The sequence below is a fragment of the Macaca nemestrina genome, chromosome 7 (assembly GCF_043159975.1).
Source record: "Macaca nemestrina isolate mMacNem1 chromosome 7, mMacNem.hap1, whole genome shotgun sequence".
Classification (NCBI taxonomy): Eukaryota; Metazoa; Chordata; class Mammalia; order Primates; family Cercopithecidae; genus Macaca; species Macaca nemestrina.
Genome location: NC_092131.1, coordinates 8,967,077 through 9,081,584, shown reverse-complemented (window position 1 = coordinate 9,081,584; position 114,508 = coordinate 8,967,077). Strand labels below are relative to the sequence as shown.

General features: G+C 42.5%; 1 long non-coding RNA gene across 2 annotated transcripts; it reads right to left on the bottom strand.

Annotated features, from left to right (window-relative positions):
- Positions 1-14,572: 14,572 nt before the first annotated feature.
- Positions 14,573-100,391, bottom strand: LOC112424167 (uncharacterized). 2 transcript variants are annotated; one of them, XR_011625328.1, is made up of 5 exons: positions 100,011-100,391; positions 50,911-51,054; positions 15,424-15,594; positions 15,258-15,304; positions 14,573-14,645 (listed from the first exon to the last, which is right to left on the bottom strand). It is a non-coding gene; the product is annotated as an uncharacterized lncRNA (long non-coding RNA). The 2 variants fall into 2 exon arrangements; XR_011625329.1 differs by lacking the exon at positions 100,011-100,391 and adding an exon at positions 83,642-83,686.
- Positions 100,392-114,508: the final 14,117 nt, after the last annotated feature.

Here is a 114,508-nt window from a genome sequence, read left to right as displayed (position 1 = left end):
CCTTCCCATGCATCCTGGGCAAGCCTCCCAAGTGGTCTCCTCCATGCCATTCTGCACTCTGCGTGTCCTTTGTCAACTCAATGACCACTGCCCCAGAGTGGTTTCTGTAGACACCTGGCTCATGTCCTCCGTCAGACAGCCCATCCCTCACCACACTCTGCATCCCACCTCAGGGTTCATCTCTGCTCCCATCTGGGTCTCCATGCAGGGTGTTGCTCAGCTGAGGCACTTTCCACTCTGGCTCTGACGCAGTTTGTCCTCCGAAATCCCCCCCTAACACTGCTCTGCTCCACCAGGGTCGCTCGTCAGCTGGGTGAGGTGCACTAGGGTGATCATGGTCTTTGTTTCACAGCAGCAGATTTGGGGGAGGTGGTTCTAAAAGGCTGAGAGCTTTTGCAACGCCATGCTTAGCTCCTAAGTGGTGCAGACGAGAGATGCAAATCCAGCCACCAAAAGCAACAACTGAGCCCCGGTGAGAAAAATACTACTTTTGGAGCTCACTCCGTTATCAGGCTCCAACACGGGGTTTGGTGATAATAAGAAGTCCAATCACCCACGTCACGCACAAAGAAAGCCTCATCACTTTGCAGCCGTCCTGAAAGATGCTTTGTTGGGGGCATTCATTCACTTCAGGGAGTATTTCTGTGGGCCCTACTCTGGGCAATCAGTGTTCTAGGTGCAGGGCCTTTGGTGAACGATTTAGACAAGCTCTCTGCTTCTGTAGAGAGAGCGAGCGGGGCAGGCAATCAACAGAACCAATATGTTGTCTAATGAAGTCAGCTAGTGAAGAATTCAGGGCAGAAAAATAAAGCAGCTTTAGGGTATGGGGAGGTACAGGAGCATCTGCCTTAGCCAGGCCCAGTTGGGTGGGCCCCTCTAAGGGGCTGACATTTCGCAGCAACTGGGTAAGCATAAGGGTGAGCCATGAGGCTGCTGAGTTAGGCATCCCAGGCAGGGTCAAGGGCAAGGGCAAGTGGGCAGTGCCTGGCCTACCTGAAGTGCAAGGGGGCTGGGGCCTTGAATGAAAGGGGGAGGGGGCAGTGAAAAGGGTTTGGGTTTTCACCAAGAAGGAAGCAGAGGAGTCTGAACACCGGGGCCTTGGGAACCACCACGACGGCGCTTCGGCTTCTACTTGCAGGTGGGAGAGTTATAAGCAAGGAATGATGTGATTTAACTTACGCTTTTGGAGTATCACTCAGTTGCAGTGGAAAAGTCTTGGCAACTAGGCACAGCTGAGCCTAAAATCCTAGCGACATCACTGTTTCACTGCATCCAAAGGAGAGGTCTTTATGAGCTGCTGTGCAAATGTCTTACCTGCTGTAGGTATCTTGCCTAGTGGACCACAACAAACACTCATTTCCTTCCTAATGTGTATTTCCAAATCCACATCTCCCTTCTCCCAGCTTAGGGACAGTGAGACAGTTTGGAGGTGTGTACCATACAAATTTCATGTTGAAATGCAATCCCCAGTGCTGGAGGCGGGGTCTGTTGGTGGGACCTTGATGGGATCACAGGGGCCGGTCCCTCATGAATGGCTTAGCACCATCCTGTTAGTGATGAGTGAATTCTCATTCAGTTCCTTCATGGGAGATCTGGTTGTTTAAAAGTCTGAGACCTCCCGCTCCTCTGTCTGTTGCTCCCACTCTCACTATGAGACACACCAGCTTCCCTTCCCCTCTGCTAAGATTGGAAGCTTCCTGAGGCCCACACCAGGAGCAGATGCTGACACCACACTTTCTCTACAGCCTGCAGAATCGGGGGCCGAAATAAAACTTCTTTCCATTATAAATTACCCAGTCTCAGGTATTCCTTTATAGCAATGCACAAAATGGCCTAATATATGCAGTGAAGAGTGTGGTGAAAATAGCTTCTTTCGGAAGGCATAGTTATTTCTACGTGTGCTGTCTAAACCCCGATATTCAACATGCAGTGCGCACGTTCTCTGGGTCCATCACATACCATGGCAGAGACCATTTAAACTCATGCCATATCATATGAGTTTAAATGTCCATACAGTTCAATGCAGATACACTGAGATCTTCTGAGAGTAATTTTCCTGGACGCAGGATGCATGACTCATGCACTTACTCAATTAAAAACAACAACAAAAAAAAAAGCAGCATACATGTTCAGATAATGTAGGTCATCTCTGTTTCCTGCGAATAAAAGTTTTGGTTAAGACAGACTCATACCCTGGAACAGAGGCCAGGCGCACTTGTCTTAGGATGCCGGCAAAGCTCAAGCCTCTTGTTCTGTCAGGTCCTGTTTAAGAAATTGCCTTTGCAAGTCTAACACATTTAATTGAGGGAGTAGAGAGGGGGGTATTCGAAAAGATTATGGAAGAAGGTGGGGCATTTGTCCAATTGGTTCCACTTCCAGGGGCCCTTCGTTGTTCTTGGAGGAGAGCCAGGCCTGTAGCTGGGGCATTTGCATCTGTTTATCCTCTTAGTCAAATGCCTTTTGTCTAAGCCGTTGACTTGGGAGCAAAAATGTACTGACCTCCACAGACCATTCTCAAACTTGGGATAAAATAAACTCATTTTTTTTTTTTTCTCGAAGAATGAACTTAGAAGATCCACCTCCTCCCTCATCCCTTTTGCCAGAGACGCCCATTGGAGGCTATGGCTAGAAAGAGTGGCCCAATTCAGCAGAAGTGTCTAGTTCAAGCCACACACAAGCTCAGACTGCCTTTTAGAGGGAACATTATCAATAGTTTATTCAACAGCTGCTAACCTGGTTGCACCATGGGACTTGAACTTGCCAATGTGACAGGCAAGTTGGGAGTCTAAACTTCAGTGCCTTCTACATAGTGTCACCACAGCTACTATTTATTGGATGCCCACTACATGTTAGTTGCTCTCTGTGAATTTTGTACGTGCCCAGAAACAATCCTACAAGGATTCTCATCCTTATGAGTAAACTGAGGCTCAAAGGAGCTATGTAACTGGCCCAGGATCACAGCCAGCACATTCCCAAGCCGAGGCTTATACCCAGGACACCTGTGCACCCTCTACTTTTATCTGCCTGTCACATGCAGCACTTGCTGGGCACCTCCTCTTTTCCAGGCACTGTGCCACCTGCCAGAGCATCCAAGATCAACCAGACAGCCCAGAACTCTCCAACAGCTCAGGCTTGGTTTGAGTTCTCACAGAAGCAGGACTTGGGACAATGATTGGTGAGCAAGGTGTTTATTTGGAAGGTGATTCCAGAAAGCACTAGTGAGGGAGTTAGGACAAGAGACAGAGATGGGAAATTTGTGACAAAGGGTTATGCCACCAAGCCAAATACTTTGGAGGGCAATAGGCTCAGTCTTAGGGACTCTGCGGGGGTGATATTCTGCACCCCCAAATCAGGTACTAGGGAGCTAGGGTATTTAGCCACCAATGTGCCACCCATCAGTGCTTGATGGTTTTTTCCAAGGGCATTGAGTATAAAGCATTTTTGTCTCCCCATGCACGTGGACAGACTGTGTTCTTTCTTCCAAGAAAAAAGAGTCCTCAGACAGACATTAACTGCAAATGGGCATTTTTTGAGCATCTCCTACACATCAGGCACAGGACATCTATTTACCTACCTCATAGAGAGACAGGCAGCGTGTATTTACAATAATTAGTGCAGATATCTGGAGTCCACATTTATAAGCTGTAGGATCTTGAAGAAATTGCTAAATCTAATGTCTGCTGCAAGAAGGGAATGGTGATAATGCCTACCACAAAGAAGAAACCATGGACTGAAAGAGATTGTGTGTGTAATACAGTCAGAGTAATATCTACAACCCAACGAGTTCTCAAAAACAGTTTATATATTGGTAAGCCCTAGTATCCTTAGCTCATTAAATCCTTACGATGACCTGTGATGAAGTAGAGTCCCATGGAGGCTGAACGATGTGCCTAGTATCCTCAAGGCATCAAAAGCAAAACTAAGCAGTGATCCAGCCTAGGTGCAGTGGCTCATGCCTGTAACCCCAGCACTTTGGGAAGCCGAGGTGGGCAAATCACCTGAGGTCAGGAGTTCAAGACCAGCCTGACCAACAAGGTGAAACCCCATGACTACTAAAAATACAAAAATTAGCTGGGCATGGTGGCAGGCACCTGTAATCCCAGCTACTCAGGAGGCTGAGGCAGGAGAATTGCTTGAACCGATGAAGCGGAGGTTGCAGTGAGCCGAGATTGTGCCATTGCGCTCCAGCCTGGACAATGGGGCGAAACTCCTTTTAAAAAAGAAAAAAAAAAACAAAAACTAAGTCTGTGTGACAGCAGATCCCGGAGGCCACACGGAGCTCCCTGGGACGCACGGCACCATGAAATTCCGAGTGTGAACTCCTTTCTCCCTACTCCAAGGAGTACATGACTCAGAGTAAGCTCCTTACCCCACCGGCTAGCGTCTCTATTGGAAGCAGTGAACTTCGTGGCTGAACTCCCTTCCAGCTGTATAATATATCCATTCCCTCAAGTGCTTGACATGGATGCGTTAGAGAGCTGAAGACACTCTTTAATGTTCAATATTTCTGTGATTAACGTTTTATTGGACGGTGGGCAACAGAAATGCTATCCCCGCACAAAAGAAATAATTCAAATAGGGACATTGTCTGTTGCATAAAACCTCCATTTAAAGATTTTTTTTAAAATATTTTAAAAGTGACTTTGGAAGGAAGCTTCAACCTAAGGAGAAGGATCAAAAGTAAAATTGATGGCTTCAGGGTGGAATTTTTCCCTTCAGTAACTTAGCCGTCCTGATAGAGATAATGATGTCCACCTGTCAAGGCGAAGAGGCAGGCGCGCTGCAGAGAAAGATAGCAAGGACCTTCAGAGACTGCTCAACTCCGCAAGCTTTGTTAAGGGGCTGGGAGGGAAAAAGCAATTGCCTTCCCTCTTGTCCTTCCCCTGTCCTCTTTCTCCAAGCCTGAGAGAGGACTGCAAGGCCACTGGTCCCCAGGAAGCTGATGAGGATGAGTGGCTCACAGTTCTGCGTGGCTTGTTAATCACATCAGCTAGCAGTCCTCTTCCTATGTGCCTGCCACTGTGCAAAGCTCTTTACTTCAATTAACTGAAGCTTCCCAGTGACCCCTTGATATTTGTATCAGCATCCTTACTTTACAGATGAGGAAAGTGAAACCCCAAGAGTTCAGTCTTACTAATCCACAGTTACTCAATCAAGAACCGGCACACTGAGACAGCCCGAGCCCTAAATCACCATGCCACTCTGCTCCACATTTCTCATCTCCTGTGACCCTCACCACAGTGCTGCTAGGAGATGAGTTTTTGTCTCATTTCAGACTAAGGTGATCAAGGGCCAGAGAGAAGTAGTGACTTGTCCAAGGTCACACAGCCAGTGCATGGCACAGCTGGATCCTGAACCACAGTGGCCTGACTGCAGACTACGTCACAACTGGTGAAATATAGAGAGACGTTTAGCTGATTTTTCTTCCTTAATGGTTCACTTAGTTACTGAATAATGTATCCCAGTAGTTTTTTGCTACAATTAGCTTTTAATGTTTTATGCTACAGTGCTAATAAGAGTAGTTTAAATAGACTTGAAAGTTGTATTAATTCCATCCTTTTTCTTTTAAAAAAAAAAAAAAGGAGCTAAAAATTAAGTCACCTTGAGAGAAATTGATATCATTGTTACAGACAGCAGGTATAAACAAATCTGTATGTGTGCCTAAACTTACCTATAGGTATTGTTACAGATATGTTTTATATCTATAAATATGTTGCATATGTGCAGTTAATACACGTCCATGCATATCTCCTTATACTGCTTAAAATTATTAATTCTTGTCAAATAAACTGACCACTGACACTATTCCTGACCATAGTGTTGCTCACAAAAGAAGCAACTTGGTTACAAAGCCATGCCTGAAGTTCAAAGTTTTGCCCCTGTGACTTTTAATTCAGAGCCCGTTGTTGAAACCACTATTCATCTTCTTTGTCCACAGCATCTTTATGCTGTGGTCTGTCTTTCCCCATAAGCCGACACACATACTTCTCATTAAACCTCAAGGTCAGCTGGAGCTACCTGCTTCTCTCTTAGAAAGGCCATCAGGATCCCCAAAGTGAACGTTACATATGCCGTAGAGCTCAAGTTTCCTGTCCAGGCACCCCAAACGCAGTGCACAAGAATCTGGCCATTTTTGCTTGATATGGTGACAGAAAAAGAAAATGTGAAATTTATTATATAGTTTTATTTATACTTCCATTATATTCTACAAAATATCAAAGGTGGTATAAGCAAGATGTAGACCTAGATGGCTAATATATCGGCTTTGTTCCAGAGGGTTTCATATTTCGTTTATTTTCAAACTGAACATGATCAGGTCATTACATAAATAATAAAATGTGGTGTATCATTTATATGAAGAATAACTGATCTGTGATCATTTTGGTATTGATTAAGTTAATAGAATGAGCACTTACTTACCTTATTACAAACCCTGTATATTAAAAATATGCCTTAAAATATAAGCAAGGGTCTGACAAAAGGTTTGATCTGGAGTGGTGGGAGTGAGTTCATTTGACCTCAGCTTTTCTTCCCAAACCAGAAGAGACTGAGAACAGGCTGCTGGCCTCAGGGCCTCTGTTCTTTTTCAAACACCAAGTTGGCCTACCATTCTTACTAAATCATTGCCACTCCCTTTGAAACCCAAGCTGATATAATGACGACATTGTACCAAGTAATAACTTCAATTACATTTTCCACTTGTAATTTCACATCTACATCTAAAAGAGGCTCTGTCCCTTTCTTTTTATTACGACTTACATTTCTAAGTATGTTTGGAGCAATTTTAGGCAGATTCATTGTTAGTTTTTATTCTTGTTTTCCATGTGTGAGAAGAATGACGGATTTTAATGGTTGGCCTCCTCTCTTCCTCAAAGTCTTCAGTTGAGTTAATGTTTGGTTTGTCTTAAAGCCACTAGTTTCATTCATTCTGTTTGAATCCATTGATTCAGAGATGTTGCACGATGTCAGTAATATGATCATTACGTTGCATCCCTTTGTTTTTCAGATGGTCTATTTGAAAACCAGAGATGGAGAGTGGATAAGCCAAGGTCACACAACAAATTCATGGCAGAGCTGGGACTATGAATCTGAGACTGGGGTGATCTTCTATTTTGTGTAGAGTGTCTCTGTAAGAGGGTAGTGTTGGATGTATCTGCTTGTCTGTTCCCATTTTTGGCCATGGTCCATATTGCCCAGGGTGACTATCTACTCTTTCACCCCCTAAAACCTTATCCATGATGAGCTTCTCCAGCTAACCATTGCAAACACTGCTCCAGTGTTTCATTACCATTCCATTTCCACAATGTTTATGTCTAGAAGAGCTACCAAACCTAGACCTCATCTTAGAGGAGAGTTTACATTTTGTGTCAGTGCATTTTACCAGGGACGAGATTAACCTGGGTGTGGCTCAGATAAGAAGGTTAAAATAATTACAAAATGAAAAATTGAGCATTGGCCTATCGAGCATTGTCTTCAAATATCTGAAGAGCAAGTTGTAGTGTACAGTAATCAAAATTGTCTCCACAGAGTAAAGCTAGAATCATTCAAGTGGTCAGTCTATTTATATACTAATTGAAGACCTTTCTGCCAATGATAATGTATTAGCTTTTTCTCACACTGCTATGAAGAAATATCTGAGACTGGGTAATTTATAAAGAAAAGAGGTTTAATTGACTTATGGTTCTGCATGACTGGGGAGGCCACAGGAAACTTACAATCACGGCAAAACATACCTCTTCACAGGGCAGAAGGAGACAGAATGAGTGCAAGCAAGGGAAATGCCAGATGCTTTAAAAACTGTCAGATCTGGTGAGAGTCACTCATTAACATGAGAACAGCATGAAAGAAATTGCCACCAAGATTAAATTACCTCCCCCTGGTTCCACCTCTGACATGTGGGAATTACAATTCAAGGTGAGATTTGAGTGGGCACCCAGAGCCAAACCGTATCAGACAAGTAGGCCAAAAATAGATGTCTCATCTTGTGAAGGCTTTGCCCAAGTGCAAGACAGCGCATTCCATCACAGCACTCAGGGCAGACTTGAGTTCATGTCGTAGCTCCAACTGAAAAACCATGAGACTTTTTAGCTGCGTAAAACGGTGAACATGCTGAAGATGATGACGATGATGGTGAGGATAATGATGGTGGTGATGATGGTGAGGATAATGATGGTGATGATGGTGATATTGGTGATGATGATGACGATGATAGTAATGGTGTTGGTGACAATAACAGTGGCGATGGTGATGATAGTGATGGTAACAATGATGATGATGAAGATGAAAATAATGAGCAAAATGGTGATGAGGAAGACAAGAGTGTGATAGTAATATAAACACAGGCTGCTTCTGCCAAAAATGTTAAGAGATCCTCACACTGGATGGGAAGTGGAGGAGCCAGGTGATTTCAAAGATTTTCCACTTCCCCTGTGATTCTATGACTCTTAAGTAGTTAAATAAAAACAACAAAGCTTTAGTGTTAGATCAATAATAGGTCAAATCCAGTATGTATGAAATATACAACCTTGTATTTGTCAGATTATGTATATTCTTAAGGCCTTTTATTCTTAACCCTGGAATATGGTGATAAAATATCTATCATGCAAAATAGTGGACATGGATAGTCTTATGGGGTAGTCTCTTTGTTAAGCATCGGGGATGCAGTAGGAGAAAGAGATGCACCATTCCAGCTCTCCACTGTTCCTAAGAGAGGAAGCGGAAAAGTGAAATGTGGACAGGTATGTAGGTGGGAGAGAGGATGGGTGGTTACACATGACAAAAAGCTAATGCAGTGAAGAAGTAATATAACATATGAGGAAATGAAGATAATGAAGGAGGGCAAGGATGCAGAGAGGCAGGAGTGGAGGTGGCATCATAGGGAATCATCAGGGAGGCCTCTGTGCCCCTGCTTGCCCTGGAGAAATTGTGAGCCATGACCTACACAAAGCCCCAGGCAATTTTTTTCTGGCACATACCAAAGACTCATCAGAGGTAGTTTCCTTTAGCTACTCTGGCTGCATTCTGGACACACAGATTTAAGGAAATAGGAGTGATTGTTCTCTAATCGCTGATATCTGAGATCTCCAGACATCAGATGAGGTGATGTGTGTGTGAGGAAGGGAAGGGAACTAAAATTTTTGCAGGTGTATATGCAGCAGGTGGTCTGCAAGGTGCTTTGCTCACATCCTCTGACCTTTCTGTCACTCTCCTGACCCCATGGGGGTACACAGGTTTTGTCTCCCTGACACAGGGAAATTCTCAACCATCCTACTTGCATTTTGGTTTGCTCACCATTTAATGTTCAGCCTGTAGCACACAGACTACCACATAGAAATACGTGATGATAATTGGATGGATGGATGGATGGATGGATGGATGGATGGATGGATGGATGGATGGAAGAAAGTCATAATGAGAATGGAGTATTCTTGTTTTTCAGATGAGGAAAGCTCAGAGAGGTTGTGTGACTAGTATGCAACCATGGACCAATAAATCTGCAGAGGTGGAGTCAATCAACAAGTTATTCATTCATTTACTACTCCTCTCACAGGCTCTGTTAACAGTGTAGCCCACTCTTCTGTCAGCTGGTAACATAAAGACAGATAAGGCTCATCACTGTCTTTAAGACACTTATCATGTGGAAAAATGAATGGGCTGCAAATTTCAGAGCCCAAATTTCAGTAATTTTCCCAGTACATAAGATGAATTTGTGGAAGTTACAAGAATAAAGGTTTTGGTGGCACATAAAGAAGATGATTTTTGCATTTCTGTTTCAATGCATGCTTGTTGGTGAGTTTCTCTTCTCCGGGAATATTCAAGGTGAGGCTGAATGATCCCTGGTCAGGCGCAGGAGAGCGCTGATTCAAGCTCAGGGTAGCCTGTTAGATTGGGTGGGCAGTCACGGATAGGTCTCTGCCACCCCCAGGAGTCAAATGCAATGCAAATCTGCAGACCATTTCTCCATTCCCAGTGTGGCCACTGGCATGGGGTCCTTGAACTGGTGGGCACTAAGTATCTGCGCAGACCACCTCCTGAGCATGCCCAGGGACTTCTGTATCTCCATGAATGGGCACCCTCACCCAGAAAGAGCAGTCAGTGAGCAATTTGGGACTGGGAGAAGATTTCCAGCATCAATCACTGCAGAAGACTCTCACTTTTTCCCTTGAGTGCAAAAATGCACAGGAACCCACGGAGACTTAGTGAGACTCTAAGTGGAACTTAGAGGTGATGAGGACAACTTCTGTGCACTTCATGCTACAGAAAGAACAAAAATCAGAAAAGCCCTCTGAAAGGCCTCCAATTTCTCTGGTCCCACAGCCAAAAGAACACAGGGGCTGAAGCCAACACCTCCTGTGTGGGATGCCTGCTTCCTATCTCTCCAAAAGGTGACCCTTTAGCTGTAGTTCAGAATACCTGAGCCACAGCTAGCATTCACGGTGTGCTTCCTCTAGGTCTACTGCAGACCAAGTGCTTCAGAAACATGAGCAAAGGTCCTTCAAATAAATGGGAAGGTTGATCCTCATTTCACAGAAGAAACCACAGGTTCCACGAGGTGGGGTGTATTAGTCTCTTTTTATGCTGCTGCGACATACCCGAGACTGGGAAGAAAAAGAGGTTTAATTGGTCTTACAGTTCCACACGGCTGCGAAGGCCTCAGAATCATGGTGGGAGGCAAAAGGCACTTCTTACATGGTGGCAGCAAGAGAAAATGAGGAAGAAGCAAAAGCAGAAACCCTTGATAAACCCATCAGATCTCATGAGACTTATTCACTATCACGAGAATATCACAGGAAAGACCGGCCTCCATGATTCAATTACCTCCCCCTGGGTTCCACCCACAACAGATGGGAATTCTGGGAGATACAATTCAAGTTGAGATTTTCGTGGGGACATAGTCAAACCATATCATGGGGTAACCTGTTCACAGCCACCCAGGTTGTAAAGACAAAAGTCATGGTTATGAGTCTTTCTCCAGCCACTGACTCACTCTCTCACCTTGTTCTCACTGTGTTTATGGAGGCCAAATAAAAGGGGCAACTTCAACTAATAGGTTAGAATGTCACTGGCCCTGTATTCTACAATATGAGATGGGCTAACCCATTTAGTCAATGTGCACTCGGTGGAAATTTACCTGTCTATAAGTTTGTTTCTTCCAATAGATTAGCTATTTCATGGCAAGGAAAATAGTTAACCCATGCTTCTATTTCTAGAACCTAGCTGGGACATGGAACTTAGCCAGCTCTCTAATGGAGGCACCATGACATATGAGATGGTGGTTGCATAAATATTTAGCAGGTTCTCTAACCTCTAAACAATCTTCCCTTGCCTAGGCCAGTTCTACACCTTTAGGGCAGCCCTCAAAGCATGTCCAAGGTCATGTAGCTATTCAGTGGCAAAGGCAATATTCAAACTCTGTTCATTCCACTTCACCATATCACCACCTGGAATATCTGTGTTATACACAAACCAGTGTGATAGTCTGAGCTGCCCAATGTGCATTGATTGTGCACTTGCTGTACGTCAGTCAGTGGACAGTGTCCTAGACTGGGGAAAAGATTACCTTACTGAAAACTAGGGGACCAGTATCCTAGTGTGGAAACAACTCAACAGTTTCAACCAAGATTCTGCATTGGGGTGAATCCTGACTACAAACTGCCAGCAGTGCATCAAATGAGGAAGATGTGATATCATACCAACAAGGCCCTAAGAGGATGGTCCTCCCCATCATTTGCCTGTGTGATGTTGCATGAGCTGCAATGACTTGGTACTGGAAACTCTGTATTTGCAGGGCCCAGAGAATGGGAAAGAAATTGAGGCCTCAAGGGATGTTTCTAGGGTTACCCAAAAGCCTGCAAGTCCTAAGCTGAGTCCTGTGCACAGTAAGGCTTGGTTTAGAAACAGAAAAAATATACTGCATAGCCCACTACTCAGAAAAACTTACAGAGACATGGTACAGAAAGACACATGCAGAGTGTTCACTGCTGGGGGCACTGGGAACAGCTTCCAGAGAAAGGTAACTGGAGTTGGATTTTAATGAGGGAATGAAATGCAGAGATGGAGGAAGGGTTTCCAAGTAGGGGGTCTCTGCATGAGCAAAGATGTGATTTGTTCTAGGAAAACAAGTCTAGTCTCAGAAAACCTTGCTGAGCACCTGTCAGTGCGAGACCTGTGTAAGGCTTAGAGGAGACAAGGAGAGGAGCAGTTCCAGCCTGTCCAGCCCTCCAAAATCTCCTGGTTCACTGGGCCAGGTAACGAGCTCCTCTCACATGGCAGGATTAAGGCATATGGTTAAACAGACGAGAACCTGTAGGTGGAGCAAGATGAGAGTGTGAGGTCTCGAAGACCAGATTTAGGATAATGATCTATATCAGGGCATCTCTCAGAGCTAGCAAAGTTACACAATCACCCCATTCCCTAATTGAAAACAAAGGCAAACAATATATATTTCCAAAGAAAGAACTTCTAAACAAATATATTGGGGAGAGGGGATGCCAAAGGCAAAGTTTGGAATAGCCACTTGCTGCCCTCTTTGAATGACCTCAGATCTTTAAAATTCCTTATCTTCCCTCTAAGGACATTGGACAGATAAAGTCGGCTGGGTATCTCAGGGTCATTAGCACAATCTACTGAACCAAGCTGCGTTTTGTGTTCAGAAGATCAGCTCTTCTGGAGAAACTCCTCTGACAAGCTGTCACGAACATCCATGTGGAGTTGAGAGAGCTTGGGGGAAAGAACAACACGTACACAGGGTATTTTATTTGGAGATTGTCAGGTTTCAATCAAATGCTGCATCTTCACCTGTGATTGATTTTCCTCTCTGTTTGAAGACAGAGATTTAAATCAAGTGAGCGTATCAAACTCCCTCACTATCCTGGGCCACGTCAGCTGCCAAATGTGCTTCTCCTGCCTTGGAGCCTGCCTCTGAGCTCTGCACCTAATGCTTACCCTCTTCCCTTCTGGAGGCTGGTGGACTCCTTATGCTAGCAATTCCAACTAAGAGATGCCACCTCCCATGGCCTCTGTCCCCTGCGGTTTGTGACTCTGCAGAGGACACCCATCCGTCGTGGCTCAGGATAGAAAGTCGGGCCTTTCTTCTGTCTCCTGCATTCCTAGCATCCTAAAGATTTTATCTCTAAACTTTTCTTGACTCTAGTCCTTTCCCATACCACTCCAGCTACTGTTCACTCTCTTATCACCTCCCAGCAGCTCCTTTAAAAAATTAAATTTAAGGAGTGCAAATGAAGTTTTGTTACATGGATATATTGCATGGTGGTGAAGTCCAAGCTTTTAGGGTATTCATTATCCCAGTAATGTACATTGTGCCCATTAAGTAATATCTCATCCCCTATCCTCCTCCCCCATCCTGCCTTCTGAGTCTCCAATGTCTATCATTCTACACTCTATGTGTACACATTACTTAGCTCCCACTTGTAAGTGAGAGCCTGTAGTATTTGACTTTCTGTTTGTAAGTTGTTTCACTTAGGATAACGGCCTCCAGTTCCACCCATGTTGCTGATATGATATCTTTCTTTTTAATAGCTGTATAGTATTCTATTGAATACACACACACACACACACACACACACATATATATATACCACATTTTGTTTACCCAGTCCACCCACCCACCCCCTCCCCACCAAAACACACACCACATTTTCTTTATCCAGTCATCCATTTATGGACACTTAGGTCAATTCCATGAGATACCTGCCCTTGTATGTTTATTGCACCACTATTCCCAATAGCAAAGATGTAGAATCAATCCTAACAGTTCTTTTCTTCCCCAATAAAGTCCTTTCAAACTCACTCTCTCTGGGATATGTATTTTCAATGCACATCTGATTCTGTCGCCCTTTCTCCCACTTAGAGCTCTGCTCGGGTCACCCTGCACCAGTCCCATTCCTTAGCAAAATTTAGAAAGTCCTTCCCCACTTTGACCATGCCTTTCTCTGTGTCCTTGTCTCTTTCAACTTCAGCAAACCTGAAGAGCTTTCATCCCCCAGCACAGACTGTACATCAGGCAGACTCGCACCTTTACCTCCTTAATTCGTTCATGTCCCTGATGACTTATATCAGGTTTCAGCTCCTTCAGAGTCTGCAGATTCCTCAACTCCCCATCCCCAGTCCAGGAGTGGGGGACAGTCCCATTTCCCCATGGCTAGAGCTTCCCTGGCTCTGCACTTTACTTTTGCACTCACCAAGTCTTGCATAAAATATCAGTTGGGTTTTTCTATCACCCATTGGACTGTGGACCCTTCAGGCTCAATCTCTCTCTACCCCAGTACCAACTTCAGTTCATGGTACTGTCAGTGTTGAAAAAGTGTCCCATAAATAGATAATTAATTAATTTTCTCTCTCAACAACTGCACTCATAGCTCCAGAGTCCCAAAACTGGAGGGAAACTCCCCCACCCCCACTTTACAGATGTAGAAACTCAAACCCAGAGAGGGGAAAGCTATGTAGTGCCAAGCCAAGCCTGCATGTGCCCAGGACCCCGACACTGGTCCAGGACGTCTCTCCCAGCAGCAGCATTCCTTTCCCTCCCGCTATTCTCTGCTGATACTCACCACTGGCCAACTGGAATTAGTGCTCATAAAACGCTAGCTTACTCTCAATCAGCTTCATTTGTACTAAGAATCGACCTGAGATAAAAGCAGAAACTCAGCTTATTAAGCTTGAAACCATGGTCAGAAAATCTCTACAGCGTTTTGAGACCCTTGCTGTCAGTGACTTCTGGAATCCAGGACATTAATTTGAAGCCCAGCTCAACTCTAAACCCTCATTCCACCCATTCTTATCGAATTCCAATTCTGTTATCTATGGGGACAGAATTTGACTTACCCACTAGACTATCTGATCCTAGGAATCCCATTTACCTACCTATCACCACTCTCCTACCTCGAGGCAAAAATCAAGCATACAATAGATACTCAGGAAATAGTGGATGAAAGAATTTAGTTCTGACTCTAAGAACACAGGCAGACTAAGGCTTCTAGCAGGCAGGAAGCACCAACTACGCAGCCCTTTGGTGCCTGCCACTGGGCTACACCTTAAAATTCCATCCCATTTACTCCTCCTCATCATCACAGGAAGTAGTCGCTGTTCCCATTTTAGAACTAAGGAGACTGAGGCTGAAGGAGGCTGTGTAACCTGCCTAAGATCACCCAGCCATGAGCATCAGAGAAAGAATTCTAGCTGAGATCGACTTGACCCTAAACCCTAAATTCTTACCCACCATGTGCTGATACACTTACAGGTCAATTTGTGCTCCCCTTGCCCACAATTTGTCATTTCCAGGTGTCTGTTGGAGGAATGAGACCACATCATATTCAACCTCATGAGCTTATTTCTGTCAATCTGTGATTTAAAAAAACAAAAAACAAAAAACAAAAAACCCTGGAAGACAAGAAAGAGACATACCTGAAGCCAATGTGTGAGCTACCCAAGAGGGCAAGGAAGTTGAAGCCCAGGGATGGTGGCTCCAGAGAGATTTGGATTACACTTAATTAAGACAAGTTCTTTTTCTCTTATTCGGTTTTTTGTGTTTTTTTTTTTTCCTTTTGTCGTGGCTGCACTATTGGCTTGTGCTGTCTAAAGAGAAAATAGTTAATTGGTTTATTTAGCCAACTATAGATGGATTCAGTATTATTCTTCATCGTGTGAATTAAATTAAATAGTTTATTTACCCCCATGCAATCCATTCAGTTCATTTAATTTAATTTCATAGTTATAATATGGGGAACAAACTAACTAGATTTCTCCCTTTGGGATGGAAATGGGCAAATATTTTGGTTCTGAATTAACAAGCAGCAAAGCTGATATTTATAATAAATCATCCATTGTTAGCCATCCTGATAATTATTCTGTGAATGGTCTAAAACAGACATGGGCATGTAATAGACACATTGTTGGCTTTTACTGCAGTTTAGTTCTTTGTGTTAATGAACAATCTAAACTGAAAACTCAGAGATGATTCCAGAGCAAATAGGTTTGTTTCACAGACATGAATTGAACACCTACTAAGTTCCTGGCAAGGTGAAACAGCCACGAACACATCACACCAACCCCTGCCAAAAACATGTCTGTGTCTCCTGTCTCCAACAGGAAGATGTCCCAGTCCCCGCAGGACCTCCCCTGACCTGGCTCCACAGGCTTCCCACTCTCAACTCCTTCTCCTTCCTTCCTGCTCCCCACTTGCCCCCCACTTGCTGTAAGCTTTTGCAATGCTAAACCACGTGTAGTTGCATAAACACGCCAAGCCACACAGTGATTGTAGGTCTTTGCCTCCTCTGTGCCCTCTCCCTCCTTCTTCCCACTCTCCCTGGTGAACTCAGACTCATTATTCAAGATTCAGTTTACTTTGCACCCCCTTCTGGGCAGGTTGCCCTAAAACGTCACTGGTAGAGTTGATACCATCCTCCATCATGGGGTCCATTAAGTGTGGCAAGCATCACACCCTAATGCAAGTGGCCTTATTGCCCACGCTAAGTGTATGGCTTTGGCCATCCCCAGATCAGGGAATGAGCCTGCCTCTACCTCCTACACTCTCACCTGCAACTCTCACATCCCTGAAATTGGGCTGATAATAATACCTTCCTCGTATCGTTGTTTGTTTTGAGGATTAATTGAGGTTACAGTGTGTGAAGGACTAAATGGCAATGTGTGTAATAGTAAACCTCCAATAAATATTAATTATCGCTATCTGTTTATATATCACACTGAGCTATGAGTTGCTGGAGAATCAAGACTTTGTCTTTTTTTAATCTTGGGATTCCCGTTGAATAGCACAATGCTTTGAAGAGATTGTTTTCTTCCATCAATGCATATTTCATGATTTATAAAGAAGGTTAGAGAATTTCAGATGACGAATAAGGTGCCGCTGGTCAATGGAAAAGGGGAGGAGAAAAAGAAGAAAAGCTTTGTTATTTGAGAAGCACCAAAAATTGCAGCAAAGATCTTCTTGACTTTTGGTAGATTCTGGAACCTATCAGAAAGGACTGGCCAGGAATTAGGAAAATAGGTTGATTGGGAGAGCATGGGGAAAGCCTGCTGCCTGCAACTTACCAGTCAGGAAGCTTTTGAGCAGACATACAAATTCCCACTGGAAAAAAAGGTGCAAATCCCCGGAGTTATACAGTCTTTTAATCCCTCATCACCTAATACTCTCCTGAGCAGTCCTTTTCAGGAAAAGGAGCAGAATCCTAAGACAGAGTCTAGGAGATGTTTTCTTTGAATGAGGGGAGCAGATCTAGGAAGAAAAGAAACTCAAAGCCTGACAGCTCTGTGTCTGCATCTCTGCTCTGTCTGTTAAGAGGTGTGTCAACTGGGACTGTTCACCACCTCCCCTGGGCTTAAGATCCCTCACCTGCAAAATGGGGAGGGCAGCAGGAATGTGAAGGTGAGGAGGAGAGGATGGTGGGAAAGAGTCCGGGAGGGAAGAGGCGAATACGCAGAAATGGCCGGGGTTGGGGTATGGTCCTTCCACCCTGGCCCTGCACACACAGTGCTACGATACTGGCTCTCCAGGCATCACACTTAGAGCTGCATATCAATTAGTCACAGGCCTTAAAGCTGAATGTAATTAATTCTATAATACACTGCTGTTCCTGCTACATTCCAGTAAAATCACATCATGAAATTGGGGCATGATGAAGGATTTCTGACAAAGGGAACGGCAGATCTGAGTCAACCCTCCACACGTCCTTCATGTCAGGGTGGGATCCAAGACTGTGGAGCCAAATGCAGGCCTGTGGATGTCCTGCTGTGCGCACAAGGAAACAGGGTGTCCTCAGCCGTGCCCCCACCCCCCACCATTCTAAAAGAATGCACACAGGGCAGAGAAAAAAATGGTAGGAGGCCGATGAGTGCCTAACAACTTGTCACATTCCACCTCAAAGTCCCATCCGATTACTTTTGCCTACAGATGTTGGGAAATACAATTTTAATAACTTTCTTATTGTGCTTAGTAGAAATTTACCATCTGAGTTATTTTTAAATGTACAGTTCGGTGGCATTAAGTATATTCACAATGTTGTACAACCATCACCGTTACCCATCTCCAGAACGTTTTTACCATCCCAGACTGAAACTCCATGCCCATGAAATACTAAGTCCCCCGTCCCCCTTCCCCAGCCCTTGGGAACCACGATTCTACTTTCTGTTTCTATGAATTGACTACACTAGGTACTGCATGGAAGTAGAATCACATAGTATTTGCCCTTTTGTGACTGGATTATTTCACTTAGCTTCATGTCCTGAAGGTTCATTCATCTTGTAACGTGTGTCAAAATTCCCTTACTTTTTAAAGGCTGAATAAGATTCCATTAAATAAATATGCCACATTTTGTTTATCATTCTTTTATAGACAGATAGTTAGGTTGTTTCTACATTTTGGCTACTATGAATAATGATTCTATGAACACAGGTGTACAAATAGGTGTTTGAGTTGCTACTTTTAATATTTTGGATATAAGACCCACTAGCGAGATTTCTGGATCATATGGTAATTTTATGCTTAATTTCTTCTTTTTTTTTTTTTTTTTTTTTTTTTTTGAGACAGAGTCTTGCTGTGTCACAAGGCTGGAGAGCAGCGGCATGATCTTTGCTCACTGCAACCTCCATCTCCCAGCCTCAAGCAATTCTCCTGTCTCAGCCTCTCTAGTAGCTGGGATTACAGACGTGTGCCACCACGCCGGGCTAATTTTTGTATTTTTAGTAGAGATGGAGTTTCACCATGTTGGCCAGGCTGATCTCCAACTCCTGATCTCAGGTAATCGGCCCACCTCAGCATCCCAAAGTGCTGGGATTGCAGGCGTGAACCACTGCTCCCTGCCCTATGTTTAGTTTTTTGAGGAACCTCCTCCATACTGTTTTCCACTGGTGACTGAACCAGTTTATATTCCCATCAGCAATGCCCAAGGGTTCCACTTTCTTCACATCCTTACAACACTTGTCATTTTCTGTTTCTTGGAAGAAAATATCATTTCTAAGTTAGGCACATTGCTCCTTCCAAGGGGTTATGTTAGTAAGAAGTGGCGAGTGGATCTTGGGAGGAAGAACGCTTTTTTAGTACCTAATGATACAATTCCCGAAACACAGAAAACAAAAGCTTAACAGAACCACCACAAAGAAGGGACAAATCCCCAACACAAGCAAGAATCTCTAACTCACTTGACTCAGAAAATGATAGAACAGTCATAACACAAGTAAAATATATGATAGGACTGAATATCACTATTGAGATGCTGATGTACAGCACATAAACCAGGATGTGCAGGTAGTGTAACTGATAGATGCATGAATGTGTACACTCAATAGGGAATATATGCTCTTTTTAAGTACACATGGAAGATTTATAGAAATTGATCCTGTACTAAGTCTAATCCTCCTCCCTCCTCCCAAAACGGGTATCATGCAAACCATGGTCACAGCACAACTAGAAATCAATGACAACAAAATAACCAAAAAGCAAGGAAACTGCTATTGAGTGAGAAAATGCTGTGTATGCAAGCACCAGAGGAGGATAAAGGGTGGTGGGGAACTGGGACTCCAACAGCAGCCTCTGCCCACCAACCCACATCATCTGTCTCAAGTCAAGTTTCATTCCCCGACAACCTCTGGGTTTATATCTGGGGTTAGTTCTCGTTTTCATAAATAACAAAGGAGGATGTGCATCTGAAAGTTTCAGCTGGGTAAATCTTCTCTTTTTTTGAGTTTTTAAGTTTAACTTTTAATTTTTATTTTTGTGAGTACATAGTAGATGTATATATTTATGGGATCCATGAGATGTGTTGATACAGGCATGAAATGTGAAATAAGCACATCATGGAGAATGCAGTATCCATCCCATCAAGCATTTATCCTCTGTGTTATAAACAATTCAATTACACTCTTTGAGTTATTTTTAAATGTACAATTAAGTTATTATGGACTGTAGTCACCCTGTTATGCTATGAAACAGTAGGTCTTATTCATTCTTTCTAACTACTTTTTGTACCCATTAACCATCCCCATCTCTTCCCCAGTCCCACACTACCCTTCCCAGCCTCTGGTAACCATCCTTCTACTCTCTGTGTCCTTGAGTTCAATTGTTTTGATGTTTAGATCCCACAAATAAGTGGGAACATGCAATATTCTCTGCCTGGCTTATTTCACTTACTCAGAAAGAGAGCTGAGAGTCTTCCACTCCACACCCTTGTCCAAGCAACTGCTATTTATTTATGTTCCTTTTTTCTTTCTTTCCTTCCTTCTTTCTATGTTCTTTCTTCCTTTCTTTTTTCTTGTTCCCTTCTTCCTTTCTTCCTTCTTTTCTTTCTTTCTCTCTCTCTCCCTCCCTCCCTCCTTCCTTCTTTTCTTCCTTCTCTCTCTCTCTCTCTCTCTCCTTCTTTCTCTGTTTTATTTTATTTCATTCTTCTTAGAATGAAGATCCTATTACTGAAAAAGCCACCACTTAACAACCCTGAGACAACCATGAGCAGAAGCTTCACAGATCCAGACCACAGGCTGTTTTTGTAAAGGCGGTGAGCTATAATAGTTTCTACATTTTTAAAAGGCTCTGAAAGTTCATAACTTATACATTAGTCCTTTTATCAACAAGTAGCATTGTTGTCCCTTTTTCCATTTTAATTCTCTTTTATGAATGTTAATAATTGACACCGCAGCCTTCTTTAGGTGAGAATTTTGCTGGGATATCTCTTTCCATCCATTTTTAGTCCTTGGAGCTCTTTGTTTATCTGTGTTTCCTGTAAACAGAATTTTGCCATATTTTAGTAGGTCTGGTTTTGATGAGTTTAACTTGTTTTATATTGGAATTATTAAAATTTTGGATTTATTTCTGCCTTCTTAGTTAATACTTTCTGTTTACCCTACTTTCCTTTTTTAAAATTTTTCCTCTTTCCTTCTGTTAGATGATTGAAATTTCATTTAAGCAGTTTTTTTTTTTTTTTTTTACTTCTACTCATTTGGAAACTATACATTTTCTTTATTTATTAATGGCTCTGAAAAAATTTAAATCACCTATTAAGTGCTTTTTCTGGAAGGCAGAGCTATCGTCAGTATCTTGGCATCTTCCCGAGCAAGACAATCTGCAGAGCTCACTGCCTCCAAATAACGCTCCTCCCCATTTCATTGTTGTCTAAAATTTAGCTCCAGCTTGTTTTCACATTTTGTTTTTACTAATCACTATTACATCATGATTCAAATAATACACTCAGCAAATATTTTGGGGATTCCCCAAATATTTATTGAGTATATTATTTACTTTCATTTTTAGCATCTAATTCCTTTCTCCTGGGTTCATATTTCCTTTTGCTAAAGAACAACCTTCAGGATTGGTAATTTTCTGGTTAAGGGCTAGATAATAAATAGTGCAAGCTTTGCCAAACATTTGGCATCTGTCACAGCTTCTCAGCTCTGCCCTTGTAGCAGGAAAGCAGCCACAGGCAACCGGGAAGCCAGAGGGCATGCTTATGTTCCAACAGAACTTTACTTATGGACACCGAAATTTGAATTTTATGTAACTTTTCATTTGTCAGAAAATGTTAATCCTTATTTGATTTCATTTCAATCATTTAAAAAATTAAATCCATTTTAACCCCAGACCATACGAAAACAGGTGCCGGCTGGATTGGGCCCACGGGCCATGGTTTGACGACGTCTCTAGGTTGTGCTGTTCTTCCAGAGAGGATCTGTAGTCAATGTGCTGGTTTGTCTGTCTTTGAATTTCTCTATTTTATATTATACTTACTCTTGAAAACTACCTGGAATGAGTAAAGTATTTGTGACAGAAAACTGTTTTCTTTTTGAATATACTACTTAATTATTCTTCCGGCATCTAATATTCCTGATGAGAGAATGATGTCAATGTTCATTTTCATTCCTTTGCAGAAAATGTGTGCGTGTATCTGTGTGTGTGTCCGCGTGTATCTGTGTATGCCTGTGTGTGTGTTTCCATTTTCTCTCATAGCTTATAGCATTTTCTTTTTACTCTTTATGTTTGGAGGTTTTTCTAGATGACATCAGTCAGTCCTTGGAATATCCACATGGCACATTTGTAGAGGTCTCCTGTGCTTTCTTCTATTCATTTGCTTTTCCTAGAAACCCCACTGAACTTGTGTCACAGGGCCACCCATCTTCTGTCTCCTGACTTTTCTAATGTGTTTTCTCTTTGTACTGCTATGGTCTTGGAGGTTTCATCTGTCCAGCACATCTTTAAAGGTACTTTTGTGATTTTCAAAAATGTATTTTTATATACGTAATTCATCACTGCCTTCCCTAACTCTCTGTTATTATTTCAAGACGTCTTTTCCTCCAGAGCCTTCTTTCCTCCTGCCATGGTTGCTTTCTCTCCTTTCTTTCAGGATATTAAAAAATGTTTCACATGTCTTTTCAGATTCTCTAAGTTCCCTTCTTTTCACCGGATATATATTCCTCTGTGCTATGTTTTTGTTTGTCTCACTTGGGCTCTGTCCTCCTCCAGTGTTGTGTAATTCTCAGTTGTGAGGTCATCACCACCCGGGGTGATTTCGCTTCTTTGAATTCCAGGAACCCCCAAGATGCATTATCACGGCTCTAAACATGGGTTCTGCACATGTCTAAGTTCAGTCCCAACCCCACATGAAGAACTTATTTCCAGACACCTCCTACTCTTATGGTGGCTCCAGACCCTGCCCCATGCAGAAGGCACTTCTCAAGTTCCAGGACCAGGGCTTCAGCCACAGCACTCGGTAGGCAGACACAGAGCAATTGCAGCGCTAGAAATGAGCGGGGGCAGATTTTCAGTCCCCACTGCAAGTTTGCAGTCCTTTGCCACACCTCCATTGCCAGATGTGGTCCCCTGCCCCTCCTAGGACCTGAAACCCTCAGCCCAGCCTTGTGCATGGCTCTGGGCTCTTTTCCCGGCACCCTCTTGGGCCCCAGTGATTCAGCCTCTAGTAACCATCCTAAGCACCCTCCTTTTCAGGAAATATTTCCATTTCTGGTATCTGTAGTTTGCCCATTCTTGTTTCAGCACACTGCCATGCATTTAGTATGGCTTACTAATATTGTTCCTATCTTCCTTATGTGTTCAGAGAAGTGGGGAAAAGTTGTAGTATTTATTTGGCGCACCATTCTAAACTAAAATTCTCACTGCTTTGTGAATACAATGGAGTAATCATATCCATCTCTCAAGATGGCTTTAAGAACCATATGAGATAAATGCTTTGGAATCCGTGAAGTGTCTAAAATATAACAAATAGTCATTACTCCCTTTTACACTGCAGCAAAACCCCACAGATACAGTGCCAATGAGAGAAATTAAGATTAACTGGGGGCAACACAGACTTCTGTGAATACCAGTGCTGCCAGATGCTCCATGATAGTACTTTCTAGAGTAAAAGACTTTGGGAAAAGTCAAAGAAGCAAATGGTAACACCCTCATGGAGATCTCAGATACATGCCCGTGCATTACAGGATGCAAGAGGCCCTGCTGTAAAGGCACTACCCTTACTTTGTTTAGTCATATTTCCAAAACACATTGATCATGAAAGCCTCTTTAACGTAGTGACTAATGATGTTCAAGAATGAACAAATCGGGGACTTATTAAAGAGTCCTGATTTTCTGAAAGACTGAATTACAGAAGAGCTCTAAATGGGGCTTTACTGAGGCACAATACAAGCGGTAGACCTCACTCAAAGGCAGTCCCAAAATATCACATGAAGTGGTATACTGAAATAATAGCAATCCAAAATATTAGGTTGGTGCAAAAGTCATTGCGGTTTTTGCCATTCTTTTAATGGCAAAAACCGCAATGACTTTTGCACCAACCTAATAGCTTACTTTATTTAATAATGTACCATAAGTAAGAACTTGTTTTACACTGAGGAATGACTTGAAGAATCAGTAAGTTGAAAGCCTACTATGGGAATGCTTATTGAGACTAGGGCCCTAAGATGAGCTAAGTAGAATGAACCAGTATTATAGGTATGAGTATGAATAGTAATTCCAACTTCACTTAACCTCAGTGTTATCTTCCATAAAATGAAAATGATGCCAACCACGATGGCAGATCCTAAACATTTGGTCACTGAATAAATAAATGCATATTTCCCTTTGCTGTGGCCACAGCACCTACCCCAGAGTCTATTGAACATGGCTGGGGCACCATGGGTCATGGGAGCCTGTAATCCCAGCACTTTGGGAGACCAAGGCAGGAGGATCCCTTGAGCTCAGAAGTTGGAGACCAGCCTGGGCCACAGGGAAAAATCCATTCTCTACAAGAAATACAAAAATTAGCTAGACATGGTGGTGCACACCTATAATCCCAGCTACTCAGGAGGCTGAGGTAGGAGGACTGCTTGAGCCCAAGAGGCAGAGGTTGCAATGAGCCAAGATTGTGCCACTGAACTCCAGCCTGGGTGACAGAGCCAGACCCTGTATCAAGTAATAATAACAGTAATAATTTTATTTAAAAAGAGTCAGCTGGACGTGGTGGTTCATGCCTGTAATCCCAGCATTTTGGGAGACCCAGACAGGTGGATCACTTCAGGCCAGGAGTTCGAGACCAGCCTGGCTAACATAGTGAAACCCCATCTCTATTTAAAATGCCAAAAAAATACCTGGGCGTGGTGGTGCATACCTGTAATCCCAGCTACTCAGGAAGCTGAGACACAAGAATCACTTAAACCCAGGGAGCAGAGGTTGCAGTGAGCTGAGATCGCACCACTACACTCCAGCCTAGGTGACAGAGCGAGACTCTGTTTCAAAAAAAGAAGAAAAAGAAAAGGAAAGAAAGAAAGAGCCTATTGAATGAGAACTGTAGGCATCATCCTGCGAAGTTATAACTATTAGTAGTAAAAGAAATACTGTTTCTAAACCCATATTATGCCTTAAATCATACTAAAAATTCTAGCTGATCTACCACAGATTTTTACAGCTAGAAGTAATCTAATGGGTCACTTAATTAACGCCTCTACATTTTGGGTAAGGAGACTGAGGTTCAGAGACAACCTAGGACTTGTTAGAGGCGGTGGCAGTGACAATGAGAACCTCATCGTGCTGGCTCCCCACCTAATGATTTTGCAGGACTCCAGACTACCTCTCTTTGGGTGAAACAAAAGTTTATTCGAGTTCAGGCAAGAAACCTAGGGTTTAAAAAAGGCAAGAGTTTCAACATTTTTTATTTCCTTGAGCAGATCTTAAAACACAAAGGAGGAGCATGAATCATATTCTACCTTTATTTACATCATCTGGCTTCTTCCAATTTCTAAAAATAATTGAGAGTTCTACAGCATTGAGAACGGTCAGAAAAAAGGGCAAATTGTTGCTCCATATCAAATGCTACTGCCCCTTAACTAGGTGCCTGTCTGGAAGGCTGGGCCAGGAGTTCCCCACGCTGGTCCCAAGGAGGGGCACAAGCTCCGGGTTTGTTTCCGTCACCTGGAAGGCGATCGTCAGAGCCTGCCATGTGTGCATGTGGATGCATCTGTGTATTTTTAGAACGTTTTTAAAAGGGAGGCAGCCAAAATATTTTTACTGCACAGCAGGCACTTTTTCATGTTGGAGTGTTGGAAAGAAAAAGAAGAGAAAGAAAAGAGAGGGAGGAGAAGATTTAAGACCAGCGCACAGATTGAAATGGTTAATGCCTTCTCAGGCTGGAGAACAAACGCTTTGAGTGCTGAAGACTCCTCCCGCCTCCATGTCTCCAAGTGTCCCCATGCAGATTCCAGGATCCACACATCGGAGGCACCTGCCACTGAGCTGGGTGTGAAATCTAAAGACCAGGTAGGGCTCAAATGCAAGACGATACTGGGAAGAGCATTTCAACCAAGGCAGGGTGAGAACAAAGCCATGTGGCATGTGGGTTGGGATGTCATGTGGAAAGTCACAAGGAATGAGGTTTAGAAAGCAAACTGGGTCTCAGCTGGAGACAGAGTCCAAAGCAGACCCTGGGGAGTGGACACTGCCCATGGACAAAACGGTTATGATGAAATTTCATATTTTGAATAGCTCTGTGTAGCTCAGAGTGCATTTTCACACCTCAAAGTCATCAGGTCCCCAAATAACCTCCTTGGTTTGCCCTGTGAACTCTATTGCACAGAGGAAGAGACTGAAATTCAAGAGGGTCATACAGCTAATAAGTATCAGAGTTGGGATCTGAATCCAGATCTTCTCAGACTACCTTCAGGGTGCCTTTTTTGCACACAGGGTGGCTTAAAGATTTTTAAGCAGGGTAGAGACAGGATGTGAGGCGTTGGGTGGGATCAGGGTGAGACCTTGAGGCTGGGCAAGAAGGTCAATGTGAAGAATGGTCTAGAGCAGATGTCTGCAAACAGTAAGATGTCTGCAAACAGTATCTGTAAACGGCTTTGTGGTCAGTCATTGTTGCAAATTCTTCTGTATTTTTGTCATGTGGTTGGTTTTTAACAACTCTTTAGAAATGCAGAAATATTCTTAGCTCGAGGGCTATGAAAATAGACTAAGGGCTGAATTTGACCACAGGCTGTCCTGTGTTGACCCCTGATCTAGAGCCTGGATGTAGAGAGCCATTCAGAAGGCTATCAAATTACCCCAGGTGAGGAGCAGGGAGAGCCCAGGCTGAGATGGAGAAGAAAGATCAAGAGCCCATTCTGCAAGAAGCCTGCACAAGTTAGGGGCTGGTGGGGAGGTGCAGCAGGTGAGGGGCCCCTGGAGGAGCCATTCCCTCCACAGTGCCTGCAACAGGCTGGGAGCCCAGCCCAACACTAGCTCCTCACTGAGAACCCCCTCCATGCCTTTCTTAACCAGGGTGTGGAGGCAAGCACTGAAGGCCCATGACCAGCCATGGGAGCCACAAGAATCAATCGCTTCCAGTAGGATTGATGCATTCAAAAGAGCCTGGGGCAAGGCTGGAGGCCACGAGAGGAGCTTCCAGGCCACGCAAGCAGGGAACAAAGCCGATGATCACACTCCCATCAGCGGGCCACCTTGGTGAAGGGAAATGCCCAAGTTCCCAGCACCTGCAGAGCCTAAGACATAACAAGCAGCATGCCCTGACACTCACCAAGGCCAGGTGCTGTGGTAAGTATTTCCCATACACTGTCTTGCTTATTAAAATTTCACTAGATTCCCACATGGGACTAACTATGGCTTAGAAAGGCAACCACTGTGGTAGAGAGTGAGAGTGACTTGCTGACTCTGCTGTCCCACAACCTTTTCCCAGGAGTGAAGGCTCGGGAAACAGCCTTACTCCACCCAGCCTCCTTTTTCTCCCCTGTAAAATCGAGACCATTATTGCAAAGTGAGGGAAAGGGGAAGAGTCAGTCAAACACTCTGACCAGTGCCTGGCACCAGGTACAAGACTGACGTTTGCAGTCATTGGGGTTCTTGCCCTGTATCACACAGCTAGCAAGGGGTAGAGCCACGACCTGAATTCTGATAAATCACTAATTGATCATAGGAAAAAAATGTACAACTCCAGGTTTCCAGATTTCCTCTATGGAAAATGAAGCTACGTGTCCTTTCGATCTTCAAGAGAGGATAAAATGAGATAAGCATTGGATAGAGCAATTTACCATAGCAAGGAGTGCTTCTACCAGTTCAAAGATGACTGTAGCATGTACCTAGGGGCAAGAGTGAGGTCACTGTCAGAGGGTAGCTGGCCCCTATGGATGCTGGAGGCGATGTGCACTTGGCAGAGAGGGAGGCTGGGAGGGCGGTGGACACAGAGGCCTCCCTGTGTCCAGCACCGTTGCACGTTTCAATCCCCCTCCAGGTATGTGTTCTACCTGTTTCTGTACAGAAGAGAAATCAGAATGCCAGAGAAATGAAGAAACTTCTCCAGGTTCATGTAATCACCAAATAATGTCTGCTTTGACCATCTCTGCATTTTGTGCTACACCAAGATTTAAGCAGCTGTTCAAAGGAACAGTGGAACAGATGTCACAGATGTGACTCTTCTTGAAAGGAAGTCAGATTTCATAGATGGAAAGGCTGGCCTTTTCCATTTGCCTCCTCCAGACCCATAACTTTGGATAGGGGGGTTTTATTGTCCGTGAGGCTTATGCATGTGTCAGAAGAATGTCCAAGCAGAGCAATCTAAGTGGCAGGCCCCCTAGGATAGGAAAGAAGAAAGACGCTGCTGACACTTTCAGAAAACTCTTCACATTTTGTGACATACGTGCTTGTCTCGAGTGATCAGGAGACAGCTGGAAGTCCAGACCATGCAGTAATAGCGGAGAACCTGAGGAGAGAGAAGCTTCCCAGGACGTTCTGAGGTCTTGTGCCGGGCACAGGCTTTCCTTCCTGCAGCATCCCTGAGTCCAGAGAAGAAATCACCCCCTGTCCCGTGGGCCAAGCACCCATCGCAACAGCACTTCGAGTTTGCTGTGCTTAGATTCACTTGTGGAACTTGTTAAAAATATAAAATTCCAACCCCACCTCCCAGGAATTCCCCAACTTTGCATTTTTCTAAGGCTTACTGCCCGAGTGATTTGGGGCACATGTGAAGAGATATTGTCCCGGGCTCCATTGCGTCCTAGAACTCATTAAACAATTGCAAGCGCCAAAGAGCTCCTAAGAAAGAGTGGGGGATGGGGTGGAAGTGTAGAACAAAAGGATGTATTGAGGGTAGGAAATCGCAGAAACATCTTATGAGAAGGTCTCCTTTCAGCTGACTCCTGAGCCAGGAATTGGGAACGGTCAGGAGAGAGTCTTCCAGGCAGTGGAGAGTCTGGTCCAGTACAGGTTTGGAAGCAAAGGAGATCACAGCATATTAGAAACCTGAAACAACATAAAGTCAGCTGGGCGTGGTGGCTCACACCTGTAATTCCAGAACTTTGGGAGGCCGAGGTGGGCAGATCACCCGAGGTCAGAAGTTCAAGACCTGCCGGGCCAACGTGGGGAAACCCTGTCTCCATTAAAATTGCAAAAATTAGCCAGGCGTGGTATTGGGCACCTGTAATCCCAGCTACTCAGAAGCCTGAGGCAGGGAGAATTGTTTGAACCTAGGAGGTGGAGGTTGCAGTGAGTTGAAATCAAGCCACTGCAGTCCAGCCTGGGTGACAGAGCAAGACTCCATCTCCAAAGAAAAAAAACAAAAAACAAACAAACAAACAATATCAAGTCTAGTGTGGGAAGGGCAGGAAGGGAAGCTGGAGACATACCGGGGATGGAGGCAGGGGTCTGAGCAGGGAAGCACCTTGGAAGCTGGTTAAGACACTGGATTCTATGTTGAAGTTCGTGGGAAGCTGCAGGAGTTTTGAGCAGGGGGATTACATGACCAGGCTTGTGTATTTAGTTATTCTCCATGCTTTGTGGGATGTGGCTGGGGAAACGCAGCATTCCACTGAAAGGCTGCCTGCCACAGTCACCCAGATGACAGAATAGAGTGGTTTTAAATAAGATGGGGCAGGAGAAACGGACAGAATAAACAGACATGAAGGGTGTCTAGGAAGTAAAGTCCACAGGACATGGGAGACGTTTGTATGCAGGAGAGGAAGGCGTGATCACGGCCTCTCAGATATTTAACCTGGGCCGCAGTTATGTCACTGGGGGCATTTACCCAGATGAGGAGTGCAGGGGTGGACCAGGTGTGAGCACCACCAAGTCCAGACACACTGCTGCCTCCTCCAAATCCTACAAAAGGCCCAGCACATGGGAGAGGCTGGACATGACTGTGAGAATGGTAAAGAAGGATCTGGAGATATGTGTGGGTAGCATTGCATTTGTGACCCCTGTGACACATCCTGGAGGAAATGTCAGGTGGAAGAGCTGTCTGGACAGGGGTACCTGGGATACCTGTTTATCCCAGAAGAGAGGGCTGAGGGGAGCTACAGGTCCCTTGGAGTCATCACGATACATAGACAGTAACCTAAACCATGGAAGCACTTGAGATAATGAGGGAGTGTTTTGACTAAACTGTAGAGAGGAAGGGAGGGGAAGGGAAAAGAAGGGGAGGAGAGGGAAGAGGAAAGGAGGGGAGAGGAGGCCATGGGAGGGAGAAGAGAGTATAGACTCAGAGTTGGAAAAGCCAGAGATGGAGAATAAGCCTGGGAGGGAACAGAGAGTAAACAAACTAAATTCAAGGTGAGACTGGATCTTGGGACTCAAGAGAAGCCCAATTATCAGAACTGGACTCCATATCAAGATAAACCACAAAAAGCTTTAGTCAAGTTTGCTTCTGAACGAAGCTATTTATTGTAGAGCATCATCTACATTTTCCCTTAACTTCGCACATTGGAAAGGGCTAAGGGTAATTTATAGAAGACCTACACGGTGCCAGACACTTTAATAAATGTTATCTATAAGTGAAACTTTGCAAGCCACTGTGCTAAGCATTTCACAACATTATCTGATTTAATCCTCACAGTCGTCCTGTGGGGTGGGTATTATTATCCTCACTTTTCAGAGAAGGATGCAAAATGCTGGAGCGTTTAAGAGACTTGCCCAAGCACACACAGCTGAGTGCTCCAGCCACAATTCCAGCCTGGTTCCCCAGGTCCTTCACAACATGTCTGTCTTTGCAAATATCTGTGAACAATAGAAAAGGAAAAATTTCCAGTGATTAGAAAAAGAGAAACTCAACAGTGCAAGGCCAAAGCATTCATTCCTTTGTGGATGAAGAAATAGAGCCTTCGAAAGCCCATGCCTTCCTCCCACAGTTTGATAGGAGCTCAGCCCTGCCAGGACCCCCAGGCTTCCTTCCCGGGCCTCTGCTGAGATCTGCATAATGCCTGCTCGGCTACCTGAGAGCTTTCTCTGTCTGATTTACGGGTGTGTTTGTTGTGCTTAGATCATAAATCTCCACCCCCAGGACATTTCAGTTCTGGTATTTATTGACCAAAGACAACTTGTGTTAAAAAAATGTTTGAGATTTTGCCAGCTAATCACTACAGAATATTTAAGAAAACACCGTATCCTCTAGTAAATGAAATTCCGCAAGTAGTTGATTTTGCTACTGAGGCAAAATACCTTCCCTGTCTACTATTTTTCGGACTTGTTTTATTTTGTTTTGTTTTAATAGAACAGGCAGATTTTTCCTATGTGTCTCTTTACCTCCACCCGAGCTCATCAAGGGAGAACAGAGAAGAGGAATTGTCAAAAGACATTTCCCTCGGGGCCTAGAAGAGTTTTCGATTCTTTTGAACCAGGACTTTTGGCCAAGTACATCTCAGAAGCATTCAGGTGGCAAAACACCTGGAGAAGAACTGTGAAAGATAGATGGCTTCGATGTAAAAAAAAAAAAAAAAAAAAAAGATGTAAATGGGAGCCCAAACTGCTGCTGACGGCAGATTCTAGTATAGACAAGCTTAAGACTTTAAAGAACATTATTGGAGAAAAAGTTCAGAAAACTCATCAATAAGCTTTGCTTAGCATGAGCACACGTGTGTCCTTGTGCATGGCTGTGAATACTTGGAAAATACTGTCAATGGTCCATGTTAATGATGTTTTATCCACTTTAAAGAAAAATAGTGTTTCTACCTGGAACATGATTGATAACCATTGCTTTAGATAAAGGTTTCAAAAATTCTCAAGGCTACAGGACTCAGGAAAGTCAGAGAGGTGGGGTAGGTATAAGAAAATACAGAAACCGTTAAGAGTCACCCTAGGACTCTGGGGACTTGGAAAGGAGGTGTCTCTTTACAAAGACAGCCACTCCTTTGGTCCAGGGGTCTCCAACCCTGTTGACAGGTGAACCCAAGCTTTGTCAGATCTTCTGGTCTCTCAGTAGAAGCAGAAAATTCTCATTTTAATGTGGCGAATCCAAATGTTAAATGTTTATTGCTAATTACAAAAAAAAAAAAAAACAATGTGAAGGCCAAACAAAACACATCTGCAAGCCAGATCTAACAAAGGCTACTGGCTCTGGCTGTGGCCAAGGTCAGACGATGACTGGCTGCAGAATCATGGTTCATGACTAGCAGTTGCTGCTTTGCAGAGTGAGATTGGTCCTTGACTTTCTATAATTATTCAGATTGAGTGCTTGTGATTTGTTTAGAAACCTGAAGCTTTATGAAAGCAAAAGAGGGACACCAGAGCTCAGCCTCCACTACCTGCCTCCTTTCCCCTGGGACCCTAGAGCCTGCACTGCTCTGCAGGGGCTGCCCTGACTTTTGCTTTGCTTCAGTGTTAGGTTTGATGTTTGCTCCACTTATGATGATAATGTAACAACAACAGTAGCAGGTTCATTGAACACCTGTCACCTGTGAGTTGTGTTTGATTCTTCTCCCCATCATCTCATCCAGTCTTCACTTTAAGGTGAGTGCTAAGGTAACCTTCCTTCCACAGATGGTGATATGGTTTGGCTGTGTCCCCACTCAAATCTCATCTTGAATTGTAGTTCCCATAATCTCCAAGTGTTGTGGGAGAGACCCGGTGGGAGGTAATAGAATCACGGAGGTGGGAGAGGTCTTTTCTGTGCTGTTCTCATGACAGTGAATAAGTCCCACAAGACCTGATGGTTTTATAAAGGAGAGTTCCCCTGTGCACGCTTTCTTGCCTGCTGCCATGTAAGACATGACTTTGCTTCTCCTTGCCTTCTGCCATGATTGAGGCCTTCCCAGCCTTGCTGAACTGTGAGGCAATTAAACCTCTTTTCTTTATAAATTATCCAGTCTTGAGTATGTCTTTATTAGCAGTATGAGAATGGACTAATACAGATGGGAAGCTCAGACAGGTTGAGATGCCTGCCCAAGGCCACTCACCTGGGGAGTGGCAGATCCAGGATTCAAACCCAGCTTTGTCTTTCTTCAGGGCCCATCCTCAGGTCCTGCCATACTGCCTGTCTCTGCACACAACTGTGCTACTTTTAACCAGCTTCCCACTCCACCTGCCTGGGCTCCACAAGTCCCCTGCAGCCCAGCTGGCCTCTGTGTACTCGGGTCTCCAGCCTCAAGGCTCCTCACTGTTCTTAGCTTTTACTTTTCTGCCACAGAACTGGTGACTTGCATCAGCCCTGCCATTGACGGACATGGGGCATCTCCCATTTCTGTGTGATATGTTCTCACTTGGGGGACAGAGGATGTGTCCCTTGAATTGTCTTGTAGTTCACAGAATGAGGCCCTTTGATCAGTTTTATGAGGTTCTCCACCAACTGTCTCTGTGACTTTGCATTGCTATTCATCTAATGGTAGAAGGTGAACCTTAGGTCCCAGATTTAGGCAATTCTCTGTCCTTCATTCCCCACCCAATCTAATCACTTTCCAAACCCTGTGGATTTCTCACCGCATATCTCTGATACCTATCAGCTTCTCCCTAGGAGAGAAGAGAAAAGAGAATGAGGAAGAAGGAATTCCTTCTTCAAGATACGAGTGAGAAGTATAAAGTCCTTTTATGAAAAGTGAATTGTTTCACTTGTTCACTTGATGTTTGACAGATGTTGACAAGTAGCAAACATGGCATCTGGAACCCAGTAGGTGCTTAAGGATGAGAGCTATTCTTGTTTTGACCCAGGTCCATCACTTCCTTAAATCACAGGCATAGGCTCAACTCACTGCATTTCTCTTCTTTGCGAGTGTGATGATATCATTATATACATAAACCCCATGTCCAGAATCATCTTTCCAACCAAATGCCAGTGACATTTCGAGATTTGGAATTTTAATTTTTGGAAGGTAAGATCAGTTCCTTCATTTTGGGACATTTTTAAAATTTGGATTTCATTTGATAACCATCATCACATCCATTCCCCTGAAGATGGGGACAGCATCCATTGGGTACCATATACCATCTCTTCCCAGAGCATATACATCAAGGGGTGTTGGGAAGAACCAGCAGGCAGTGTGTGTTGTATCACCTGCCACATGGTTTGATGCATGCTTCTCATCACCCTACTTTTTTCAAATTAATAAATGAGTGATGAGAAGGTACACAGGACTTTTCAGGGAGGCAAAGAAAACCAATCAGGATGTGCTCAACTCCAACTAGTTCCACACATTCAAGACTCTAAATGAGCTCAAAGAAAAGACAACCAGAAAAATAAGCTTCCATAGGGATGCTTTTTCATGCCATGATAGTCATCCCTCCTTTCACACTGTAGAATTGTCTGAGCTGGTGTGACCCCTGAAAGAAGAGGGGAATCAGGATCAATTTTCACCAAGGCAGACTGGAGACACCTTGCTTGTTCCTTTGTAGTTAATGATAGTGCACTGCCTCATATACAGAGTGCGCTGTGGTCATGAATATCCACAGAGTGGGAAGAGGCTCAAGCTCCCATTATATGGCTTTAGTAGGCATAAGAAGACATTGTTTAAAAGAAAAGTCTTCTTTTTCAAAGCACTATTTGTTGGAGGCTCAATAGGTATTGAGTGCTATGCTAAAAACTTTACATGCATCACTTATTTAATTCTTTTTTTCAGAATAATATTTTTATTTCTTTCTTTTTCTCTTCCAACTTCTTTTTTAGGTTCAGGGGGTGGTATATGTGCAAGTTTGTTACATAGATAAATTGTGTGTCACTGGGGTTTGGTGTACACATGATTTTGTCACCAGTCCAAGAAGAAACGTGTCCTTTCTCAAGAATACAGCCCTATTTCTGACATAATCTAGTAAAATAGTAATTTTTAAAAAATAAATTTATTTCAATATGAGCAAGACAGCATACCTGCAAATTCAGTCTGTAAAACTAAAAAACTTAAATTGTAGTTCTTACTGCTTAATTCAAATAGTAATCAGTAAGCATAAGTTTATGCTTAAATTCAAGTTTGTTTTGTGGTAGTCCTTAAAACTACAACTAAGTAATCTGTATGTCTATTTTTTCAGTTTATTTGAGCCAATAAAGTAATTTCATCTCTTTCAAAAACAAATAATAAATGAACTTGGATACCTTGTATAGATTCTGTTCCTATTAGTGAATGTGGGGCCTTTCCCCCAGATCGCCTGCCTGAGAACTCAGAGTTGCAGTGACATAAAAGCAATTTGCTTGAGGATTACAAAGGAAAGAACCAAAACCTACCGTCTGAGTGCGAGTGTGGGACTCACTTGATAAACAGTACCATCTTCTTCAACTTGTAGATGTTACAGCTCTGGTAAGTTTGTTCAGGAGAGGAATCTGGAAACAGGCTAGCATTGAAACACAGGGAAAATGCAGAGGGAGAGAGACAGGACTGCTCATCATCCAGAAAGTCTGCATGCCCAGGCTCTGCCATTACCCATTAACGAGAGACGGGCGTAATTACACAGCAGCCCGGGAGAGGTCTCTGACTGAAACCCACAAATAAAACTCTCCGGTTCCTGGTGAAGCTGTCTCGATCCCTTTCCAGAGGAGGCTATGCATCCGAGTAACCTTTTAATGCGCCTCTCTTCCTCTTGCTGATACACTGGATAATTATTTATTTTGTTGTCTAATTAGTTAATTAGGCTAGTGTTGTGTTTTAAGTCAAAAATCCTGTTGTTTAGTTACTAGAAAATGGCTTTTTGTCTGTTTGGGGTATTTTGCAGGGTAATGGGGACTTATTAATTGAGTGTCTGGCTCTGGGTGAAGCTGCTCAGGGACACAGTGTGGATTTTCTGGGAGCAAATTACGCATTAGCTGTGGAAGGCTGTGTTCAAAATAAGAGCACCTGGGTGCAGGCAAAGTGCTGGTGGACAGTTTCAGTTGTCATTTCATTTCCTCATGTTTATGTGGCAATTTACAGTTTGCAAAGTCCGTTCACTTAAAATAGCTCATTTAGTCCTAAGTAAAGAGCCTTTGGAATGCATTTTATTACTTCTAATTTACAGATGGGGCAGCTGAGGGTCTGGACAGTCTGTGGCTGGCTCACGGGCCTTGCCGTCCCGCTAGATAAGCTGTCTGTTAAACTGGGCAGTATACAGGAAAACAAAAATGGGTGAGCTCTGGATTAGAAGGTCCTAGGTTTGAACCCAAGTCCCTCCACTTTTTTATTTTAACCAACAGTCAGGAGGTCACTAGCCAATCACCTGTCTAGACCCAGATGCTGTGCATGGGTAACATGGTGCCCCTTGCTGCCCGGGAGGATGGGCTGGCTGGCATCCCTGGGAACTTAGCAAACCCCTGGCAAGTGGGAGAAATTCCATTTACCTTGAAAGACTCTTCCCAAGTTGAGAGACAGCATTTGTCAAACACCACACGTGGCGTCTGGAACCTAGTAGGTGCTTAAGGATGAGAGCTGTTCTTGTTTTGACCCTAGGTCCATCGCTCACTTCATTAAAACACAGGCATAGGCTCAACTCCCTTGATGAGAGACTACAATGAACTACGCTTTTGCAGACTTTGGGTCAGCCTCCTGCCGTGGTTCCACATGCTTTACTCTCTGTGCTCCTTTGTCTCATCCTTCCCACTGGGATCTAGTGACTCTCACATGCTCCCTTCCAAAACCAGCTTCCTTCTTCTACTGGTAACTTGATCTCACATGGCCGTACCTGCACTAAGTGCCAAGCAATCCACCTTCTGGCTTTCATATTATTCCACCTTATTTTCACACAATGCAATAAGGTGGCTATGTTAGTTTTCTAGGACCGTGTGGAACAAAATAACACAGATGCCTAATGACAGAAACAAGATGCCTTCGACAACAGAAATGGATTCTAGGGCAGTTCTGGAGGCTGGAAGTCTGAGGTCAAGGTGTTGGTAGGGTGACTTCTTCTGAGACTGTGAGCGAGAAGGTGTTTCCCGCCTTCTTCCTGACTTCTGCTGGCTGCCTGCCATCTCTGTCGTTTCTTGACTTGTAGGAGCATCACTTGATCTCTGCCTTCTCTTCACACGGCGTTCTCTTTGTGTGCATGTCTCCGTGTCTAATTTCCCCCTTTCGATTAGGATGCAAGTCATATTAGATTAGGGCTCACCCTACTCCAGTGTGACTTTGTCTTAACTAAGCACATCTGTAAGGAGCCCATTTTTGAATAAGGTTCCATTTTGATATCCTGGGGCTTAGGGCTTCAACATATGAATTTTGAGGGAACACAGTGCAGCCCAAAACCGAGGGTCTTATTTTTTTTTCACTGCTTACATAAAAAATAAACAAATAAATGAGTGAATGAGTCTCAGAGAAGCAATGCACCAGGTCTGGGAACCAGTTTTTAGCATGGCTGTTCTAAACCGAGTCTCCCCAACAACTCCAGGGAGCAGAGCCTTTCTTTTTTGACAAATGGCCTCTCTGAAAACCAGAGAGGCAAGGCAGGCATTGGTCTGGAACTGAAGGAGACTGGCAGCAGGTTTCCACAAGGCTGGCATTTGTCATCCCTGCTTTGGATTGTACCTACGAATGTTTGAGGATCTGCTTCGGAAAAGCATTGGATGTGTCTTCCACACAGCCGGGAGGCTGGTTTTCCCTCTGGTTTCATCAGGTCTCTGAAGTTCATGGACAAGCCGCTTCCCAGGAGCCCAGGCCCTCTCTGCCTCAGGTGTGTGTTCACGTGGCATCTGGGCCTTCTGGGCTCTCATCACACCTCACATTTGATCTTCCTGAAATATGGCCCCCATTGGCACATTCTGGGGCCCTGCTCAGGCTATCCCTGAGCCTGCCGACTGCTCTGTCTTCCAGAGCCAGCTAAACGCAGTCTCTTCTCCTTCGCGGGCCCCATCAACCACTCCCGCAGGCAGCATGAATGCTTCCTTCAGCTTTCCTTTCTGCTAAAAGGCTACTTTATATCACCACCTCCACCAATTGCCTTGGAATTATTTTGACTTCCCTTCTTCTTCTCTTCTCCACCATTTGACTATGTCCTGCTTATAGAAATACATTGACTTTGAGTATATGTACCCTCTGGTAGGTTCATTTTTGTCTTCCCAGCACCAGGCATAGGTAGACTTTGCAAATAACAGGGGCAGAATAAATGCCATTCAAGAATGGTTGTGCCTATATCTGGGCGCTGATCTTCAATATGGATACTGAAAAAAACAGTTTCTGATTTAGAGAGGTGTTATCAAAACCATTACAGAGAGAATTCAAACTCAAGTCTTAGGAAGGACAGTTGAAAGAAGGACCAAATTTCATCCTAGTAAGTTGCTCAAAGGGCCTAAGATCATAGTCTTCTGATTGAAAAGGCTGTGCTAGGTCAGACAGAGCGAACGCAACCTACCAGTTACTGTGTCCTGCCAAGAGGATTCATACACAGAACTTAAGAGAGTCAGGTTTTAGTTCAACATGCAGGAGAAATTCCTTCTGCAGCTGTCAAAAAATAAAGTAATAAAACAATAAAATGAATCAAGAAGGTCGTGCTTCCTCAGTCTGGAATGAGTTCTCTAAGTCTAGGGCAGAAGTTCTCAACTGGGGTAAATTTTACATCCCCGCCCCCCCACAACCAGGGGCTTTTTGTCAATGTCTGGAGCCATCTTTAATTGAAACACTGTTGGGTGGGGGGCTGCTACTGGCTTGCAGTGGGTGGAGGCCAAAAATGCTGCTCAAAAGCCTACAGTACACAGGACAACCCACAAGAAAGGATTGTCAGGCCTCACATTTCTATAGTGCTAAAATTGAGAAACCTGTACCAGAGGTATTTCATCCCAAAGCAGATCACGTATTGGTAATGTAGCATCAGTGTGAGAGTTTACCATGCCTAAAGCTCCCCAGATAAGCTGGTTAAATACCCATACTCTTCGGTTCCAACTCCTAAGGATGTTATTTCAGTGGGTCTGGGGTAGGCTTGGGAGCCGACTCTTCTGTTAACAAGAACCCTGGTGACCCTAAGTAGGAATTTGGGGCCCCCATTCTGAGAAATATTTTGCCAGATGACCTTTGAGGTCCCTCCAACCCTGTAATCTCCCAAATCCAAAAGAGAAGTAGCAGAGAAGTAAAAGGCATTTACCTCATTACCCACCTTCAGAAAATACTGGTTGAATTAATTAATTAGGATTTTTAAAAAACTTGGAGATCTATTTTTTTAATAAGAAAATGAACATAAGTGCAAAGCATCATGACTACTCATTATTTAATTTAATGATTTGTGAAGATTTTGTTGTCATGGTGACTGAGCACTATTTATAAAAATTAAGAACATAAATTATAAATAATAATATTAGTACAAGCAGAAGGGACTCGAACCTCTCAATCAGAGGGAATAATTTCCAGATGGAAAACAAAAAACAAAAAACATTGTTTGCATCACATATGGGGAAGGGTGCTGACGGATTTGCATTTCCACAGTGTTCTAAAGGGAGAAATCAGGTCAAGATGATGATTTCATGTCATTTGCATGACAGTCCGTGTCTTTGTATTCTGCAGGGTGTATCAGATCTGCTGTGTGATTCAGGAGAGCGAGGGTGGGGCCAATAATGGTGTCAGAGAAAGCACAGAGGTAGGGCTGAGATGTCAGAGTCAGCACCCCGCTACTCCACAACCCCCTCACCATGGTGATACAAACCAGCTTCCCAACTTTTCCTAGACTCAGGAAGAGTCAGGTCAGAATGTCTACATTTACTGACAGGCAGGCAAGTCCTCCACCGGATTGCAGTCAGTTTCACTCAATCCACGTGTTCAAACATTGTGTCCTAGGGTAGCTGAGGCCAAGGGAAGTGGGCCAGCCGAGAAGGTTGACACAGAGGCCAATGGGGCAACACTGCTGCCCTCAGAGTTTGCAGCCAGACTCTGCTTCCAAGTGATTAAGGGTCTCTGTCATCAGAGACCCAAATTAGGGAAAACCACTTCCAACTAAGAGATCCAGGAGAGGAACTGAGACCAAGTGTTCAACTAAGGTCGTGCGCCTTGTGTTGGTGGTAAAGGCAATATCAGAGCCCAGGTATGGTAATTCTCAATCTAATGTCTGTCTACGTGATCAGGCTTCTCCCCTTGCTGTCCTCCCAGAGCCCTCTGCGGACCAGCTACCACCACAAGTTGCTAATAAGCACTCCTGCCAGGGTCCTGGTGCTGTTTTGACAGTCACCACTGTGTTCTGGCTAGAATCAGGCTGGATTGCCCTAAGAGACTGCTCTGGTGGGGGACCATACAATGCCAAATCTAGTTACATCACTTGTTTCCGGACACAGCTGATTGTTGATTACTAATCATGTTTACACTAGGGATTTCCGCATTAAGGCTCTTCTCCTTACCCATTGCCTGTCCAAACTCTGTCCATCCCACAAGGAGTAAAGTAAGCCAACACTGACTCCAGAAATCCTTCCCTGATGCCCCAAACCACCCCTTGTATTTTGAGGCAACATGTTGGAATCAGAAGTCAGGGTGCATTTCTGACAGCAAAGCCATTGTACAGAGAAGAAGGTTCTGGCTTCCACTCTTGCATTTGAATTGGTCCTGGACCAGCCTTGGCACACCAGCCTTGGCACACCAGCCTTGGCACACCAACTTGCCTTGGGCAGACAAGTGCAGGGCAAGCTCAGACAGCTGTCAGCACGAACCCCCAAAGAGTGGACCCCAATATAATCCTCTTGTCCACTGAATTACTTCAAATTACGGTGCTTTGAAGGATTCAGGGTTAACCAGAACATACTCTAGGCACTGATAGCAAATGGAATGTTTACAGAATATAATTGCCTTTCCTAGACACGGCAAAGGGAATTAGGTCTCCACAGAGCCAGTGCTAAGATGAATACTTGTACACAGATGGGAAGCGTAAGATGAGGCCTAGCAAAGCAAGTGGGTATATATTAAGGGGGAAAAAAGTGCCTGAGCAATTTAATTCATCCCCTTTAACTTCACTCCTAAAATTTTTATTTTATTTCTTAAAAAGGTAAGTTGGGTAAGCAGTGAAAATGGGATATGCACTGTCCAATTAAAAAACTAGCAACATTTTTTGGCATAGGAGAGTTGTTCCCACCATAGTTGACTCAAGGGAAAGAGATGGGGATGGAGAAACAGGCTTTTCTCCCAAAGGTCATCTGGCCACAGAAGCCAGGGACGTGCTGACTGTCCTGGTGTGGGTGTCGGACACCGGAGCTGCAAAGCAGAGCATCAAGGGCGTGTGTGCCTGCAGCCAGCTTCCTCCTTGCTCTTCAGGTTGTAAAGGTCATAAGTAATGCTGCTTTGGATCCAGGTAATCTCCTTAAGGCTTTGATGGCTATTATCTCTCATGTCTCACTACAAAACTTTTTTTTGAGGAGTAGGAGAAAAATGGAGGTTATTTATACCAACTTATAAATGGGGACCTTGACCTCCAGAGAGGTCGGAATTACCTAGAAACTGTCCATCGAATTGTGTCCAGCGTGACCTAACACCTCAAATTAACCATCCTTTTCTCCCCATCAGACTTGCCTTTATTCTCAGAGTGGGGGAGCTTTCAGCAAAGCCGATGCCATGAGCCTATCGCTTCTCCTGCTTTGCCACCTGCCTCCAAACCTGCTGCATTGATCTCCTCACCTCTAGCCTAATCGATTGCCTGACGACGTTCTCCCACTCCTTTCCAAGGCTGATGAGAAACACGGCCCTCCCTGCCTGCACACATCTTGGGCTTCCAGGGGCTGCATTCTGCATTCGCCCCTGAAAACGTGTCTTCCCTCCGGAGGAAACCCCAAGCCAAGTCTTGCTCCAATGACTCTACCTGCATCCTCGCTGGATTTGACCCTGAGACACAAAAACCAGGCTGTTTGTTCCTGGTCTTCTTGAACCTGTATGAGGAAAACAGCTTCCTAAGGATCTCCAGGCCAATGTGAGCCCTGGTGACTCAGTGTCTACCCTGGGAAATTCAAGCAAAATAGTTCTTCTCCATTTTTTTTGTTTGTGTTTGTTTTGTTGTGCTTTGTTTTTTGAGACGGAGTCTCACTCTGTCACCCAAGCTGGAGTGCAGTGGCACCATCTCCGCTCCCTGCAACTTCCGCCTCCTGGGTTCACGCCATTCTCCTGCCTCAGCCTCCCGGGTAGCTGGGACTACAGGTGCCCACCACTGCGCCCGGCTAATTTTTTGTATTTTTAGTAGAAACTAAGTTTCACCCTGTTAGCCAGACTGGTCTCGATCTCCTGACCTGGTGATCTGCCCACCTTGGCCTCCCAAAGTGCTGGGATTACAGGTGTGAGCCACTGTGCCCAGCCTCTCCTGCATTTTATAATGAAACCACCCCTTGCACTGTTCTTATCTACCTGGGAGTTATCTATGATTGAGGATCAGATACATTTTATGATGTTGATTATTTCTTCCAAACGAGAGTAGGTAGAGGAAAAAAGAAAAGTTAAGGAATTTGACATTTGACTCATTGTACAGATGGATTGTATGGCAGGCAGTCACACCCCGCTTCAAGGACAACCCACTGGCCTGATAGCTGTGCAGCCATCTGACCATAAGGAATCTATGGAGAATCCTGTGGATTTTCCTTCCAGATTTGGCCTGAGTCAGTTTCCTCCGCAGGGCTTTACCAAAAGTCATTGAAGCTGCCACAGGCTGAACCCTTGTCTATTCGGATCTGGCTTGGGTGAACAGGGAGAGATTTATTTTTATTTTTCCTCAAGGGAAAAGGAGGGGTGCGGGGAGGGAAAGAGGAGGATGGGCTTGTTGGCATGTTTGAGTCCCATAAATACCAATTCATCAAAGGTTAGAAAATAATTCGTTTTCCGTGGAGATACTGCAGGCTTCTTGCCCAGTGTTCAGATAAACATTTATTTAGGCAGATAGTTTATGAATTATACAGTGTTTTTTAAAAATGGGGTGGTGGGGAAAAATTATAACATTCTGAAGTGCTTCCTTTGGTTCCATCAGAACCAAACAAAGGATTCCTCTGAAGGAGGCAGGTATTCCTGCAGTGGAGCTGCCCCTACCTCCACAGCCACTCGTGGCCACCCATGGCCTGCACAGTGAAGGTCAAGGACTCTTGGACTCACAAAATAGCAGGGCTGAAATGGGCTGTTTCAAGAGCTATGGACCTTCCTCCTAGAAAAATGAGTATATGCTTACACATCCAACAAGTTTTCCATAATTCCCAGTGTGCACAGGCTACTAGACGCCCTCCAGGAACATCCTAAGAGTCCTTGCACTCCAGTTAAAGGGTCCTGCTTCATCTCAAATGACTTATCTGGTAGATGTGGAGATCAGGAGCTAAGCCCAGAAAAAGGCAATTCAAATTGTAAGTCCACAGGCAGCCAGAGCAGATGTAGGATGGAGCCTTTCTTATTCCTGATCCTCTTCCACCAAGAAAACAAAGCAAATCCAAATCCACAGGTGGAGGTCTAACTGGTGGAGGTGGGGGTCAAAGTTAGGCCTGAAAGAGAGTCACTCAGGGGTTGGTAATTGAGAATCTGCACCCTGGAGGGACTCAGTGCTTGTGATGAGTCTAGAGACACCTTTGCATCCTCAGTGCACAATGCAACACCTACTGTTATCATTTGGGGAATATTAGCTCAATTAACTCAATAACATAAGCTAATTTCTGCTCCATGCCAGAAGCTGAGGACACAAACATGAATAAGAAACAATCTGGTAAAGAAGTCAGATAAAAAGAAAGGAAAAAACTAAATAAATGAGATCTTTATGGTTTGTTATGAAAGAGGTTTAATAGAAGACACGACAGTAAAGAGGAAGGAATAATTTTTTCTGCTGAAGGTGACAAAAAGAACAGCCTCATTTAGGAAATAAGATTTGACTCAGGTCTCGAAATACAAGTAAAAGAAAGGTCATCAGGTTGATTAGGGTCCATAACCAATTTAAATAATGAGAAGAAACGAAGAAAAATAAATAAACAGAAGGGAGGAAGAAAGGAAGAGAAGGAGATAAGAAGAGAAAGGGAGATTAGGAAGAAGTACCCAGTTAGGAAGATAGAAATTAATCCAGGTGCTTCAACTGGAGGGTGTCAGATACTGGGAATTGGTTACACAGGGCCACGGAATTTCTGAGGAGCCAAATAAGAGAATAGTGAGAGAATATAGGAAGTAGTAACAGCTGGAAGCCACTGGCACCAAGAGAGGAGATGGTGTTATCAGAACCCAGGAGCAGAGGCCATCTAGTGGGAGCTAGAGCCACAGGAGACACTTCCCAGTAGGAGCTGGAAACACAGAGAGACACAAGCGCTGTTGGGAATGACACTGGGGAGCAGGGGAAGCACACAGACTTTTCCTTCCCCTACCCTCTGACCTTCTGGCAACGTCTCCCAATAGTCAGCCCCACTCGGAACCTGGAGGAGAGTCGGGTGGAGTAAATGCAGTGCCTCATGTTGTAGATGAAGATGCTGAGACTCGGAGCCATTAAGCCACCTGCCAAAGATCATGAACACAGCTCGTCCTACAGTGGTGCACACAGGACACAAGCAGGCCTCTCTTCCCCAGAGACTTTGCCCTTAACCTTTTCACAACACCACCTCCCAATCTTTAGCCTTCACTAAATATTTTGTTCATTTAACTTCCAAAAAAATGCTTCCTATTTCTATTTTTCAAATTAGATTTATTTCTCAAACTTAACTTACCAGGGTCTTTGTTCTAATCCCAGATTCTATCAACTGGCAATTACTTGCTTTCAGGAGGTACAGCAAAATTTAATCTTTTGATAAAAAAATTTAAAACAACTATTATTTGTGATGCTTTTTTCAGATAACTGAGTGAAAATCAGTTTTATCTTAAGTAACAGTTTTTATCGTATTATGAAAAGTGTATTTCTGGCACTAAAAGCAAAGATCTTATTAGACCTCAGGATTGGTGATCTTTGGGAAACATTTAAGGATCATGAGCCCAGATTGCAAACGTAGGACCTCATGCTAATCTGAGATCCTTTCTATTGACAAGAGTTTAGTCATCGCCAGCACCAGAAATCCAGACTGTTCCAAGCCCCTTGGGCAAAATAGGTGCCTCTGTTACAGGAGATTTGTGCTTTAAGGTTTCATCTTGGTCATTACTGCTGCTGCAGATGATTTAAATATTTTAATGAATGATGTTATTGTCTCCATGCCTGGGGGTCTTTTCAGCAGAGGTCGCAATTTGAAGGAGGAAAAAAATACAGAAAAATAGCTCTAAATAAGTCAGTGATGATGGATGACTCACTTTGGTTGTGTAGCAAAACCTAGGCTAGAATGTCACCATGCACGAGGCTCACATGCTAGGGAAGGATATCCCAGTCTTGGAGGGGAGGGGGAGTGAGGCACAGAAATGAGTCATTGGAGGAACTAGGGCCATCTTCCAAGAGCATCTTCACCAGACTGAGCCAAAACTAAGGGCATGGGGCAGGTAAAGTGTTAAGAATAAGTACAGGGGATTAGCATCATGTATAAAGTTACCATAAACATGAGGCTTCAGGGGCAAGAGAAAATGATCACAGTGTTGATAGTTAGATCAAATAGCTTGGGAGGGTTTGTCTATTATTCCACTCGAAGAGAATATGTCCCAAGGTGTGCATGACTTGGACGTTGTGGCTTCTTTTACTAAATAGGTCCCAGTTCCAACACATGTGAACATCTTACCAAGGAGGGTGTGATTCTGGTGCTTATCAATGGGCATTTCTCATGCAACATGGATCCAAAACCATGGCCTCGTTCTGCCTCTGATCGTCTACCAAAGAAACAGTAGAATGTTCCACCACTGGAGAAAACTAGAGGGGATAAGGTGAGAGATGACTCATCAGCCCCAACATGGTGGCCTCCACACAGATTTCAAGAGGTCATTGCCTTGCTCAACCTTCACTTTCCATGGTGGCTTTGGACCCCACCCCTGTAAGTGGTATGCATGATGGCCAATATTGACAGGGATCACAATGGTCACTACGGTCATTTGTTCACTTAGTTATGCATTCAGCAAGTATTTATTGAGCATAATCTCTGTTGCAGGCAGTGACCCAGAGATGCTGAGATGCAGTGAAGATTGGACAGTCAGGGGCTTTGTCCGCTTAGCACTTGCATTCTGATGAGGGAGACAGACACTAAACCAGAACACAAATCAATAAGTATTGTAATTCTAGGTAGTGATCAGAGTCATGGAAAATGAGGAAGCACCTTGAGGAGATTAGGGTATGGATGTAGTTTTGGATATTAGGGACAGGGGGCCAATGAGGGTAAGCAGGCACCAAGATGATGTGAAGAGGGAAGTCATGCACAGTTCCAAGGAAAGAGAACTCCAGAAAAAGGAGCATCAGATGGAAGGAGGTGGTCACGTTTGAGGAGTAACTCACAGGACTCCTCACTGCTCAGTGTGATCCTCCCAGAGAAACAATGGGTTGGCAGGGAGATGTGATTAACTCCATTTTATAGATCCAGAACCTGGGACTCATGAAGTCCCTGCCCAGGGTGTGGCCAAGCCTAGCAGACAAAGCAGGTGTGGATGTGGCCAGGGAAGGCATTTCTGGATAGAACCCAAGGATAGAGCTTTTAAAAATGCAATTGAACAGAGGCGAGGCCAGAGAACTAGAATCCATAGTCAGCCAAGGGTCAGGCTATGGGCATGGACACGGACGCTAAGACCCCAGATTGAAGGCACTTATCAAATATCAGTCCGTGCTAGGGAGTCTCTGTGTGGCAACGCAGATTTTTCAAGAGCTTCTAGGAACCCGGTTTTCTGAGATTTTTATCTTGCTTACTTCTAAATCTATGTGCAACAGCTTATGGTTAGATGCACGTGCAAAGAAATTGTTAAAATTGTGCTTAAAAAGAATAATCAGAGGTCATCTGGAATGAGGGAAAAGATAAATCCATTGAGGCTCTTGTTTAAAACGGCTGCCACAGTTGAACCTTGGGTGGAGTCCATGGCAGCCGAGGCCAGGGTTGTCTTGTGGAATTGCTGGATGGGAGATAATAAGAATGTTTCCTGGGAGATATTGTCCAGCTCTAAGTTTATTTTTTGGATCCTCACATAAAAGATTCCTTTCTTGACAGCATTTTTATGGCCAAACCCAGGTCAGCTTCTACCGGGGAGATATGACAGATACTGTGTGCAGTTGTCAACTGCCAGTTTGGGTAATTCCAGGGTGTGGGTAGGATACCGGCCAGCTTCTGAGCCCCACCTGTGTCAGAGTGCTGCCTTTTTGTTAGCCTTCAGTTCTCCCCTAAACAATTCCCAGAGCATAGCCAGACAGGGCGGCTGCTCCCCACTGCCGTAGAGTCCTTGGGCTTGCTGTGGCCAGTGTAGACAGGGAAAGCTCAGGAGCGGACAAAAGAGGCATCAGCTGCCGCCCACACCCTTCACATTGCCACAGAGATTCCCTGCCTTGAGGATCTGGTCTTGAACAAAGCAAGCAGTGCGAGCCCATCGTAATTAAAGTTTTCAAGATTTCTGCTTCAGTTGTTTTACTCAAAAAGCATAATCTCTTGGAGGTTAAGATGATGAAACCTGGTATTTACAGAAGCTAAATGGCCTCAATCCTGGGCCTTAGTGGGGCTGCCTGGGAGGAGGCAGGCAAGGGAGACAGCCAGGGAAGCACAGGAAATGCTTTCCGCTCTGAGAGGGTTCTTGCCGGCGGCCTTCCGCAGCTCACAGGAGCCTTGGGATTTCCGTTCCACCACTCTCTGCCCCAGCCACGGCGCCGCCATATTCCCTCCCAGGCTAATCCAGAACGTGATCCAGTGAAAAGGTTTGGAAATCCCACCTGCCTTTTCAGGCATCCGAGGTGCTCAAGGAACTCTATGCTTCTCAGGGCCTTTCACCAGGAATATGTGTCTACATTCACATAGTCACTTCGTGTCTAGGGAAAACATGTGTCATCAGCCCACTGAGATGCATATGTTCTCATCAGAACAAATAGGGAGAGTCAGGAAAATCACACACCTGTAAAAACCATTGTGATTAGATGCAGGGGTACTCAGACCAACGCAATTCAGTTCAATAAACGTCAGTTGGTTTGAGTCTCATCTATGCAGAAAACTCTCCACTGGACTTTATGCCAAGCTCTAGTAACAAGAACAACCGACAACTCCTGGGAAGTTACAATTTAATAAACCTTTCACGACCATTGTCTCATTCATTTATGCTACAAGCCTGTGAGGTCTTAATTATTAATGTCATTTGACAGAGGCCAATGAGGATCAGAGACATCAAGCCACTTTCTCAGGGTCACACAGTTACTAAAGCAGTAGAAATTGGGCTTGAACCTAAGGTTTCAGGTTTTTGATTCTGTGTTCCTTCCTCTACATTGGATTTCTGGTACAGATACAGGTACTTCAGGAAATTGAAAGATGAATACCTTGTTTAAATAGAATGGAAACAATTTGCATTGACTCAGACCAGTCTGTCCTGGTCTCCTACAGTGCATTTGCCACCAGGGTTGTAACTCTCAACATTGACAAACAAAAAGACCAGTGTTGACAAGATCACAAACACACACATGCACAGTGATTTATCTATGCTAAACACTTCACACACATCACTTATTTAGCCTATACACAATCTTACAAAGCAAATACTTACATCATCTCCACTTTACAGAAGCTAAAAGAAATGAAGTAACTTACATGTTGGTCACATAACCTGGGAGGACCCAAGAGCCGGAACCCTGATTGATCTCTCTCCAGAGTTCTAGCCATGATGCCACTCATATCTAGAGCCAAAGTATGGTAATATGGAAACTTTGGCTAAAAGTATGGTAGACTAGAGTCAAAGTATGGTAACAAGGTAGCTTAAAACAACAGAAACTTACTCTCACAGTTCCGAAGTCTAGAAGTCAGATGTGAAGGTGTTGGCAGGGATATGCTCCCTTGAAGCTTCTAGGGGAGGATCCTTCCTGGCCTCCTCAAGCTCTGGTAGCTTCAGCCATTCCTTGGCTTGTGGCTGCATCACTTCAGTCTCTGAACTGCCTTCTTTTTGTGTCTCTGTCTCTGTCTCTCCTCTTTTTATGACGGCACCGATCAGATTAAATTAGGATCTCCTTTAATTCACTATGATTCCTCTTAACTTGATTATATCTGTAAGGACCCTAATTTCAAAGAAGAGCACCTTCACAGGTACCAAGGGTTAGGATTTTAAGGTATCTTTCTTGGGGACACAATGCAACCTATACAATATCCACTGTAGTCACCCCGTCCCACCCTCATGCCAGGCTCCCTCTCTCTCATTTAAAATGAAAGTCATCTCCCAGTTGACAATTATAAAGTGTTCAAAGGTTATAGAAGGGCAAGTTGATCCTCAGGCAAAGGAAGGGATCCCAGAATGTCAGAGCTCCAATCTGAACCGGTTCCCTTACTCCAATCCACCAATCCTCATGCTTTCTTTTTTTTTTTTTTTTTTTTTTGAGACAGAGTCTCACTCTGTTGCCCAGGTCGGAGTGCAATGGTGTGATCTCAGCTCACTGCAACCTCTGTCTCCTGGGTTCAAGCGAGTCTCCCACCTCAGCCTCCTAAGTAGCTGGGATTATAGGCATCTGCCATAATTCCCAGTTAATTTTTGTATTATTTATAGAGATGGTGTTTCACCATGTTAGACAGGCTGGTCGCGAACTCCTAACCTCAGATGATCCACCCACCTCAGCCTCCCTAAGTGCTGAGATTACAGGCATGAGCCACAGCACCTAGCCTTTTTTTTTTTTTTTTTTTTCAGAACTTGATGAGTTTCCCCCTCTAAACAGGATGTACTGATGAGAAATGGAATTGGCCATGGCTAAGTCTTTGCTAAACCAGACTTTCGAAGCTTCCATCTTTAAGAAATTGAGGAAATATTTATTGTGTGAGCTGGTGAGAAAAGAAAAATCTACATTTTCTCTGCACACATAACTTCCATGGTCCTAAAAATGATTAAGTCTTGCATCCAACGTCTTTTGTGATTAACAGAGTTGTCTTTCATTGTAAATGTTGCTGTTTGTCTTGCCTGAGATTATATTAGTTCGAGTTATCATATGAAAAGCCAATATCCTGATACAAATGTTGAGGAAAGTGCTTGCTTTATCCCCTTCATGGCTATTTAAGTATCTAGCAGTGATAAGATTATACGAAATCTCAGAGTGTGTACGGCCCAAATGATATTAATATTCAGAAGTAACCCTGAGCTTCAAGTCACTCAAAATCTACACTGCCCAGGCAGAGGCCTGGATTTCCAAAATAAATTACTTATAAAACATAGTGTCTCAATGAAATATTCAAGTTTAAACCCAGTTTGTATTCCCAGTTTTAAATACAGACACAAAGTTATGCCACAGCTTCTGAGGCCATATCTAAAAGTGAGCAGGCGCATTGAATCAATCAGCTGGAGGCAGCAGAGAGAAAAATAATCCCTCCGGTCAAAGTGAACTGCAGAAATCCATACATAAAAACCAGAGCTACAGAAAATCTCAGTTATACAGGGAAGTTTGTACATGTGCATTTTAAGACTTCACTTCCTTTCCCCCCAGCTTGGAGATTTAAGGGTCCTGTATTAATAGGCAAATATGTATGAACTTGACTTTCACCACAAACCTGTCTACAATTGCACCTGAATGTCTGTAGTTTTTAACCAGAGTTACATTTGGAATCAGAAAATTGTTTGCAGAGCAAGAGAAGAATAAAAAAATGTCGTTGTCTCAGGATTAGCGGTGTACCTGAGCAGGAAGAAGAGGAGGAAAAAGCCAGTTTCCATAAGCTCTCCTCCCTCTCTCTCGGGCAGCCTCCCATCTCTCTGTGCCTGGTGACCTGTTTGGCCACTGGGGAAATGGGAGATAAGAGAGTCTTGCTCAAGATCATAGTGTCCCAGTGCTTTCCCAACCCATTTTCAGGTTGTTTCTTTCTGGAAGATTCCATTCCTCCAAATCTGCATGGCTCCCTCCCATGGGAATCTCATTCTCTTTTAGCACAGATAACTCCTGGACATAAGCTATAGACTGCTGTACCCTCGACTGTCCAAGGTCAACTTTCCACTTCCAGCAGAATGAACCCAGCTTACCACGCAGCATCTGAGCCTCAGTTTTCCCACTTTAAAATGAGCTTTGCAAACCCCACCCTCAGACTGCACCAAAGCAATATGCAAATATAAATACTGATTTTTATAAATTGCTATAATTGGAATCACTTTCATATTACCAAAACAACTTATGAAACAATCTGCTTCATATTTTCTCTTCATTTGCTAATCAACATCAACAGCTATGGCCTCCCTACATATTAGGCACCATTTGCCCCACTATTTTTTTCTGTTTTATTTTCCCTTTGATTTTCTCTTTCTTGTTTTCTGTTTACTTACTGCCTCTTTGTTCTTCTGTTTCCATGTTGGAATCAATGGTCTTCTAATTTCCAGCTCAAGTCTAGAAGTCCCAGGGCTTTCTGTTCTCTGACATTCTGATCCATGAGGCAGTTTAGGCAGGAGGAGCCAGATCCCAGGCTCAGACTAGGGAAGAAGCATTGGATGTCTTAGGGAGGGAGAGGAGAGAGTGGGGGTGGGAGGTGAAGGAAAAGGAAGGGCTGGTCAAGGCCGGGCGCGGTGGCTCAAGCCTGTAATCCCAGCACTTTGGGAGGCCGAGACGGGCGGATCACGAGGTCAGGAGATCGAGACCATCCTGGCTAACACAGTGAAACCCCGTCTCTACTAAAAAATACAAAAAACTAGCCGGGCGAGGTGGCGGGCGCCTGTAGTCCCAGCTACTCGGGAGGCTGAGGCAGGAGAATGGCGTAAACCCGGGGGGCGGAGCTTGCAGTGAGCTGAGATCCGGCCACTGCACTCCAGCCTGGGCGACAGAGCGAGACTCCGTCTCAAAAAAAAAAAAAAAAAAAAAAAGGAAGGGCTGGTCAAGCAGCTTGTTATGCATCCCCCAACTTCCCACTCTCTCAGTTCCCAACCCTCCAGACATTCCAAGGCAAGCAGGTCATACGCCATCTTTCTAGACAGCATGTGCTGTGGATACTGCCGAGGTCAAGGGTATGCCCACCAGTCACACCATCCCCAGCCCAATCCCAATCCAGTTCTCACCCACCCCTAGGAGAGCCCCTCCCTTTCGTAAACTCTATTTACAATTTCTTCAACCAAGACCCAGGTTTTCAGGCTGCAATATAGAAAATGAGACGTCTGGCCGGTGGTGGTTGTTCATGCCTGTAACCACAGCACTTTGGGAGGCCGAGGTGGGAGGATCACTTGAGCTCAGGAGTTCAAGACCAGCCTGGGCAATATAGGGACACCTCGTCTCTACAGAAATAAAATAATTAGCCAAGCATGCTGGTGGGCACCTGTAGTCTCAGGTATGCAAGAGGCTGAGGCAGGGGGGATCGCTTGAGCCTGGGAGGTAGAGGCTACAGTGAGCTGTGATCGTGCCACTACAATCCAGCCTGGCTGACAGAGAGAGACCCTGTCTCAAAAATAAATAAATAAATACAAAAAGGAGATGTCTGAAGCAAAATTCTACACTAGAGGAGGCAAGTCAATGGAGTCCAGCACAGAGTACAGGCAGATGAGCTACAGCCATGTGAGGGTTTCGACTCAAGGATGGGATCCAACCACACTCCTGCCACCCTTCACGCTCATAACAGTTCCCCCGTTGCATAGAGGATGCCTCCCCAGCCCTCAGCCCACAAGCTCCTGCACTTCCCTGAGTCTCTGCTCCGTTCATCCTTGCCCCCAGGCTTCACACTCTCTAAACCACATTAGGTTCTCCAGAGTGGCTGTACTTCCTGGGTAAACAGCTCTTGATCTCCATCTCCTCTTAATTACTGCTTGGTCCTCCATCAGCTGTGACAGCCCTACCCCTGATCCTAAAAGACTGTCTTGACTGCAGACACGCACATATACACACACACCTTTATACATTGAAAAGAGTACAGACCCCTTAACTACTGTGAATGCATCTGTGAATGTGCAGTGAGTGTATTTATGTCTCTGAATGTGGCTGTGTGTGTACATCTATACGTCCGAGAAAGGGCAGGGAGAGAAAAGAGAGATCTAATAATTTATTTTGAACTTGATCCTAAGGAACAGCCGTGTCTATTTTAACACCTCAGATTCGCTAGCACATTTATATGTTTTAGGGTCTCAACAGATATTGAAGGAATGAATGACTTGCCTCCACAGTCCGTACCTTCAATAAGAAGATACCTCTTCTGAATTCCCACAGCATCTTCTTCTCACCTCTACCCTATGGGCTAGCAAATTTGTCTGGCCATCTGCTCCCACGCCTGTCTCCCTCCCTAGACTGTGAGTGCTTTGAGAACAGGACTATATCTCATTTGTTTCTTCTGTCTACAGCATCCATCCCAGAGCCAGGCATAAAAGAGAAGCTCAAAATACAGATGCTCCTCAGCCTACAATGAGGTTATGCCCAGATAAGGCCATGATACTTTGAAATATATCATGAGCTGAAAATGCATTTAGTACACTTAACGTACTGAGTTTCATAGTTTAGCCTAGCCCACCTTAAGTGAGCTCAGAACACTTAACATAACCTACAGGTGGGCAAAATAACCTAAAACAAAGCCAATTTTATAGTAATGGATTTTGCAGGGGTTGGGGGTTGTTTTGTTTGTTTATTTTGGTTTTTTGTTTGTTTGTTTTTTGAGAGAGGATCCTACACTATTGCCCAATCTGGAGTGCAGTGGTGCAATTTTGTCTCATTGCAGCCTTGACCTGCCTGAACTCAGGTGATCCTCCCACACCAGCCTCCCAAGCAGCTGGGATTACAGGCATGGCCACCACTCCCAGCAAATTTTTGCATTTCTTGTAGAGACGGGGTCTTGCCATGTTACCTAGGGTGGTCTCAAACTCCTGGGCTCAAGTGATCTGCCCACCTCAGCTTCCCAAAATGCTGGCATTATAGGCACGAGCCACCACACCCAGGCCAAAAGTAATAATATATTTTATATTTACATATATTTATAATATAATATGATATAACATATAATAATGTTGTTATAAAGAATTATGAATCAAAACTCAAAGTACAGTTTCTATTGAACAGTTTCTATTTTGACTTAAGTCATAAATCCCAACTGCACCCATGGTGAGTCGGGGACCATCTGTAGTTACTGATGAATGAGCACACATGTGTACAAGGCCCCAGCAATGGGCATTTGCTCTAAGAGCCCATAAAAGTCCTTCTTGTTAAAATACCTCGTTCCAGTTTGTCACCCATTCTGGGGCAAGGAGTCTTCCCAGTCCCTCCCCACTGCATCCGTATTCTGAAGATGGGTCCAATCAGCCGGGGCGTAGGCAGATATGACCAAGCCAGCAGGAGCTGGAGATAAAGCATGCCTCCGAGGGCACCTGTGAGGGATGAGGTGAGTGGAGTCCTGCCGCTGCCCTCCTGAGCGATTTTTTATCTCCAAATATAATGTAATGAGATGTGATAATCAACACACCACATGGGGAAACAAATCATTCCTTCTCCCAACTGCTGTCTTGCTCACACTGGCTGCTATAAAAGCATGAAACAAACGTAACCTTTTCAACCAAACCACATTTTAAAAACTAAGTGGATACTTTTTAAAAATGTTAAATGATGCTAACCAAAGAATATTAGCATTTTTCTCAAAATAGCCAACAGCAGCTGCTTAATAGCCTTCAGGTATATTTGGGGAAATAAAAGAAAGAAAGAAAGAAAAGAAAATGCAGAAGGAAAGGTGCTTTCACCATCAGTCCTAAAAAAAAAAGTCCTATTTTAAGTTCCTTTCTTGGTTGGAATTGGACTATTTTGCTTTCAGTTTTATTAATATTAAAAAAATAATAATCAGACCAGTCCTCATCTTCTTTTTCTCTGAAGTCTCCAAGTGTCTTTTAGGCCAAGTACACAGGATAACAGGTCATAACAATTTTTGCAAATACAGTCCAAGTATTTGGACCAAATGGGGGGAAAATAAATCAAAAGTATGGAGGATGGGAAAACAAACAGGGCTCTTGCCACACTAGGGTGTTAGCATTATTTATTTAACCGCAACGCCCCCACTGAGAGCAGCTCCATTTTCAAAGTCTTTCCAATGAGCAAGAAGACAATTTATTTTGGCAAATTTTATCATAAAATAGCCCTACATCCTTTAGCCTTCTGCCTACTACAACCAGAACACAATTGGATCCACTGTTCATTGCCCCGGTCTTAAAGGGAACAAAGAAAGCATCCACACTGAATTTGGATAAGGAAGTAGGCTCAAGTGATGATTTCAAGATCACACAAAGTGAAGATCTTCTGGTTTAGGGCTTTGCCACTGCAGCAGCATCTGTTACTATCAAGGGTTTTTTTCAGAAATGAAGTTCCCACGTACACTTGAGTGTCAACTCGATCCCACCAAGACTGTGGGGCTCAGGGTCCACGGAGGTGTTTCCTACCTGCCCATAATGCAATATGCAGTTCAGACTGGAGATCAAAACAACTATCAGGGCCAAAGGGTGTCATCTTGAGGCTCCACAGCCCTCCTTTTATTAAAGGTAGCATACAGTTTACTCCAACAGACCCACTGCCTCTTTTTTTTTGGAGGCATCAAAATTACAGTTGCCATTTCCAAGTTGGATCTAAATATATCTATCAAAACACTCTCTGAGGTACACCAACTGGAGACTTTATGAACACAACAAGACTGCTTGCAAATGAATGAAGAATGAACCCACAGCCCAGAGTGGCTTCTCCCTGAAGGTCACCCAACGTCAACCTAACCATGAGGCAGATCATGGACTCAGAAGGATCTGATCAAAGGCCCAGTTCTTCCTCCTTGATACAAGATAATCAAGATTCTCTACGCGTGGTGCAAGTCCTGCTGTGTCTCTCTGGGAGTTGTCAATGTTCTTGTTCCACGCCCTCTGCACCTCTGTGCTGACATGCACTTATGCTTGGGTAGGACTCCTCAGTCTTTTCTGCAAAACATCTGGAATCCTTTGGATCCACCAATGTGGAAAGTTCTTTTTCAGTGCTCTGTCTTCAGTAGTTATTTCCTGGGGAGGATTCTTTCTTCATTATAGTTTACAAAAGTCAACTTGATGGCTTATGGTTAACCAAGAGATGTCTCCTCTCTGTCATGTTGATACACTTTGCCCTGCACCCTGCGCCCTGCACCTCCCCTTGCTGCTACGAAGGAAGGAAAGTCTTAGGTGCTTTCTGTGCAGAAGGGTTATTGGGGTTAATAAGAGCCATTGTCCCCTCCTATCCCTCATCCAAAACCACACAGAACATGACATGAATAGCCTGGCACTTGCTTACTGCTTCCCCCTGCCTGCCTGCTTAGTGACTTCAGTGTCCAGTTCCATACAGGCCACATATTCCAAAACCAACAACAACAACAACAACATAGGATTCAGAAGAACAAGGGTTCTTTTCCGTATCAGCTTTGTCCTGCATTTCCCCAGAAGTGTCATGGACAACCCTGCCTAGAAAGGTAAATAGAAAAAGAAGACCAGGGGTGCCCTACAGCCACAGACAGGCTGAAGCCACACACACACCCTTGCTCTTTGGAGGTCCACAACTCCAATAAGAAAGCACTGAGCCCATGACCCCAAACTGCAGTCAACCCAGGATCTCAGCTCCACATCCACTCCCTCTCCTTTTGTGCAGAAACACTTAATAAATGTCAGATTTCATGATCAGACATCATGTCACGTCCATTCAGGGTCTCTTCCCTCCTCCAACCCAAGCTAAGAAACCATCCCTGCTACCCTGTCCCACACACACGCTTCTACCACACCATGCACACTATGCCCCAGAGTGTCCCACTCATCAGCTGCCCTGTCTGTTCCCACACTGCTTTGTGAATTCCTTGTGCAATATCTCTTTCTTCTTCCTCCCCTCCCTCCCTTCTTTCATCTCTTCAATTATTCATTAACTAAAAATAGACTGCTATCCTGTGGCATGGCAGGCACTGTTTTGAGATTTGGGGGTAGAGTAGTGAAAAGGACAGATGGGCTCCACCCTCATGGAACTAATATTTTAGCAGAAGGAGAGCAGGGCATGGTAAAAAGCGATTGAGTTATGGACTCGAAAAGTAATAAATATAAATGCAATTCCTAATTCTGCAATTTACTAAAAGCAGCATTGAGGCAAATTACATAACAGCCTTCATTCTTGGGTTCCTGTTGAAGTAGAAATGATTGTACCTACTCTACAGGTTTATCACGAGAGTTAAATTGAATAATGCTTGTAAGGCAACTGACACACAGTAGGTGCTCAATAGATGTAATTATTTTTATCATGGAGCCCACTGTCTTAAACAATGGTGTCAAAATGTTTTTGGAGCCAATAAGCATGCTTTCCCTATATATGTGCATATATTTCATATTGTAAATTATAGATATGTGTAAAAATGAGCCTATATATAAATTTTTAAAGAAAGTTTAATTTTTTTCTTATGTTTTAGATAAAAACAAATATAAACAGAATCTTGAATATGTCTAAATCATTGTAGGTACCCCAATGAGCAATCACTTCACTTATAATATCATCAGTAGGAAATGTAGGCTTCAAGGTTATTGATGAGTGCAGTTTCACAGGAAAAGAAACACCTTCCAAAACTCCATGCTTTTCATCACTCTCTCAGGAGCGGCATGATGATAAAGATATTGCCCAATTCACAGAAGAGAAACTGAAATGGCTAACAAACATTTGAGATGAAGCTCAGCCTCATTAGGAATCAGGGAAACGCAAATTAAAATGATGAGATACTCTTTCTCAAACATCAGACTGGCAAATAAGAAAAAGTCTTCAAATACCAAGTACTGGCAAGGGTGCAGGAGACAGGAATTCTCAGCTATCGCTAGTGGGTTCGTCAAATAATTGGTAACATCTTTTATTAGAACAATTGTCAATTTCTACTAAAGCTAAAATTGTAAATACCATGTACCCTAGCAATTCTATTTCCAACCCTTATGTCCTAGATAAGGGCTTATTCAATTTCTTATTTTTTTTTTTTGTCATGGACCCTGTTGACAGTCTGTGGTGCTTATAAATATACATGTATGTGTAAATGTTTGTATGTGTTTGTATATGTGTGTGTGTATATATATCACATTTAAATATATATGTATACAATAAAATACACAGTATTGAAATGGAAGCCAATTGTACTGAAAACATCTATAAATGTTTAAAAAACAAATCTTTGATATTGTAACATATGTGTTACTTCTTAACCTGTTAAAATAGAGATCTTGTAACATTCACACAATTACTGTAATTTTGAAGTGCTGATGCTCCTGAATAATATTTGAGATATCTTCAACAACTGTAATGTGATCTGCAGTTGTACTTTCCATTGCTTTCAAAGCCACGGGGCTGCTAATGCTACTGAAGTTGGTTGTCTGCATTCAGAGTCAGAAGAAACATCAAATTTCAGGTAAATGTTGAAAAACATAGTTTTTTTTTTTTTCAAGCCCTGAACCCCCTAATTGTTACCCTGACCTACAGAAGCCTTCCACAAATACTCAAGAAGGCATAAACAAGATGTCCATTCCAGCACAGTTTGTGAGCATTAAAAACTGAAAATAGCCAGTGATATGAATGGATAAATAAATGTAGCATATTCATAAAATGGGATATTGCAAAGCAGGTAAAAGAGATTAAACTGTGCACATAGAACTCTCAAACATACTGCTGAGGGTATAAAGCAAGGTGCAAAACAAGCAAAAGCTCTTCCATTTGTGTATATATTAAAATATGGCACAAGACAATGCTATTTACCACTTACTATGAAAAATATGTTGTTTATGGATTTTCTTGTATTAATGCATTAAAGTGTAGACCAAAAGGATTCACAGGAAATGCCTGATAATTGTTGCCTTTGGGAAAGGAGGGAGAAATTTTAGAGCCGTGAAGGATAAAAAAGTGACTTGAACTCGTACTTATATGTATTCCAGACATAAAATGGATAATTAGATAGAGAGATAGATGGCAGATAGAGAGACAGATAGATGACAGATAAATAGATGATAGGTAAGGAATAGATAAATGATAGATAGATAATAGATGATACAGAGACAGAGACTTACAAGAGATAGATAAATGACAGATGAAAATAGATGGATGATAGATAGAGGGATAGATAGATGGATGATGGATACATAGAGAGACAGAAAGGTGGATAGAACAATACACAGATAGAGACAGATTGAAGGAGACAGATGATGAATAGGTAAATAAATAGATGACAGATAGATGATAGACAATAGATAGATGATAGATAGAAAGATAGATAGATGGCAGATAGGCAGAGATAGATATGTAATAGATAAATACATGATAGCTAGCTAGATAGATAATAGAGAGCTATATAGAGAGATGACAGACAGAGACAGAGAGAGATGATAAAGAGATAGATGACAGACAGATAGACAGAGAGATAGGGACCTAGAGAGAAAGATAACAGATAAATAGATGATTGATAGACTGATAGATACAAGGATTAAATTCTAGATGTTGGGTATATTTACCATTTCCAAAATTTGAATATTTATGTATGTGTGCATGCATTTATATGTATATATATGATATGCATATATGTATATGTATGTATATATTCCTGCTCATCAAGAGTTCCAAGAGGATCATCCCCATGGCAATATTTTCTCAATTTTAAGACTGTTCTTAAACAACTACCTAGAGCTTTTTTAAACTCCAATAACATAAGGAAGAAAAGAAAATATAGATGCATAAAATGTATTGCTTTGATATCCAGTTTTTCCATAATCTTAACATAATTTTTAGAATAATATTATAAGCCAGAATTATTAGCAACAATACTTAGTAAGGTTCATTTTTATAACTCCATGATAAATTAGTTGCTCTTTTAATAAACATTGTTGCAATATGGAGAGATGTAAATATACAAGTCAGAAAGAAAATAAAACACCTCAGTATTTAGTAATACATCAGAAAAGCAGGTTTGAGTTTTACTGAGAATGTATTTGTAATGTTGCAGATGGCGTAAACCTTGGGAAATGGCCTGGGGAGTCCCCTGGTCTATCACAGCCATGGTGCCAGGCAGTGCCTCGCTTTGAATTGTTCTCATTACTTTGCTTCAAAGTAAAATTTGGTGCCTGCTGTTGCAAAGGTTTATCATAAATATCTCAAAAACCACACAAAGATAATGCAGGTGAGGAATAAATCTTTGGAATAAAACAATATGGGGAGATTATGAAAAAGTTATTTCCAGTCACAAAAAAAAGTCAACCCAAATAGAGAGAGCAGGGTCTGGGTGGAGCTGACCAGGGCATCAATGCTGCTGGTTTTAGAACATTCCGGCAGGCTCCAGCACTGTGACTGTGACCCTCTGTGTCAGTCTGCTGCAATGCACAGCCTCCCAAAATCCCAGTGTCAGAGAGGACCTTAAATAACACATTATCTACACGCCTCCAATACTGGGATGAAATCAACAATGATGATAATGATGATGACAACTAAAGACTGTAATGTGCCAGTCACTGTTGAAGCACCTTCCATTTTTTAAATAGTCTGGCCAAGATACCTCTGAGTCACTGCTTGCATATCTCCAATGATGGGGAGCTCATCACCTACTGGCAAAGTTCATTTTATCTTTGGAGAACTCTGGCTGGACAGCTTTATGTCCAGCTGAAAACAGTGTCCCTTGGCTTCCACCCAACAACCCTCCTTCTGTCCCTAAGGACCAACACCCTCCTTTGTGATCTCTCTTTGCATATTTGAAGTCCACCCTCATGTCTTCTCCAAGACTTCCCTTCACACTAACTCCAGTGACAATCCTTTTGCTTGCACCAGCATTCCCATAGGTCCCATCGCTATCTCCATGCCTCTCCAAGGAATTGTACTTGGCCGCTTCTCATTTAAGAAACCCATACTGAATGCATAACCTAGATGTGTTCTGACCAGCATAACAATCCTTCCCCGTTCAAGGTACGTTACTTGCATCCATGCAACCTGACTTCAGTTTTGTATTCTTGGAAGCACCCTATGTTATATCCATCCACAAGTAGAGATCGTGTGGAAGACAATTAGGGAAAATGACACTGGATAACACCGTCAGAACTCCTAAGATGCCAACTTAACTTTCCTGGCATCATCCTCAAGTCATGGAATTCCACTGACTCTTCTAACAGGAGAGTAACAGCATAATCAAATGCTGATGATAAAGATACTGCTCAATTCACAGAAGAGAAACCTGATGTACAGTAGTTACTTAGCTAATGTCTGTTGGATAGGTGAGTGGATGGATGGATGGATAGATGGATGCATGGATGGATAGATGGATGAATGGAGTGCGTGGATGGATGAATGGATGGGTGGATGGGTGAATAGAGGGATGCATAGATGGAAGAGTGCAGAACAGGCCTGGAGAAGGTAGGAGTGGGGAGCAAGGAAGCCAGGCAGCTCATGTTCTAGGAACATGAAACTGTAGACAAGGAGTGCCTGGCCAGGTTCATGAGAGGGAGACTTGAGAGATCTCACACTCTGGGGTCAGCAGAATGACCATGGAAGTGTGCTGAAAATACAACTCCCAGACCCTGGCCTGGATCTCTAGGTGGGGCAAGAGCATCTGCATCTTAACAAGCTCTCCTGTTGAGTCACAGTGGAGAACCACAGGGCTCTAGAAACATAGGGAGGAGGATTTCGTGATGAAGAAGAAACATGAGTGATAAAGGAGGAGGGAGTTTGCAAATGAATCTGGGACATTTAGCCCTGAAAACTGGATAGGAAAGCTTGCTAATATAAGAACTGAGGAGACAGAGGAGAAGAGGCAAGATTGAAGGGGAAGAAAATTATTTTTCCTTTTTCATGCTGAGTTTGCATGATCTGTGGGACTTCCAGCTAGAGACATCCAACAGATGCTTAGAAAACAAACCTGGAACTCAGTTAGATGAGATCTATTTGGGGGTGAATTTCTTTTAAATCTATAGAATATAGCCTCTCTTTTTCAAATTTAAATTCAAAATACCATCTTTGAACTATTTAAATCCAAATTCTCAATTGGGATGAAGGTTCAAAAAAAAAAGAACCCCACCTGTTTAAGTCAGATGCTAAAATGACTAATATAAAGTCACTTTTGATTTTAAACTTTTAAATAACTTTCTATTTTTAAAAAAATTGCCTTCAAGGAGTGCAAGTGCTTACACACAACAGGCAGTCGATGATAGTGGGTATTGAAATATCAATGTGTTTTTTCACAGGTGCTGAAAAATAAATACAAGTCATGAAAAAAGTAATGAATCAACTTGAAAACCCAGTGGGATGTTAACCTCCCAGAGTAATAATAGCACACTCTCTGTCAGGGCAGACTGCACGTTAGAAAGGTATTTGCACCCAACTTTGTTCCCGTGAAAAGCCTCGAAGTACTCAGTAATAAGAGCTGCTGGCAGGATCCTGACAATCTTTAAAAATATCTACCCTCCGAAAGAGCTTGTCATGCCGGAGTTATCTCTTCTAGAGACAGCTGTTGAAAGCACCGATGGGCACAGGCTGCATAAGAAAACCTGGAGTAATCCAGAGGAATGTGGTGTGGGGAGAGGGCCCTTATCACTGCTGAAGCAGACCTCCACACCAAGAGGCCAAGGAGACCAGCACTGCCATTTCTATATTTAGTGACGGATAGGGATGGAAGTGCTTTGGGCTTTTCATTTTTATTTGCTCTGAAGAAAGGTGCAAGAGGATGTTGTTAGATGGGTTGAGTGGTGGCGTTATTCGTTTTGGAAGTCACCTAAAATCTATTGTCCCCTCTTTCAAGGAAGCACCTTAATGTACTTGAGTGTCTAAGGATTGTCCCACCCTGCTGGCTGCATCAGGCTTGTGGGATCATGAGGAACCAGCTGTTGGGGCTTTTATCTTGAGAATCTTGTGTATCCCCAGCACCTTGGGCCAGGCCTGGTGTATAGTAGTTATTTAGCTAATGTCTGTTGGATGGGTGGGTGGATGGATGGACAGATAGATGGGTAGGTGGGTAGATGGATGAATGGATGAGTGGGTGGATGGATGAATGCACTGGTGGATGGGCAGATAGAGGGATGCATGGATGGATGATAGGGTGGGTGATGGATGGATGGATGGATGGATGGATGGATGGATGGTTGGATGGATGGATAAATGAATGGATGACAGAGTGAGTGGATGGATGGATGGAGGCATGAATGAATGAATGAATGAATGAATGAATGAATGAATGAAGTGAGCTGCCTTGGAACATAAGGTTAGAATGGCCAAAATGCTTAGATCTGAAGGTTGAGCTTGGCTACCATGAAATCTATAATAAACAAGGTTTATAAAGACAATCGGTATTTTCCAGGAACTACCTAAGCAAAAAGGTTAAGAAATAAGGTTTGGGAGCCATGACAGTTAAAGGCTTTAACATTGTCCCTGCCTTCTATTTTACACCCCTGTCTGGTTCTCCTGGAGCCAAGCGCTAATCTGGAATCCATAAGATTCTAGATTTTTGCACAGATTTTTAAGTTAGCCTGCATTATACTTGCACAGATTTTTAAGTTAGCCTGCATTAGTTCAGCTTTTAAAAGGTCATCAAACTAGCAGTCTCTGGTAGAATTTCTTTCAACTTCTTACTGCAGTCATTCTGAACACAGAATAGTAATAGTAAGGGCGATAGGCATTTTTGAGCTCCTACATTTTTGATCCAGTCAGTAAGAAAAAGGCTTGGCATAATTTTTACTTGAGGCTGACAGCTCCACAAGGGTGTTATTATCAAAATCATTAGTCCACTGAAGAGAAATCAGAGTCTCAGAAACATGGGAGAAAAAAAAATCTCACCAAATCCTCATTTACAGTTAGGAACTGGAAAATCTGGCCAAAATAAGGCTGGTGCAAAACTTTGGGGCAGGACTAAACATTGCCATTCTTAGCTTGCCTTTACTGTGCCACTGCTGATAAAGCAAATCCACTTACCTGAGGTTAGGAAGAAAGCCCCTGCACCCACCCTCCAGGGGCCTCTGGGACAGAAATACAATATCTGTCCAAAGTGGAAGCCACATAGCTCTTTCATTTTAGTATCAGCACAACTTTGAGCAGTAATCTCCCTGCCTTTTCTTTCTCTCTCTCCCTTCATCAGTTGTCCTTGCACTCTAAAGAGGAGAGGCATCAGGACAGCAGGCTCCACCTCAGTGTATTTAGATGTAAAATGGGAACACAGAAACCTTTCTCTCAGAATTTTTGAGCACTCATAGGACTTGTACAGGTAGAGCACTTCCCACAGTACAGTCCACATCATAGACTCAAAAGAGGTCAATTATTCCCACTGTTACCATTCATATTATTTTTTTTCTAGCTTTTAAGAGACTGTAACTCTCAGAAATCATGTGAGTCAAATCCAAGACACTCAGTGATCACATGACAGGTCCTGGATGACGTGATCTTCATCATTGAGGCACATCAAGTAGAAACAGAGGGTGGAAGGTCCTGGTAGCAGTGTATGCTGGAAATGATCATTTTCCACACAATCTGTGTGCTGAGTCTAAGCCCATATGGGACTGTGAAAAGGAGTATGTGAGCACACAGTCTCCCTGGATGACTCATTCCATAGCATGTGGTGGGCTAGAGGCCAGATTCTGCAATCTTGGCTAGATGGTCAACCTCAGTCAAGCTCTCCAGCTTTGCCAGCTCTCGGTGTCCTCATCTACAAAATCCTTTATGACAGATCATGCTTCCCTGGCAGGGTGGTTTGAAGAATAAAATGAGCTCATGTATGTAAAGCACTTAGCACATTGACTGTCACGTGTTAATCCTTGATTGACAATAGGTAGTGTTGCTATTTCTGTTGCGTTTATCCATATCATTACTATAGAAGACACTTGACGTTGAGGAGCTCAACTTACATGTAATTTATGAATTGGGAAATGGTAGAGAGAGCACATGTAGAACACATGTCTTATATTTGGTCAGCCCAGGGTCTAGAGAGCTCACTCCTCATATGAGGATGAGTCAACAGGAAAAGGAGCTGATGAAAGAACAACACTGCACAAGAAAGGAGGAAGAAAACAGTAGTTTCAATAGCCAATGAAAGCTCAGGACACAGAGAACAATTTGATGTTGAAATTTAAAAAAAAGAAAATTATCTGGTATTATTGGATGTCTTCAGCAGGGGCCAGCCAGAAGTCAGGAGTAAGAACAACGTTAAAATCAAATGACAACTAAATAAGAAGAAAAAGAAGATAAATTTGGTGAGGAAGGATTGCCTGAGCACTAAAGATGCTGTATGGAAGGTTTTAAAGAGCGGAACAAGCACTGTAAAAAGCAAAATCAGTGATGTGCAAAGAGAATTTGACTAGATCTTTTAGACAAAAAGACAAAGAATTGTAAATAATTAGATGATAAGAGAAGGTAATGAAAATGAGAAAAATGTTGGACCTCACGAGTTAAAGCTGACCATGCATAAGAAGTCAGGCCCACAAGAACAGAAGGTACAAGTGGATTCAGAAGATACCAGGGCATTAAAGCCAGTCTAATTTAGAGGGAGAAAAATCAAAGAAAAGAGAGGCTAATAGCAAAAATGATTACTTAAAAGGAAAAGAAAAAAAATGAGTTATACAAGCATCTAAGCATACAATGTAGATCACTCAAGACGGAATAAAGCTCAGGATAGATTCTACCTCTTTTGAGATTACATGACCAGAGATCATGAGCCAGCCTCTACATAAATTTGGGGAGCAAAATTTGTGACCCAACAGCGTTATACCCAGCAAAATTATCTTTCACATGTGAATGAAATAGAGTCATTTATTCTCAGCTAGATAATGGGTCAGGACATATATCAATACAAGCTTGTCTCTGAAAATTTAGTTAAAAATTTATGCTACACTATGGTAATCAATCAAAATTAAAGACTGAATGATAGTATTTAAGAACAGACAATAAGCATTAAAGCCAGTAAACCCTAGAGTTACCTCCAAACTGCTTTTGAATTTTGGCCACAGACCTGTGAAGACTGTGTGAGATGAGCCCTGTTATTGTTGAAAATTATGTAAATGGAAGCAATTTTTCAGAAAAGCAATTTGGCAATTTCTATCACAAGCCTTAAACTATCTATATATATTGACCATATTAATCTATTATATTTCTATTAATCCATTAATCCAAATCCATTAAATTTCATTTTAAGGAAATGATCAAATTGCCGTCAAAGATTTAGACTGCAGTGTATTTATTTCCTCTCTGTCAATAATATTATAAAGGTAAATATTGTCTAAAACGTCCAACAAAATAAGAATAATTTAATGAATTATATGACCATATGATGAACCTCTGTTTCTTTACAAAAATTGACACACTATTCTCATGATATAATGCTATGTAGAAAATAAGTAAAGAACAAAACTATATAATTATATTTAATTTTTAAAATATACTGATAGCTATTGATAGGTAGGTAACTATTCAGATACACGCACAGGACAAAAATAAAGAAAATGAACAAAATATTAACCTGTCTAGTGAAATAGGAGCAATGTTTTTCTATGTCTGTTCTATTTTTTAAAAAATTCCGTAGTGAATTAGGGTGTAGAGAAATTTTTGAAATTTCTACAATGAAATTTCAGGCAAGGCATGGGAAACATGGAGATGAAATTTCCTACCATGAAATTTAGAAACCACAGACAGTAAAAGAAAAAGTAAATAGATAAATAAATAAATAATATGTTTTAAAGGAAGCAGAGCACAGTGGTCCCACCTTCAGAATCTACAGGGGAATGAAGCACTAGAGAAGTGCATTCAACTTCTTGCCTGCATTCGTGTAAGCATTCATTCTTCCACCCATTCGTTCATCCATTCCCTACAGATCTATGGATCCGTAACTCCTGTCAGGTTCTAAGCTAAGCATAAGGAACACAGAGATGAAAATTCCAGATATGATTGCGGCCTTCGTGGAGTTTACAAACATGCAGCCTGGTCTACGCCAGTCATGAGGGAAAGTAAACACAAACAAGGCTGGTGGTAGCTACCGAGGGAATTAAGGACTGAGTCCATGGGCTTGTGGAGAAGATGGACATACTATGCCGGAGGACATAGCCGGAAGAAGCCCCACGTACTTCCTCACCAGGCCTTAGGCGTTGAGGCAGCAAGGTGTGCTTTTCCAGGCATTTTCAAGTCTAATACCACATCGATTCCTCTTTTCAATATGGGGTCAGTGGTGTGGGTCCGGATGTTGTAGAAACTGAGGCTCAGATGTATTCATTACAGATGGGAAAACCAATGGCCAAGAGTTTAGTTTTTCCCCTGCACGTTCAACACAAGTCTACGGGGCAGGGAGAGCTGAAAACCAGAGTCTCCAACCTTGTGGTCTTGCTCACCCTTCCCCGCTATGTCCTCCTCCCATTCCCCTCCCACAAGATGCAACTCAAAGGTCTCTTCTGCTGTGAGATCTTCCCAGCTTCCTCACGCAAGTTGGTCATGACCCCTCGAGGCTCTGAGTACTGGCCTCTAATGGTACACTCTTGACTTTCAACTACGTTATCTTTTATTTAACAAGTATTCAGGTAGGAAACTTTTATGACTATCTCCAACTGCAGTGGGAGATCCCTAGGTCAGGGGCTGGGTCTTTTCCCTCTTTTTAGTTTGTTGATTCTAATCACTATTTATCTAGGCCATAGTAAAGACCCTGATAAATAAGTTTGAGTTCTGTTGGATTCGCTGGAGTTAGTGAGGAGAAAAACACCCAAAGGACTATGAGGCTTATACATAAATTATTCATAACCACAAACAGTGACTGTCTGACTTCTCTTCCAATGGATAAACTGACCTCAAAGGTGTACCCTGTTTCCTTAACTGCTGTCTTTCTAAAGGCCTCTGCTTCCCTGCTCCTACTTCTAGAACCTTGTTGTTTCCCTAGATACAAAAGCAAGTCCCAAGATGAGTGAGGACAAGAATGAATATTTTCTTAATGCCCACTGAATGCTAAGCATTTCAGCCTCTCAGTCATGCTCTGATTGAAAAAAGATTGTTCTTTAAGAGCCAAACATATATACATACACACACACACACACACACACACACACACACGAAACCTTGAAAAATAATCCATCCTATGTCACACACAAGTAGTAAAAGGAAGCAAAACTGAGATTAGAAACCAGGGCTGCCTTTCTCCAAAGCTTGTGTTCTTTTGATTAAGTGAGGACTTCCCAAGGAAAAGGCAGCTCTAGCTCCACACTGCCTTGCTCTCTCTGCAGGCTAATAAAAAAGGAAGGGCCAGGCACGATGGCTCACGCCTGTAATCCCAGCACTTTGGGAGGCCAAGGCAAGCAGATCACCTGAAGTCAGGAGTTTGATACCAGCCCACCGAACATGGTGAAACCCTGTCTCTACTAAAAACACAAAAAATTAGCTGGACATGGTGGCTCACACCTGTAATTCCAGCTACTCGGGAGGCTGAGGCAGGAGAATCCCTTGAACCCAGGAGGCGGAGATCACGCCACTGCACTCCAGCCTGGGCAACAAGAGCAAAACTCCATCTCAAAAAAAAAAAAAAAAAAAAAAAAAAGGAAGATGCAGAGAAAAGAGAGAGAGAACTTTCTTAACACATTCGGGCCTCCTTCCCAAGGCACCCACCCTGCCACCAATCAGAGCGAGGATGGGAGAGCCCTGACCACTCTCTGCCCTAGGGAGTGGCACAGCTCCACACCCTCTTCATTTTTCCGTTCTGGTTGTCCCCTTGCCAGGACCCTCCCTGAGTGTGGGGTGGGCAGGGGTGCTGAGAAGGGCTGGTGTGGCCTGTGAGAGTCCTCCCTGCCACACACCTGTGAGCTCTTCAGCCTCCTCCTGGTGACAGCTGCCTTAAACCTCAACTTTCACAGAGCCTGTTTTTTTTTTGCTGAAATTGCATTAAACAAAGACCTGGAAACACTGGTTGACAAAAATCTAAACATTTACCTCTTTCATGAATTTGCCGAAAGAGGCTTTAACCCTCCTGTTAAAACATTCACAAGTGCCTGCAAATACCATGTCTCCTTCTGGAGTCAGCTCATCCCTGAGATTCCCTTGACCTCAGGTAAAGTCTAAACACCTCACTTGGATCCACCAGCCCCTGCATCACCCTGCCTTGTAGTTCTCCAGCCTAACTGACCTTCATTCTGATTAAGTCCTTAGTTCATTATCCTCTTTTCCTTCCTTCCTTTGACTTTCCACCTTCCCTGACTTCCTACCTCCTTTTCCATCCTTCTTCCCTTCTTCTTCCCTTCCTCCCTCCCTCCCTTTCTTCCTCCTCTTCCTTTCTTCTTTCCTTCCTTTTTTCTGTCATTTTTCCTACCTCTTTTTCTTTCTTCCTTTTTCCTTTTTTTTCATTTTCTTCCTTCCTTCTGTCTTTTTCTTCCTGCCTTTTCTTCATCGCCCCCACCCTCCATCTCTCTCTCTCTCCTTCCTTTCTTTCTACTTCCTTCCTAATAAATATTGATCACCTGTTCATTCCTGGGTTCTTAGTCAGGTGCTGTGGTGGCAGCCTCCCAGGTGAATAGGCTCTGTCTCTATTCCAGATACCAACTCCACCTGAATAAAACCCTCTCATCCTTTAAATCCCAAATCAAATGTTAGGGTGTTTTAGGTTTGAGGGTTTGTTTGTTTGTTTTTTGTTTTTTTGTATTTTTGTTTTTTTGGCTTGTTAGTTTTGGTTTTGTTCTAGACTCCTCCCCACTTTTCAACCTGCCCTCTTGGAGTCGGGATGAGATGCCCCCTCATTATCAGCTTTTCCTGCCCTTCCCATTGCCCTCCTCACCTCTGGTGGAGCCGTCTGCCACTTACCTGCATCCTCAACTAGAGTACAAGCTGCTCCAGGCAAGGGCACTTGGTGTCCTTCATGACTGTGTTGCCCACAGCTAGCTCTCCCCTCATACCTCTGTGTCTTCCAAGACTTCCAGGCTCATGCTTAGGAAAGCATTCATTTCCTCTCAGAGAAAACAGAAGTCATAGGATAAGAAGATCCTCCACTTCCAGCTTCCAAATCTACACATGCCTGTAAAGGCCTCCATTTTTCCCCCTGAGCTCCAGATCTGTATACCCAACGGTCCACTTAGACTCTCCTCTGGGGCAGCCCACAGGCAACTCAAACTCAGATTCTCTAGGACAAACTCCTCATATTCCTCTTCGAACTGTCTCACCGGACGCTCTAGAGGTCTCGTGAAACAGTCACCTAAACTGAAACAAACGAGTTAACCTTGAAGTGTCTTCCTTCCTCACCCCACATACCCACACAGCCACAGAATCATGTCGATTCTAGAACCTAACTTGATGCATGCCCTCCTCTGCCTCTCCATGGCCACCACTCTTCTCCATGTCTCTGTCATTACCTCGAGGAATTCTGAGCCTCTTACCTTGTTCCTCTGTCTCAGCTTTCTCTCTTGCCAGTCCATGTCTACACAACAGCCAGAGTAATCTTCTTAAAACATAAACTGGATGCTGTCACTTGCTAGCTAAAAATCCACAGATACCTTCCCATTGTCCCAAGGATAATGCTTAAATTCCTCGAAGAACCTACAAGGCCACTTGGATCCCAACCCCTGCATTCCTTTCCGGGTCCCCTTCAGTCCCTTCAGTCACTTCTCCATTGCACATTCTCCAGCTACACTGAACCTTCAATTATTGAGACTCACCTTGCTCTCTGTGGCCTCCAGCCTGTTATGGAAGTGGCTTTCTCTGCCTGGAATATTCTCCGCTCCCCCTCCCCGACTACCTGGTTGTTGTGAATATCACCTCATTATCATACACCAGTCAAACTTGCCAGGCAATGCAGTGACGGAACGCCTCCTCACATCCCTTGTCCCCACGGAAGCCTCAAGTGCCATGAGGTGGCCTCCCCCAGCCCATCACAGCCCAGATGTTCCCCAGGATCTGCAGTCAGGATCAGGGAGGGTCCTGGTGCACCCCACTATCACTGCACTGGTAAATAACAGCAGCAATGACACCAGTCTGCAAAACCAACACATGCATATTTGATCTGTATAAACAGTGCATATAATATGACATTTCTTTCAAAACTCTCTAACCGCTCAGAAATTCAAATGAGAGCCTGTATCACCCTTGGACTGGAGACTAATGAGGGCATCATAAATATTTGATTAAAGTAAGGCCAAATTCTTGGGATTTTCACCTCACAAAATTTTCGGGAGCGACTGCTCAAAGATTTCTTGAATATCATAAGGACTTTGGGGAGACAGTAGAAAGCGGATTCCTTCTCAAGAAATTTTCCTAATGCTTCTGCTGTTGCATAGATGGCTGGCTGCTATTTCTCTTGAATATTGATGGGCATGAGGATCCCTCTGAGCTTTAAAATCATCTCTTGCCTTGGCCTCTTGGTCAATGGGCTTGTGTTTGTCATTAAGAGGCAGTGAGACGGGGAAAGAGTACGAATCAGACAACATGTCTCGTAGCCTGGCTAGCCCAATTTCTGGCTCTGTCAACCTGGGAAGAGGGGTTGAGCATTCCTTGGCCCCAGTGTTTTCCTCTATAAATGATGAGAAAATAAATGGTTGGCAAAGCAACAACAACTTTTGCGTACTAGAAATTGATAAAGAAAATGTAGTACATTGGGAATACTAGTTAACATGTCAGGCTAAACAGCCTGATCACCTCAGGGAATTCTGTGTTGAGACTCTCCAGACAATACCATTGATCAGATTACAAAATGGAAAACCCCATTTGCAAAGTCATCTGTCTCAAAAGATTTAATTATGTTTATAACTTTAGTCCTATAGATCACACTTTTAATAGAAATGAAATAATGCAAACTATGGAGAAAATAATTATTTGAAATATTTTTTATTATATACACTCTAAAAAAGTAAAAGTCCCAGAAGCAATCGAAACAGCTAATAATAGGGTCAAATAAATTATAACATATCCCACAAGAGATTATTGTGTAGAAAAATAGTCATAAAGCAAAGTCTTTAATAGTAAGGTTACACACTTAACATAATGTTAAGTGAATATAGAGTAAAAAGTCAGGTAAACAAAAGTTTAAGTGAAATAAAGAATTAAAAAAATTTAAAACATCAAACTCTTAATAAGCTAAAAGAAATCACAAAACTTTTATCTGTTCTCTAAATAGGAGAGGGATTCCTAAGACTTAAAACAAAGAAAAAATTACCGAAAAATTTAAAAATCAATTTTACTGCATGAAAATATAAAATTCTGAAGTAAAATATGTCATAAAGAAAATTAAAGCAAACATTTTAACAATTATGACAAATATATCACTTTTCTTATTTGAAAAAACTCACCCAAACTGAGAATAGATATGTTGGATAAATGGGTGGAGAATGTGGGCAGATAATTCAAAAACACAAAAGAAAAAATATATTTTTTAAAATAATTTTTTAAATTAATTTTTAAAATAAATAAAATGTACTATATGTGCTTCTGATCTTTATTGTTTCTGAAACAACATAAATAAGGAGACTGAGAAAAAAATAGTGTCTTCCATAAAGCCAGAAAAGATGTTTTGAAGAGAAAACTGAGCCAGCGTTCATGAGGATGTTGAGACATGGCACCTACCACAGCATAGCCAGGAGACAATGTATTCTTCAAATACTAAGGAGATGATGGGACAGTCTCCACAGGCAACAGGTCAACATTCAAATTTTTCCTTCCACGTTCAAGCTGACCTCAAGTTTACCTCCCTCTCCTGGCCTTTCTCTCACACATATTCCAGCAACACATAGCTCATCCAGAAAGAATGAACCTATTTAAAGACGAGGGAAAACCAAAGATAAATAACCAACAAGGCAGTCCTCCAAAATCCTAGATAGGGAGTAAGAAAAACATGGCCAAACAGAGTAGGCAATAAACATACTTCAGAAGAAATTGGGTATTCGGGAAGGCAACAGTGGACCCTAACATTGTCTCTTTAAAAGAAATCATGGCCTTTATGAAATAAAAGATCAAAGCAGAAATATAAAAACCAAATTATGAAAAAAGACAATGAAATAAAATTGAAAAAATGAATTAGCAAAGATCAAGACAAAATAGAAAAGAAAAATAAAAGTAAAATTATCAAATAAGTAAAGGCCATTGTAGAAGCAGTAAATAAGAAATAGACTTTGCCACAATAATGATTTGGGCATATAGGACATGCTTGAGGAAACTGAGGAAAATCAAATAGAAAAAAAGTAATCAAAAGTTTAAACATACAGAATAGAAAATGATGGATATAAAAAATGACAAAGGAGAACCAAGATATGTGAAATTGGTGACTGGATTAATGAGCAAAACAAATAGAACATTAAAATTAAAGATGTGAAGTAAAGAAAATATTTTTGAAATAAAAATTTGAAACTACATATTGAAAGAACCAATTCCCAGATGAATTGAGGCAGACCCATGAACAGAGAGGCACATTTTATACTTATTAAACCTCAAAAATACCAAAAAACTCTATAGCTAGAAAGAAAAAGTCAATTCATCTACAAGATTAAACAATAATAATAATCGGCCTTTAAACTTTTCCCTGAAACATTCAGTGCTATAAAAGAATGAAACAGTGTCTTCAGAGTCCTCAGGAAAAGTGTGATGCAATAATTTTATACCTAGCCAAAATGTTCTTATAGAGTAAGGCAACAGATAGTCATTTTTAAACATTAACAACTCAAGAAAGAGATTCCATGATCTCTTCTTAAAGAAATTATTAAAAGCTATGCTGTCACTAATCCAGGAATAAAGGAAGAAGATATTGTAAAAGAATTAAAGATTGTTATTAAGTTAACCTAAATGAATTAATTTTTAAAAATATTACACAGCTGTGGGGAAATTTTGCTATTGAATACAGTCTGTACTCTCAACCATGACATGTAAACTATCAAAAATTGGAAGGAAAAGAAAGAAGGGGAGAGATATTATACAAATGCCAACCTCATCACCTTTTTTTGGGATGGTTGGACAATCAATATATATAATTTTTAAAGCTATAAATTCAGAAAAACATACAAATTTTATTAAAAGTGTAAAGCATTCACTTGAAGAAATAAAATTATAGTACAACTAATCAAAACTAGTAGTACAGAAAGGATGGGGGGACGATGGTGATCAATCAAGAACACCACAATGTGTGTGTTTGAGAGTGGAAAAGTCAATAAATTCTACCTGTAGAAGTAAAAATCGTGTGTGTTCTATACATTTATAGCTACAAATATAACTACTAGAAGAAATGAAAACACACAATAGTCCTTCCAAATGATTATTAATAAAAGAAACACAACCATATACACCCACACTCAAGCATACACACTCCAAGGCAGATACGAACCTTAAAATGTCAAATAACGATAAATTCAAGGCACAGAGTTTTAAAGAAGTTAATGTAAGACAATTTTTCAGGAGTAAAGAAGCCACAATGAAGATGCAGCAGTTTTGAATAAGTATGCAACAATTAAAACTGCAGCAAAATTAATCAACAAAGATATAGGAAGTGTAAGAGAGAGAAAAAATACTCTTAGGAGATTTTAGTGCATCTCTCTCAGTCCATAAGAGTAGAAATTTAAATCAGATATAGTAAAATAAAATGAAAGTAAGAATCTACAATCATCTGAAATTAAAAATATTTTAAAAACTTAAAAAAGTCAATCAGGGTACAGAAAACCTAAATAACATAAGATAATTTGTGGATATTTAATATACTATATATGAAGTGACAGAATATATAAAATCGATTTGTTTGCTTCTAGAACAGTTTGGGTTCAAAGTCACAACAACAGAAGCTATCTCTGATTGAGGAAGTACAACAAGGAGCTTGTTTGATGGTCAGGTCACAGAATTGCAAGCAGGTCTGAAGAACCACACTAGTTGACATGCTTATAGGAAAGATCCTCAAAATGATAATCATAAAGTGGCCTGATAAAGAAATCTTCTTCCTTACCACTACAAATTCCACAAGTAGAAAAGCTCTTTCTGTCCCGGAAACTTGCTCTGCCTCACCTACTAGGCTTACATCCTTCCAATGGCTTTTGCATTTAAAAAAATTTCTTTGATTTAAGGAATACTCACTTCCAGACATGTATTTTATGAGTGATGCTTGACCCAGAGGCCTGAGTTTCAGCTGCAAAGTGTAGAATATCTTTATAACATAAATTACAATTATACAAACACTAACCAACAAGCTGTTGTTAAAACTACATTCAGAACAAAATGCCTTAAAATAATTTTTTTTATATTACAAGGACAAATTGATAAAACTATAGGAAACATTCAGTTGAAGAAGAAAAAAGGTGAATGAAAGAAATCTAACAGAAGCTGAGGCAGACAAAAGGAATGCAAACAATAAAAACAAAAAGTAATGAATATGAAAATAGAAAATGATAGAAAGAATAAATACATTTAAGAGCTTAACAACTGAGAATTTTTTTAAAAAACTTAAATAAGATAGTCAAGAATACAAATCTTTCTTTGAAAGTATAAATACCTACATAAAAATATGAATATCAAAAAAATCAGAAAAATAATAGAAATTAAAGACACATAAGAAAATAATTTGCTTAATATTATGCACATAAACTTGAAATTCTTTATGAAATAAGCAGTTTTCTAAGAAATCATAAATAAACAAGTGGATCTCAGATGGAAACTTTCTGCATGTAAATAGTTCCATAAAAGAAATTGAAGACTTTTTTTAAAAAGCTGTTCCTCCCAAAATCCCTGGCTGAGATGGTACTACCAATGAAATCCTCAAATTTTAAGGAATGGGTTACTTCAACATTCTTTGACTCTTTGGGAACATAGAGAAAGGAGAGAGGCTTCTAAATTCCTTTTGTGAAACCAGTCTAGCATTGATTTTAAAACCTGACAGATAGGATAAAGTAAAACTACAGACCAATCTCACATATGAATATTGATGAAAAATCCTAAATAAAATATTAGCAAATAGACTCCAGCAGCACACTAAACTAGTTTGAAGATGGCAATCTGAGCTTCCTCCTCCCTGCACCCAATCCATAGAAATGATAGTAAAGCTATTTTGAAAACAAATTCATGCACTCAAACATACAATGAGGGAGCTCTCAGACTTCTAGAGCAGAGAGAGAAAGCAAATGGAGAGAAATGCTGCTTCACCAGGGTGACTTGGACATGTTCCTTCCTGGAACGCCACTCCAATGACAGTGAAGTAATATTTTTAAAGGCATAAGCCCACAAGGACAAAGAAGGCAGGCATTAGGTTTATTGCTGTGCAGCTAAGCCTCCAAGTCTCAGTGACTCAACACAAAAGAAGCAGATTTCTCAATCACAAAAAGTAGTGCTGGTGCAAGTGGTGGACTGAACTCCCAGACCTGAAGGGACCAAGTCTGTGGGGGGCTCAGCGATCTCCAACATGTGACTCCCAAGGGGGTTCCAGGATGGACATTCAGTGTGCAGAGGAGGGAAGGGAGAAGGGACGATGGCAAATAGGAAGTTGTGTGAGCCAGCTGTGGAAGTGATGTGTGTCTTCCCTCCCTGCAGTCTAGTGACCTCTACTCAGCTGCAGGGCTCTAAGTAGTTACAAAGATTGCAGGAAAACAAAGTCTAGCCGTGTGCTCTGGGAAAGGTGTGTGGAACACCTACCTAGTCCCAGCATGCTCCACCTTTCTGGACAGCTAACACCCATTTCACTTGTCTTTGCATACATAAAATATACTCAGCTACACTTCCAGGTAAACAATCCCAAATCCAGTATGCTCAATCTTTCGACAGTATGCTGAGACTTAGTCTTTCTACTCTTCAAGTTCAGAGATGGGAAGCTGAGGAGAGCCAAGAAGCACGCTTGCTCATGCTGCAGAGGCCCCAGAAAGGTGGGGGAGACCATCCTAAAACAATGACTCAGAGAGGGATAAGATCAGAGGTTTAAAATCTTCATTTACCAACAGTGTACGGATTAAAATTTCAAGGCACGTTAGGAAAGCTGACATCATAAAAGTTACCTAAATACAACTAAGGGAAGATGCATTTTCATAAGGAAATTGAAATAATTATGTAATTGGGAAAAGGCTCTAAATATAAGAATAAAGTTCTCAACGTGATAAGAATGAATAGCATACAGAAAGTTAGACAGAAAACTGTTTAAAAAACAACAGATAGATTGATATGAACAAAGAGGTAGTAAGTAATTAGAAAACCCACAATTGTAAAATACAGAATTCTGGTGGAAAATCCAATATTTAAACTGCACACAGGACACAGTCAACAAGTGAATTTGTGAAATAGAATATAAGGCTGAGGAATTAACCAGAATGCAGGACAGAGAGATGGAGAGATGGGAAAATTAAAATACTTAAAGGAAAGTTTGAGAAGTTCCAATTTGTGTCCAGTAGGAGTTCAAGATTGTGGTGGAGAGGAATGTTTAAAGAGACAGTAGCTGAATGTTTTCAAGCATTAAGAAATATATGAGTCCCAAGATAAAAGGTATAAACTCAGTACAAAACAATATAAGTAAAAGTCCACATCTGAATGCATCACAGAGAAAGGGAAGACTATCATGGACAAAATAATCTTAAAGGCAAAGAGCAAAAACAAATAACCTTCAGAGGATAACATTTAGATTGACAGTCGTCAGTGGAAACAGTAGATGTCAGAAAATTAAGGTAATTTGTCCATCACGGACAATTTTTGAAAAAAGACTGGTTACATTCTGGTATTTCTATGCACTGAAATAACACAGCTATTTTGAAAAGAATTCAATAAATCTGAATGTTCTCCAATATTGAGGGGGAGAAAGCAGAATAACAGAAAAGAGGCATAAAGTGTACCCAGATGTATACAGACAAATATAAAAGAGCAAGATAGACATGGGTGATACAAGATACATGCCCGGGTAGGCAGACACTCCTGGAAATTTAAACATCAACTTGTAAAAAATGTCACAACTGGTAGGTGAACAGCTTCAAGGCCAGAGGAAAAGAGATCTGTCTTTCACCATATACTCTGTGTATTACCCAAACATTTAAACTATGTTTATACAATGCCTTTCAAAAATAAATTTTAAAACATTGTGAAATTGCATCCTAGGCCATCAGTGAAATGTAATGAGTTAATATAGAGGGATTATAGGTGATATTTTATTCTCTTTGCACACTGCATTCTAGATTTCCTACAAAGATTCAGTGATGATTTTATAATCAGAGAAAATAAACTAAAATAGAAACAACTTTAATGTAAGTGGAAGTGTAATTTTTAGATAAGTACCTTTTCATGTAAATATAGGAAACTAAGAGCTTCAGCCTCAAGAAGCATAAAATCACGGTGGATCTCAACCGACGCAGCCACGTGGAGAAATGCTTGTGATAGAATGTTAAGTGGAAAGGAAGAGACACATTTAAAATGAGAAATACGTTCCACTTAGAATTGCTTAGTCACAGTTGCCCCTCTGAGCAAGAAGTGGTTGTTGACATGGCAGCAAAATAGCGGGTCAATGTTGAGGACAAAAAAGCATCAAATCCATTGTGTGACTTTACACATGAGAAAGAAGCTGCTGATTTTTGGTTTTGCTTTGTTTTTCTTTTCTATAGATTCACAGAAATCCTTGTAAGAAAGCTCGTCATTTTCTTACACGAAAGAAATCTCCGAAAACCTTCCTGGTCATAGATGCTAAGGAGGGCAATGTTCAGATGCCTGAACAGCACCCGGCATGCAGTGGAGCCTCAAACGCGATCTGTCTGCAGAGGCTTCATCTGCCAGCTCCTTATACGGAGCGTTGGGAGGAGCCAATGACTCCAGGAAGGCATTGCTTCACCCTCGAATCCACTCCTAATGCTTTCCAGTAACTAACGCTTCTCTGAGTGTCCTCATTGAGGAAGTATTTGCTGTTCCCTGGCCTCCACCCATTATGAGCTGGGTCTCCTGACCTGTTCCAGTTCCCACTGCCCAGTGGTTTAATCCAACATGTCCTTTCTCACCTTCTTTAAATACTCCCCTTACTTCTTGACCATCTAAAACCTGCCTACTTCTGGAATAACACCACTCTACCTTCATTTAGGCATGTAATAAGCATGTTAAACTTAAAAAAAAATAGAGACAGGGTCTCTCTCTGTCACCCAGGCTAGAGTGCAATGGTGTAATCTTGGCTCATTGCAGCCTCAACCTCCTGGGCTCAAGCGATCCTCCCACTACAGCCTCTCAAGTGGCTGGGACTACAGGCACACACGACCACACCTGGCTATGCTTTTTTAATATTTTGTAGATAGGGGTCTCACTATATTGCATAGGCTGTTCTCAAACTCCCTGCCTCAAGTGATTCTCCCACCTCAGCCTCCCAAAATGCTGGGATTAGAGGAAGCATGTTCAACTTAACCAAAGAGTCCACAAAGACCTCTAGCTTTTGCCATTTAATGATACTGTGCCTCTCCTTCCTCATGTCAGTCCACAGAACCACCCAGAAGCTCACAGGCAGCCTTATTTCCCTCTTTCCCTCACTGCTCACATCAGATCCAGAAGCAAGTTCTTTCTGTGGACTCTATTCCCAAATATATCTGAAATGAGTTCACTTACCCTCCCACCCCCATGGCTGCCATTCAGTCTGTGCCACCTCCCCACTGCCTCCCACCTGAGGCAATCTGCATCCTGGCTCAGCGTCATCTGCCTGGAAACCTTCCCTGTCACCTTTTACAGCAGAGTCCTCATCACCCTGACTTTTCGGGTAAATCTTGCCTTTTTGGAGAAGTTTGCAAGGCTACTCAGCCTCTATCCTTCTTTAATGCTTTTTATGGAGCACTGGACTCTTCTTGACTGATTGACTGATGGATTGCGTGTCTCTGCAATTAGAATCTAAGCACAGTAAGAATGGGGGCCCTTGGCTATCTTGTTCACTAAGAAATTTCCAGAGATGAAGACAGGGTTGGCACATGGTAGGTCTTCAGTAAATGCTTGATGAATAAATGAACAAATTAAAATGTCCTGTTTATATTCTGGTCATCTCTGCTGGACTGTGAGCACCTTGAGGACAAAAACAGCATTGTGTGCACACCTGTGTTCCTGTCATCTGGTACCCAGAATAGGACATCAGTAGTGTTGGTCGGATTAGTGAGAACTGGGGCATATATTTGTCCATATTTGATTGCATGCAGAGATATAACTGATCAACAAATAACCCACCCCTTAGCCCCCCACTTCTATAAATAATTCTCCTAATTACGTGGCATTTACAAATGGCTTTCTATGCATCAGGTCCTATCCTGCATGCCTTATCCATATTAGCTCAGTTAATTATTTGAACAACCCATAAGGCAGGAGCTATTAGTATCTCCACTTTAGAGATAAGAACACGAAGCCACAAAGAGGTTGAGTGTATCAATGGAGGAAGTAAATTAAAGTTGACATGGAATTCAGACTCCCTGATCACCAGGGCACTCAGATTCTTATCCACTTTGCCAAGCTGACCACTGGTACCTTTGAGTCCTTTCTAAGTTCTATTTACTTGAGAACTCTACTATCCAATGCCACTAGCCACAGGGGTATTTGAATGTACATCGATTACAATTAAATGCATTTTAAAAATCCAATTTCTTGATGTTATTGATCACATTTCTTCTCACTAGTGGCTGCCATATCAGAAAGCACGGATATAAGACATCTCCATGGCAGAAAGCTCTCTTGGATGGAGCTACCTACGAATACTGATGCTTCGAGGACAAAGATCATATCACACATTGATTATAACCATTTTTGGTGAGGTAAAAGAGTCAGATCTAATAATTAGCATAGTAGAAATCCTTAATAAATATTAGCTACTCATTCTTGTGGCACATCTTTGCCTCCCAATGGTAAACCAGGATATCTTGTTGCTAATAAGTAAGGACTCATATAAATCAAGCTCTTCATTCCTGACTGAAGGGGGAAAAGGCTGGAGTGCTTGTGTTCCCAGTGTTGCTAACCATGGCACACACCAGAGCCAGCTCCCTTTACTTGCCTATTCTACTCCTAATTAAGGATGTTTATTGTGTTCTTTGTTCATATGGATTTTTTCTCAACAAATATATTTGACTAGCAGTTCTGAACTTTCCATACCCTGGAGAGAAAGCTCGAAATCGAGATCTATTAAGGATGTATGCAACACTCAGAGTTTTCCAAGACTGTGATTTTATTTTCTTTAATTTCACTGCTTTTTTCACTAGCAGTGTTCAAATCCCGTAACATTCTGACAGGTTTCTAGGAGCATGTTAATTAAGACCTTCAGCTTCATTACCAAGAGCCAGGAACATGTTCCACAGTTCAAGACAAGCAGCACGTACTGAGGCCCTACCATGTGCCACCCTGTGTTAGGCACGGGGCTTTGGAGAAGTACTACTATGTCTCTGGTCTTGTGCTAGAAACTGGGGATTTGGAGAAGGACCCTGGACAACAAGGGACTTCCCATTCCATGGAAAAGAGGGGAGGTATACACATTCATTCATGTAATCAATATTTATTAAGTAACTACTAAATACCCGTCAGAAGGCTAGGCAGTGGGGATCTAGAAGAGGGCACGAACCAATTTCTGCCTTTGTGGAAGCTGCAGTGGGGAAGACAGCCCAAAAGCAAATGCATGGACATATAATATGTCAAGTGCCAATAAAATGATGCTAAGGAAATAAAGCAGGATGTGGGAGATGAAGAGCATGGTTGAAAGCAAGATTTTAAGGACAGCAACAGGACAGTCTGACAAGGTGATGGGAATACAGTGGGAGAAGGGGCCATGATATCATACAGCAGAGTGCTCAGGGTAGAAGCACTGGATATGTGAAAGCCTTTCAATGGGAGGGCACTGGGCATGTCTGGGGAAGAACTGGGGAGGGGAAAGGGAAGAAAGGATGACAGGACATGAGGTCAGATACACACATGGGGCAAAGTAAGACGGGGTCTCATTGATATTGGAAGGATTTTGGTTTTTATTTTCAGGATTCCGAGCAAAGTTGGGACTTCATCAACTTACATTTTAGAGAAATCTCTCTGTGCAAAGAACAGATACAAGGCAGTAAGGATGGAGCAAGGCCACCAGGTAGAAGACAACCACAACAACAGAAGGGAGGGGTCACTGTGTCTGAGGCCGGGGTGCTGGAAGCCCACAGAGTTTTCCGATGTGAAGTATGAGCAGAACAGCATGATAAATAAATGCATGCATGGGAGTGCTTTGATAGGGATGTGCACAGGCATTAGGGACACACAGAGAAGGGACACCTGACTGGCTACCAGATTTAGCAGATAAAAATTCAAGAGGCCCAGTTAAATTTGAATCTCAGATAAACATTTTTTTTTTTAAATCCTCAGATGTTTCATGCAATATTAGGGACACACTTACACTAAGAAATCATTTGTTGCTTATTTGAAATTTACATTTAACAGGTTGATCTGTATTTTATCTGCAACCTGACCAATGTGCTGGTCATACCCAAGATAGGTGTTGAAGGACAAACAGGACTTGGCCATGTGAGTAAGGAGGAAAGGAGTCTCAGGCAATAGAAATTACATCTGTCCCTTCTCTGAATTTCTGTGGACCTTTCAGAAAGTAGGACTCAAGCGCCTGGGACAGGGACAGCAGCACCAGCCCACCAATTCCAGTGTCTCTAAAAGTCACAGTCAGGTCAGTGACCACCATTCAGGGAGGCAGCCTACAGCTTAGTTCTGGGAAGAGTGTCCTCTCAAAGCCTGTAATGCAAAAGATTAATGTGTGCCTCTCACAAATAAGTGGTCAAGATGGCCATCACCGTTTCCCCCAAGGCTAAAGGTCTGCCTCGTAGAATTTGAGCTGGATCTTGGATGGATAGGATTTAGAGATCCGTGAGTACTCATAACCATTTGTGCACAAATACTCATGGAGGGCTTGCCACATATCAAAGGCTGCATTAAACGTCTTGCTCAAGTCTCATGGAAGGGACAAACAGTAGAGCAGGGCTCATACCCAGGCCTGCCCAGCTCAGACCCTTCCCACCTCTTTCTACATTGCTTACCCCCACCCTCATTCTCCCCAAAATGGCACCAACGAAGTGAGAAGGGGAGAGCCCGTTGAGCTGGGCAAATTACTTGAAAAAAGGTACAGTGGTGGAAATGCATGTTGTGGTCCAGAGGATAATGAGGAAATCTGTCTGATTTGAAGAGAATGCAGGAGATAGTTGAGGCCTCGTGCGAGCCATTGAGCTCCCGAACATCCTCATGTGATGGACCTTGGAGATGGGAGAAAAACAGAGGAACAGCAGGGAGGAAAGCCAGAGAAATATTCTGCTTCCCAGAGCCTATTCACAGAGGTAGCCAAGGGTGAGAATGAGAAAACAACCTGCCTTTGTGGGATTTTTATTAAGAAGCAGAATAAGACATTAAGTAATGGCTTATTTGAGTGCACATACTCGGCAGGGAAACAACCAATGATTTCAGAGAGCTATATTATTACTTTGTGTTTGCTTATCTTTTTCTCTCCTTACCTGATAATCATCTGTAGCTCTATCTGTCTTTTTAAGGACATGTGAGAAAATAGAAAAGGTTACAGAGGACATTCAAAGAATTGCATATTATTACCTGACTTTCCAGAGCTGACTGCGCAATTGTTTGTTTTTGATGAGATAACAATGAAGATAGAATTGTTCAAAGCAAATGCTGTTCAAATTTCATCAAGCCATACCTCACCAACCCACTCTCAAGCACGCCCCCGCCCTGCACTGATGACTCTCGGGGACACCCCCGCCACTGCCAATGGAATGATTGGTGAGAAGTAAAATTGTTTTTCTTTGACCTCTCTGCCCACTAGAACCAATGACATTTCTGGATTATTGGGATGGCGTTAATTTCTAGTGATGGCATCAAATTCTTACCCAGGGTTTCCCAAGTAAGCCCTACCACTGCACCCCTTAACACCTTAGCATGGTGGCCCTTGCTTCCTGGTGAAACACCCTCCAGCCGTTCCCCAATCTGCCTTTTTCTTTATTTTCTTTCTTTCATCACTGCAAGCATATTTAATCATCACTTTCTTTGTCACATGGATGCAGTACATTTCTCACTCTCTCCCCTGCTTGTTTCTAGGTCTACTTTCCCATCAGCCATCTTTTAGGGATTATTGTGTATTTCTGGAACATCATGCCTGCACAAAGTTACCGCTCCTTGAATTTTATCCAATAAATGAACAAATAACAAAAAGTAAATGTTTACCAGGAGTAGAGGAAGAGTATTATTTTAGGAGTCCTCTATATGTTGTGTGATGGATGCCTCATGGTGTTTCTAGAACTCTACTGGATGCCTTTGTATTTCAAAAGAGAATCATGTTGATTCTTCATGAGCAGTATTGCAGATGAATCACCCGCACCATTGGTACAATGAAGGGAACATCTCTGCATGAGACTGGGCATCTATATTGCTTTTCAATCTCATCCAAAAGGCTTTCCACAGATGAGTGGTAGAGACCATGGGCTTTGGAGTTCAGACACTCTGGATTCGGACCTAAGTTCTCTCATGACAATTCTGTGCAAGCTTGGGCAAGTAACTTTTCACCTCTGTCAACCTCCGTTTCCACCTATGTAAAATGAGAAAAATAAAAGTATTAACCTCATAAAAATGTCGTGAGAAAAAGATGAGCTAATACACTTGACACTTAACACAGTGCTTGCTATAGAAGTGTTTCAATACTAGGTGTCATTACTGGTACCTCTTTTATTTTTATTCATGCATTCATTTACTTATTGGTTTATCCCTTGAGCAAGTCAATAGGTCTAGCAGTGTACTACACAGTAGTCCCCACAGGAAGAACGGTTTTCCTAAACCCTTGGGAAGTTCTTGGGCTCAGTCCAGAACTCTTGCTCTGATGCCTTCTGCACTCCACTATCCAGACCAACCCTGGTCTGGGATCCCAGTGGATACCTCTTCACCTCTTCTGTTCCCAGATCTGATAGCTCACCCGGGGATTGTCTCTGACTTTTATCAATCAGTCTTGATAGCAAGATTGATTCAGTGGCTTCCTCTACCTTCTTCAATGCCACCAAATATTACATCTTAACTAGTCCCACCCCCCAGATCTCACATCGTGGTACAGTGTCACAAGGGTTGTACTCCCAGATTAACCATAATAGTGTGGCAGGAATCTAAACAATTCCTTCCAGATAAATAAGGAGGTACCAAGATGGAGACTTTCATAGCTTCTGTGTTCTTTATAAGTAAGGTCAAATATAGGTAAACTTTTGGAAGTGATCTATTATAGTCTATTTCTAGCTGGGCTAATGGCGTGAGGGAGTGGGATGTGCTGTGTAGTGGACTTTGGCTGGACATTCACTACTCCAGTTGCCTACTGTTGCATAACAAAGATTCCAAACCTCAGCGGCTTAATACAACAATTTACTGTGACTACAACTCATGAGTGTGTGAGTAAAGAATTTAGAAACCATATATATATGAAATATAGAGAAAATATATAACATACTATTATATTTTCAAGTCTTACCAAAGTCTTACCTCCTGAAGTTATAATTAGATTAGAGAGAATAAAAATCTTGACTCAGATTATATTAATTAGCGTGTGGAAATAGACTTTACAGCTTAGCAACAGTACAGATCACCAGCTAACATGCATGTCGATAACCAGACTTGTCCATCAGATTACATAGGGTTGTTCCAGAAACCAGCCCTGCATTATTCAAGGAATCCAGAAAAAATAGGCAATGGAATTATGCTGATTTTTAAATATAATTTTCCAGTAGTTTAAAAAGAATAAGTTTTTCATTTAAAAAGCCAGCGGGATCAGCAGGCAACTAAGTTCTGTTTTAGTTGGAAATCAGTGGGTGGGAATATAAAGCCACATTTTTTTTTTTTTCCTAAATGGAACTAGAGAAGCAGCAGATCTAACAAGTTGTAATCAGCCACATTTCTTTTTTTATAAATATATGAGTAAGGAGTCGGAGTTCTCTTTTTACAGTATATATGTTTTTAATCCAACATAGCAGTAACAAATCACCTTTGCTAATCTCACCTATGCTCATTTCTTTTTGTGCACAGAAACCTTTATTTGGGGGAAGTCAAAGGAACCTCTTCTTAAACCTTAAGAATCTATGGAAAATCAGAGATTTAAAAGGCCAAAATAGCCTACGGTCATTTGCATCTGAAGGTAAAGGAGTATGATTATCTAATAGTATCTCTCCTATCCTCCTGTCCACAGGGTCCTAGGCTTGGCAGCTCAGGGGCACCAGCTCCCTGGACTGAGGCTGGAGGTCTGAAATGGTCAGTTGGAGTGAATTAAGCCAGGGATCAGGTAAAAACTGGGGACCTGAGAAAGGAAACTGGGAGTCAGGGACTGAGAAAGAATGTCACCAAGTGGCGGCAGAATATGGATGGAATGGGTCATATTGGCCATTGTTGTTCATCTTGGTCCAAGAGCTTGACATTTCCTGACCAGTTTCTTCATTGGTAAAGTAGGTCTTACAATGCCTACATATCAGTTATTTAAAAATTAAGCATTAACATGTTTATAGCAGCACAATTTGCCATTGCAAAATCTTGGAACCAACCCAAATGTCCACCAATCAATGAGTGGATAAAGACACTGTGGTATACATATACGGTGAAACACTACTCAGCCATAAAAAGGAATGAATTAATGGCATTCACAGCGACCTGAATGAGATTGGAGACTATTATTCTAAGTGAAGTCACTCAGGAATGAAAAATCAAACATCGTTTGTTCTCACTCATATGTGGGAACTAAGCTATGAGGATGCAAAGTCATAAGAATGATACGATGGACTTTGGGCACTTGGAGGGAAGGGTGAGAGGAGGATAAGGGATAAAAGATTACACATAGGATGCAGGGTATACTAGTCGGGTAATGGGTGCACCAAAATCTCACAAATCACCACTAAAGAACTTACTCATGTAACCAAATACTGTCTGTACTCCAATAACCTATAAAAAATTTTTTTAAATTAAGCATTAAAATGCATATAAAGGGCTTGGTCTAATTCTTGGCACATGGAAGTGTCAAAAGTCCAGGAGACAATGGCAAGTACAGAAAAATCTGATGAACTAATAGCTTAAGATCCTGGCAGGGAAGGAAGCAAAAAATAAACTGGGAATAGCTCTAGAGGATCCCAGACTTTGTCTGTGGAACCCCTGCATTAAAATGCATATAAAGGGCTTAGTCTAATTCTTGGTACACAGAAATGTCAAAAGTCCAAGAGGCAATGGCAAGTATAGAAAAATCTAATGAACTAATAGCTTAAGATCCAGCTGAATGCCTTGGCAGGGAAGGAAGCAAAAAGCAAACTAGGAAGATCTCTAGAGGATCCCAGACTTTGTTTGGGGTACCCTTGAGGGTATTTTTGGGTAGGGGTGTTGGACTGCCTACTGCTAGAGACATTGACTGGGGACAGGCAGATGCTGTCATTCACAACATAACAATGAAATCTAACAGTAATATACCTTCTTTTATGCCACAGATCTCTTCCTCAATAGCTTGCGTGTGTGTGCCTCTTTGTGTGTGCATGTGTGGCAAGGGAACTATTTAACAAATCCTATGGTAAGCTCACTAAGATAGTTCAATAGAAACATGAAGTGAATCATTTTGTAAAGCAAAGAATCTTTTGGCCAAGTAATTACCCAGCGTGTAATTTTTCTGCTGCGCACCTTTCAGTGGTGTGTTTGGTTATACTGCAAGGCAGTATTAAGGGTGTGGACACGCACATTGAAATATGAGGATGAAAATTCAAATTCTGGTTCTTCAACTTAGGCAAGCGATTTCACTGCTCCATGACTCAGTTTCCTCATTTTCAAATGGGGATTATGCCAGTTCCTACCATGTTTGTTTTTATCAGAATTAAATGAGTATGTGCATGTAGAACACCCAAGATAACACTTGGCACATAGCTTAAGTACAATGAACATTAGTAATGCTATTCTATTTTATTTTATCTTATTGTTTTAGCACCACCATCATTCACTTCCTTGGCTCAGAAATCTTGTAGGTGACCTTGACCACCTCCTTTCTACCACCTTGCATAAAATTCCTTTCTACCAGAGTGCATAAAATTTTATCAGCAAGTCCTGTGGATTCTACATCCAGAACGTATTAGAGACAGTGCTTCTTGTCCTTCTTTCATTGCCTCTGTCCTAGTTCAGATCATCACTCTTGCATGCTGCGTTTTCCATGACAGCCCCACATAACCCTCCATATACCACCTTCCACGTTTCAACCATAGGGAACCCCAAAAGCCACCCAGAGCTGGTGTGTAAGCTACCTGAAGCTCCCCCCAGGGCCAACCTTGACCTAGTTCCATTTGCCTATTGCCTTATCTCAGATCTCAGAAAATGTCACTCCTAGGAGCCCCAAAGCCGTCTACACAGGTCTTCTCGCTATACAAAGAACCCATGCTCTTTCTGGTCACTGGCACAATTTACTTTGCATTTAGAAAGATGAGCTATTTGCATTTATTGCAGCAACCATATGAAGGCATGTTTTCCGGTTCTGTATTTCAATGCACTTACTGAGTATTTAATAAATACAAGTTAAATTTAAAAAGAGAAAATGCAGTCACATTCTTTAGGACAAACATCTTGGTGTGAATTCCAAGAAACAGTCCCTGAGTCAAAACTAACTAAGAGGGGAATCTCCCAGGGAGAATCAGCCAGTCCTACTCCTTGACTTGTCTGTAACTAGACTATGATGAAGAGGCTCAAAGCATGTCACAAAGAGCCATCTCTTTGGAGCAGAAGCTCTGCTGTCTTTGAGGTAGTTCTGTGGCACTCTAATCTTATATTTTAAAATATAAGATTTCCGTCAAATGTAGGCCACCACTCTTGATTTCCTTCACTGTGGGTGGACAATAGAGATTTGAACAGTGCCAAACATTGGGAAAACACACAATTAGGTATACTCTGCTAGATTGCAATTTAGTTGCATTCAGCATGATCAGTATACGCTTACGGAGCACCTAATATGTACAAAACTACAAATGCATTCAGGACAGATACAAATGCATTAATTATCCAGTTTGACAAGACTGTCAGGTGCTAGTAGGCACCTATGGAAATGCCACTGAAAAGGTAATTTAAGGTGAGATCATAGAAAGACTGAAAAGTGCCAACTGAAGAGTGAGTTAAATCACTAACAAGGAGCCTGGGATGGATTACTAGCAGGGTGGATCTCATCTCTCTTAGTAGGTATGGACGTCGTGTCTTTGCAACGTGATTTCTGCCTTGTTATTCCAAGTGAGATGTTATATGGCTTAAAAGAAATGCAGAAACAAAGCTCAGGCCTCTGCTTTTCTTGTGTCCTGATGTGGAATGTTCACAAGTCAGGCTGCTTTCCCAGCTTGGCACTCTGGAGAAAATGCTTGGAGCCCAGGTAATGGGCCTGAACCCCTGGGTCCTGAGAAAGCAGTTTACACCCTCCAGCAGTGGAAGCCCAGAGGATGTGGGGAGCAGATATGAGAAACATCAAGGAGCTGCAGATACCTGGTACAGTACGTCGGCAAGGACACAGTGCAGTGGACAGAGACTCCCATGGCCACAGGCTTCAAATTGTGGCTGTCATTGATTTGCCTTGTGGCTTTGAATGCATCATTAACTCTCTGTATCTCTAATTACTCATCTATAAAATGGTAGAAAACAAACATTCCTGGCTAAATGGACATCTATCTTTGTTTTCTTTTTACTTTCTAAATCGTGCCTTCAAAGAACATAGACCCATTGTGGTAGTTAATACCGAGTGTCAACTTGGTTGGAGTGAAGGATGCGATGTATCGATCCTGGGTGTCTCTGTGAGGGTATTGCCAAAGGAGATTAACATTTGAATCAGTGGGCTGGGAAAGGCAGACCCATCCTTAAAGTGGGTGGGTACCATCTAATCAGCTGCCAGCAAATATAAAGCAGGCAGAAAAACATGAAAATGCAAGACTGGCCTAGCCTCCTTGCCTACATCTTTCTCCCGTGCTGGATGCTTCCTGCCCTCAAACATCAGCTTCCAAGTTCTTCAGTTTTGAGGCTCCTTGCTTCTCAAGCTTGCAGACAGCCTATTGTGGGACCTTGTCACCTTGTGATTGTGTAAGTTAATACTTAATAAACTCATATGTGTTTATACACACACACACACACACACACACACACACACACACATATATATATACTATTATTTCTGTCCCTCTAGGGAATGCTGATTAATACAGATTTTGGTATTAGGAGTGGGGTGTTTCTCAAGGAACAGAATATTAAGGATGGAGTTCTTTCGTTAGTTTTGGGGTTTCTGGAATTGGCTGCTTAATGTGACTAGAGCCAAAAATGCTAAGGACTCTACTTCTAATAGTATGGAGAACACCAATAGTCTTTGCTATAAAGAGCGTTATGCAAAATAAATTCATTTGACACTCCTGATTCACCACTTGTGAGATGCAGGGAGTTTAGTGAGTCTATGCATAACAGTTTTTACCATATGTGAAGAAACAAGGAACATAATGAAGATGGTTGTTTCCTCCTAAGTTCAATGGACAAAGTGATGAAAGAAAATAAACTCAGGGATTCTGTCTCCTAGCTTCAGAAGCAGACAATGAGCCACAAATCTGCTAAGATTGCCCTGAGTGAGAGTCTTATCTCCTGTAGAGAAAGTGCTGAAATTGTGGAAAAACAAACACAAGCTCTTATCATGCAAGTGGCTGACCTGCAGCGAAAGGTGCATGCACAGCCTCACCAGGTGTCTACTGTTAAAGTGAGGGCATTGATTGGATAAAAATGGGACCCTGCAACTTTGAATGGGGACGTGTGGGAGGACTCTGATAAAGCTGGGGACACTGAGTTTGTAAACTCTGATGAACCTTTTTTGCCAGAAGGAACAGCTTCCCCATCCCCAGTAGTGGCAACATTCCCTCCCCAACCCATGCTGCCATCAGCCTTTCCACCTTTATCTATGGAGATAAACCCTGCACTGCCTGAGGCAATAGTGATAGCCTCCCCTGAGCCAGTTGTCAGGCAAAATAATGTTGATTCTCTTCAGGAGTCACCCCCAACACTTCTGTTTGCTTCTAGACCTATAACTAGACTAAAGTCTTGCAGGCCCATAGAGGTGAGGTTGAGAGTGTGACCCACAAGAAGGTGTACTATGCTCAGAAAGAACTGCTTGAATTCTCTAATTTATATAAACAGAATCTGGAGAACAGGCATGGGAATGGGTATTAAGTGTATAGGATAACGGTGGAAGGAACATAAGAGTTGGAACAGGCTGAATTTATTGATTTGGACCCACTAAGTAGAGACTCTGAATTTAATGTTGCAGCTTGGGGAGTTAAAAAAAAAAAAAAGGTTTTAATAGTTTATTTTCATGGTTAGCTGAAATATGGATTAAAGGATGGACCACTGTGAGAGGATGGAAATGTCTGATCTCCCTTGTTTAATGTAGAGAAAGAGATCCAAAGGCTTAGGGATATTGGGATGGTGGAGTGGATTAGTCACTTTAGAACTACTCATCCCGCTAAGAGGGTCCAGAAGATATGCTTTCGACCAATTTCTTGAGAAACGGATTTGTGAGGGTGGTGCCCATATCTTTGAAGAGTTCTGTAATTGCTCTTCTCTGTATGTCAGATCTAACAGTGGGAACAGCAGTCACTCAACTACAAAATTTAAGTACAATGAGAATAATTGGATCCTGAGATGGCAGAGGCCAAGTGGTAGCACTCAACTGTCAAAGGCAAGCTGGACATAGCTACTGTAATGGACAGCAGAGACAAAGCAGCAATGAGAATAGTCTGACTCATGTAGAGCTCTGGCATTGGCTAATTAATCACGGTATTCCTAGAAGTGAAACTGATAGGAAGCCTACTGCATTCCTACTTAATTTATATAAGGAGGAAACTTGCAGGTCAAATGAACAAAAGACTAATTTGAATTATAAAAACTGAGAATTATGACCCCTCAATCAATTTCCAGACTTGAGCCAGTTTACAGACCCAGAACCCCTTGAATGAACTGGAGGCAGGGTCCCATTGAGGAAGGACCCCCATTGCATTACTGACAATTTATGCAGTGAATCTTTCTCCCATTCTTCTCCAAAGAGACCTCCAACCTTTTACCAGGGTAACTGCACTGTGGAAAGGGAAATGATTAGACATTTTGGGGACTACTGGACACTGGCTTTGAGCTAACGTTGATTCCAGAGTACCCAAAATGCAATTGTGGTTCTTCAGTTAAAGTAGGGGCTTATGGAGGTCAGTTAATTAATGGAGTTTTAGCTCAGGTCCAACTTACAGTGGGTCCAGTGGGTCCCTGGACTCATCCTGTGGTTATTTCCCCAGTTTCAGAATGCATAATTGGCATAGACATACTTAGCAGCTGGCAGAACCCTCTCATAGGCTACCTAGCTTGCAGAGTCAGGGCTATTATGGTGGAAAAGGCCAAATGGAAGCCATTAGAGCTGACTCTACCTAGAAAAATAATAAATCAAAAACAGTATTGCATCCCTGGAGGGATTGCACAGATTAGTGCCACCATCAAGGACTTGAAAGACACAAGGGTGGTGATTCCCACCAATCCCCATTCAACTCTCTCATTTGGCCTGTGCAGAAGGCAGACAAATCTTGGAGAATGACAGTGGATTATCATAAGCCTAACCAAGTGGTGACTCTAATTGCAGCTGTTGTACGAGATGTGGTTTCATTGAGCAAATTAACACATCTCCTGGTACCTGGTATGCAGCCTTTGACTTGGCAAATGCCTTATTCTCCATTCCTGTTCATAAGGCCCACCAGAAGCGATTTATCTTCAGTTGGCAAGGCCAGAAATATATTTTTACTGTCTTGCCTCAGAGTCATAACAACCCTCGGGCTTTGTGACATAATCTTATTCAGAGAGACCTTGATCACTTTTTGCTTCCGCAAGATATCACACCGGTCCATTACATTGATGACATTATGCTGATTGGATCCAGTGAGCAAGAAGTAGCAAACACACTCGACTTATTGGTGAGACATTTGCTTAAGTTCCTTGTAAATTCTGGATATTAGACCTTTGTCAGATGGTTACATTGCAAAAATTTTCTCCTATTGTGTAGGTTGTCTGTTCACTCTGATAGTTTCTTTTGCTATGCAGAAGTTCTTTAGTTTAATTAGATTCCATTTGTCAATTTTGGCTTTTGTTTCAATTGCTTTTGGCATTTTCATCATGAAGACTTTGCCCATGCCTATGTCCTGAATAGTATTGCCTAGGTTTTCTTCTAGAGTTTGTATGGTTTTACCTCAGTAAAATTTCTAGGGGTTCAGTGGCGTGGGGCCTGTTGAGATATTCCTTCTAAGGTGAAGGATAAGTTGCTGCATTTGGCCCCTCCTACTATCAAGAAACAGGTACAACATCTAGTGGGCCTATTTGGATTTTAGAGGCAACACATTCCTTATTTGGGTATGTTACTCGAGCCCATTTTATGGAGTCACCTGAAAGGCTGCCAGTTTTGAGTGGAGTCCAGAACAAGAGAAAACTCTGCAACAGGTCCAGGCTGCTGTGCAAACTCCTCTGCCACTTGGGGCATATGACCCAGCAGATCCAATGATGCTTGAGGTGTCAGTGGCAGATAGGGATGCTGTTTGGAGCCTTTACAAGGCCCCCATAGGTGACTCACAGCAGAGGCCTCTAGGATTTTGGAGCAAGGCCCTGCCATCTTCTGCAGATGATGACTCTCCTTTTGAGAGTCTGTTACCGGACTTTGGTGGAAACTGAATGTTTATGGGTTCAAGTTGACAAGGGGTGGACATGTGATGGTTAGTACTGAGTGTCAACTTGATTGGATTGAAGGATGCAAAGTATTGATCCTGGGTTTCTCTGTGAGGGTGTTGCCAAATGAGATTAACATTTGAGTCCGTGGGCTGGGGAAGGCAGACCACCCTTAATCTGGTGGACACAATCTAATCAACTGCCAGCAAATATAAAGCAGGCAGAAAATCATGAAAAGCAAGACTGGCCTAGCCTCCCTGCTTACATCTTTCTCCTGTGTGGGATGGTTCCTGCTCTCAAACATCAGACTCCAAGTTCTTCAGTTTTGAGACTCGAACTAGCTCTCCTTGCTCCTCAAGCTTGCAGACAGCCTATTGTGGGACCTTGTGACCTTGTGATTATGTAAGTCAATACTTAATAAACTCTCCTTTTTATATCTATCTATCTATGTAATAGGATATATATATCCTATTATATATATTATATTTACATATATATACATATATATATGTGTGTGTGTGTGTATATATATCCTATTAGTTCTGTCCCTCTAGGAAACCCTAACTAATACACCCATTTTTTAAATAATCAATTGTTCAAAATAAAAAGAGGAGCTAAATCTGGACTCAGAATTTATGGCTGCAGTCTGTTACTAGATGAGAGCCCAGTAGCAGCTCCAGAACCAGAGGACTTCCACGGAAGCATAATCAGAGCTGCATTAGACCCAGAGTGGCTATGGTTACTATGACAAACTGGTTGCTCAACCCCTTTCCTTTTCACCTTGCAGAATAAATAGAGGGTGCACATAGGGCTGTTATCAAAGGTCCCACATGCTATGAGTTACTGCTATCATCATCATCATCATCATCACCACCACCACCAGAAGTTCAGGCCCTGGGGGAACATATAATTGTGGCCCATCTCTTCCAGTTTGCTCATCTATATATTTACCTATACTTATTTACCTAGACCCTACATGTTGTTAGAAAGGATGTAAGGCAGTTCACGACAACTATAGTGATGGCATGATATGCAAATAAAATGAAATTGAAAAAAGTAACATGAAAAAGGGATCATGCTGTTATTTGTGGTATGAAAGTTCAGATAATTTCTACGCCTTAAGCTCCCAGCAGTTAACACAAAGAGGAGAACATGAGGAATTCATCACTTGTATTATCAGAATGGAAGACCTCGGACAGTTCCTCAGGAGAAGAGAATCTTTCCTTGATCTTCAATCCTGATATAAATGTTTCTAGGAGTTCCATGTTCAGAGGTAAATTCTAGGAGCCCAGAGGAGCAGCAGACCCTGGTTGCGTTAGGGCCCAGGGGCAGAAAAGGCTGTCAGGGAGCTTAGGTGAGTCTCAAAGATGACCAGACATGGACAGGAGGGGACTGGCAGGAACCAGTGTTTGCAGGCACCAGAAGTGAGAGCATGCACTGGCAGGGCTGCACTGACTGATGGCAGGAAGGAGTCACCCTGGAGTCATGGCAGCTCACTGCATTCATTGGCACTTGTGGGTGCCTATAAATATGCGTCCCATGGAAAAAGCCAAGGAGAAATGAATAAATCTGTCCGGAAAATAAAACCAATGCACTAGTTAGCTCAGAAATTCAACCATGCCAAACATCTCTGTTTCTTCCATGAGTTTGGTGTGATTTAATAATATAATATGGACGGGCTTTATGCTGAGGCACTCTTTGTCTTTCCCTTGCTATAATCTTTGTCCAAACAGTGTCAAGCAATATGGATGCTTCTGAAATATTCTAGCACCTTAATCCTTCCCCAGCAGTGACTGACATCAGTAAACTCTGGGATGGTAAGTGCTACAAGACTCTCCTCCAGGTGACAAATCCAGAATGACTTTTTGAATAAAAGAATCTGAAAAACTCCCAAAGCACCTCGTTGATTCGCTGGCACCGATTCTTACTGAATTTGGTCAGCTTATCCTCTGCAGCTTGATGATGCATCAGATATTGACCCTGGCATAGCAGAGTTAAGCAATTAATAATAGCTAACAATTAAGAGCTCAGTTGTTGTTTATTTAACAATCTAGGAAATCTGGCTCCTACTGAGTATTGGGTCATGTAGACATTAGGGATCTGGAGATTAGTAAACTATTGTCCCTTTCTTCTTCCAAAGCTCTCGGCTTCTCCCTGTGCATAACCCTGTTGGCTACACCCTATCCCAGGCACTTCTGCCTCTTTGCCCTCTCCCTCTCCAATTCTCTCACTCTCCTTTCTCTCTTCTACTCCTCCCTCTCTCTCTCTCTCTCTCTCTGAAAACATTTAAGATATGTGTTTTATCCTCAGGGTTTTAAATGTCACATTGGCATGTCTAGGAATAGATCATTCTTCATTCATTCTCCTCCCTCTGGGAAAGCTCATTCAATCCAATTACTCACATATCTTTTCAGCCTTGGGAAAAAAAAAAAATCTATCTGTGTGACCATTTCTGACTCATTTTTTTCTTTGGTTTCAGTAAGTTGTATATGGCTGTGGTTGGCAGAATAATGGTCCTCCAAAAATGTTCACACTCTAATTCCCAGAACCTGTGCATGTGCTAGGTTGTGTGGCAAAGGGGAGTTCAGGTTGCAAATGGAATTGAGGTTGCTAATCAGCTCTCCTTAATGTAGGAAGAGCGCCTTCAATTACCCAGGTGGGTGCAATGGAGTCATGAGGTCCTGAAGAGTGAAAGGGGGAGTCAGGAGAGGAAGTCACAGGAGGGAAATACGAGGACTCAAACTGCTGTTGCTGGTCTTGAAGATGGAAGAAGGGGCCAGAAGCCAAGGATTATAAGTAGCCTCTAGAAACTGAAGAAGATAAGAAAACGAATTCTTCCCTAGAGCTTCCAGGAAAAATGTAACCCAGCCACACCTGAATTTTAGCCCAGTGAGGCACAAGTTGGAGTTCTAATCCACGGGACTGTAAGATAATAAATCTGTGTCATGTAAAGCCATTATTTGTGTACTTGGCACAGGCACAGTAGGAAACTCATTCACTGGGACTCCTGGATTAATGCTCTACAACTCTTATAATTCCTATCAATATTCTTATTTATTTAGGAGTTGTCTTTGACTTTTACTTCTACCATTTCTATTCAGCTATTTCATTTTATTGGTTTGACATTTAATAAAGAGTTTTGTTTCTTCTTTTCCTTTACTGTGGCATCTTTTACTTGTTTTATTGATGCAATATCGTTTCAAAGAACTTCAAGCCTAGAGGCGATTGCTTCTGAATTTTCTCTGATTTATTCCAGACTGCACGTGGATGTTAATCTCTTTCTTTTGTTACACTGGTTTCCTCCAGATGTTTAGAGGTATTTGGTTATCTCTCTTTATTTAAGCACAAAGAACATGGTTTATTATTCTAGGTAGAGAGCAATCCCCAGAGGAGATTTGGACAGTCCCCTGGTCATCTGTGGATTGTTCAATGAGAGGCCATTGACACTGCTAAGTGACAGACTGGCAGAGTGGACAGTAAAAGAGAGGGAGAGAGTTGAGTCCTCTCCAGGTTCCCCTCCCTCCTGGGAATGCCAGTGGTTGGCACTTTGCAGAACGTCTCAGAGAAAACAATCTTGGGGACAAATTAAATGTAGTTGACACAGTTTTAGAACCTGGGCTTCGAACAAGAGTATGAATAACAACAACAACAACAACAACAACAACAAAAATAGCCTTCTTCAGTATGATTAAGAGAGCTCAGGCAAGTAGAGCCTCCTCATCATAAAGTGCACCACAGTGGGACACACAGAAGGTCCATGACCTTGATGAGGAAAAAAAGACTTGGTAGTTTTTATAGATCATATGACAGCAGCAAGTACTGCAAACTATAGACAGTTCTCATGTCAGCCCCTAGTATGGTGCCTGGCATAGAGTTGATATTCAATAATGTATTTATTGAATAAATAATTCCAATGGTAGGTTTAATTGTTATTTAGTATTTAAATATTATTAAATAGGCACACATATGAATCCTAGGTCTACCACTTGCTAGTGGGGTGACTCTAGGCAACTTGCTTACCATTTCTGAGCTTTGGAATCATGTGGGTGATAATACTTTCCAGGTAGGGATGTTGTGAGGATGAACTTGAGTTTGAAGTATTTAGCTCAGCACTTGACATTGATAGGTACTCAGTAATAACAGCCAGTGCTCATTTTTGTGAAGTTCCAGCAGAAAACTACACATGGTTAGAGGTAGGTATCAAGGCCCAGTAAAGACTGCCTGATTCTGGTTCCTGGAGAGAGCAAAATCAGGATAGTATTCCAACATAGAGAATTGTTATTATAGATCTTTTTCTCTCATTTTCATCTAAATATGCTTCATGTTTTCAGTGCACAAAATGGGAACTCAGGAACGCTGACCCACTGCAGGTAGAATGGGACACAGAGGTCTTTCCAGACCCCTCACCCACCCCACAGGCAAACACCTCTGACCCACATCTGTCAGAGGAAGAAGAGGACTCAGATGTCACCCCATTTAGCTTTGTAGAGGAGATCTCAACAGAAGGGAATGAGTATTTCTTGAGCAACTACTAGCCCCTCAGGAAAGCTCCCAGACTGTATTCTGTGACTTTGCAGTACATGGCAACAGATTGTTGAATCTCTAGAAGCCAGAACTCTGAATTTCATTTAGCATTTAATTAACTGGAATAGACCAAGAACTGCATGGCAGCCCCCTGATTGCAATCTGTGGATGGATGGGCATTTTTATCTGAAAATGATGACCAGCTTATCTTCTGTCGTGCAGTGATCACACATGATATGTATCTCTAGTTATCTCACCCAATCAAACACAGAAAGTTTATTAAGATTCTATCATTCGAAGTTATCACCAACTATAGGATTTTTTATCTGAATGTGCTTGTGTGCAGTACCGTATTTTGCCTAAGAAACCCTCAGGAAGAATAAGAGAGGGAAGGTTATCATTTATGAATATGCTATGACTCTGCAGTCAACGACTAAGCAACTTAAGGAGTACGGCCACCCAGATGACTCTAATAACCAGACAACTTTAAAAGATATCTATTAACTCTCCTTTCTTTCCATGTTTATACTATAGAATAGAATAACATAGCAAAAGTGGTTTCAATTCTATTCTATAGCATAGAATAGCATAAACATGGAAAGAAATCAATGTGATCCTATAGTAAGAAGGAAAAAAAAAACTATTGCTTAGGTAAGTAGCGTAGCTGAAAAAGCAAGCCAGATGGTTCCACGTTTTGCTAAAAGTAGGCTCTGAGCTTCCTAGAGGCCATAGAAAAAGAGCAATGTGATCAATTCTGAGATTTGTGGAGCCCCTAAAATGATTGCTATCCTATATATATGAGAAGACAGTTATCATTCAGGTTAGTTATACATAGCAAATTCAGAAAAAGAAAATTCACTCACTTAATCATCAGATACTAATTTATACAATCAATAAATAGTTATTGAAGTCTCACTTATGCCACCTGCCCTGTTGGTGCTGGATTTTCAGTGCTGAATCAGACTTACCTCCCCTCTTAGTGTGGACAAGCCACTCCTTTAAACAAAGGGGCAGTAAGACAACCACAGAATGTGGGAGTGCTTCCACGGAGGTGTGCACAGCACCTACCAAGGACCCAGGGCTTAGACTGATCTCCCCTACTTTGTGCAATTGGGGTTGTTTTCATAGGCAAGACAGAACTTTACAAGAGAAATTCATCATCTAGGAGATGAGGAAGGCAATACAATGGAAGGCACCAAGGTAGGAAAACAATTCTGCGTCATGACTAATGTCCACATGAGGGTTTGTTGATAAGTGTCAGCTGCTCTTCCCAGGCTGAAAGCTCCTTGAAACCACTTTGGCTTTGCTGTTCAACATCATGCTCCCAGCACCAGCACAGGACCTCACACACAGCAGATGCCAAATGGGTTCTTACAGGAAGAATGATGGAAGCGAGAGACACACCAAGGAAAGCAATGGCAATCTGGAGGTGCAAACGATGTCCTTGGACAACCAGGATTACCTGTTTGCCTTAAGGTTTCATTTAAATAAATTGAGCAGCATCGTTCTTTTGAGGCTATTCAGAGAACCACAAGGAGGATTGCTGTAATTTTTCCAGAGACCTCTGGAGTTTACAAAACTGTTCACATCCTTGGGTTTAGTTGATGCCCACAACCATCTGGTAGGGGAAATAGCAGCCTGGTGGGAGAGAAGGCTGGAGATAAATCTGGAAGAAACTCTACTCTAACATTTCCCATGATATATTGCTGTTGGGGTGCCTATCTGCCTCCCCTGCTGAGGCTGTGAGTTTTCTGAGTCCAAGACAGCATCTGCATTTTTATAGCAAATTCTGAAAGTGTTGAGCAGAATCTGAGTTGTACCACAACTGGGAGCTGTGTGAGCCTTGGGCAAATAATTAAACCTCTCTGAGTTTTAAATCCTTCCATTTTCAAATGCAGTCTCAGGGGATAAATTAAGTGAAAACACAGTTGCAAATCACCTCATGTCCCCAAATTCATCTACCTTTCCTACGATCTTTAATCACTCCTTCTCTATCTTTTTTTTTTTTTTTTGTCAGAGAGTCTTACTTTGTTACCCAGGCTGGACTGCAGTGGTGTGATCACAACTCACTGTAGCCTTGACATCCTGGGACCCAGCGATTCTCCCACCTCAGCCTCCTGAGTAGCTGGGACTACAGGTGTGCACCAACATGCCCTGCTGACTTTTGAATTTTTTTTGTGTAGATGGGGTTTCTTTGTGTTTCCCAGGCTGTTCTCAAACTCCTCAGCTCAAGCGATCTGCCCTCCTCAACCTCCCAAAGTACTGGGATTGCAGGTGTGAGCCACCACGCCCAGCCTCACTCTCCATCGTTGAAATTGTCCTTACTTACCTGAGGGCAGTCTTGAAAGACTCTGCTCCTGCACATGTATTTCTTCCTGCCTTTTCCTGTACAAATAACAACGTGCAAGCTTCCCCATGGGCTCTCCATCTTCCACCTTCAACATCTCTCCAGGGCTGCAGGACTCCCATTGTTCTCAGCATTCTCCTTGTCTTCCTGACTCTTTACCTAGCTTGGGGACCTAGCTCCCTAATTTTTCTACCTTCCCTTTCTAGAGCCATGGGGCCACTTTGAACGCTCCAGGCTCTGCCTCCTGGCTCCATAACTCTTCACTATTACCTCAAAACCTCTGACGGCAACTCCTCCTCGGCACTCATTAACTCGGCTTCTCCATTAATTCATTAGCACTCGGGAGCCCTGGCATGATCTTTCTCTTCCTCCTGCTGTCTCTGCCCTTACAAATTTCATTTCTGAGGTTTCTCTCACATTCCGTTTATTGTGACATCATTTATGAAGTTCTCCCTCGACAAGAGAGGAGAGAAAAAAATAACTATATATCATTTTAAATTGCTCTGGTTGGTAACTCTACATTTTAAGCATATCAAGGAAAAGAAGTGTCTAATGACAGGGCTACAAGTGGATAAAGAGCTGACAGGGTAATTGCACTACCAGATGCTTCCATACACCAGTTAGCTGCTTCCCGGGCCTATTTGAAGCACTGGGTGTCAGGTCAGTAATTAGGCATTTGCAGACAAACTGGAAGTGCCATCTGATCTCTTATGAACACCCTCATCACTCCCATGTATGCCAAGTTCAATATGAAACACAACGTCACCATCCTTTCCCCGCAAGGCTGCCAGAAGTTCCCAGGGACATCTCTCCCCTTCACTCCCACACGAGCTAATGAAGTCAGTGCTTCCCCCACCTGTCAAAGAACTTGCTCCTGGGATGGCAGTACGAGGGTGCCCATCTATAACGACAACGCCCAACAGCAGCCTTGACTCTGCTTTTGATTCTTCTCTTCTGATTGTAGGCTGGCTGACATATTCACACTCAGAGCTTCTTTGTGTTAATTCTTTTGTTTGATTTTCCAGTGTGGTTGGCTCCTTGGAATAGTGCAAAGGGCAGATGAGCCTAGAGAACTGGCTGCAAGTCCCAGAGGAGTCATTCACTTGCTATGGGGCATTGGTTGTGATCTGATGCCTGTTGGATGCATCCCCATTTATTGACCCAGGTTGGGGTTAATGGGGAAGGAATGGGACATGGGACATGGGACCAGACAAAGCCATGGGATGACTGTGTAACTGGTGCTCCTGGAAAAAATAACCAAACAAACTATTCAATTATGTCTTAAAATAAAATTTTCTGAAATAAAGACTAGAAGATTTCCATCTGCCCCTGTCCTTCTTCATACCATTTGTCTGTAGAGAGGAGAGCATGCAGAGAGGCTTTCTGGTCCATTATTTATGGTTAAGAGTTACAAGGTAGAGCAAGAGCAGGTGATAACCCAGGTGGACCATCTCTGTTAGAGGGAGGATGGGGAACTCTGATATGAAGGAGAAAAAGTGAACAGCTAATCCTTAAAAGTGTTTGAAATCAGTCATCTTTGGAGACATCTATCGGCAGCCTTCAGGGCCAGACTGCAGGCCAAGGGTAGTCAGGGTCAGAATGCCAAAGCAGGGTGAGAGAGGGCAGGCAAGACATCTTGGGCATCTGCTGGTTTGCCCACACAAACTGTTATCTCCCCTTTTTCTGATAACGAGCATCCATGACTTCTTTGAGGAAAATTTACTCTTCCTCTCTCAGTCCATATGGTTCAGGTGAGGTTGACTTACCCCATTCCCACACACCTGGGGATGAGTGTGACTTTCACTTGGGTCCAACGGAGAAAGCACTGGAATTTGGTGGGGGGAAGGATGCTTTCTTTCTGATGATATTGCTGAGCTAGTTCCAGCAACTAGATGAAACTAGGGGGTGGCTTAGGGGGCACCAGAAGGAAACAGAGTCCTGAAATAGAAAGCCAACATGTAGGAGAGATAGAAGGAAACCAAGTCTGAACAACGTCAAGCAGCCCCCTGGAAGCACCATTGGACTTTGCAGCTCTGGACTGCTGCAAGTCTCCTTGTATCTGGTTTAAGTCCATCTCCATTGAGTTTAATTCACTGCCAAAGGAATAGTCCTAAGTAATAAAGTTGAATACAGCTCATCGCTAAGGGAATTAAGTACTGGTCAATTCCAAAAGAAGAACTCCCAGAACCTTTAGCAAAAACTAAAAACGAGTGTGGGTCCCAGAACAAAGAAGAAACATGGTTAACCAAACTAGGACATGAAACAAGTCATTGGGGGGGGGGTTGATTCTGAGTCCCACAGGGTCAGGGTCTTCAAATGCCTCCCACTCAGGCCACAGTAGGATGGATCTCCTGGTTGGGGCTGGGAGTGCAGCTGTGAGGGAGTAGACGCTGGTTTCCATAGCCATGCTGAGCCAGCCTGACCCAGGAACTCTGGACAGACCATTTTCTTCCCTTGGCCTTGGTTTTTCCATCTGTAAAATGAAGAGGCTAGATCATTTGCTCTTCAGATGCCCTTCCAAGTGTGAAAACCCAAAATGTCCTGCTCCCACCCAGTCCCACTGTGAAGCAGTGGCAAAACCAGAAGACATAACCCCCAGGATGACTGTGAGAGCCTCAGAAGGACAGTTCCTGGGACTTGAATGAAGGGTGTTTGCGTGCAGGGACTCCGACTTCTACACCCATCATGAGAATCTTCCGTCTTTCTCTCACCTTTAAATCCATCTTCCACACAGCTGTCAGAGAGTAGACCCTGAAACACCAATGACATCTTCTTATGTCCCTTATTTCTTTGACCATACTTGGCCAAAAATGACATTTGTCGAGTTTGAGGATGGAACATCCTGTCAGCTGAAAATTCGGAATTTTATAAAACTCCCACATATAGTGCCCTTTTACATTCTTTAAAACAAAGATGTCAATGACATCTATAAATGTTACATGGTATAATTTTATGTGGTGTGAATTTTATTATCTTATTTTTATTTAAAGTTTCTATAAAATCTGTAGAGAAGCAAAGAACATGGAAAGTTAGGATGTGTATGTGTCAAGATGTGGGTATAAATGCGTGACGGTCTCTCACTTTTATAGTAGAATGTCATTGCCTCAATCCAATCCTGTACTGAGTATGCTATGTTGCCTCAAGTTTTTAACAGCCACAAACAGAGAGGTTACTTGACTTCTTCATCATTGGAAAGTCCACTCAAGGTCTGGATATGGCAACACACCATCATGATGTTGATACAATGGTCATGAGATTGGCCTCCCAAAGAACTGCTGCTAGGGTGGAACACTGGGAGCTACTGCAGTCAAGTCCTGCAAGGAGCCGTTAGGAGAACTGCCTCTGCACCCATCCTCCTGTGTATTAATCTCCAACCTTCGGTGGGTTCACGGGTGTCTGCCCACAGTGTGGCAGGCTTAGGAGCCACCAAGCAGTCAGGTTCCCTCTCCCACCACTCTTTAATCATGAGGCCGCTTTTTCAAAGAATGTTCTGTAAATATTAGCTTTTTCATGATGCCCTGCAGGAAATGTTCTCTAGACAACAACTTTTTGCTGGTTTCTGGACTGGATACTGAGGATACGAGTGGAAACGCTTTAGAGAAGATGGGAACTCAAGGAACATCTTAGAGAGACAGAACCATACATAGGTAAGTTCCATATTAAGTGGCAAATGCTATGTACCAAATGCCACCAAGCTATGTACCACCAGAGGAGGTCAAGCTGAAAGTACAGTTTTAAGGTGGGGAAGTATTTCTGGTGGGAGAAGGAAGAAAGCAAGTTTTTGAAAATGGTCAAATGTAAGTTGAATTTAAGCACATTTTCTCAATAATGTCTTACTAGTTTCTATGACTGAGGCTTTTGGTCACCTATGGAAAGGTTTCTGATGATGATGTGAAAATAATCACTCTAGATTCATTTTTTTAATTAAAAAAACTTTTTTAAATGTTTAAGCAAATACAAAAGACTAAAGGACGGTAAAGTCACAATGTCACAACACTCACCGTGCCACCATGACAAAAGCAAGGCAGAGACTCTGCGGGCAGACACCTGTGAACCCACTGAATGCTGGAGATTAATACACAGAGGAGGGCTGGAGAGGCAGTCCTCCTAACCAGGAGGTAGGTTATCCCCTCAGCTGACACTAGATACAGCAAGAAAAGAAATGGGGTTAGGAGATGTACCGTGAGGAAGTGAGAGAATCTGAAGATGAAGACAGTGTGTAGTCGCTCTCATTGTTTTATTTGCAATTGCTGAGTGAGTGAAAGGATGCTGTGGCCAGAGTTCAACTTTACAAAGTTTTTGAAGTTGGTTCTCTTCAGCCTAGCATAGAACATATTGATTGAAAATCGACCAAATTATTGAACCAATCAATAATAGCTATAAAAGTACCAAAAAAGAGCCCCTTTCTCATCCAGGCACACTTAACAGTCCCCTTTATACACTGGTTAGTGAATGGACACTGATAATAAGTGAGCCCGGGGAAAAGTATCCAGGAGGTGCCACTAAAATAGCCAGAGAGATTAAACTCAAAGCAAAGGGCAAAGAAAAAGAAATTAGTAGGGTTTGCTGAAACTTCTACTGAATTAAAATTTTATTTTTAGGCCGGGCGCGGTGGCTCAGGCCTGTAGTCCCAGCACTTTGGGAGGCCGAGACGGGCGCATCACGAGGTCAGGAGATCGAGACCATCCTGACTAACATGGTGAAACCCCATCTCTACTAAAAAATACAAAAAACTAGCCGGGCGAGGTGGCGGGCACCTGTAGTCCCAGCTACTCCGGAGGCTGAGGCAGGAGAATGGCGTGAACCCGGGAGACGGAGCTTGCAGTGAGCTGAGATCCGGCCACTGCACTCCAGCCTGGGCGACAAAGCCAGAGTCCATCTCAAAAAAAAAATTTATTTTTAGACTTCACATATTGCTTATAGAGAAAAATAGGAGGAGGAGTCAGGAAGTGAAACTCACTTGATTTTGAATGCAAGCTCAGTTATCTATCTTCCAGTCACCTGATCTTTCAGATTCTCACTTTTCTCTTTTTCTTTTGGTAAAATGGGGTTAACGAATCTCACCTCAGCAATGTAGCCAAGGTGTAGCCAATGTTTCTTTGATTAAGATTCTAGAATTGCTTGCAAAATATAGAAGAGGTGAGCAATGTCCTTCTGGAGATCCCATCCAAGAATATAAATTGTCTGGAGAAGTGTGGGCTGCAGGTTCTTGTTTGGATTTTTTTTTTTTTTTTTTTTTTTGAGGCGGAGTCTCGCTCTGTCGCCCAGGCTGGAGTACAGTGGCGCGATCTCGGCTCACTGCAAGCTCCGCCTCCCGGGTTCACGCCATTCTCCTGCCTCAGCCTCCCGAGTAGCTGGGACTACAGGCGCCGCCACCACGCCCGGCTAATTTTTTTGTATTTTTAGTGGAGACGGGGTTTCATTGTGTTAGCCAGGATGGTCTCGATCTCCTGACCTCGTGATCCGCCCTTCTCGGCCTCCCAAAGTGCTGGGATTACAGGCTTGAGCCACCGCGCCCGGCCCTCTTGTTTGGATTTGAATTGAAATAAGCAAAGCATCAGCCAAGCTAGACCATCATAGGCATTCAAGCAGCTGTAGTCAATATTGTCATTGTTATGCTTAAATTCCTCCTGGCAAAACGTATTTGGGCCACAAATAAATATTGATCCTATGATCCCTTGACTCTTAGCCTAAATCCTTAAGCTACATTTCATCTGTTTTACAATTAAAATAGGGAGATAGAGAAGCCTTAGATTATTATATCTCTTAATCTGAAAGTCACAGGAATTGTTCATTTGAAGATGGTTAAGAAAGTGCATTTTTGCTTGATGCTCAACTCTTAAACCTTACCAAAAATAATAACATTTTTAAAAAGGAATGAGAATAAGAGAGAAGATGACACAAGGGAAGCACCACCACAAACCAAAAGCTATGGGACACACCTGCCAAATAGCACCTAGTTTAAGCCTAGATGGTGGAGGATACTAAGCAAAGAAATACTCCACCATCTTGGATCTCAAGCAGATTACGTTGTCCCTAAAATGCCAACTTTTTGAGCAATGTAGCAAGTGTGTAGCCAATGTGTAGCCAATTGTTCTTTGATTAAGATTCTAGAATTGTTTGCAAAATATAGAAGAGGGGAGCAATGTCCTTCTGGAGGTCCCATCCAAGAATATAAATTGTCTGAAGAAGTATGGGCTGCAGGACTCAGGGCATCATTGTCTCTTAGCAGATAAATATTGTGGAGGTCAAAAGGATTCCAAGAGGGAGAAGAGGTGGTAATTCAAGATAGCAGCACAGAGAATCTGTGGCCTTGCTCTTAGCCAGAGCAGCACATGAATGCCAAAACTGAGGCAAAAAAAAAATGCCTTGTATCTCCCAGGATACAAGATGTCCAAGGCATTGTGAAGAGGATGAAAGATTCACTTTGTCAGACTTGAGGCTTCCCTCTGCCCCAGCTCACTTTTCTCCTGTCCTTCTTCATACCACTTGTCTGTAGGTAGGCTGAAACCAATTTTGGACATAAGAAATGTTAATGATACGAAAAAAAAAAAAAAAAATGAAAAGAAAAGAGATATAAAAAAGAGATAGGTAAGGGCCAGGTACAGTGGCTCACACCTGTAATATCAGCACTTCGGGAGGCCAAGCTAAGCGAATTGCTTAAGTCTAGGAGTACAAGACCAGCCTGGGAAAGATGGTGAAACCCTATCTTCACAAAGAAAAAATTAGCTGGTTATGGTGGCAAGTGCCTGTAGTCCGACCTACTCAGGAGGCAGGCTAAGGTGGGAGGATCACCTGAGACCAGGAAGTCAAGGCTGCAGTGAGCTGTAATTGTGCCACTGTACTCCAGCCTAGGTGACAGAATGAGACCCTGTCTAAGAAAAAAAAAAAAGAGAGAGAGAGAGAGAGATATGAACACACGTATATATTTATATATCCATGTATATGAATATATCCATATATATTCATGCTGAATATACATATCCATATCTATATATTTATATCTATATAGATGATACAGATATAGATACAGATATAGATAGATATCAGGAGGAATTACCCATAGGGGTAAGAAAACAGATCACAAAATAATTATACGTAGCTTTGAGGGGATTTTTTCTCTATAGAATTGAATTCAAGGAAGTTATACAAATGGTGCAAAGAGGAGGTTATCAGACATAAAAAGAACTGATAATCTGGGAAAGAAATGTAAAAGGAAATGATATTAGAGATGAAAACCATTTTGGAAACAAGAAAAAAGACAAACACAATTCAGAACAAAAAATTTGGAGAGTAAACTTCAGGAAATGGCATGAAGTGAAATAGAAAAGCAAAGCAACAGAACTGATTACAGAGAGGATAATAACATATAAAAGAGCTAAACAAGAGCCAATAAATGTATAATTGGTGCTTCTGGAGGAAAAACAAACAAATTATTCATGGCATCTTAAAAAATTCTGAAATAATACTAAAATCTACAAAACAAATAACATGTTATATTTCAGGGAAAAAAAAAAAATCCCAGTAATATGACTGACCCTCAAAGAGAAACAAAAATAAAGATCATGAAGACATCTAAACAAGAGAGTCAAGTTACCCAGAATGAACCTCAGCTATTCAATGTCAGAAGAGAGTTGACTGTTACAAAGTTTTGAGGGAAAACAATGTACTCCTAAACTGCATACAGAGCAAGCTAGTCTCTAGCCATAAAAACAACAGATGCTATCAAAGGATGGAATAACTTGAAGACTCTAGTAGCCCTGACTCATTCTTTTAAAATCTGCTGGACTATAAACCCAGTTAACAATGCTGGGAATAAAAAAAACAAACTCAGCTGGGCACAGTGGCTCACGCCTGTCATCCCAACACCTTGGGAGGCCAAGGCGGACAGATCACTTGAAGTCAGGAGTTCAAGACCAGCCTGCCCAATATGGTGAAACCCCGTCTCTACTAAAAATACAAATAATTGTTGGGTGTGGTAGCATGTGCCTGTAATCCCAGCTACTCAGGAGGCTGAGGCAGGAGAATGGCTGGAACCCAGGAGGCAGAGGTTGTGGTAAGCTGAGATCGCACCACTGCACTCCAGCCTAGGTGACAGAGCAAGACTCCATCTCAAAAAAACAAAAATAAAAATAAAAAAACAAACTCAGGAATAGAGAAGCTATGTTAAGAAGACTAAAAAAAGGCATTGAGTTCATTCAAATGTAAAGGTGTCATTAAACAATTGTAAAAAGTGTAATTAACAAACTCATAAATGTAAAAAACACATAAACTGTAAAAATGACATGAAATTTAAATGTAAAATTAATAATATAACTGACAAAAATCAAGGACTAGAGGAAGGCATAAAAGAAAGGACAGACATGCTAATTTTTTCATCTTTTATAGTAAAAATCAGTAGATACTCTTTAAAGTTGAGAGAGTCTTCTAAAAATTCTTCAAATTTTTTCCATAATGAATCTCATTTTTAGATGAAGAAACGTGTCTATAAATCAAGTTGTTCAGTTTCTTGCTGCTGTTGTAGTGAAGTAAAAAATATGCATTTTATTTTTATAAAAACCAGAAATATAATTTTTACTAGCTATACATATTCTTTCTAGCTATCTTTTAACTTGCTTCCTATTATATACACAAAAGTGTCCAAACTAACGATTACCAAATGTTAGATAATTGTTACTTCTGAGTGATTTGAAATGACATTTTTTAAGTTTCTTTTCACTTAACTGCTTGCATTTTTTCATAATTATCAGCGTTTTTAACAAAAGAAAAATTGTTTATCCCTACCACCAAATGCCATCCCCATTTTCTTATAATTTCTCGGACACGAGTTGCATGACAACCACCTAAGTGGTCATCTAATGCTCTACTTATCAGTCGAAAACAATAGTCTCACATCGTTCTTTACTGAGCCATGTGACCAGCCAGGGGCATCTGATCCCCGGAGCTTCCCGCCCTTGAGAGGAGAGGCTGATGAAGAGCCATCCTGGCCCAGAGGCCTCCATGCTCCTACCAGGTCACCCTCCACAGCACTGCCCAGTGTCTTTCATCCAGCACCCCCTGCCACGTCCTGCAGGGCCCACAAGATGCAGGCACTGTAGCCTCCCTGCTCCTACCACCTCTTTGGCATCGGTGCCCTTTCCTGAATGCTCCAAGCTTGTGCTCCATTTAGATCCTTTGCTTTTTCTTTGGCTGGAGTGCGGTTTCCCCTGATCTCCACAACATCTCATTACCTAGACATCAGCTCACCCACTCAGTAATGCCTGATTACCTATTCCACCCCACCCTTGAAAGCTTTAGCCCCTTCTTAGTACTCATTATTATCTGAAACTATCTCATTCATTGATCCCTTTACTTGTTTACTGTATCTTCCCACCAACCACCACCCCCTCAACCCAAATAATTCAGGAGAGGAGGGAGGCACCTCTTGCTTGTTCACTGCTGTATCCCCAGTGCTTGAACTGCTGCTGGCATATAGCAAGCACACAATAAATACCTGTGGAACCAGGGCTGGCTTCATGGGCACATGACCTGTGCCATTGCACATGGCCCCAAGTCCAGAATGGCCCTGTGCCTGAATTAATGCTCTGCTATTGCTGTCTTGAAATTTTTAACAATTTTGAAGGAAAGGTTCTATATTTTTATTTGTCCCATAAATTATGTAGTTGGTTCTATGTGAATGAAGAAATGAATGAATGCTACCTAAGTGATCTTGGGCAGGTCACTCCAGACTCGAAGCCTGTTTTCTGAAAAGTAGGAACAATAACCCCTCCAGTGCCTGATTCACGGAGCCTCACAGGATCACCACAGAGGACGTAAGGAAAGCCCGCTCAAGCCGAATTCTTCAAGACATGCACCTCCCAGACGCATAACTCATCTACCCAACTAACCACGCTCAACCTACACTTCTGCAGCTTTAAGCAGATTTCTTTTACCTTCAAAGGGCCTTTCCTTATACTGTTTTCCGTTTGAAATGCCACCCTGTTCCCTGTCTGGCTGGCTGCTCATGTCAATCAGGACAAAGAGAGGGCCTTTCCTGCTCTAGAAAGCATTCCCATCCCAAGAGGACTAACAGACCCTCCTCTAAACCCCATCAAAATCCTTTGCTTGTGTTTTTCACAGTGCCATTACCTTCTTAGGCAGGGCTGTCATTTATTCATTTCACAAACCTCTCTTGCTTTTCTACTCAATACCACGTCCTGTGATTGACACCGGAGAGCCAGAGGAGCCTGAGGCTACACCTGGCAGGACAGACAAATATCCCATCTTTTCTGCCATTGTTGATGAGCCCATAGGAGGTGTTCCAAAATCATTTGTGGAATGATTGATTGACTCAGAGGTAGGATTGGGACTTGGGAGACCTTGTGTCTAACCAAGACTTTGCCACTAATTTGCAGGATGACCTGGGAAAAGTCAATGGTCCTCTGATGTGCATAGTTTCTCCTTCTGCAAACTAGGAAGAGGGAAGGGCCAGACTAGAAAACCTCTTTCTTATCTTCTTTTTGTCTAAACCCAAGAGTCTATAAATAGTGGATCAAACGGCAATAGAAGCAGCATCGTGAATAATATCTCCTCCAGTCCTCACAAAACCTTGTAAAATAGAGAATTATTTCAGTTTTTCAGAGGACAAATGCATGGCTCAGAGAATTTAAATATATTTGCTCACTGCTGCACAACTTATAAATGACCATTTCAAGCTCAGAATGTACCTACCTGCCTCCAAAACCCATGTATCAAGCCATTCCACAAGGCTTCTAATCCAATCCTATCCAATCCAATCTAATCTTCAGTCCTCAGGCCCGTGGCTGGTCTCAAAACAAAAAGCCCATATGAGTTAAGAATAGACAGTACACTGCATACTGTAAGTAGTTTTTCCCCTGATCACCATCTAGTTAGCCAGGATTTGAAAGCAGAGGATTCCCCTCTTCTGGCTGGCATGAAGCGCTCATCAAATCCATGAGCATCAATCTCTAGGGCCTTGCTGTAAATCACTCCCACAACATAGAAAGCCTGGCACTCACATCCATGAGTCAAATAGAAGAGGTGGTCTTGCCCCAAGAAGCTGGTTCCCAAGTTCCCTGTCCATTGATCCAAGGTATCCACTCAGGTGCTTGTATTGGTGACAAAAGAGCTCCCCAGAGGGCTGTCAGGAAGCTGACCATGTGATAGATCCTCTGTGTAGCTCTAGCCCTTTCACCAGCCTCACCCTCTGACAGTTATTACTGCTGCAATAAATTCTTCAGTAAAACAAACAGGCATGCTGTAAATTTATTAGTCTGGGCACTCTGTGTTACTTAACGTAACGGCTAGCCTTAAACAGGTAACTACTGCAGTAAATAAACCAGTTTATTTAGGCACTGTCAGCCCTAAGTGTTCACAGGGGCCTGGAGAAATGGCATTGGCCTTTATAAGCATGATATACGCCTACATAAATTACTCTTGCCCACTCAGATATTTGATGGTAACACACCACCTGGGAAGAGTGTGCAGCTCAAAACATCTCCGTAAACTTCAAAAAGTCTATTTACAGGAGACGTGGTACTTTATATGGAACTGTATATGTAAGTAGAATTTGTATATGTGGTCTCAGTATAAAATAAACCAGTGCCCCACATTTGCATATTATGGGAATGCATGCAAAATTGACTAAGATTTTCTGCCGAGCTGTTGGCAGAGGGCTAAGTGGAGAACAGAAATAAAAGAAAGAAAGGAACTCATATTTATTGAACCAGACCAATGTCTAGGCATCTCCAGACACCAAGTTCAAGCAAACAATAAATTCTGGGCTTCTGTGCCAGGTTCTGTGCTAGGCTTTCTATAAAAATATTTGTTGGGTAGTAGATCCTTTCTTAGGACTGCCATGAGAAAAGTCATCACAAACTGGGTGATGACTCAAGACAACAGAGATTGCCGGGCATGGTGGCTCACACCTGTAATCACAGCACTTTGGAAGGCTAAGGTGCGTGGTTCATGAGGTCAGGAGTTTGGGATCAGCCTGGCTAAGATGTTGAAATGTTGTCTCTACTAAAAATACAAAAAATAGTCGGGCATGGTGGCGGGTGCGTGTAATCCCAGCTATTCGGGAGACTGAGGAAGAGAATTGCTTGAACCCAGGAGGCGGAGGTTGCAGTGAGCCGAAATCATGCCACTGCACTCCAGCCTGGGAGACAGAGTGAAACTCCATCTCAAAAAAAAAAAAAAAAAAAAATGACAGAGTGAGACTCCATTTCAAAAATAAAAAAAGACAACAGAGATTTATTCTGTCACAGTTCTAGAGGCCAGAACTCCAAAATCAAAGTGTAGAGTCCTTTCCTGCCTCTCCCTGGTTTCTTTCGATGGCCTTGCATCCTGTGTACTCCTGGGCTTACAGCTATATCACTCTAAGCTCTGCCTCCGTCTCCACATGGCCTTCATCTCTACGTATGGCAAGGGTCCCCCAAAACCCACCTCCAAACAGTCTGAGCTTCTGAGAAGGACATGAATTTGGGGGGACACTGTTCAACCCAGGACAGATACGTGCGTCAAAATGATTTGAAGCATATTATCTCATCTTACCCTTGCAACACCATGAGGGGTAGGAATTCTCATGCCCATTGTACAGATGAGGACACTGAGAACAGGAGAGATTGAATAACTTCTTGAACTTTTCAGAGCCAGTAGTTGATGGAGCCAGTGTTCCAACTCAGCTCTGATTCTAGAATCCACAGGGCACTGAAAGGCAATTCTCTGTACAGTGCTTGATCCACATGAAGTTTCCTTCATTACCCTCTCTTTAAAAAGCAGTGTGCATGCATGTGTGTCTATGTATTTAATGGGGGTAATTTCACTGAAACTGTGTGCATGCATGTGTGTCTATGTATTTAATGGGGGTAATTTCACTGAAAAACATAGTTTCAATTGTTTAAAGGACAATTGCAAAAGTTAAAAGAGTCAGGGCCAGGAGAAGAAAACAGTATATAATAGAACTAAAGCTTTCTCCAGGCCATATTTGGATTCAGTTGCCTGTTACCCAGAGCCCTGAAAATAAATGTACTGATAAATAATTATTTCCTGCCCCACACATAACCAAATATGACTATGCCTGGCCTGGTGGCCAAGGAGACAACCCATTGTTCAAATGCCTGGCCCCACTCCCCTTGGCTGCAAAAAAAATGTGGCTTCACTTTCCTGTGAATCCCAACTCAAAAAATAGAATGGCATATAGTCAGCAAATGCCTCACGTTGGCTCGCCACTGCCCAGCCCTGGGATCAATTAGATAAATACAGAGCAAAGAGGCTTCCTCCGTATATGGTCAGGAAAACAGTCTCCTCTGGGTCTGGTGATTCTGGCACCTTCTGCTTGAGAAATGATGCACAGAGCCCTACAATTGGACAGCACCCCATTCACAGTCACCCTTCTCCATGGAGTGGCCACTGGAAGGTACACTGTGACAGTCCACAGCATGGAGTAAATTGCCTTGGAGTAAATTCTAAGAGAGATTCAGGACAGTGGGTGTCAACTAGTCCCACCCAGGGAGGCAAAGTGCAAGGACAACAGGAAAACAACAAAATGCATGGGATTTTTGGACCAAATCAGTCCAGGTTTCACACCTACTCTGCTGCACACCGGCCTTAAGATCTTGATCAAGTCACTTTAGCTCCTTGGTGTCTACTTCTTTGTATAACATGAATGGTACCCACCTAACTATAGATCAAATAAGCTAACACTGTTAACATACTTAGCCTAGAGGTGGACTTAAAACTCTCTCATTAGATCCCTTTATCCCCTACTCAACAAACAGGGAAACTAAGGTGAAGGGTGATCATCTGATGCTAGAGTCAAGGTTCTATCCCAGATCTCTATTACAGTCAAGGTTGTGCTATTCAGACTGGAAGCATCTTATCTCCCTATAGGATGCTGCCTTAAAAAGGTATATTTTGGCCCCAGTATCTGTACTCTAGAGTGATCTGATTTCTAAACCCTGCCATTATCTGTATGCATGCCCATCTGCCCCACTAGACCATAAGCTCCTCGAGAGCACAAACCACTTATTATCCATCTCAGTATACCAAGTGCCTGGCAGACAACATGCCAAGCTTTCTAATGAATGCTCATTGAGTGACTGAAGCAAATAGAAAATCTTCTCATGTCCCATAGCACCTGCACTTCCCCTGCCCCCCTCTACCACCGCCCATGGCCAGGGCCATTCTGGGGCATGACCGCTTGTCTACATGTCCTTCCTCAGAAGACTCTAAGAGCCACGGTGGCTGTGTCTAAGTTGCTGTCAGTCACATTTCTGTAATGGAATGGAATGCCTAGCACATAGTAGGTGCTTGAGAGCTAGTAGCTGAAAAGTGGTTCACAGCCATGTAACAGCGCACTGGAGAAGAGGAGGGGAGAGTGGATTTATTTATTTTTAATTTTTATTTTAATTTATGTGAGTACATAGTAGGTGTACATATTTATGGGGTGCATGAGATGTTTTGATATGGGCATGCAATGC